We start from the raw sequence: 111646 nt of genomic DNA, 5'->3' as shown, positions 1-111646 counted from the left end.
AATTTTTAAGGTAAAAAATATAAATTTTCTTAAAAATAAGCAAAAAGTGCAAATTTTTTTGGACCCATCCACATAATGGGGCCCTAGGCCTTGACCTAGCCCGCCTTAGCCCAAGGCCGGCAGTGTAAACATATATATATATATATATATATGTATATATATATATATATATATATATATATTTTCCTCTAAGTTTCACTTTCCCTCACTCGGACTCCATCTCTCACTCTCGTTCATTTTCAGACGAAATTCGAGGGTCTACGACGGATTAAGAGGAGCTACGACAGAATACGAAGGTGCTCCGACGAGTTCCGACAGTGGTAGATGCGGATTTGAAGTTTTCGCGTGGATTTGACCTCGACCATTCAAACTTTCAAAAAAAGTAAGAATTTCATGCTTATTTTGTGTTTAGTCTCTTATATGATAGTTATAATAGTTATTAGAATAGTTATTCGATGATTTGGAATGATTTGGATCGGATTTGTGAAAAGTTAGGGTTGGATTTTGGGTAAATTCCAATAGGTTACGATGGGACTCATAGATTTTTCGAAAGGATACGATGGAATTGATAGAATTTTCGATAAGATACGATGAGATTCAAAGAATTTCCAATAGGATGCGATGGTTGCGATGAAATACGATGCTTTCCGATAGAATACGATATTTTTCGATCAAATACGATGGTGACTTAAAATTTTTGTGATATTTTTAATTTTAGGATAAATTGAAGTACATTTTCGACGTGAGCTTCGCGGGTCGAATCACTACGGTGGGATCAGTTCGTTGAAGATTGTGAAAGAGAAATTTCATCGTCTTGGTCTCACAAATCGGCTCGTAGGAACTCTGTTCGAGCAGTTTTTTTTACAGGGAGCGAACTCAACTTTTCTCCGGTACTCATACATGCTTTTCGTCAACGTAAGATTGAGCCAAAGACAAAGGGAGAGATACTCTTCGGATTGGGTAATCAATGAGTGAGATTTGGATGGCTCGAATACACTTTGATTTGTGGCTTGAGCTGTTAGGAATATTGTCCACTGAAGATGATAAAATAAATATGAATGATTACTACTCCATTAGCATCATTGATTAGTAGGCTGTTTTCTAGTTAGAATCAATAACAGCTATCATCCATTACCTTCGTAATAAACTAAATTACATGTTGAGCATTTAAGTTCGGGGCGTGAGCTAAAACGTGATCGGTGATTGATACTTGCCTGGATAGCTAGATCTAAAATCGCATATGTGGAACACAAGTGAAAAGTTGATCACTTGGGGGGAGCATTTTGCACATTTGGTATGTGTACGATTCAGACGGACTTTGGTTGTTGATGTGTCTTTTAATTACTGTTACAACACATTAACCAAGGTCGCTATGATGGTCATAGTGAGACTTAATCTAAACCTGAAGTGGTCACAGAGTTTTAGGTCGTATTATCGGGTTCTTTGACTCATTCGTTAATGGCTAAGATAGATGCCTAAATACTTATGTCGTGGGAATTTGGGATATGATATGAGCTGAAAGTGATCACAGATATGAAATCCAGCCTTCTTGAAAGAAGGTCAATGTTCACTCACCTAAGGGTTGATTCTAGAATCGATTGATTGCGCGCATATGGTATCAACGATGATTATGGCTCATATGTATCAAGAAATGTATAACAGAATAATTGATCTTTTTCGATACGAGTTGAACCTGGAGGATTGAGCTCATGTATTGACTACATCAATGGACGCTCATATACATCGAGTAAAATATAATTACAGTAATAATATGAGTGCAATCTCGGCTCGTCTTGTAGAGTGACGCTGAGATTGACGGATCAAATGAATAAGAGAAAACATAGATTCTGTATATTTTGTTCGGATTTGTACGAGCTTCAGTTACCAGGTCCATAGTTCCCAAGGTGGCTCTGATAAGATGAATACAGATGCTCGTAATAATTGATAATTGATTACACTCTCTCTATTGTTTAAGTAACTTCATAATATTACTTAGATTTAAATGGGCTTGTAAAAGAGCAATTTGAATCAGCCCACAAGGCTTAATAGGGCTTGTGGTATGCGTGTACATCATGGTACGTGGGCCTAAGATTTGTTTGACAATGCCCAATAGAATGAAGTTTTTCTCAAACATGGAATAAATATTATATATTAAATATGATCCGATTTGGTGAGTATTTAATGTAGTAATTATTTATGAGAGTATCATGGAGATATTCTCTACTATTACTTTTATGGAATAGTATATCCTATTGAGAGAAACAAATAATTTATTAGTTATGTTATTTATTGAGAGTATCATCGAGATATTCTCTAATATCCTATTTATAGAATATTATCTGTTATTGTGAGAAATAAATAATATATTAATGATGTTATTTATTAAGAGTATCATGAAGATATTTGTTGATGTCGATTTATGGATCGATCAGCAATCACAAATAATAATATGTTTATATTTGATTTATTTGAATATAGGTTTCAGAAGACGTCGTATAAGAAACAATTTAGAAATGAAAAGTTGTAACGAGAGGGAATTAAGAATAATCCTTATTGATCGCGAAATTGGGTTACAAGTGGACGAAGTACCGAGCTCTAGTAGGCGAACTCAACACTGAAAGTAAAATGGATATATAATAATTGAAAGATGAAAATCGTAAGTTTGCGTGTGCGAATCGACGTCTGATCTTCTATTTATAGACGAGGCGGAGCTTCTTCGCTGAAGACACGTGCTCCTTAACCCGCCCTCCTCGTCAGGGCTGAAGTCGTCTCAGATCCGGTCTTCGCGGCGTGGTCTCCTCTTTGACTGACCGATTTTTCTGGCCAGGCGGACGCGGTCGAGCTGGAAAGTGTGATTGGGCTTGGGCCGATCTGGTCGAGATCGAACTAGGCCCAGAATTGATTCCGCGAGCCGATCTACAAAATGGATACTGGGCTTTGGCGGGCTAAAGCCCATCCGAGATAAATATTTTAAATAATTGATTTTTAACCCCCATAATATTCTATATTAATTACCTAATTAATATATTATAAAGTGAGAAGTATATAAATATCATATATGAGTTGGATATTTTATTTATTAAAATATCTTAAAAATATTTCATTTATTCTATTCATAGATTCTATTCATAGAATAAATCTCTCACATTAATTAGAATAAGATCAAAGGAAATCAAGTAAGTGCATAATCTATTTTGGGTAAGGTAGAAAGCTATAAATAGGGGACTTGGGGTAGAGGAAAATTCACTCAATTAGCCCCGAATATTTTGAAAATATTTAGAATATTTTGAAAATATTTACCGCGGAGAATTCGAACTATCTCGAATTTATGAGGGGAAATCAAATATTTTATGACACGTAACATCGCGTGGAGACGCGTTTGTTTTACACGTGGCGCGATATGATTGCACTTCATAAGTCGAAGTCGAAGAGTCAGGGCGTCTGTTGATATCTTTGAAGATATCAAGGGAATATTTTCGATTTGATTTGGTTTTATTCGAAATCATTAGATTCTCACGGGATTTGGTTAAAGATAAAATGTATAAATAAGCGCGCCGAAGAATCACTTCTTCTCATTTATATTCTCGTCATTTGCGGTAAAAAGTAACTCTTTCTTCTTATCTCTCTTTATTTCGAACTCGAGTTTTCTCTCTAAGTTCTTTGAATTTGTTTAGACTTCGGCTATTTCTCACTCTCAGTTCGACTAGCGAACTCAAACGAGTTCATATCTTTAAACACTTCGTCCTTAGTTTTTAGATGTCGAGCTCAGGACTTCGTCCGTCAGGGTCTCAGCCCTTAGGAAATGAAGACATTCTTTTACCCTCTACCGTGACCTCGGCCGATCTTAGTGGAATCTGCAAAAAATATCAAATCCCCCCAGAAATTAAAATCCTTCTTCCCCCTCCCGGAGCCACTGCCGACACCGTCGTGGAGGGCTTTTGTTGTGTCTATTAAATTTGGTTAGAGAAGTGTGAACTAAGATTTTCTATCCACCATCTCTTGTTCGACTTCGTCTAGACTCTAGGGTTGACCCTACCCCAGATGTGTCCGAATTTCGTCAGGATGGTGATGGGTCTAATAGTTGTGGCCCATGAAGAAAGAGTCAAAATCACATTGATGGATTTAGTCCGTCTCTGTGTTGTCAATACAAACCTGAAACACGATCCAAAGTATTTCTATCTTTCGAGGGCTGCAGGCAAGGGAGTGATCTCGGGCCTGCCTTCGAAAGACAAATTTTGGGGGAGGCGATATTTTTACTTCGCCGTTAACGAGCATTCCATCGGGGATCGAGCTCGTTCTTTCTCGTCAAAGTGGGCGAGCTCGCCGAGTATGGTCGATAATTTATTTTATTTTATTATTATTTATCTTTTTGGGTTAGCGAAGTAGACTAACGTTTATCTATTTTATTTTACAGAAAAGATCAGGGCGCCTTCTCAAGGAATAGAATTCGCCGAGAAGCTAACGAAATTACAGTAGGGCGATGTAGAGTGGTCGAGCTTCACACGTTATAGGTTTATTTCGGATAGACTTTGGCCACGTTCGCCGACTACTTTAGAAGGAGATTTTGAAGAAGGTCGGTTCGACAAACGTCGACTTCGTCTTCTTTGTTTTTTTTACTATCAATTGTATAAGATGTTTTACTGTCTTTTCTCCCCTTTATTTTAGACGTAGGGGACAACATGAACACCTCGGTTAGTGCTCGCGAGGCGAGGAAAAATAAGAAGGGGGTCATGGCCTCTACCTCGACTCCGGCACCATCGGTGCCCATTAATGATCCTTAGGTCGAAGTGATGGGGGTCAGGATGGCGTTTTTGATCCCGGTAATCCCGATGAATTCAGGCGAATTGCCTGAGACGACTGTGACCTCGCCCGAGGTCGTTTTGGAGGCCGAAGCTCCCGATTCTGTTGCTCTAGTCGTCGAGGAGGGGCGCGCCAATGAAAGCGCCGAGGTTGTGGCGGCGCCTAAGAAGCGTAAGATGCCAGCGGGCTGAATTCCTGAGGGCGAAGTGCCCGAGGAAGGAGAGAAGAGGAGGAAAAAGAAGAGGGACCAGGTCCCGTAACTTCCCGAAGGTGGCGAGAAGGAGCCTTCTACCGAAGCCCCCGTGGCCACAGCGGCCCGGGGTAACAAAGGCAAGGCCGTTGCCGAGGGAAGTAGAGCCTCGCAGAGCAGTGGCCGAGATGGGACCACTCCGGCTTCTTCTTGAAAGAAGAAGCATGTCGTCAATTTTCACTATGCACAAGACCACATTTTGTGCGACGAAATTTACTCCTCGGCCGGGTTTCTGCGCCAGCTTACTTGGTCTGAGATGGCGCTCTCGAAGGTGCCTGAGCTCGCTGAGTCGGATTGGTACCAGATGATGGCTTCGACCATTACAGCGGTAAGCGTTATATATCATTGTTAGACTACTACTATTTTTTTTATAGTCGACCTGTTGTACTTGTAAAAAAATTTAGGGGATTTATTGAGGTCGAGCTAACGAAATTTTTTGTTTTCAGCTATCGACCTAACTGAACAGAGGCGTTTTTCGCTATGAGAAGCGCCTTCGTGACGCTAAGGCTGAGCTAGAGAAGTTGGCCGAGGTTCGGAAAAAGATGGAGAATCTTCAGACCGAGCTCCAGGGCATGAACGAGAAGACCGCCACCTATCAGGACGATCTCTTGGTCAAGGACGCCCTACTAAAAAAGCCGAAGCAGAGGGGCGACGATCTCTTCGCCAAGGCCCATTACCTCTCTGTGGATCTTGACGACAAGAAGACCAAGATCCAGAAGTGGGGCGCTTATGCGGACGGGCTGAGGAGAGAGAAGGAAAAGTTGGCGGTCGACCTGGCAGATCGGGACAAAGAACTAAAGGACGCTCTCGAGGAGCTCGCTCAGACGAAGAGGACGGCGAAGGCGGAACAAGATCGGGCCGTGCATGGGACGAAGAAAGCGACTTCGCTGAGATACAGAGAACACATTCTCAAGTATCGTGCTCAGAAAGAAAAGACAGACGAGGCCATCCTTGTCCTGAATAAACTTGAGCAGTGCCGGGGAAATAAGGAGCCGATCTCGGAGGCTTTGAAGGGTGAGATCTCGGACTGGGTGGGCGAAATGAAGGATACTGAGGATGATATCGCCCAGTTCGAGGCCGACTACGCGGCCATCGCCATCCCCGAGGTCGAGGACGTCCCTTTCACTCCCTACTCGGACCGATCTCCTGCCGATGCCTCCGCAACCAAAGAGGAAACCGCCGTCATTGATGAGCATGGCCCCATGCTCAATCAGACTGACGAGGTCTTGAACTCTATTCTCGAGGAGAGCGAGAATGTGGCGACATTTACGCCTACTCCCGAGCGGACAGGTGCCGAGGTCCAGCCCCAAGACCAAGTCTAAGCTCTTCTTTTTGCTAGCAAGGGATCTACTTTTTTTTGTTCCTAGGGCCCGTTTGTTTTGGACGAAGTTTTATTCATTTTGAGACAATTATAGGGGGCTTCGGTACCCCTATTCTATTTGGATTATTTTTATTATTTTATGCAATACAATTTCATTTCTTAAAATTTGCCAAGTCTTGTAGCTCGCCAAATTTTCCTATGAATGCATGAATGTTTTTATATTTTTTCGACATTCAGTTCGTCCATCCGATCTGAGAGTGTTCACCGTATTATTTAGTTCGATCTCGAGATAACTAAGACTTGCAAAATCTGTTAAGTCTTTTAGACCGCCGATAATCGATCCAAAATGTTTCCCTAATGATTTGATGCTGAAGTCGTATATGAAATTTTTTTTTAAAAGAATTCGCTAAGTCGTTTAGGTCGTCGAAAATCTAAAAAGTTTCCCTTAGGCCGACGTCTCGTAATGGCTTTATGTTAAAAATCTGTCAAGTCATTTGGATCGCCGCTGATCCGAAACATTACCCTTTAGATTTAAAACCGAAGTAAACAGATGAATTTAATCAAGGTTCTGTTAAGTCTTTTAGATCGTCAAAGATCTAAAAAGTTTCCCTCAAGATTCATGGACGAGGTGGACCTTTTGGAGTGCGACCTCTAATTCAGATGACGCTGTGAGATTTCGGATCTCGCCAGAGACGTCGTGAGGTATTTGCATTGTCAGCCTTATCCGGGGTCGGGATTGTTGGACGCGGTGCGAGCTCCATAGCTCAAAGGCATTTCTTTATATTTTCTCTTCTTTCACATCCCTTTTTTTGCGAAAAGGAAGGTTAGGGGTTTTAAGAGGTTGGGGACTGCGCCTCCCTCAAGGGAAGACTGCCTACGTACCCTTATGCAGAGATCAAATCTGACGTAGTTCAGTTCTTACTGTGTTAGCAGTAATATTTTTTAAGATTCGAGATGTTCAATGATCTCAAAACGGGGACTCTATTGAACGTTTCAAGTTCATACACCCCGGGGTGTGCTACCTTGGTGACCCTGTAGGGGCCTTCCCATTTCGCACCAAGTTTTCCGGCGTTTGCCTCGGCAGTATTTTGGAAGACTTTTCGGAGGACCAAGTCCCCTACATCAAATCTTCTCGCGTTAACTTCTTTATTGTAGAATCTGGCAATGGATTGCCTATAGTGGGACAGCCGTACCAGGGCCGAATCCTGCTTTTCTTCTACAAGATCCAAGGTGTCGCATAGTGACTCGTCATTTTTTGGTTCATCCTTCGATGCTTACATCACCCTAAGGGTTTGCACTTGGTGTTCGATTAGGATGAATGATTCGACTCCATGGACCAGGGAAAATGGAGTTTCCCCTGTCAGCCTTCGCGGACTAGTTCGGTAGGCCCAGAGCACCCTGGGTAGCTCTTCTGCCCACCGTCCTTTCTTAGCGTCGAGCCTTTTCCTTATGGAATCTACTATGGTCTTATTCGCGGCTTCTGCGTGTCCATTCCCTTGAGGGTATCGTGGTGTTGACATCCTCACCTCAATGTTATTGCGGAAGCAAAAATTCCTGAATTGTTTTTATATGAACTGTGACCCGTTGTTCGTTATGATCTCGTGTGGAATTCCATGCCGACAGATTATATTTTTCCAAATGAATGTTGTGACATCGACATCTTTTATCAAGACGACTTCAGTCGCGGCGGGACCTTCTCTCGGGAGTTCGACAATGAAGTATTACAAAACTTGCGATTTTGCGGATGTCTTCATTCGATACTCAATATCGTAGTCGCTCAGTTCTACGGCCCACTTAGTCAATCTTCCCGATTGGTTGGGGCTGTGTAGAAAACTTCTCAGCGGATGCGTCGTCATCACTATTATGGCGTGAGATTGGAAATATGGTCGAAGTTTCCGCGCGGCGGAAACGACGGCCAGAGCCAACTTCTCCATAACAGGGTATTGGGTTTCGGCATCGACTAGTGACTTGCTCGTATAAAATATTGGTCGTTGGTCCCCTTGTTCTTCTCTGACGAGTACTCCACTAACGGCCGCCTGGGATACGGCGACGTATAGGTAGAGTGGCTCTCCCGCAACGATGGCCAGAGCCAACTTCTCCATAACAGGGTATCGGGTTTCGGCATCGACTAGCGACTTGCTCGTATAAAATATTGGTCGTTGGTCCCCTTGTTCTTCTCTGACGAGTACTCCACTAACGGCCGCCTGGGATACGGCGACGTATAGGTAGAGTGGCTCTCCCGCAACGGGTTTCGCCAAGATCGGTTGTGTCGATAGATACTCTTTCAATTTTTTGAATGCCTCCTCGCACTTGTCATTAATTCGAGCTTCTTGTTTCCTTTAAGAAGCCAGTAGAAAGGGAGACATTCGTCCGTGGACTGAGATATGAAGCGGTTAAGGGCAGCAATGTGTCCCGTCAACCTTTGAACTTCACGCCTATTACGGGGTGAAGGCATTTCTCGCAAGGCGTGTAGTTGATCCGGATTAGCCTCAATTCCTCGTTGGGTAACCAAATATCCAAGGAATTTACCAGATGAAACTCCAAATGAACATTTGCTGGGGTTGAGTTTCATTTGGTACTTGTTCAATACCTCGAAACACTCCTCCAAATGCCCTATATGATCGTTTTACCTTACAGACTTTACGAGCATGTCGTCGATATATACTTCCATCCTTTTTCCTATCTTCTCTTTGAACATTTCGTTGACTAACCTTTGGTAGGTGGCGCCAACGTTTTTTAGTCCAAAGAGAATGACCTTGTAGCAATACATGCCTCGGTCGGTGATGAAAGTTGTCTTTTCTTTATCATCTGGATGGATCAGGATTTGATTATATCCTTGAGAATGCGTCCATGAATGAAAAGATCTTATGTCCCACGGTTGCTTCGACCAGCTGGTCGATATGAGGCAACAGGAAGCTGTCCTTGGGGCATGCTTTATTCAGATCAGTGAAATCAACGCATACCCTCCATTTTCCATTCTTTTTCTTCACGACGACAGTGTTTGCCGGCCAATCCGGATATTTTACTTCACGGATTGAATCTGCATTGAGCAGTCTTTCGACCTCGTCGTTGACAACCATTGCCCTGTCGGGACCGAGCTTTTGTCTTTTTTGTTTTACGGATTTAAAACTAGGATCGACGTTAAGTTGGTGAGACGTAATGTTGATGCTTATGCCTGCCATATCTTCGGTTGTTCAGGCGAATGTGGACTTGTTACGTTTTAAGAAACAAATAAGCTCTCGCCTGATACTACCTTTAACCTCGGCCTCGATTCCGATGCGCTTTGAAGAATCGGAGCCATCGAGCTGCACTTGGACTGTCATCTCAGTACTCGGCGCATCGAGGGAGTCAGGTTCTTCCAGTTCAGCAACCTTCTCAGCCGACTCCACGTTCATTAATTGCTATTGTTCCTCTTTAGCCCCTTTAACGCAATGTCTGTGACTAGTGAGATAGCAACTGCGGGATGTCGTCTGATTGCCTCGGATCTCTTTTACCCTTTCAGGCGTAGGGAAACGAATACATTGATGAAAGGTTTAGGGCACAGCCCTCCTCCTATGTATCCATGGTCTTCCCAAAATGATATTGTCGAGGGAGAGACAATTTAGTACTTGGAACTCTACTATCTTATTGATTCCATTCGTTTTTACGGGCAACTTGATCGTTCCCAAGGATGGAGTAGTTGACCCATTGAAACCTGTCAATTGGGTTTGTTCTCTCTGTTGTCAATGGTGCCCACAAGAAGAGTGGTAGTCTTTATTTTGAACATTTGATGTAATAAAGTCTCATGAAGACTCTTGCTTGTAATTGCCTATTCATTCATTAATAAAGTTGAAACGTTCATTCAATCTTCCATGTCTGAAGCTTTATGATAAAACCATAGTCTTTTAGTCCATAAACAAACTTAACAACTTACGAAGAGACAAATGTAGATTTGCATGAACAAACTCTTCGTAGTTTGCTTAAAACGATATATTCGCAATCTTAGGGTCAAAGGACTATTGACCTCAGTATGATTGTTAGAAGAATCTATGATGTCTGGTTATGAGGCATTGAGAGTTAGGAACTCTATAGTTCTTCTAGGTATCTTCCGAAGGTACTGAATTGACCAGTGCACTTCTAGAGACAAGATAAGAACAAACCATTTAACCTCTTATGTCTCGAAGTCACTATGTATGAATTGCATCATGCTTACCTTAATCCTGAAATGAGACATGCCATTTCACACCTTAGTATTCTCATTTGAGAAAGTCAAAGTTCGGACTCACTATGTGATTCCGAACAAGGCCTATTGGTGAAGTACTAAGTTGTGAGTCTGTCATGAGTAACTTTGTGAAGTTCTCATAGATATGGAATTCATGTACAAGATTGCTGAAATGCAATGTATGTCACCTCATGCTTTGTTCCTTGGAGTGTGAATAAATGAACTGGCCAGTGTCCAAATTGAGTCTTGACTCTTTTGGATGAAACAATGTGACTTGTTAGCTCCTCGTCAATACATTGTTTCTAACTTATTCACAAGCGACAAAGGAGTTGAGGAAATAACAGCTAGAAGGGTAAAATGGTAATTTAGTAAATCCCGACTAGCTGATGACATTCATGAAGGGTAAACATAGATAATATTCAGTGGATCCGCTCATCATAATTAGGTCGAATTCTTGAGTAGAAAATAAATTCATTTGAACCGAGAGATTTTCAGTGTCAGCTCTTTAGTGGAGTCAGTTGGCATTAAGCTAAACTTGGAAAAGGTTTGTGAACTTTTGAGTCCAAGTGTTTAGCTAAAGCTTTGTTCATTTGGATCCATGAGGTCACTGTCACGAATCACATCGATAGGAATAGTTAAACTGGAAGCTAAGCCAAAACAAGAACGAAAATAGTTAAAAGGGTATTTTTGTCTTTTGAGACAAAGGATGAAATGAATGTCAATAAATTTTTTTGACAAGGTCATTTTGTGACATGTTTCACTCGGCCATGACTTGATCATTGGGCCTTGTGAATTAATTTCGTTTCATGAGAATTTTATTGAAAATTCTTAATGGGCCTTTCTCATGTTGTCATGAACAAATGAAGAAGCTTCTAGAAGCTCCTTCTAGAGAGACTTGGGCGCCTACCCTAATAGAGAAATAGGAGAGTTTATTTTGTGCATAAATGTATTTAGATACTTGCCAAAAGAAAAAGAGGAAACAAATTTGCATAAGGATGCACAAGGGAATCGGCCACATTGAGAGACAAGGCAAGCCTTGAACAAAATAGGAAACAAATCAAGGCTTCTAGAAGCCCTAGCTTGGCCGAGTATCTCAAAGGGAAAAAAGAGGAAATTGCTCATGAATATGTGATATTCTATAAAAGAGGAAACTACCTTATTGAAGGTGAGACCTCTCCTATAAATAGGAGCCTCATTTCCTCACAATTCATTCATCCAAGTTTAAGAGATTTGAGAGACTCTCTCTCTAGAACTTGGCCGAAGTCCTCTTCTCTCTCTCTCTAGTTTATTTTCGGTTTTCTCTTGTCTTGGCACCTAGGTCCTCACTCGACCTAGTCTTTAGCTCTGCGACTTTGAGACTCGTTCTTAAGTCGTAGTGTTTAAAAGTGCCCACTCACGGATTCCTTCTTTTCGAGTGATTTAGTGATAGAAACTTTCGTGGTTGCTCGAGTTGCCGAGGAAAGAAAGAGAGACGTGCTGCGAGGGGAAACGAGCGTTGCGACTTTCCAAAAGCTTCTACAAGGTTCAAGCTTCAAGAAAGGTTAGTAACTTTAATAAGCTCATATTAGTTTTTATTTACATGCACATGCTCTTGTCTAGGTTAGTAAAACTAGTTTTACTTAAAAAGAAAATTTTTAAAATTCCGCCGCTTAACGAAGCGTTAATCTTTTTCTTAAACCCTAGATCGATTCCAACAAATGGTATCAGAGCTATGGTCAAAGGAATGCATGTGCATGTTTTTAAATTATGAGCTTGAAAATCGTTTTCGAAAGTTTACTAATTTTGTGACAAGTTAGAATTGTAATCTTAGATTTTTTTAATTTATTGCTCATGCCTTTAAATTAAAAACCATGTTGATTTTCTATGAGTTTGGGATGATGTTAAAACACATTAGAATCAGTTCTAAAAGTTTTTAATTTTTTATATTGAAAAACGTGTTTTAAAGGTTTGAGATTTTTCGAGTAAATTTTGTGACTAGTTTTATTTTCTTGCTAGTTTCGTTTATTTACTTGAATCGTTTTATGCATGTTGTTATTTCTTTTATTCTATGTTATTACCCTGCTAATAAAACACAAATAAAAGCTTTAAACAACTTCATAAAACGTTCCGTTACACTCGATTCTTTTTCGCACCTAAAAGGACAAAGCTTTAATTTATTTCTTTTTCTTCGAGCTGGAATGTAAACCTGCATTAAAAGCGGAATAACTCTCTGCTCAGAAATCGAAATTTAATGATTCTTGAATCAAATTAAAGCTTTGTCTGTCCTCTGTCCAATTCCACCGGTTTCGGCTCAAAAGGACATCGGAGCCGCCAGTTATGGCGATTTTACTCCGAGGTGCGCGGCTGTCTGAAACTCCAGTTTTTTTTAGAAATCCGGATTTTCAAACCCCACTACCATGAGTTATAGAACTCTAATGAGAAAACTTTCTTGAGCAAAAATGTTTTTCATATGATTATAAACATGATGTGTAAGATTAAAATGTTTTGATTTTTGAAAGTTTAATTGAAATTGAATTTTTACAAAACTAGTTTGAATTTTGAAAAACCGTTTTCACTTTCAAACTTGAAAATATTTTGTCATCCAAATCAAATAAGTTTTCAAAATGTTTTCAAAACTATATCTATATCACATATGTTCAAAATCTATATGCTCTTGAAATTTTGAGTGGGAGGTCTCTTTGTAGACAAAACCGAAAAATAAAAAGATGTGTAATCTCAAACTTTCAAGTGTTCGAGTGAGTTGAAGTTCACACTTCCCTCACGCACTTTCCCGAAATAGAAAATAAGAAAAGATCGAGTATGTCCCTTGTGCCTTTATGCACTAATACTGCTCTGAACATGTCGATCTAGGATTCTCTTCTAGTTGTCCGCTCTGTCGCTCTCTAACTAGGAAATTTGTTTCCGAACTTATAAGAGTCGATGAACCAACTCCAAAAACTAAGTGGGAGGGTTATACTCGTTGTTTGTAACCCGCGATCCCCAACACTAATGAAAGATGCAATAACGTGGGACTAAGAGCCACTCTTGCGACCCTCACTTAAATGTGAGTACTCCAAGGCGTTATTGCTTCGATCATTGCTCAATGAGCTACGTCCGAGAGTGATGCAATGATGGCAAGGCCTCCCCTTGGGGGATTGTTTTTCAAAGCTGATCTTTTGGACTAAGTGGTTGGTTGCACACTTAGGCTCAATCCCTAGTATCCTTCCTTAAGGCTCTGCGAAAGGATATGAGTGATCAAACCAATTTACAAGGTGGCTAGTCAAAATAGATGTATTGACATCTTGGCTTAGCATTAATGATGTGTCATTTACTTATAAATGGAGATTTTTTGCGGCCTTCTCTTGAGGGAGTAAATTATCGTTTGGTTTATAACACCTTTGGGTTTTACAAAAGTCTTAATGAAACTTAAATCCTAAACCAAAGACTAATCATAAACTTGTTTCAACTTTTATAGGCAATATGTCTCTCAACCCTCTCTCTACAATTCTTTCCTCGAATAAACTCGAAGGCGACAATTACGTCGACTGAAAACGTAACCTCGACATAGTCCTTACTGTCGACAAGCACAAATGGGTTCTCACCACCCCCTGTCCTCAAACGAATGATGATTCGACGCAAGAGGAGAAAGACGTCCTGGCGGCCTGGCTTCGATCCGATGAGATTGCGAGATGCTATATTTTGGCATCGATGAACAATGTGTTGCAACAACAACATCGTGATTACGAAACTGCCACCGATATGCTCTACAATCTCCATGTGATGTTTGGAGGGCAAGGACATCAAGCTAGGCAACAAGCGGTCCGACAATTCATGAACTATCGTATGAAGGCTGGAACTCCCGTTAGAGATCATATGATGCTGATCATTAGCTATCTCAACGAGATGGAGATTCTTGGATCTGAGATTGATGGGGAGACTAAAATAGATATGATCTTGGAAACTCTCCCCGAAACCTTTGATACCTTCAAGTTGAACTATTCCATGAACAAGCTGGAGTACACTGTTACCGAGCTCATGAAGGAACTTCAAACCGCTGAGGCACTCACTAAGAAAAAGAGGGCTCAAGGAGAAGTACATGCTACTGCCTCCACCTCTGGATCTAAGAAGAGACCTCGCAATACCGAGAAGAAGAACCAACCTAAGGTTCAAACGAAGAAGAAGGCGCCAAAGGCTCCAAAGGTGGACAAGTCTAAAGACAAGTGCCACCACTGCAATGAGCCTGGTCACTGGCGTAGGAACTGTCCCGCCTACCTCAAAACCAAAGCTAAAGGTATTGTACTTGTTACTGAAGCCTGTTTAGTAGCTGATAATGTATCATCGTGGATTATTGACTCCGCTGCTACTAACCATATTTGCTGCTCCTTGACTGGTTTTAGGAAAAGCAAAAGCTTAGAGGATGGCGACTTCTGCTTCAAGTGGGGTGATGAGAGCGTGGTGTCTGCGAAGGCTGTGGGATCCGTGACGCTATCTTTTGAAGATCGAACTTTAAATTTGAATAATGTTTATTATGTTCCTTCCTTTGGGAAAAACCTAGTATCTGTTGCTCAACTTTTCGAGCAAGATTATTATTTAAAGTTTATAAAGAATGGAATTCGTATTTCTTTTTCTAATTCTTTTGTCACTGATGCATGTATGAAGAATGGTCTTTTTTACATCTATCCCACTCAACCTTCTCTCTTAGACACCGAAATAGATAACGATCTAATTAGGGAGCCAAAGAGGATCAAACTTTCTGAATCCTCCGATCTAACAAAATCAACATATCTCTGGCACTTAAGACTTGGTCATATCAGTCTAGATAGGATTAAGAGACTTGTGAGGGATGGTCCACTCCAAGCCTCTGCAATAGGTTCACTACCTACTTGTGAATCCTGCATAGAAGGAAAAATGACTAAGCGACCTTTCTCCGATAAGGGTCGAAGAGCCACTGAGTTGCTGGAACTAATACATTCTGATGTATGTGGTCCGCTCAACCAACAGGCACGTGGAGGATACGAATACTTCGTTACCTTCACTGATGATTACTCAAGATATGGGTTTGTCTATTTGCTTAAACACAAATCCGAGACCTTTAACGTATTTAAGGTCTTTAGGGCTTTAGTGGAAAAGCAAACTGGCAAAGTGATCAAAACCCTTCGATCTGATCGAGGTGGTGAGTATATGTCTGGAGAGTTCGATGACTTTCTTAAAGAAGAAGGTATCTCTTCTCAGCTTACCGCACCTGGCACACCTCAACAAAACGGAGTGTCAGAGAGAAGAAACCGAACTCTTATGGAGATGGTTAGATCAATGATGAGTTACTCATCACTCCCGCTTTCCTTTTGGGGATATGCCCTCGAAACAGCCGCCTACATTCTGAACCAAGTTCCGTCCAAGACGGTTCCTGGTACTCCTTATGAACGATGGACTGGCCGTAAAGTGAATCTTGGCCGCATCCGAATTTGGGGTTGCCCTGCACACGTGCTGAGGCAAAAGACTAGCAAGTTGGCTAGTAGGTCAGAATTGTGCCTGTTTGTAGGATATCCGAAGGAAACCAAAGGTTTTACTTTCTATAGTCCCGAGGACGATAAGACTTTCGTTAGCACGAATGCTCGTTTCCTTGAGGAGGACTTTATGAAGGATGCAAAACCTAGAAGCAAAATTGTGCTTGAAGAAAAGTTGGGTGAGGAAGCTTCTACCTCGTCTGTAAGAACTGTTCTTACCCCAACTGAAACACAACCTAACTCATCAGAATCTCGTCAAGTAGTACTTCGACGTAGTGGGAGGGCTACTCAAAAGCCTGACAGGTACATGTCTTATGGAGACTCTCTTGTAGCCGTCTCCGACATGGATGACCCTGTTTCCTATAGCCAAGCGATGGCTTGTTCTGAATCAAACCTTTGGCTTGACGCCATGAAAGTTGAAATGCACTCGATGTATGTCAACAAAGTCTGGAAACTTGTAGACATTCCTGAAGGGATTAAACCCGTAGGGTGTAAGTGGATATACAAGAAGAAAAGGGGTCCTGATGGGAACGTCGAGACGTTCAAAGCACGACTTGTGGCAAAGGGTTATACCCAACAAGAAGGGATTGACTATGAAGAAACCTTCTCGCCAGTCGCGATGCTTAAATCCATCCGCATACTCCTATCCATAGCTGCAGCTCTCGACTATGAGATCTGGCAAATGGATGTCAAGACAGCCTTTCTGAATGGCAATCTTGACGAGCGCATTTACATGGCTCAACCAGACGGTTTCGTGGATAAAGGTCAAGAGACCAAGGTTTGTGAGTTGCTTAAATCCATTTATGGACTAAAGCAAGCATCTAGGTCATGGAATATTAGATTCGATGAAACTGTAAAGAGCTTCGGCTTTGAACAGTCAATAGATGAGCCTTGTGTTTACAAGTTAATACACGAAGGCAAAGTTGTGTTTCTGGTACTATATGTCGATGATATACTACTCATTGGTAATGACGTGGGTAAGTTATCTGAGGTTAAGGTCTGGCTGGCAAAGCAATTCGATATGAAGGATCTAGGAGAAGCTGCATACATTCTGGGAATCCAAATCTTTCGAGATAGGAAAAACCGGACCCTGTCGCTCTCTCAAGCATCTTATATTGATAAGGTGATGGATCGCTTCTCGATGCAAGACTGCAAGAGGGGTCAAACACCCTTTAGGCATGGAGTTTCACTCTCTAAGGACCAGTCTCCCAAGACTGCACAAGAGATTGAAGACATGAGGAAAATTCCTTACGCCTCTGCCGTAGGAAGCCTCATGTATGCTATGCTTTGCACCCGACCTGATATATGTTTCGCCGTTGGCGTAGTTAGTCGTTTCCAATCCAACCCTGGACCCGAGCACTGGATTGCTGTTAAGCATGTTCTTAAGTATCTTCGAAGAACTAGGAACTTGATGCTTACATACTCAGGTACTGACCTGACTATGACGGGATATACCGACTCCGATTTTCAAGCGGATAAGGATTCCAGGAAATCCACTTCGGGATCTGTGTTCATCCTTAATGGTGGAGCTGTCATGTGGAGGAGCATTAAGCAATCTTGCATTGCTGACTCCACAATGGAGGCAGAATATGTGGCTGCTTGTGAAGCATCCAAAGAGGCTGTATGGCTTAAGAAATTCCTTAAGTATTTGGAAGTTGTTCCAAACGTCGACGAGCCCATGACCCTTTATTGTGATAATAGTGGGGTTGTCGCTAACTTAAAGGAACCTAGAAGCCATAAGCGCTCTAAGCATATTGAGAGGAAATACCATTTGATTCGAGAGATCGTGCAGCGCGGAGATGTGGAAGTGAAGAAGATCTCAACGGTGGACAACCTCGCAGATCCATTCACCAAGGCCCTAGCGAACAAGGTCTTCGACCAACATCGTGAGGGATTAGGCATGAAGGACTACACACACCTTCTTTGAGTCAAGTGGGAGTTTGTTGTCAATGGTGCCCACAAGAAGAGTTGTAGTCTTTATTTTGAACATTTGATGTAATAAAGTCTCATGAAGACTCTTGCTTGTAATTGCCTATTCATTCATTAATAAAGTTGAAACGTTCATTCAATCTTCCATGTCTGAAGCTTTATGATAAAACCATAGTCTTTTAGTCCATAAACAAACTTAACAACTTACGAAGAGACAAATGTAGATTTGCATGAACAAACTCTTCGTAGTTTGCTTAAAACGATATATTCGCAATCTTAGGGTCAAAGGACTATTGACCTCAGTATGATTGTTAGAAGAATCTATGATGTCTGGTTATGAGGCATTGAGAGTTAGGAACTCTATAGTTCTTCTAGGTATCTTCCGAAGGTACTGAATTGACCAGTGCACTTCTAGAGACAAGATAAGAACAAACCATTTAACCTCTTATGTCTCGAAGTCACTATGTATGAATTGCATCATGCTTACCTTAATCCTGAAATGAGACATGCCATTTCACACCTTAGTATTCTCATTTGAGAAAGTCAAAGTTCGGACTCACTATGTGATTCCGAACAAGGCCTATTGGTGAAGTACTAAGTTGTGAGTCTGTCATGAGTAACTTTGTGAAGTTCTCATAGATATGGAATTCATGTACAAGATTGCTGAAATGCAATGTATGTCACCTCATGCTTTGTTCCTTGGAGTGTGAATAAATGAACTGGCCAGTGTCCAAATTGAGTCTTGACTCTTTTGGATGAAACAATGTGACTTGTTAGCTCCTCGTCAATACATTGTTTCTAACTTATTCACAAGCGACAAAGGAGTTGAGGAAATAACAGCTAGAAGGGTAAAATGGTAATTTAGTAAATCCCGACTAGCTGATGACATTCATGAAGGGTAAACATAGATAATATTCAGTGGATCCGCTCATCATAATTAGGTCGAATTCTTGAGTAGAAAATAAATTCATTTGAACCGAGAGATTTTCAGTGTCAGCTCTTTAGTGGAGTCAGTTGGCATTAAGCTAAACTTGGAAAAGGTTTGTGAACTTTTGAGTCCAAGTGTTTAGCTAAAGCTTTGTTCATTTGGGTCCATGAGGTCACTGTCACGAATCACATCGATAGGAATAGTTAAACTGGAAGCTAAGCCAAAACAAGAACGAAAATAGTTAAAAGGGTATTTTTGTCTTTTGAGACAAAGGATGAAATGAATGTCAATAAATTTTTTTGACAAGGTCATTTTGTGACATGTTTCACTCGGCCATGACTTGATCATTGGGCCTTGTGAATTAATTTCGTTTCATGAGAATTTTATTGAAAATTCTTAATGGGCTTTCTCATGTTGTCATGAACAAATGAAGAAGCTTCTAGAAGCTCCTTCTAGAGAGACTTGGGCGCCTACCCTAATAGAGAAATAGGAGAGTTTATTTTGTGCATAAATGTATTTAGATACTTGCCAAAAGAAAAAGAGGAAACAAATTTTCATAAGGATGCACAAGGGAATCGGCCACATTGAGAGACAAGGCAAGCCTTGAACAAAATAGGAAACAAATCAAAGCTTCTAGAAGCCCTAGCTTGGCCGAGTATCTCAAAGGGAAAAAAGAGGAAATTGCTCATGAATATGTGATATTCTATAAAAGAGGAAACTACCTTATTGAAGGTGAGACCTCTCCTATAAATAGGAGCCTCATTTCCTCACAATTCATTCATCCAAGTTTAAGAGATTTGAGAGACTCTCTCTCTAGAACTTGGCCGAAGTCCTCTTCTCTCTCTCTCTAGTTTATTTTCGGTTTTCTCTTGTCTTGGCACCTAGGTCCTCACTCGACCTAGTCTTTAGCTCTGCGACTTTGAGACTCGTTCTTAAGTCGTAGTGTTTAAAAGTGCCCACTCACTGATTCCTTCTTTTCGAGTGATTTAGTGATAGAAACTTTCGTGGTTGCTCGAGTTGCCGAGGAAAGAAAGAGAGACGTGCTGCGAGGGGAGACGAGCGTTGCGACTTTCCAAAAGCTTCTACAAGGTTCAAGCTTCAAGAAAGGTTAGTAACTTTAATAAGCTCATATTAGTTTTTATTTACATGCACATGCTCTTGTCTAGGTTAGTAAAAACTAGTTTTACTTAAAAAGAAAATTTTTAAAATTCCGCCGCTTAACGAAGCGTTAATCTTTTTCTTAAACCCTAGATCGATTCCAACACTCTCTCGATCTCGTCATCGCTGATTCCCATCCTGGCCAGGGTATCTTTGAAGATAAGATCTACGGAGCTTCCTCTTTCGATTAGGACTCTTGCGACCTCGCAGTTCGACACGTCGATTGTGATCACGAGTGCATCATCGTGCGGATCTGCTGCCCCCATGGCTTATTTTTCGGAGAACGAGATTTGGATGTCTTGTTCTGGTCCGATTCTGGTGATCTGATTATTCACCTGACGTTAGTAAGCTTTGATGGAGTTAACCGAGCCGTTGCAAAATTTGAACCGCCCATTATGAAGTCAACTCTAGGTTTTGCGATGGTCGACGGGGAATCTGGTTCCCCTTCCTCGGCAGGTCTTGATCTCTTAGGGGAAGGGTTTCCCCTTCCTCTGTTGTTGTTGTTGAAGACCTTCTTTTTTGGTGGGGGTCCTAGATCAACGTCCTTTAGTTCTCTCTTTGCATATTTTTCTGCTAAAGCCCTGCGCATGGTCTTGCAGTTAACCGTGTCATGGCCGTTAGCCTTATGGAAACTGCAATACACTTTGGGGTCCCGTGTCCATTTCTTTCCCAAGGGACCTCCCTCTAACTGTCTTCACCGATGTTGAAGGTGTAATTAGGAGGGGTTTGTTGCTTTCTGGCATGAGGCATAGCGTCGTGGGGATTGGCCCTGCAGGGGTTGCCCCCAGCATTGACAGGTCGCACCCAAGTATTGGAGGGCGATTTCTTCTCAGCCGCACGTTGCCTCTCATAGGAAGCGAATTCCTCTTCGGCTTTTGTGTAATTTGCAGCTTTGTGAATCGCGTCTTCCAATGTAAGGGGACGATTAAAAGTCATCTCTAGTTTCAGCTTTGAGTCGTGCCTTAACCCTTTCCTTAGAGAGGTTATGGCAGATTCGTGACATACGTTAGAGAATATTTAGAGCACATCCTTGTAACGGACCATGAAATCCTTCAAGGATTCGTTCTCTTTCTGTTGAATTCCCCATAAATCTGCTATGGTCAGATCATCCTCCACGAACATTGAATAGTGTTTCAGAAATGCAGCCGATAGTTTATCAAAACTATCGATAGAGTTCGGCTCGAGTTTGGAGAAGCATTCTAAAGCAGACCCAAATAAGCTTTTTGCGAATAGTTGGCAATAACCCGCCTCCAATTCTCTCTCTGCGAGCATAACCCGTCCCATTGCGACTCTGAAGGACAAGATAAAAGCTTTGGGACTTGAAGTGCCATTATACCGTGGAAGGCGGACCTTCCCGGTATCTCCAAGTTGTACCTCGGTGATATTTTTAGCAAAATGAGTCCTTCTTGTTTCTTCAACGAGGCAATCTATTTCAAGGGCCGAACTGGTTGCAGAGTGAAATTCTGAGCGAATAGCTCTTAGTTCGGTTGCTATTGACTCCTTAAATCGATCAAGTTCGGTCATGATGGGTTCGCCCCCATGAAAGAGGCGAGGTCCCGTACGGGTAGGCGTGACCGCAGTCGCCTCGACAGGGTTACGATGGGTCTGATTCAGCCGGCCAAAATGTTGGGGGGTGAATGTTCGGGAGGTCGCCGAAGGGCGAGGTCCCACATTAGTCTAGAAAGGCCGGATGGCAGGCAATCCGATTGGGTCGATCGTGACTTCTGCAACGACTTCACCAGCAGTCCCCCCAAGCTGGAAGCTTATAATGGGAGACTGGTCTGTACCTTGGGTGACCTGGATCCTGAATAAGTCCAGATGGTCTCCGGGAGGGAGAGCCCGGCTCGTCTGTGCGGCCGACGCTGCTTGACGAGCAGACTCCGAGACGGTCGTATCTCCGGACCCCGCCTAAGGGTCCTGCATGTTCCGAGGGATCAAGAGAGTATCCAACCAGTCATTAAGAGCTCGGTTAGTCTCTGCTTGTGCATCAATTTTTTGGGTCAACATATCCAGGATTGCTCTGATCCCTGGAGGGATCTCCTCTCTTGATTCATAATGAGTCGGAGTAGAAGACATGATAATTTTTTTTTACGAACTGTTTCTTTCGAGGTTGGTCTTTCTGATGTTTTCCACAGACGGCGCCAAATTGTTGATGTTGATTTCTGGATCGATCAATAATCACAAATAATAATATGTTTATATTTGATTTATTTGAATATAGGTTTCAGAAGACGTCATATAAGAAACAATTTAGAAATGAAAAGTTGTAACGAGAGGGAATCAAGTATAATCTTTATTGATCGTGAAATTGGGTTACAAGTGGGCGACGTGTCGAGCTCTGGTAGGCGAACTCAACACTGAAAGTAAAATGGATATATAATAATTGAAAGATGAAAATCGTAAGCTTGCGTGTGCGAATCGACGTCTGATCTTCTATTTATAGACAAGGCGGAGCTTCTTCGCTGAAGACACGTGCTCCTTGATCCGCCCTCCTCGTCAGGGCTGAAGTCGTCTCAGATCCGGTCTTCGCGGCGTGGTCTCCTCTTTGACTGACTGATTTTTCTTGCCAGGCGGATGCGGTCGAGCTGGAAAGTGTGATTGGGCTTGGGCCGATCTGGTCGAGATCGAACTAGGCCCAGAATTGATTCCGCGAGCCGATCTACAAAATGGATACTGGGCTTTGGTCGGGCTAAAGCCCATCCGAGATAAATATTTTAAATAATTGATTTTTTACCCCCATAATATTCTATATTAATTACCTGATTAATATATTCTAAAGTGAGAAGTATATAAATATCATATATGAGTTGGATATTTTATTTATTAAAATATCTTAAAAATATTTCATTTATTCTATTCATAGAATAAATCTCTCACATTAATTAGAATAAGATCAAAGGAAATCAAGTAAGTACATAATCTATTTTGGGTAAGGTAGAAAGCTATAAATAGGGGACTTGGGGTAGAGGAAAATTCACCCAATAGCCTTGTTCCTCACTTGGAATTTTCGGCAGCCCCTCCCCTATTGGCTTGGACATTTTTCCTCTTTCCCGGGGTTGGAAAATTCGTTCATACCATCTCCCAAAGAAAGAAAGAAAGAAAGAATTATCCCGACACTTTTTAGAGTAATTAGTGATAAAAGAGTTGGCCCACACCTTGGTCTCTTTCCTTCCGGAGATTACATCTTGGAAGACTACGGTATTGATCAACTCGAACTTGAAGACCTGAAGATCCAAGGACCAAGGAGATCCGAGGAATCCAAAGGCTTGAAGATGTGAAGATCAGATGAGCCACCGAGTAATCTGAAGGCTTATAGATTCGAAGATCCAAGGAGCCCCCAAGGAGTCCAACATCTTGGATATCTGAAGATCAAAGGAGCAAGGAGCAGCTGAGATCTGAAGATCACTGGAAGCTTGTCGCAAGAAGCAAGGAGATCCAAAAGCTAGGAGCGTGGAAGATCTGTAGCTGAGCTGAAAGGTATGTAACTAACCCTCTTATGGTTTGTGTTGATAATGTTTGCCCAATATTATATCCGTTGTTATTGAATAATTTTGAGTTCCTTGGTAATTATTGTTTACGTTAAAGATTAGCAATTTTTTGTGTATTCTTCTATTCCGCACTAGCAAACATATTGTAAGGGTTAAGAGATTGGTTACCCGATAAGAAATTATGAAACAAATGTTCGTGTTCAATATATGAGAACCGTAATTAACCCTAGGAAAATAATTAACCCATCGAATGGCATCAGAGCAATTGTTCGTGTTTGCTATTAACAACCTTAGATTCCCCAACAACTGGTAATAGAGTGATTGTTCGTGTCTGGTACCACCTTATTTTCTAATATGAGCATGGAGGATGGTCCATCTAAGGATGATCAGGACGAGCGCAAGAGCGACAGGTTGATCTCAGAGCACTTGAACATCGTGTCAAAAGTCAAGTTCAATGTCTTGATAACGGCGTTCAACACTTGTCAGTTTCCGGATTATGCTTTCAAGTTTGGTATCTGTGTCTTCGTTTTGGGGTATCTACTTGGGCACAAGGGAAACAAAAGCATTGACGATAAATATTTGCATATCGTTGAAGACCTGCCCTTCTTCTTTAGTATGCCTTGGGGAGATATCAGTTGGGTCGAGACTTTTACATCACTCTCGGTCAACTTGGAGCACTACTACGACAACTTGAAGAATAAGTTGCAGGAGAAGCTAAATGTGGTATTAAATAAGGCCAAGTATACATTGGCAGAAAATTTTCATGTCGTTTAGTACTGGGCGTACGAAGCTATGTGGTCGCATTTGACGAGATCTCAGGGGATGTATTTGAGAGTCTTGGCTCAAAGCGGTCGTAGAATACGAAGAATGAGACATACAAAGGCATGGATACTTTTAATAGCAACTTCATAAGGACGTTCAAGAAAAAAAAAATGGAGCACCAATTTATTCAATCAGGATGTTGTTCCATAGTCGTTAGTTTGTATGGATGTGTGGTCTGTTTTGCTACTTATTTTGATAGGATCATATTTTATTTTGTATGAAAACTCTATGTGATCTCATTTTTATATGTTATTGGATCTTACTCAGTTCAAAACAACGTATTACAAAGTTCATAATTCAAAATAACATCGGAAACAATGATAACAACATTATCCCAATGATCAACATATTTCATAACAACATCATCGTCACAATAAAAACAACATACGACAAAGAAAATTAACAAAGTCAACCTCTCCAAGTGCATGTCTTCCTGTTTTGGCTCATACCACCCAATTTGCTACATTTTAAGTGAATGATAACATTTTCGCCATGAGAGAGGAATCGAATCGATTAACCCTACACCGTCTTTGTTTACTTTTCGTTTGTCGACCATCTAGTTTTTTTCAACAGGTACCTCCACGATCATATCTTTAATTTAATTCGTAATGTTCAATTGGTTTTCATTACCAACATGATATACGGTATCCTTGTAATTCTCCTTCCAAGTCTCCTTTAAATAGAATGGATTGCACAACGTGTAGATGTCAACACATTTTCCAGTACTCAGCCCTTTTGTAAACAAGTCTGCCACTTGGTCATCTATCTTGATCCGGTGTATCTCGATCTCTTCCTTCAGAACTTTTTCGCCGATGAAATGATAGTGCACATTCACATTCTTTGTTCTAGCATGAAACACCGGATTTTCTACAAGGCGAACCGCAGATTAGTTGTCGAAGTGAAGTGGGACCGCATAGTCAACTTTTTGGTTCAAATCTTCCATTAAGAGTATCGCCACGTACTCTCTTGAGCTGCTACAACCGCAACTCTTCTGCTTCTGTTGTTGACAATGACACAATAGGTTGTCGTTTGCTGCACCAAGAAAATTGTTCTCGATCCGAATCTGAACACATACCCAGTGGTTGATCTTCGGGTATTGTGGTCTCCTGTATAGTCGGTATCGCAATATCCGACTAGCTTGCAATCTTTGCCTCTTTTGTACAAAAGATCATAGTCGATTATACCCTTTACGTATCTTAGGATCCGTCGAGCCGTATCCAAGTGAGGCTTGTGCGGACTTTGCATGTACTGACTCACTACCCCAACTTCATAAGAAATGCCAAGCCGAGTTAAAGTTAGATAGATAAGACTATCTACTATTTGTCGATACATCGTCCCGTCGTCAAACTCTCTGCCTTCATGTGCACAAACTTTGGAACTTGGCTCCATCGGTGATGAGACTGGCTTGCACTCCAACATGCCGAAATTCTGAAGTATATCTCTTGCAAAACTTTGTTGGCAGAGAAACAACCCTTCTTTTGTGCGATCAACTTCTAGCCCCAAGAAGTGTAGATCTCTGGGTCCAACTCTCCGTGCAAGAAAGTATTCTTCACATCCATCTTCAACAATTTATAATCTTTACTTGCCACGAGTGCTAGTAGGACCCATACAGTAGTGATCTTCACCACTGAACTAAACGTTTCATCATAGTCTAGTCCATATTGGCATTGTTTGGAATAGCTTTGTTTTTTTTAGAAAACGCTTTTAGCTGTTTTTTTAACTGGTATTGTGTTTGGTAAACTGTTTATAAAACAGTTGTTGCTGCTAACAAAAGCTGATTTTGCGTTTGGTAAAATAAATATATTATAGTAAAATGACTAAAATAGACATGTTTCTAAAAATTAAATAATAAAGGGCAAGAAGAACTAATATAATGTCAATGCGTGTATATATAATTGGCCATCTTTTATGCGAACCAAACCTTAAAAAAAACAAACAAAAAACTGGCAACCAAGACCAGGAAATGGGAATAGTTTTTTTAAGTACAGACATACTCAGAGAACATGTGCAGGCTTTTAAAGTAATTAAAGTAAGAAGTAAAGGACACGTGAGGAGTTTAAAGTAAGAATTAATGACATTTTTAGTCCCTGAACTATGTCGAGTGTAACAACTTGGTCCTTCGGCGAAAAAAGCTGTAGCGTCGATACCTGGTGAATGTGAGGAAATCACGTTTGATCCTTCTGTCAAATTTATCGTCTATTTAGACAGAACGATGCTGACGTGGCTTGATCGAGTAGGGTAGTTAAGTAATTTTATATTTCAAGCGAGTAAATGGAACCTATTCGACACATTTTTCCCGAAATATTCAAATTGAACGACAAAGAAATTGAACGACAACGAAAATCTTAATTGGCGGCTGTGAAAACCCTAATGGCGAAGACGAAGTCGCCGGCGACGAAGATGCCGGCGGTGGCATTTAATGGAGGAGCAAAGTCGAGTCGAAATACAACCCCAGTGCAGTCGGGGTGTTACGGTGAGAATGAACTCTCAAAAGTTTTTGGTTAGTTTTAGAAACATGAAAATGATTTTTGGATACCACGGGGACCAGTTTTTTTTGTTGTCGTTGGAATGGGGTTTAGCCATATTTTTTGGTCGAGATTTGTCTGGGACCACGCGAATAAGTTGTTTATGGTCGGATATTATTTGGGGATGACTGGGACCACGCGAATAACTTGTTTTTGGTCGGTTATTTTCTGGGACCACTTGTTTATTTATTCCTCCTTTGTTTTGTATGGGACCACTGGTGTTTTATTGTCCCCTGATGCATATTATTTGTTTATTGAATATTCTTGTTTATTTTTGTCAAGTACTGGACTGATTTTTGTCCTCTGATTGTTTTGTATATTGACAGAGGCGTTGGTCAACAGCTTTACGTTACAAGTCCACCATGGTGGGTCAATGGTATTTGATACTGATGGAACCAGATACGTTGGAGGTGGCATAAGTCCTCAAGAATTCACAGATTTAGACAAGATGTCTATCTTTGAATTGAATGGGATTTTGAATGACCTGGGTTACTCATCTGCTCCAACATATTTCTTGAAGTCAGGTACGAGCAATTGGATGAATTTTGTTGAAAATGATGAGTGCTTGATTGAAGATATGGCTGAGATATTGAAGACACAGTGGGAGGTACACTTATTCTGTTCTCACCCACTTGACATGACTGAGAATGAGGAGCTATTACGTGCCGGTGATGAGCTAATACCTGCCATGGAAGAAGAACAGACAACGCTTGAGGTTGACGCTAACAATGAGGTTAATGATGATCAGATGAGCGGCATAGACACAGATGAAGAAGCTACAAAACAACCCGGTGAGGCTGAGTTCGGGTTCGAGTTGAGCGAGGAGGACATTCAAGTTGATGGAGCAGCAGTGGATCTTGGGCTAGCTGGGCTACGGGACAAAGGAAAGCGTATTCTCGATGAGCATTTTGATCCGGACAGTGAGAGTGAAGACGATATTGACGCTGACTTTGGAGGGTTCGACACAGATTCAGAAGAAGAGTGTGAAAAAGAAGATGACACGTCCTGGAACAAGCGAAACCCGAAGAGGAAACTGCCACGATTTCAAGAGTTTAGAGAGGAAGGTGATATGGGTAATGTGACCCTGAAATTAGGATTGTCCTTCAATAGCTCGAAAGTCTTCAAGGAAGCAGTGAAAGAATACGCTATTCGCCAGGGTAAGGACATTTATTTAAAAAAAATGACAGCAGACGGGTACGAGCTGAGTGTCATGACAAAGGCTGCAAATGGGTTTGTTACGCATCAAACTTGGGGACTAGGAATGGTGTTTTCATCATTAAAACATACGTCGCTGAACACACGTGTCCAAGGGTCAACAAAAACAGATTTGCTACCTCGGCATGGCTTGCGAAGAAGTATATGCAATCTTTCAAAGACAGTGAATCATGGTCCGCCCCGGACTTCATGAATCGGGTTCAAAAGGATTATGTCCTTGAATGTAACAAGATGAAGGCGTATAGAGCAAAAAGGCTTGCGACAAAGGCCATTGAAGGCTGTAATAAAGAGCAGTACGCGGCATTGTGGGACTACGCAGCGGAGTTGAAGCGGTCAAACCCGGGATCCACTGTTGAAATTGAAGCAGAATCTGGTCCTGATGGTAAGCCGGTGTTTAAAAGGATGTACATTTGCTTTCAAGCTTGCAAGTTAGGATTCGCTCATTGCCGACCTGTGATCGGTGTCGATGGCTGCCATATCAAAGGTCACCACACCGGTCAGTTACTCTCAGCAATAGGTATTGATGCGAACAATTCAATGTTCCCTATCGCGTACGCGGTTGTTGAATCAGAAGGAAGAGCTACTTGGAGTTGGTTTTTAAACTTTTTAAAAGAGGACGTGAAGATAGACAATGGACACCATTGGACTTTCATATCGGATAAACAAAAGGGATTGCAAGAAGCGTTGAATGACCTCTGGGAAGAGGGATCGGTTCAAGGTGAGCATCGACACTGTGCCCGCCATCTTCAGGGAAATTTCACTAAGGTAAATGAGTTTATGTGTTTGAAGTCTGTTTATAGACGTGTATTTTCTCATTTTTTGTAGTACTTTTATCTGGGTCCCATTTTTTACATGTTTTTTTTTTCTAATGACGACTGCTTAATTTTTAAAAATTAAATGAAAAGCAAAACCTACTACGAGTGGTAATAATGTTGGTGCTGGTTTAAGACTTTCATTTTGTTTATAGTCAAAAGATGGCGAGACAAGATTCTGATGTGACAAGAAACTGATAATTTTCATGGTTTATGGCATAAACTTTATGTTAATTGAATATCTATTTTTCATACAACAAACATGCATTTGTTCTCTAATCATTTGTTATACACTTCGATCACCTGTTTTTCATGTATAATTTACACTGTAATTTATTTATTTTTTGTTAAATTTTGCTTATAATATGAAAATGACAGTGCAAGCTCTGCAAGAAATTTCAAGATGTATAATTTACACTGTAGTTTGGAATTATAATGACAGGTTTTTAAAGGCCAGTTTATGAAGACCAAGATGATGGCCGCTGCTATGGCGTACTCAACTTCACGCTTTGAGGCTGAGTTAGAGTTAATCAAGGCCGAAGATGAGAGTGCTTACAATTGGCTCATTGAAAAACGCCCTCAACATTGGGCAAAGAGCCATTTCCGGCCAGGACCAAAGTGCGACATCTTACTCAATAATCTGTGTGAGAGTTTCAATGGGACTAGATCAGTGCTGATGGCTCGACAGAAACCAATTTTGTCGATGTTGGAGCGGATTCGAATGTATCTACTCCAAAGGTTCATGAAACAGAGATTGGCTGGAGATAAGTGGACTGGAGAAATTGGGCCTCGGATTTACAAGATATTGGAGAACAATAAGGTCCTTAGTGCACATAACATACCATATTGGGCCGGAGGATCCGATTACCAAGTCTCGAACATGTACGGGTCAATGTACGCAGTGAATTTAGCACGCCACTCATGCTCATGTAATAGATGGAATCTTTCAGGTATTAATTTACTCATATGTCTTACTCATATTCATGACTTGGTTCAACACATGATTAACACTTATTTTTTGTAGGAATTCCGTGTGCTCATGCTATAAGCTGCATTTGGCACAAACACGATGATCCTTTGAAATATGTGTCAATGTGGTACAAGAAGCCTTGTTATGAAAAAACATATGTTCAAGGGATATGTCCTATTAATCCCCTAGAACAATGGCCACGAACAAGAAAGACCCCTATGTCCATGCCACCGGACCGAGCCAAACCCGGAAGACCAAAGAAGCTTAGGCGACTCTCTCATGACGAGGTAGTTCCAAAGGGAGGTACAAGGATGACAAGAAAATATATCATGTCACGGTGCTCAAAATGCGGGAAAGAGGGCCATAATGTGAAAACATGTTTCAGGCGAGAAGAAGAATCAAGGGTACATCAATTTCTGTAATGGCTATTATACTTGAATTCATTATGATTTAGTATTGATTTATTATTGACTATGTACATTTCTGTAATAACTTTCACAGAGGCATGGAATAGCACCACCATCATCCCAGCCTTCTCAAGCTCAGCCACCATCATCCCAGCCTTCTCAAGCTCCGCCACCATCATCACAGCCTTCTCAACCTCAGCCACCGCCATCACAGCCTTCCCAAGCTACACAGCCACCACGACCGTCACCGCCTTTGAGTCAAGCTACACAGCCATTGAGGGTGAGGGTACTACTGAATTTTGATATTCTTAATTTTTTTTTTGTTCTCATTCCATGTGTCTTTTTATTGTACAGAGAAGCCCGAGATTTAGGACTCACAACATAAGACAGGATCTCATGACGCCGCGAGGTTTATTCAAGTAGATGGTTTATTCAAAACAAGTATCTCATGACGCCGAGATTTTTTGGGTTGCAGATCGTTTATGTCTGTATTAAGGTTTCTTTTAGTTTCTTTTGATGAAATGAAATGATGTTTATGAATGGTTTATGTACTTGGTTAAAACATATTCTACTTTTGGGTTATGACTGGTTTATGTACTTGGTTGGTATATGAATGATTAAAATAGATTGACATCTTATTGACTCTAAATTATGTTATTTGATAGCTTATTTTGTCTGTTGATTATGTACTTTGGTTTAACAATAATTTTTTCCAAGAATCTGTATCAAGAATTGATAGCTTAAATCAACTGAAAATATAACCTACTAAAACTGAGAAATAAACCAACTGGCATTACTTGAGCATTTGAATCCAGAATACCAGACAACATTACACGTTCATTATCAGTTACAAAACAACTTTGATCACAAAACCTGCATCACAAACCTACTAAAACTAAGAAATAAACCAACTGGCATTACTTGAGCATTTGAATCCAGAATACCAGACAACATTACACGTTCATTATCAGTTACAAAACAACTTTGATCACAAAACCTGCATCACAATTTACTTAAACAAAAGTACAAACACAAACAGTAATATAACCATGGCCAACATCTTAATCTGTTTTAGATCTTTCGTGAAATTCACTCCACAGCTTTGGTGGTCGTGAAATTCTTCTGTTACCAAGTCCGACTTCGTCCTCTCAAATGCATTAATTCTCTTCAACAGTCCGGGAATAATCGTTGTTGATCTTGCGCACATTGGAGGGTCTAGCCATTCATGAAATCCACAGCCTGGCTCTGTTTTATGCTGGTAATTTTCAAAATATTTAGAGTCGGCAATTTCACAAACACAGAAAGAAAAAAATTGAAAATCCCTAAAATGAAAACCTCACCTTATACCCGGGGCATCCATAAAATCTTCGTCCCGGGTTTTCAGTCGTCCACGACGTGCGTTCGACCCCAGTAGCACTGCAGAAACATGCCGGAGGTCGTCGCCGCGACCCATCGACCTCTACGCGAGATTTCCTTGACGAAGAAGACAGAGAGGATTCCATGACACTCCAAGCTTGACGCGGTTGTCTTCAAGCCCAGTTCTGAAGAAATTTGTTCATTTCTTCTTGATTATGGAATTAAACGATTTGGGATTTTAGGGTTTTATCAAGGGATTTGATTTTCTCGATTTGGGATTTGATTTTCTCGATTTGATTTTCTCGATTTGGGATTACACGGCCATATGATTTACAAGAAGAGGAAACCATTAAAACATGGACAAAATGGTAATTACCCTACTCGATCAAGTCACGTCAGCATCGTTCTGTCTAAATAGACGATAAATTTGACAGAAGGATCAAACGTGATTTCCTCACATTCACCAGGTATCGACGCTACAGCTTTTTTCGCCGAAGGACCAAGTTGTTACACTCGACATAGTTCAGGGACTAAAAATGTCATTAATTCTTAAAGTAATTATATATGGGATACATAAACACTTTTTTCAAAAGCTAGGATTTCTAACTTTTTCTATTCATGTACAATTTTTAAAATCGTTTTTGAATTTTTTTTTATTAAAAACTGTTTTACCAAACGCAAATAAACGGTTTAGCTTTTTTTAAAAACAAAAACAGGGATTAATAATCTGTGCCAAACCCACTTGTAGGATGAGTTTGATATCTCTTGGCCTTGGCAGTAGCTCCCAAGTCTGGCTTTGCTCCAAGGCTGTGATTTCTTCTTCCATCGCCTTCTGCCAAGCTGAATTTTGTGAAGCTCTTCATATGTCTCTGGCTCTTTGACACCGTCTTCTAGAATTGCTACATTGGCGTACTTGGGATTTGGCTTGTCCGTCTGAGTTGGGGAGGCGGCGTTTCTATCTCACCATCTTTGATTGGTTGAGCCACTTCTTGCTCTTCAACATCAGCGTCGCTTGGGATCTTAGGCGTGTCAACACTTGACCATATGTGTGTGGTTTGCTCCCCCATCTTTTCTTGTAGGATTTCTTCAACGTTGTTAGAGTCTGGCGAGACTTTCTTCTCCGAGGACCACCACAAAGATGCTTCATCAAACACTACATCTCGTGAGGTGTAACATCTCCCACTTGTTGGATCACCACACTTCCATCAGTGGGGGTAGAGGGGTATTTATAGCAGAGGCCAGACAATGTGGACCACACATTTCTCATCTTCTAGAGAATTCCTAAAATGTCTAGATACCTAAAACATTCTAGGACATTCTTTACATGTCTATAGAGTCTACATAATTCTAATACTCCAACACTTAACTAAGAAGTTTCTAGATGATTGGCTTATTCTCCAAGTGGGCTTATTAGTCTTCTTGACAATTGGGCTTTCACAATTGTTGGGCTTTAGAAATTCTATTGGGCTGGTGTTGATCCTTTAACATATTGCAACTTATTATTTCTTGTATGTAACATGTGCGACTTCCTTGGATCTGTGGATAGCTTCAACAGAAAGACTTGGATTACACAACATAGGTGAGGAGCGAACGAACTTATGTAATAATTGTGTGTTTTGGTCGCGTTTCCTCTAATATCACCATATAATCTTGTCATGTGTTAAAATTCCTTTGAGAAATCTTCCTCACTGACGGCAATGCCTTCGAGGAGTCCCATTTGGCTATTAATATCATGATTTTTTTAATTTTTTATTTTTAATTTTTTTTTTTGCAAAAAAAACATCTCGCGTTTTTCTTTTCGGGCATTATTATTATTATTTTTTTTGCTATGTTCAACATTTGGTGGTCTCTCCTCAGAATTATTGTTTGTACTATCATTACCTTTAAATACATGAAGATGCCACCTATATTCATTTTGTTGACTTTGAATTTTATTTTTTACAATTCTGAATGTGTGGACTCTCTCCCTCCCTCTCAAAATAGAGGATATTGGGTCGATTTTAGATATTTAAACAGTATTCTAATCTACTGTTTCTACATATACGATTGTAGTCATAGAGTAATATCAACATCAAATCCCTAAACCGACGAGATACTATTAAGTCCGAGCTACGGAGGAACGAAAATGGCGAAACTAAGTTTAGGAATTGAGAGAGAAGAGAAGAGAGGACGAAGAAGAAAACTGAAAGAATAATTCTCATTAAACTAAAACGAACTGATTTGACTCGTATATAAGCGAAGCCAAACAGTGATAACCAAAATAACTAACTCACTGTCCAATAAGAAGAGGACACATATACAAGTTTAAAAGCAAGTAATAAAGAATTAATAAAAACGACAGGAAAATAAGCAAACGACGAAGTAAAGACCTTCTCAATAGATACCATCAATATTATTATTACAAACGACTGTTTACAATGTATATAAAAATAAAAAAATAAAAAGGAAACAATTAAATAAACTAAAAAATTGATAATTTAAAACAACTCCCATAAGATATGAATAGTTATTTTCCTTACTTTAGTACGCGAGTAGCTACCCAGATTGCTCGTTGACTCTTCATCTTCGAAAGAATACTTGCATCAATACTAAAATGACTTTCGATGTTACCAGTTTCGATGTCATATACACCCATGTCTTGAGTCAACGGTTCATAATCAACAGGATGAAGATGAAGAGTACCCAAATCAAAATTAAAATACACATCAGTAAAATACACGCAATTCGGTCGAATACCCATAATATTAGAAGCATCAACACAGATCGGGGAATTGTCACCCAAAAATAAAGCCATATTCCCAATACTCTTCAACTGAATCCAAGCTTTATTTTCAAAATCCAACCTAAAGATTTTGAAACTCCGCGTCTTGCGGACAAGGGGATTATGGCCGTCTCGACTATACTTAGCAGCGTACCTTTCCACGCCCCAAAGGTTTCCGCAAACCGATTCAACAAGATATGTTGTAGCAAATATATATTCATTAGCAAGAAAAGTGCGTGAACGTCTGGGTGCCATCAACTCTTCAGTCGATCTGCGCGGGTCTTCAAGATCAACAGACACTAAAGCACAATCATTTGTCGAGGCATAAAGTCGATTCTTATGAACAATGACGCTCGCTAGACCAGGATAACGACCTTGTACTTTCACATAAGCCATTCGATTCCATGAAGAGTCTTTGGTAAGCCTATAAAACACTTGTCCTACTTGTGTTGTATTTAAGAAGACAGTGCATTCTTCGGGATTTTCAATGGGATCTGATGTGATCAAAACTTGATCCAGAAAATTATGATACCATGTTGGTTCCCCGTCAGAATTCCCATCGTCTGGATCTTGAAAAACACTTACTAGGCTTGGAAGATGAATAGTATGCTTGGAATCAGTAGTATCACCGTTTTTTATCATTGAGAGCGGTTTGTAAAGTGTTACCCGTAAATCCCGAGAAACAACCACAAGCCATCCATGTGAAGAGCCGCCAAAACGTTGCTTACATGGCACCGATGATTTCGAGGCTAAGAATTTATTGTCCATGACATTGTAGATCGCGGTCTCATCTTCGCCAGAAAAAAACAACAACATCGGGACTTGCGTTTTCTGTTGACCCTTGAATACCCAATGCCATCGATCGCAAACCGCTCCAAAGTGTACACAATCTTTTTTTGACACCAATTTCTCCACAACCAAGTCTAGTATATGGTATGCAACGCTTTCCCACCCTACAAACATAAAACCAATATATATATATATATATATATATATATATATATATATATATATTTGATTAGATGCTAGAATATATAGGAGAAGAATGCTAGCAAATATAGGTTTATAAGTTCATACAAAACACAACTACAGTACAATTGATAATTTTTTTTTTCCCTAATAATAATATCAATATAAAAAAAGGAAAAGAAAAAGAAGAAGATTAACAAGCGTACCTCGGGATTCACTGCGGCTAGCTCGTTCCATGTTTGAGTATAATCCTCTTTTTCAATAAAATACCAACAGGAATAGAGAAAAGTTTTCGATGGATTTTATGAGCTTCGGAAAGAACGTAATGAATAAAAGGAAGATCAATAGGGGAGAATGTGGAAAACTAATCCGACTCCTAATTTAATTAGAATTTCTAATTTTAACCGAAATTGTTTTTTTTTTTATATATTATATACGACACGTGGCCGTGTGCATATCTTCGTACGAAAGTACTGGATATTTGAAACCCTAATTCTGTTTCTCTCTTTCTCGCCGAAAGTACGTTAAGTTAGTGGACACACAATCGGACTTTCGTGTGAATTTGAGAAAATAGGAGATCGAGAGAAGGAAGTAAAGGTTTCTTTTTCTCTCCTCTGCGGCCCGGCCCAAGGCCCACGCCCTTCTGATGTTTAACAGCAATAAATAAACTTCTTTTGGGATACCTAAATTACCTCATTTTAATAATACCTCATCTTTCATTCTAATGTTCTTAATATACCTCATTGCATTTTTTTTCTCTTGCTAATTTCAAAAACCCTGATTTCAAAAAGCGTCAAACCGAAAACTGCTACGACCGAAATTCTTTTTAAAAAATCTAGTCCGAGAACATGAAACCCCGAAACACGAAGCTAGAGTTTGGAGCTGAGAGAGCACACACCTATTCGGCGAAGAAGAAAGGGACGATGACCTGCGGCGGAGTCGAACAAAGAGAGAGATCTATTCTACATAGGATGAGAGAGGGGGGAGAGAGAGAGAGAAAAAAAAAACATATGTATCTATCTGTATATATGTGTAAAAATTAAGCAAATAACGTGTTGCTAACCGTATGGTTAAATTAGCTGAGGTTTTTTCGAGAAGATTAATATGGTACAACACCGGCCGTATGGCATATTGAACATAGTCGGGATACAGATGACAGTATAATAAATGAAGATAAGCGCAAAAACCTTACATCACTGTACATTTTGTACTGCCACTAAATAGTGTAGGTTAATACCCCCAATAAATGAACTTTTAAAAGGGTTGAAAAGGAAGCAACTAAATTTTTCTATTAAAAAATTTCTTATTGAAACATAAAGATAAAAATGTGAAGCACTGGATGAACTAAATAAGTACGCAGCTCATCGAAAATGGTCAAAGTTTTAGTTTTCTGCAGTTACTTTCTATGCCTCCGCTTCTGCTCGGCTCTTTGCCTCTTCTCGTCGTCCCACTCACGGTCATACATCCTGTGAGACTTGGTTAAGAACGACAAAGATCCTGAATAAATAAATTCTCGGAAAATTAATAATCATAATTAATTACAAGAAATTATATTCAAGGATACGGGTCGTTGTCACGACGAGTCATTTTGGCAGTCAGTTCTTTCCCGTGAGGGCGCGGGTTTGGTTCTTCCATGTAACCGCTGCGCTGGATCGCAGCCCCTTTCCGTTCTCCCCTATCTCTTCCGTCGTATGACTGAGAAATGTTAGTCGGAGGAGTCTGAGCTGAGGCCGGCGTATACTCACCCGGTTCCCCCGATGGAATATGTTCCCTCTTTAGTTTCCTTCTCTTTGAGGCCGCTGCGTTTCCTTCCAAGTCCTCTTTCGAAAGGTTTGCCTTTTCCCTTTCTCTCTCCCGTTCCCTATCTCTCTCTCTCTCCTCGGCCTACACACAAAGAACCCGAGAAAATCTCAAGCATGGTAAACAAAAGGAGACGTAGACTTTACTCGATCGTTCCTATTTTCCTTGGTAAAGCAAGTTTACAAGTTACAGATACGTACCTTTGTCGCAAAGCCCTCACGGTCATCCCTCTTTCTGTCTCTGGAATCCTCTTCTCTTCGGCGTTTACTATCATCTTGCGAGGCCAGAGATTCCTCCGACCGTCTTCGTTCCTTCTCGTCGTGTTTAGGAGACAGCCTCTGTGAATGTCTCGTGGCTCCGAACCTTCTGTCGCCATCGTCGTCTCGTCGACCGGCACTGACAGAGTGTGGAATCATGTGCGGGGGTAAGGGCGGCGGTGGAGGCAGACTTTGACCGTGAAACCGTTCGTCGGCATGAGACTTTTCTGAAGATGCATCGCTGTATCGCGCTTTGCTTCTATCGTCCTTGCCTTTCTCGCTGACCCGGTCGAAAATTCTATCGCTCGTCCCCCTCTCAACTGAACGTTCCCGATTGTGTCGTTCCATCGACCTGTCTCGACTTTTCTCGGGCATGTCGTCTCCGCGGGACTTGTCGGGCCGATCTGTTCTTTCCCTGTGATCCTTCTCATGTCTTTCACTTGCCTTGTCTTTTGACCTATCCGACAGTTTATCGCTGGCTCTATGAGAACTTTGTTCTTCATTTCCAGATTTGTCAACGTCCCCAAACCGGGCATCAACGGACCTCTCTCGTTCAGAGATTACACCATCGATGTCTCTCGGTTCAGCATCCCCTTTCCGCCTCTTACTATGCCGGTCGGGTTCTTCGGCGGGACTACTTCTCTTTTGCAGCTTATCATTGGATTTCAAAGCAGTAGTAACATGTTCATTCCTAGGAGATTGCACAGACCGGGAAGAGGGTCTTGGGGTATCCAAAATTTCACCCTCATCCTTGGACGCAGAAGCTTTTGAGTCAGAAGATTTGGGCACTGCATTCTCGTGCACATCTGATGTTCTTACAAACGGAGCTGGGACTTTCGCAGAAGCTGTAACTGCGATTCCATTGGTCGATGGAGCGTTAGATCTTCCTTCTAATGACTGCGATGTTTCTCTGTCACCAGATGATCTTCCGACAGCTTTTCCAGGTCTCGCGTCTTCTTTCAAAATATCTTGTTTTGGGGGCTTCGTAAGCAATCCAGATGATGCAGACCGCTTTGCTTGACCTCTCAACTGTAAAACGAAATACACCAGAGCTTGAATAGCAGTTTATCAACAGAAGATAAACTTGCAAATGAAGTGCACACACTATTACATTTTACAGAGATCTAGTATTTCCTTTTTTTATATATATATTTTGAAAAAACAAACACTTAAAAAAAAAAAAAAAAAAAACTTAGTGTGCGTGTATATATATAATAAAAAACTTAGTGTATACATATATATATATATATATATATATATATATATATATATAATAAAATAAAACAGCTTGGGTTTCCAGTAGATGTGGCATTCTTATCTAGAATAAGGAAAAAAAAATGTCAACAGCTTGGGCCTCCAGCAGAATATTCAAATGATACCTCAGATTCTGAAGCGGATTTTTGGGAAACTTTAGCATTGTTTTCATCTGATGCTCGGTTCACGGATTCATCTGCATGCTTCTGATTTTCAACTGATCTCAACGTTCCAGATGGCATCCCAGCTGAAGGGATTGACTGAATATCTACTCCATTAGTTAATGATCCACCTTTCTGTTTTATATTTCCTACACAAGATTTTATGTTAGAAACACTTTCCTCACTTCCTGTCTCATGTCAGCAACATATTGCTTAGGATACGAAAATACTAGCACATACTGGCAAACTTATTGCTTCTATTCTAATTAATAGTAGAACCAAAGCATGACTACTAAATTACCAAGTGAAGACTTGGCAGCGAGAGATGGTGGTGGTCTTATATCAGTAATGCCCATACAGAACTCGTCATCCGTGACCCATGAAGGCTACAAAAAGAACGGAAACTATGCATTTTAGCCATTGTTATTAGATGTCAAGTGAGTGATAAAAATTTGTGAACACACCTTTCTAGCAGCTAAAGCCGCAGCGACACCTGTAGCTAAAACCTTGAGGTCCTCTCTCTCATCACATTTGATCTTACTGACCTGCAAGGGTTGCAAAAAATTGTTATGAACGCACTGTCAGAATGAAAACAACACAGAGAAAAGCTTGTTCAAGAAACTTCATACCCGTTTCTCAAGATTGATTCCACTCTTCCTAGTAACTGGGAAAACACTTGAAATCTTCGTCAGAATTATGAGGGCATTTCGAATTTCCATATACTCAGCAGACTCTAGGCATTGAATCAACAAGCGTGTGATTCTTTGGCTCCATTTCCAATGTACCTACAACCATAAACAAATGATGACATTAGTAAGTGACAGAGAATACGGAAGAGGAGAAATAATATGGGCTAAGGGATAGAAAGTTGAATTTATGGTGTCAAATGCAAGCAAACGGAATAATATGCAAACTTTAGTTCCGTCAAAGCCCACCTTTACAAACTGGCCATATGTCACACGCTGGCTATTTGGAAATCTATAATACACAGCAAAACCTGGCATGTTTCCACATTCACGCTCATAAATTGATTCGTCACTCTACAATGAAAACAACATTTCAAAGTTAACAAAGAAAGAAAAGCTATTCCTTCGACATCAAAAGAAAAGCATGAGCACACCTTCCAGTAATAAGCAAGCTTCATTGTCTCTTGAAGAAACCTTCCAAGCCTACCAGCTTCATATTCAGTGCAGCAGCATATCATAGGTTGCAAGGTCTTGCATATAAGACCATCAATATGGTTGACTGTGTTAAAGAATGGTGTCCCAAGGGAATGAAGAGTGTGTACAAACACAGCACAATACACAGCATCAGGCATACTGAAAGTACAGCGTGGGAAAATACAACGCTGAAGGAATTCCATGTTGATCTTGAGCGTATCGGGACAAGAGCTCAACCATTTGTCCTTTTCACGAGAAAGTCGTCTACGAACAGAGGCGACATTTTCCTCATGTCTGCGAAGCTCACCAGTCAGGCGGTCCAGAGATTCTTGAATTCTCTCCTTCTCTTTCTTCCTTTTCGTTATTGCTGAACTCGAGTTATCAGAAAGCTCTTCTAGAGCTTTTAAAGCACCATGCTGCTTAGAAATTTCGGACTCGTATCTACTTTTCGGAACATATAGATCGTACAGCGTGAGCCCCCAAAACGTAGTATAGAGATCGGGCGAGAGACTGTTCCAGGCTTTTAACGGAAACATGTTTTTTACAGTTCTCAAAAGATCCGACCATCTGTGTAGAAAAAAACATGAATGCCAGTCAAGAAAGAAGAAGAAAAACTCTGACCAGTCCAACACCTCAAAAGTAATAAAGGAGAATCTAAAACTCATGGTTAACAGTTTTCAAAGTAGCTAAATCAATGAAGAAAGATGAGAAATTCTACACAGTAGACTTCTGAGACATGCCAAGATCCAGAACCACATCATCAGAGCTCTCGACAGCTTCAGAATCTGAATTTGCAGCTGTAGCACCGGATGTGTTATTGTTCTCTAATGGCCAGAAGACATCAGAAGTTCCCTGGACCTTGAAGAGCCGCATTACAGGGCGGTATATTAAGAACGCAACCTATTTAAACAAGCAACACAATGCCATCATGATACTTCATATGTTTTAACATTAGATAAGAAACTGTAATATCGAGGCAGCAGCAACAACAATAAGTTTAACCTCAAAAGAAACTCTCAGAAACCTTACGAGCCATGTCACGCATTGGGTAGAGTTTTCAAACTATTACATGTTGGTACCACTACTGATTGGAAAAGCGTAGAAAATTCAAAATTTGGAAGGCCATAAAGACAAACCTCGGGATCAAGGTGGTATCGGTGGACAAGATCATCAAGTGAGGGAATCAGTTGAGCATAAGCCGATGCTGGTGTTACGGAACTACAAAGGAATTCCACATACTGTAGAAGTGTTCCGTGACAGCTATCAAATTGCTCGCTAACCATCTTGATGTAAGGTGCGTCTGCCTTTGTTACAACCCTGCAATGATAATCATTACTTACCAAGACACCAACAACATCTGTTACCAAGGGTTTGACACTCAAAAAGGTCTCTTACTAAGCTTTATCATGTCAACCAGGAGCGATGTTTCTAATCATCCGTAACCTTGTGTTGATCTAAAATTCAACCACAAGAATATAAAATAACACTGAAATACTACCCTCCCTTTTGTTTTCCAAGTTTCAAAATTGATCAGAAAAACCTTTTTGTGGTAAGTTGGTGTATTTCTACTTCCCTTTGAACTTTAAGAGACCAGTATAGTTGCATCAAATGAACAACTTTAAGAAACAGGACAACCAACTGTTTAAGATAATTGCTGAAGGTGGATAATCTTGTTTGACAGATAATAATAGAACACAACTGAAGCATAACTTACAGGGAACGATGCTGAGAAATAAGTATTAGCAGGGGAACTGCCAGCTTAGGTTCATCCTTTGAAAGTAACGAGTCTCTTAGCCTATTAGTGGACTTGACCAGGGCCTGAAAATAAATTAAATGTTCAACACGTAAAATGGTGGAATACACTACAGGATAGGACAAAAACAGACGAGACTTTTTATAGTAACGTTTTACCAAATAAACCAGCTATACCATATTTCAAAAACGAATATAGCAAAAGCCATTGTACCGTTTGGATGTTAACTAGTTTTTCAAAAAAGGAAAAGCACATGAGTAGTCTAAAATAATGGCAAGTAACATCATCCGGTTGCACACCCAATAAAAGCAAAAGCAACGGCTTCGATGAGCTGAGCCTGAAATCTTATTTTGGTACACACATCAAAGTGTACCAGAAAAGAAGAAAGCCTAAATAAAGTTTTTTTTTTTTAAGAAATATTAATATTAATTTACTATCAAGGAAATACAACAGCTTTTAACTAATGAACACAGTCATTTTGTTAGCATGCAGTACTAAACAAGAAGCTCAACCGACAACAAGAAATTTACCTTGTTATTTTTTGTCACCCCAAACGAGGTAGCCTGATACCGGAGAGTCTCACTTCCAGCCATAGCATCTAGCTGTTCCTCCGTCAAATTTTCAGTGTACTGTACATTTGCCATTTGTTGTATGAGTTCCTGAATTGATAAGACAAAGTTAACATGGAGCTTTTCATGTCTCAGAAATGGAAAGAACATTAATATTAGTAAATAAAAAAAAAACATAATATTACCTGTAGAAGTACAAGCTCAGCTCCAATACCCTTTTTCAACTGATTAACAAGATACTGGAATAGACCTCTCAATTCCATGGACGGATACTTCTTACACCTAAAAAATAGAATGATATCAGGAAGAGCTAAAACAGGATACTATAAATCTAGACTACATGATATAAAAACATAAAAAGCACAAGATAACCAATCACCAGACAACTGAAGGAACACAAGAAAGTATAATTGGATTTTTTTTTAACTAAACTGTATCTCAAACATGCACACTTCCGATCATTATTGCAACAAAAATTACATCTCTTCATAGGTTCTCTCTCTACCACTAAAACCAAGGCCTTGAGGCCACTGCCTAGTTTCTTTCTCACCCGCTTTAGATCCCCTGTAAGACTTGAGGACAAATAATGAAGACTATAACATCGCATTCTAGACTACAATGGACTTGGCATCAACACTCTACAACGATGGTATTGAGTTTAAATATCCGAAAACTGCCCAGCAGTACTTGTTCATGCCCACTCCTGGAAGCCAAGTTGTCGAAGCATTTGACCTTGGAAATCAAGGCCAATATATATAAACTCTTCAAATACCAAAACATAGAGAGCTCTACCCTGGCGATAAGGCAAATCAGCAACCAGGAAACTGAAGTGGAGTAACCCAAGGAATACTTAGATCTTAAATTGATACGGTTAGCTATCATGAATAACTGGAATTTAGAAACACTAAAGAGAAAAATAAAATTGAGCATCCCTCACTCTTCACAAGGCATACTTAGATCTCGAAAAATCAATCCAATATAAGAGTGCTTTCACTTAAACTAAAATAAATCAACTCAAAACCAGTACATGGAGAAAAACAACGAAAGTGATACGCACACCTACCTACGTTCTCTGCATTGAATTAAACAAAAACAATGAACTGGAAATTATCCACTACATGAGACTAATGTTCATTTACACTAACAATAATTAATTCACCATGTGAAGTGTGTTGTAGGCCTAAGGAAAAGGGCGGTTTGGGTCTAGGAGGCTTGAGAGAGAAAAACGTAGCGCTACTCGCAAAATGGCTATGGCGCTTTCCACTTGAGCCTAGGGCTCTTTGGCACAAGGTGATAGTCGCCATTTACGGCTACCACGACAACGGGTGGGACCCTGGGCAAGCTACAGGACGCACACGTCGCAGCCCGTGGAAATCAATCATGGCGGTCCAAGAGGATTTTCTCAAGCATTGCAAGTGGATAGTGGGCAATGGATCAAGAATCCGGTTTTGGGAGGATTCATGGTTAGAAGGAACGAGTATGAAAGAGAGGTTCCCCGGACTATATCGACTCTGTCCATCGAAAGGATTCCCTATCGCGAGTTTGGCTTCCCCTTCCTCGCTTTTGTTTGATGCCGTGGATTGGAACTTCAATTTTCCAAGGAACTTAACAGACCGTGAGGCGTTGGAATTGGCTACATTACTGGACATGCTCGAAGAAGTGCCATTGTGGGCAGGTTTGGAGGATCGAAGGGCGTGGTTGGACGATTCGGGGGAATTCTCGGTGAAGAGCATGGCCGCAGCCATCTCTCCGGTGGCTACTGCCCCCTCAGCGACGTTTTTCAACGCCATTTGGAGGTCGGCAGCTCCGAAAAAAGTGAAGATTTTTGGGTGGAGGATTGCTATCAATCGAGTCAACACGGCTAATCGCATCCAAAGGCAAAACCCACTGCGGGTTTTGTCTCCCAGCTGCTGTATGGTGTGCAAAAGCGCTGCTGAGGACGATCAACATTTATTTGTTGACTGTCCCGCAGCGGCAAGTTGGTGGAGATGGTTCTTCGGTAAAGTCGATATCCACGCTTCTTCTGTTATTCTGTTAGCTGACTTTTTTCAGGTTCACACAGCGTCTAGGAAAAATGCTCGATGGGTGGCAGCAGTTAAAGCAGGAGTGCTTGCGGGTTTTTGGGCGATTTGGCTTCTACGAAACAAATGCATCTTCGAAGACGAAGGCTGGAACGCAGAAGGTCTTCAAGATACATCTAACAGACTCATAGCTATGTGGCTCCACAGCTCGGAGAAAGATTTCAAAGGCTACTCTCTGGCAGATTTACAAAGAGATTGGGCAAGCGCCATATGATAGCCGAAAAGAAAGAAGTTCCTTCCTTTTGTTTAGCGACTCATCCCGGTTACCAGGGGCGGGAGCTTTTGTCCCCTTAGAGTTTTTGTGTATAAAGACCTACATGGTCTCTTTTGGTTGTTGTCTCTTTGAGACACTCTCTAGATTAGCTATTGTATCTAAGTTTCACCTTTCCTCTATGTAAAGGCCTATAAGGCTAGCTTTTGGTAGTGGTTTCGTTTTATGGTGTGGCTCAGCCCGGGTTCACGTGCTCGATAGGCGTTGGATCCGTGGAGCTAGCTATAAACGTCCCTTCTTTTGTGTAAAGTGGCTTTCGCCCATTCATATATATATAATGAAGTTACCGTTTCAAAAAAAAATTAATTCACCATGTGACAGAAAACATTAAACTTCAAACAAGGATACTGTGATCGTTATAAGGGAAAGTCAAGACATACAGGTGACCCCAAAAGGATGCCAAGGATTGTAGCCAGTCCGACAAGTTAAGGCCATTATCTTTAAGCTTATCGCGCCCTCCTTGTGCTAATCGTTCAATAACAACATACTCCAAAATATCGTATTCAAGCTGGACAGAGAAATATACAGTCAGGCAAACCAGGAAATAAATATATCAGGGTATCAATAATCAACTATATCAATAACTTCATGAATGAAAAGTGAATCTAATCTAACAGACACATGGTACGACATAAAAAAAAAAAAAAAAAAAACCCGGTTTTAACCCTAAAGCCCGGACCATATAAAAAAAATCCCGAGCCCGAGTCAAAATTCTATATTTTTAAGAAAAAGAAAGATATAAAAGAAGAAAATAAAAGCCCTGATTGGTGGTTTGCTACGTCTTTTATGAGTCTTTTCTTAAATATCACAACGTTTTTTCTAAACCATCACTAATGCTCTCTTTGCAAGTGAAGACATCGGAAAGGAAACTTAAAAAAATAACAAAACACAGGATGTCACAGCCAGAATAAAATGAAACAAAAACGTTGTGTGGGAATCACGCAAACAATAACGCACCTGGGTCAGATACTTAAACGCATCTACTACCGGAGTAATCATGTCTCTGTATGCTTCAACCTGCCAAGGAAGATGTCAATACAAAGTTCCTAATGACAAAAAAATGAATATTTGCACTGTCCCTTTAGGATACCTGGTGGACAATAGTCCGAAGTACGGTCATTGGATTTGCATGAGCTAACTTAGCCACCATTCGACCAAGCTGCTTTAAATTTTCCTTGGCGAGTCTTTTCAGTATCCTTCTTGTGTCCAACTACTTGGAGGAAAAAATCGATAGTAATTAATCTCAGGGACCATATCTTGCAAAGAATATGGGGAATACAAAAAGGCAAGTTTGCTTATTGTCAAACCTTGGCTGTTTGTCTTGCAGCCAATAGCATAGGCACTCGTTCATCATCTTTTTCCCATTCACCATATAAACGATAACGTACCTAAGAAGATAGAACTCAAATCGTAAGATATCTAGAATATGGAATGACTCCTAACAGAATCAAATAATTGCTGATGTAAAAGCAAACCTCGTAGGGAAGGAGATTCAACACTTCCCAGATCTCTTGTCCAACAGCGGGATTTGCAGGTATCATTTGTAAGGATGGGAGCAAACACGTTCCCAGTGCATCTTCTATCCTCGATCTCACCTCCATTAGATTCAGACGATGGTCTTTATTCAACCCGCTAACTGATTCCGAATTAAGATCCGTCTCATGAGTCCTAACAAGATCGAGTGCAGCTACATAGTACCCTCTCAAGACCCGGCATACCTGATGGTAACAAAAAGATAGTTAATAACAACATGAACCTATGAGCTAATCAAGAAGAACATTCGGAGAGAAAATACAATGCATTACACGTAGTATCATTGTAAATGTAATTTTGAGAGAGAGGTTATCAAGATAGAGATTAATGGTATAAGAAAAACCATTGAATCGCTTTGTGGATCTCAATGGCACGTACTGATTTTATTACTTTTTCGGGTCCAGTGGCTATCTAGCCATATGAAACGTTAGAAATTTCTAAATAGCCAACGTTTCGTTAATTTTTGGTAAATAGCCACGTAAATCTATTCACGCAGAGTAAATTTCTAGTAAATATGTGTAAATAATGTTTGTTACGTCATATTTTTGGCTATTTACGAAACATTTATGGCTATTTACGAAAAATTTACACAACGTTGGCTAAAATGCAAATGCTTATGTTTTTTAGGCTTATATCGCTAAATATTTGTTTTATTTTTATTTTTATATTTTAAACAAACACCTTTATATTAACAATGGAATAGGTTTAATTTTATTCTATTTCTTCAGTAAAATAAATAAACATTGGACTGTAGTATCACACCTTCTGCAGCAACAAAGTATCACGGTAAAGGTAAGGGCCAGCAGCAGCGAGCATCTGAAAAAGCTCTTTCGAGAGATCTATGAAACTGTCATTGACCAATGAAGACTCCGCCTTCCCTGCCACATCAGCACTAGGTTCAGAAGACCCAATGCTCTGGAGATGTGCTTGATGAACGGAACTATATACTGTCCCAACTGATTTTTCTATGAGCCTGCAGATAGGTAAGTATAAAATAAAAAGATACAAACATGTGAGTGCAAAGCACTGAATTGGTCGTGGTTTGTTCAACAATTTTTTTTATACAGCAAAGGAGAACATGCCTTTTATTTACCTAAACAAGCTGTCACAGATTTGTAAATGCTCCACCGGATTTAGAGGCGAGAGGCGATCAAAAAGTATATTTGAATGGTACCTGATCACAGTAGTTCCAACACACAGCATTACATACAACTTGAAAGAGAGATGGAAGAAATGATGCATAAGAAAAAGAAAATCCTGAATTTTTTTAAGACCTCGCATATACTTCTTTTTAAGAAGAAATTCGAATTTATACATATGTATATAATGATAGAAATCCCCGGGTAAGCCAAAGTACAGACTAAATATATAGCAAAGGACCGATGTCAGGTTGGAAGTCCTGATCTAACGTGAACACCTCACACATACTGTATACAAAATAGTGCAAGTCAATACGTGAAATTGCATAATTCATGCAATGGATACTCTATTGCTGGAGATTCGTACAAAAGGTACAAGGCATCGTTAAATGCAAAAGAAAAATAAATAAATAAAAAGTAGGTAATAAACCTGAAACGAGACACTGTATCCCAATAATAGATTTAAGCTTTATGAATATATATACATGGCTTACAGGGCTGAAACCCAATCTATTGACTAGGGCGATTATATATTACAGTGATAAATCAAACCTACCAGTCATCCACGGAAAGAAAACCGCTAAGCAAGCCCAATATTTGATTATTTTGAAGTTCTTCAGAGCGTTCACCAACAGTTTCAGTTTCCATGTCAACAGCAGCAAAAAGATCTATAGTCACATCTCCTTGTTTCTCATCATCCATTAGATCTTTACCCGTGGCAGCAAGGTTAATTTTCCCAATCTTTTTGGCCTGTGGAGACAAAACACTCAGAAGCAGTAACTCACCACATATAACAGATTTTTTTTTTTTTATGATCCTTCAAGATGATACCTCATCAAGTAGCTTAGAAGAGAGAATATTATAATGCTCAAACGCCTCATCATCCTTTGGAAGTAGATGAGTGTATCTGTAAAAAAAATGTAAGGAATTTTTATTAAATACAGAATAAGCTGCTATTAATATTTACTGCTTAGTAAAAAAAAATTTGAGAGGATTATTACTTAACAAAATTGAGATTGTATTAGATGTAAAAATGTAAGGAATTTTTATTAAATACAGAATAAGCTGCTATTAATATTTACTGCTTAGTAAAAAAAATTTGAGGGGATTATTACTTAACAAAATTGAGATTGTATTAGAGTAAAAATTACAACACTGATAAAAAAAAATAAAAAATAAAAATATGAAAACAAAGGGACTTTTATTAATAACAAGGCAAAACAGCCTTTGAATACAAAGTTGAGACAGAGGCGGAAGACTGAGAGGGGCAGTTCAATGTCAATCTAGCACGCTGGCCAAAACCCAAACCGACTAAACACCCAACACGGGGAAAAAAACCAACCTTGACCCTCCAAAATATATTCTAAGATCATGGATCGCCAAAAACTACGAACTGCCCTTTACGACAAAATTACAAAGCACTAGCCCACTTCCTCGAAAGATCCACCGACGAATAGCTCGAAAACTTCTTGCAAATCGAAGATGGCGGTTCCCATACTTTTTTTATGATCACTAATTTCGCAGATTCTCTCACTCTTAAATTCCGAAGTGGAAATCCCATGAAAGTTGGTTCATGCCCATGCGTACGAGGCAAAAGTAGATATTGTAGCACCTTTTTTCCCGGGTACAACCTAGACAACGCAGAGAAGCACTCCGCCAGTCTCAAGTCAACCCATCAAACACCTTCCCCAAACTCTCCAGCGACACTTGCTTTAGAAAACCTCATCACAGACTTCCATGGAGTTCTAAACGTCTGATATCGACCTATCCCGGACCCCAACCATTCGCGTGAAGGCCATAAATGGCTGCAATAACCATGTGCTGAAGTGAGTCCACTTACAAGGGGAACCGACAAAGCCATTTCGCCAGAAAAGCGTTGTTCTTCTCGGTAATCTTCCCTAAGCCCAATCTACCTTTCTCCTTCCCAATGCAAAACTTTTTCCCACCTAACTGACGCTCTCATAGGATCACCGTGAAACCCTTCCCATAAAAATCTTCGCATAGCTTATTTTAAGTCCTCGACCACTTCAATTGGGTTTTTAAGACTGAGATGTGGTAGGTCGGTGATGCGGAGAGATCAGACTGGACTAGAGACAACCCTTCTCTTTTCGAAAGGAAGTCCCTCTTCCAACCATCCAATCTTTTCTCCATATTGGCAAGAAGTGGATCCCCAAAGATTTTTCGCCTAGAATATCTCTAAGTGGCATGCCGAGGTAACAGAATTGGCCACAGTTATTCCTTACAACCAATAGAATCAGCCAAAGCCTTCGACTTCTCCTCCGAACGGTTCAAGGCTATCATTGTGCTTTTGATTGATATTGAGCCCCGAAGCCTCGCAAAACTAAATCTTACTCTACCACGAACTTTAGGTTTAGGCGGTTTCAAACCGTTTGAATAGTTTAGTTTTGATGTGAAGTTACAAACAAATATCATATTTGCTTTTTTTTTAGCAACATATATCATATTTACTCGGCAATTCCAATTAACCTACATTTTACTTCACCCTAGCATCAAATGTCATATTTGCTCAACAATTCCAATTAACCTACATTTTACTTCACCCTAAAGTTCAAGTATGGGCCATTTTGAATCGTTCAAATGGTCTAAACCGTTGATGCCAAGTTTTACTAAGGCAGAAAAACTTATCAACACAAATCCATATGCATAGCAAATTACTCACATGCTGTCAAGATCTATAAACCCTTCCTTCACCAGCAAGGCTGTAAGCTTATAGAGTCCAAATGGCACAACACTGTTTACCTCCATGCGCTGATAGTATTGAAACTTAAAGCCAAGAATCTGAGCAGCATGAGACTGCAAAACAGGATAAAGTTGTGATGAACTTGAACTCTCGCCACTTAACGTTGACAAAGTCATTCAAAATATCAGGACCAGAAGTAAGCATACCTTGGGAAATAATGGAATCAGCTCTAGAAAGATATTATTATCGGGCTGTAGCTCAAAACATTCCAGTACCTAACGCAAGGATCAAACACTATCAGAATACAAAATTTTTCTTAAGCACAACTAAAACAAAATAACTAACTGAGAATCTGAACTTACAATGTCAAAGACGCGATTTGGATCCAGATCAAAATGTCCAATTAACGACTGCAGGGCATCATTCCAATCAGTAGCATATACACGATATAAAAAAAGTACACTATAATGTTTCAGGCAAGAGACAAAACCTTGAGTATTCCAATGGTTGCCCCTGACACACTTTGTGATGACGTTGATGATGAATCCGAGTTTCCGCAAAGAAGGGTGACCTACACAGGAATACACAGAGTCTAGAATCCGGGAAAAGATATCCACGCTTGAACCATCATGACTATACTAGAAAGAAGGTGCCGATTTTGAGTTTCCATGAAAATTCCACCGAAATTCCATGAAAAAAAATCCTTAGATTCGTTGGAAATGTATCGGAGTTCGCTGGTTTCTGCCAGATTTTATATTTTGGCCGATTTTTCGCAAAAGTTGACCGAATGGCTATTATTTCATTTCGTTTTCAAAATCGTCGAAACTACAGTGACTTGAAAAATCCAGCAAAATAAAAAATAAATTTTAAAAAAAGGCGAAATCTGACAAATTTCAGGTTTTTCATAACGTAATTTCCGTGCAAATTTCAATGGTGAACCGGCAAAAATCCAAGGAAAGCTGACTTAATTTTGAAAATTCTTCCGAAAAAAACAGAAATTGGCGTTACAAAAATTAAGTCGGCATTCCCATTGATCGCCAGCACTAGCGTAAAATGAAAACATTAGCCAATCATCGACAACCAACCTTTCAATCCTAAGCAGGATAGGAATATAATTGAAAACCAAGAAACGCGTAACAAATGTCAAGAAATAGAACACATTTTGTACAAAGTTTAAGTTGTATACAGGATAGGAAGCACAAATAGGACCACAGGTTACTTGAAAAAGAAATACGTGAGAAAGTTTAGAATTAGGAAGAGCATTCTGATAACTTATACAGATTAAAGTAACACAAATGCCCTAACATTCTTAAATAGTGAGAACTCATAGACATAAGCTTACCAGCTTGGCATACCCTTCACTCTCTTCTCTGAGAAGGTTGAATTTAGTTTGTTGATAAAGAAGACGGGTGTTTACCCTAACCTGATAGAAGCAATAGAATCAAATGATAACTACAAGTCGTATAATCAAGATGAACCTGATCTGAGTATCTCACACATGGTATGTTGTAATCAATTATCATTTTTTCTACAATAAATTTTTACTTTTATTTTAAACCCCACGCGCATGCATTGTTTGTTCAAAAGAAAGAATAACAATAATTCTAAAAAACCTAAGCAGTAGCAGAGGAGTCATTTGAATTCAGAAACATATGGAAATTGGAAAGAGAAAACAGGACTAGCACTCAAAAGAGAAGATGTAAACGTCTATTTCAAGTCCAATATTTCGCTTGTTAGAACAAACTGCACTGCTAAAAAATAATAAAACAGGGCTAATCGAAATTTCTAGAATATTCAGTCTGGTATTCGACGAAGTAAATTCCTGTCACTGCATGTACTTACTTTTCTGAAAGTGCACGTTTTCAACTAGACGGTTAAAGTATATCTCATTCCATAACATAAAGTCGGACTTAAAAACCAGTAATAATCTTACCTCCTTGCTCTTCAACTCCGGAGCCTTAATCTTAATCATTTCAGCATCTGCGAGAAATTCTTCCTGCAAATATACAGAAGTACATGCATTGCATTTTTTATTATTCAGTAGGGATGGTTGAAAAAGAGGAGAACAAGAGCAACAAAGGCCACATTGGTAATTCCTTAAAAATAAAAATAAAATAAAAAAAAGGTCCACATTGGTAATGGTATGAAACTCACCTCGCAGCGCTCCTGGAGGAGCCTCAGAGGAACTAATTTAGACTCCACCAACCATTTCGCCTGGCGAGAAGTAATCAAACTGAATGATTAAAAATATTCTAAAAAACAAATAAAGATTTCACATGTAGTAAAGCCATACAGACAAAGATAGAAGGCTTTGTATAAATTGAATCCCTATGATCACAAAAGCGTAAGATACAGATACATTTGAGGTATGATGTTCTTAAATACCCTAAAGAATTTAATCTGTTTTTTTTTCGTAAACAAAATCTCCTAGATGATTAATAAGACAACTAAGCGGACACGGTACTAAATAAATTGCAAGCCCCTTTACGATACCCAGGGTATCAAATCCAAGGAACAAATAAGCATTGTCCAAAAGTTCATAGGTTGACTACATCCAGACTATACCAATCTTAATTTCTATCATGAATAGATTCAACCTTAAGCTTCTCACGCATTCAAGTGTTAAAACAAGGCAACGCAGCTAAGAAGTAAAACTTACCATTTTCATAAGGCGAGACCGGTATTCTCCAGACATTGTAATCTGCAAACACATTTAGTACACACATCAGACATAGAATTGGTTTAACAAACAAACTAACAACGTATGATCACTAATATCATACGTAGACAAAACAACATATGTAGAGCAAACGTCATCTGAAGAAGGCATGAATCCTTAGTCGAGTACACGCTGAACTACATAGACACAAAAAAAAAAAAAAAAAAAAAAAATTCTCTGCATAAAGCCCTAAAACCAAAAAATAGACTCAATTTGAAACTGTTCATAAGTTATTCTTATCATTTTACAGTACACACTGCTTTGGCAGCAGGCATCTTTCTAAAAAAAGTCACATTTTTTTAAGAAACAGTATATTTTATTGATGGAAGATAATATTTACAAGAAATGTGAGTAAGGGGAACACAAGCACACCAGCCCTTAGCTAAAGGTAGAAGAAAAAATAACCCGATCATCAAAAAGCCCAAAAAACGATCCTCCTCAGGTCACAGGGCACTGCCCATTTCCTGGAGAGATCTGACAGAGTACATTTTAAACTCAGCAGGAAAATTTTGGACAGTAAAATAAAATAAAAATAAAAATAAAATAAAAAAGTTGAACTCTAAAAATTTTCATAAAACGACTTAGTTTGTGCTAAAGACCATCTATTGTGTAATTTGTTTTTCTCTTTGGTCATGATCATAGGTGTTTCACCAGGTTGTCTAGATCATTTTCTATACAGTGTCTTTATTTTGCAACTCCTTCGCTGATCAAACTATGTGTTTTTTTTTATATCAGAATCAAAATATGTGTTTAAGTGAGCATGCAATGTCCCTTATTATAATACTGGGTCAAGAAGATGCCACGCTTTAGGCTAAATTAGTAATACCATGCACGCGCAACTCTAAGTGAGTATTCATTCAAACGCTCTTTGTAGTTTGTAACCTCTAATCAAGCTAACCTAGATTACTTCCAGTGGTTTCCAATCACTTGAAAGACCTCACGTTCCTTCCAGATAACATCCTGATTGCAAAGGTTTTGTCATAGCCATTTCAATAAGGCATCTCATAAAATTCAAAAGCTAACGTTGGTTTCCTTTGGCCTCTCACTCAAAAACCAACAATTCAAAAACAAAAATACAGCTCAATTCAAGTATGAATCAGAAAATGAACGAACAGGTAAATGCACGGAATGAAAGAACAAAAAGCTCACATCTTGAGCCAGTTGAGTGACTATATCCGCGAAAATAGAACCCAACTCTTTGCCCGAGACCCTCTCGGAGAACACAACTGAATCCAAAGCCACTTTACACTTGGGAAATGGCAACTCGCCTCGAACCTAGCGATGAACAAAGCAACCATAAATCAAACCAAAACTGTAAAAAGAAATTTATCAAATAATTCTACAGACGAGACCGAGAGTTAAAAGGAACGAACCATGGTAGAGCAGAGCTCGTAGAGAAAGCGAATCACAGGGACAGGCTGGGACAGCTTGAAGCTATGATTTCCATTCCTCCACTCGCGGAGAGATTCCTCTGTAACGAACGAACACTCCGCGGAGGGAAGAGACATTGTTTGCGAAGATAGAGAGCGACAGAGAGAGTGAGAATTTATCAGAGCTCGGAATCAAAGCTCGGGGTCGAGTACAATCGGAGAGGTTGGCGAAAAAGAAATCGGAGGCGTTTCCATGGGGTTGAAGAGGACGGATTTCTTAGAGAGTAGGGTTTTCTTCAGGCAGAGGACTATTGGAAGAAGACACTCTCTCCGTGTCTCAGTTCGGGGATTTTGGAGGAAGGACAAGGAAACTGAAGACGCCCTTAACAGTATCTGAAACTGTTCCTCCGTGTGATCAAACGTTTGGGCTTTTCGAAGAGGTTTGAGCTCTGAGCCCAAATCCTCCTCACGCGTTTGGCCCAATTAACCTCGTAAGTATGATTTCCCATGGAACATGATAATAACTAATTTCGTGGCCTTAAACAAAAATGAGTATTTTTTTTTTGAGAAATTTGTAACTAATTAGGTCACTTTAAACATGTGATTTTGGATCTAGCCTATGTTTGACAATTTTTAGGGATATAGCCAAATGGCTTATGTGGCAATAATTAAGGTCTTATTTGCTCTTATTTATTAATAAATTCGTCACTTTATCTCTCCTATTTTTTTTCAAATAATTTTTTTTGCATCAAAACTTCAAAAATTTGTATCTTTCTCATACGAACTCGAAATTGAGTGATTTCAAATCCTACAAATTCGTGGCGTCAAGATCTTCAAAAATAGATCCATTGTGTTTGATAAAAATATTTTTAATGCATCATATTTACATTTCCATTTATTTTTTTGATAATTTCAAAAAATTTCAGTTATTTTCATATTTAAGGTAGATTTTTCTACATCTATGGTATTAAACATTATTTTTCATCAAACACAATGTATCTATTTTTGAAGATCTCGGCGTCACGAATCCGTAGGATTTGGAATCACTCAATTTCGAGTTCATATAAGATAGATATGGTTTTTTGAAGTTTTTATATAAAAAAAGTGTAGAAAAAAAATAGGAGAGAGAAAATGACGAATTTATTAATAAATAAGGGTAAATAAGACCTTAATTATTGCCACATAATCATGTTGGCTATTTCCCTAAAAGTTGTGAAACATAGGCTAAAAACAAATTTTATAGTTTCATTTTGGCTATTTCGCTACAATGCCCTTTTTTTATTGGTATTATTATATGACCTCCATAGTCCACACTAGTTTTGGACCAAAATCAAATAAGTCCAAATTAATCCAAAACTATTACTACCTCTTCTTTTTTATTACAAAAATATCCTCAATAAAATATCATTTTCTTTACTTTTATTTTCGTTTTATTTTAGTATTTTACTTTTGTATTGTATTTACTTTTTAATTGTATTCTATTCCACGGTTTCTTCTCTTTCTCATGTTCTTCTCTCTCTCTCTCTTCCTCTCTTTCTCTCTCTCTCTCGTTTTCAACTCGTCTCTCTCCCTCGTGGATATCTGGGAAGGATTTTATGTTTTTCAGTAGCTTCATACTCAAGGAAAAAAGGTTTATTCTCATTTTCGTTCACTTTCATTGTGGAAAAAGTTCGTCATTTTCACTTTAGGGTTTAGAGGTTTTCATTAAAAAAAAAAAGTTTTTCATTCTACTAGCGTTTTATTCGTTGAATTTATGTGGTCTATGAATTTAAAAAACAATGAAAGAACAATTTTTGGAATTCAGGAAAATCTGGAAAAATTTCTGAAAATTTTGGGAAATCGTTGAAGATTTATTAATATTGTTGCATTTTTATTGACATAAATGTCAATAATTCTTCAACGATTCTGGGAAAATCCATTGAAGATTTATTGACATCGATGTCAATAAATCTGGAACGATGTCAATGAATCTTGACATTTTTTTTTAAAAAAAAATTATGATTTTAAAGCTTTATAAAGGAATTTTAAACGTTTAAAATAGAAAATTAACATCCCGATTACATTCTTTTTATGCAATAATGGGTGGTATTTTAGTATATGTCAAGCATAGTATTACATGGGTCAAACCATGTGTATGCAAGAAGGGTACATCGTCTGTACTTGTGCTTTCGGATGGTTTTGACCACCGCCATCTCATGGACGCATTGTACACTAAGATAGAGCTCTTATTGTCCACTCATTCCATTGTGGTCAAATATGAGACACTCTTTTCAGCATTGCCAATAAAGATTACAAACGATAGTCACGTCAAAAGTTACTTGTATTTGAGGAGCCGAGACCATTCCATGTCAAATTTTCATCTTATTATTGAGATAGTTAAGCTAACGTCCGATGAGGCAGCAAATTAGTTGTCCACGTCTCGCCTAGAATCAAGTCCAATCAAGGGGGAGTCTAGATTTGAACAGTTTGCATCTCAGTCCACTATACACATTTGAACAGCCGCGTGCGTTGGCATCACAGCCCCCTTCCCCGCCACAGAGACCGTCACAGCCAACTGTCTCGAAGCAACCTCCATAGCCTCATTCCTCTATACATGGACCGTCTTAACCCACTCTCACTCCCTCGACACAACGACCTACACACCCCTCTACCAAACCGTCTACGACCGGACGTGAGCACATTGGGGAGAATGAAGTGATGGATTTGAACTCGATTATCAGAGTCGACCTAGAAGCTCTATACGCTACCAAAAAAACGCCTTGAAGAAGCATTTGACCATGTATGCAATAAGTAAACACTTTGCATTCAAGACAAATAGTTCTTGTAAGAAGTATCTCCACGTCGTTTTTCCGGGTGACAATTGTGAGTGGACAGTTCGTGCGGTTAGATTAAGGGAGACCGAAGTTTTTCAAATCAGGAGGTATGTATTTCTCCCAACCTTTCTGTTTTTTACATCAGATTTTAGTTATATCCAATAACCTAAAATCACAGTATTTATTGACATTAATTTTAATAAACACTTGTTGTTTATTGACATTAATTTCAATAAATAATGGATTTATTGACATCAGTGTCAATAAACACTATGATTTAATTAATAATCTTATTGATAATATGACATTCTTTTCTTCGTAATATAGGTTTGATACTAAGCATACATGTTCTGTGGAGTTGAGAAAGAATCCAAAGGCCATGGCGCTATTTACAGGAGATGTTGTGAAACACAAGTTTGTGGATCCTCATTAAATGAATTATAAACCGAAAGAAATCCTTGGTTACATGGAGGCAGATTATGGAGTTCGTATGACGTATAAGAAGGCTTGAAGAGCAAAAGAAAAAGCCCTTGGGTTGTTATACGGAACTGACATGAAGTCGTACGCATTTCTGCCTACCTTAAAGTATATGATTGAGATAAAAATCCAAGGTCTGTTCTGGAGCATACTGCTGACCATGAACACAAATATATAAATTTTTTTATGCCTCTTAGTCCCTTCATAAGAGGATGAAAGTTTTGTCGGCCTATCATCATTATTGACACTACTTTCTTGAAGAACTATCATCGTGGAACTTTGTTTACAATAGTAGCTATGGATACAAATGGATAATGTTTTCCCATCGCCTTTGGTTTTGGAGACTCTGAATCGAATGGCTCATGGTTGAATTTTTTGAGCACGTTAAAGGCAGCGATGGGGGAGAGGCCACGTCAGGTCATCGTATCCGACATGAACAATTGAATATGTAATGATGTGGCAAAGGTTTTTCCAAATTCGGCACATGGGTATTGCGCGCATCATCTTCTTGGCAACGTGAAGAACAATTTCAAGGATCTCACCAAGAGTTTTAACTGGAAGTTTCATGGTGTAGCAAAGACATATAATTGTATGGAATTTGAAAAGTATATGCGCATGATCGACCGGGAAAATATTGAAATTCGACAATACTTTGCGAATGAAGAAGGACATGAAAATGGGCTCGTTGCTACATTACCAATACAAGGTACTCAATCATGACTTCAAACAATGCCGAGTCTATTAATGCCATGGACTCGTAAGCTAGATATTTTCCAATTTTGAAGTTGATTGATTGGTTGATAGAGAGAATGCAAAAGTGGTTCTACGACCAAAGAGAATTAGCAACAGCATCAACGAATGTGCTTACTCCAAAATATTAAAAGCGAATGGAGGACTCTCACGCTCTTTCTGCTTTAATGCTGGTAAATTCACTATACACTCATGTTTAATGTCCTGATGTGATATGAAATAAATAAATTATTTTTTAAGAACTCATTGTGACTTTTTATTGCATTAATAGCAACAAGTTCCAATGTTTATTGACGTTAATATCAATAAATAAATCATAGTAATAAATTATTTTTCAAGAACTCACTGTGACTTTTTATTGACATTAATAGCAATAAGTTCCAATGTTTATTGACAAGAATATCAATAAATAAATCACAATATCACATTATTGTTCAAGAACTCACTGACTTTTTTATTGACATTAATATAAATGAGTTCTAATGTTTATTGACATTAGTATCAATAAATAAATCACAGTATCATATTATTGTTTCAGATTTCACTGTGAATACTTGTTCATTGTAGGTGAGATCTTATTCTGTTTTTGATTTTGAGGTTTTAGATAAAGATGGAGAGAGATGGGATGTGAATTTGCCGCATAAAACATGCTCATGCTTAGAATTTCAAGCAGATAGTTTTGTATGCTCCCATGCGATTGCGGTATGTCTTATTCGTAACCTTTCACATATGCACTTTTTCTGCCTATTATACCACCGAGTACTGGAAATAGTGTTACTTAGGTGTCATTCACCCCCATGGCAGTGTTAAAGCGTGAGACATTCCTCTTGATGTCAAACAAATCACATTACTTCATCTTCACTTCAACAGTCGTCCGATAGGTAGACCTAAGAAGAAAATGATATTATCTCAAGGTGAAGTGCCTAGTGGGCGTAAATATAGCAAGTGCAGCAAAGAAGGACACAATAGTAAGACATGTGACGATCCTGTTCCTTTGTCTCAGAGAAGCAGTCGTTGAAACAATTTTAATTTTGTAATTCTGAATATGATTGTTGATGTCGGTTTCAACAATCTAAAATTATAATATGATATATATTTGATTTATTTAAATGTGGGTTTCAGAAGACGTCATATAAGAAACAATTTAGTAATGGAAAGTTGTAACGAGAAGGAATTAATAATAAACTTTATTGATCGCGAAATTAGATTACAAATGGGCGAAGTGTCGAGCTCTAGCCGGCGAACTCAACACTGAAAGTAAGTGGATATATAATAATTGAGAGATAAAATCGTAAGCTTGCGTGCGCCAATTGATGTCTGATCTTCTATTTATAGACGAGGCGGAGCTTCTTTGCTGAAGACACGTGCTCCTTGATCCATCCTCCTCGCCAGAGCTGAAGTCGTCTCAGATCCGGTCTTCGCGGTGTGGTCTCCTTTTTGACTGACTAATTCTTTTGCTAGGCGGATGTGATCGAGCTAGAAAGTGTGATTGGGCTTGGGCGGATCTGTCGAGATCGAACTAGGCCCAGAATTGATTCCGCGGGCCGATCTACAAAATGGATACTGGGCTTTTGTCGGGCTAAAGCCCATCCGAGATAAATATTTTAAATAATTGATTTTTTACCCTCACAATTAGCCCCTGAATATTTTGAAAATATTTACCGCGGAGAATTTGAACCATCTCGAATTTATGGGGGAAAATCAAATATTTTGTGACACGTGGCATCGCGTGGAGACGCGTTGTTTTTTACACGTGGCGCGATATGATTGCACTTCATAAGTCAAAGTCGAAGAGTTGCGGGCGTCTGTTGATATCTTTGAAGATATCAAGGGAATATTTTCTATTTGATTTGATTTTATTCGGAATCATTAGGTTTTCACGGGATTTGGTTAAAGATAAAATGTATAAATAAGCGCGCCGAAGAATCACTTCTTCTCATTTATATTCTCGTCATTTGCGGTAAAAAGTAACTCTTTCTCCTTCTCTCTCTTTATTTCGAACTCGAGTTTTCTCTCTAAGTTCTTTGAATTTGTTTAGACTTCGGCTATTTCTCACTCTCAGTTTGACTAGCGAACTCAAACGAGTTCATGCCTTTAAACACTTCGTCCTTAAGAACCTTAGCTTTTAGATGTCGAGCTCAGGACTTCGTCCGTCAGGGTCTCAGCCCTTAGGAAATGAGGATATTCTTTTACCCTCTACCGTGACCTCGGCCGACCTGAGGGGAATCCGCGAAAAATACCAAATCCCCCCAGAAATTAAAATCCTTCTTCCCCCTCCCAGAGCCACTGCCGACACTGTCGTGGAGGATTTTTTTTTTATATGAAATTCGGTTAGAAAAGTGCGGGCTAAGGTTTCCTATCCACCCTCGCCTGTTTGACTTCGTCCAGACTCTCGGGTTGACCCTGCCCCAGATGTGTCCGAATTTTATCAGGATGGTGATGGGTCTAATAGTTGTGGCCCATGAAGAAAGAGTCGAACTCACATTGATGGATTTAGTCTGTCTCTGTGTTGTCAAGGTGAACTCGAAACACGACCCGAATTGTTTTTATCTTTCGAAGGCTGTAGGCGAGGGAGTGATTTGGGGCCTGCCTTCGAAAGACAAATTTGGGGGGGGGGGCGATATTTTTACTTCACCATTAACGAGCATTCCCTCGGGGATCGAGCTCGTTCTTTCTTGTTAAAGTGGGCGAGCTCGCCGAGTATGCATGAAAATTCATTTTATTTTGTTATTATTATTATTATTATTATTATTATTATTATTATTTTTGGGTTAGCGAAATAGGCTAACATTTATCTATTTTATTTTTCAGAAAAGATCAGGGCACCCTCTCAAGGAGTAGAGTTCGCCGAGAAGCTAGGGAAATTGCAAGAAGGAATTGTAGAGTGGTCGAGCTTCATGCCTCACGGGTTCATTTCGGCCAGACTTTGGCCACATCCGCCGACTACCTTAGAAGGAGTTTTTGAAGAAGGCCAGTTCGACAAACGTCGACTTCGTCTTCTTTGTTTTTTTCTTATCAATCGTATAAGATATTTACTGTATTTTCTCCTTTTTTTTAGACGTAGGGGACAAAATGAACACCCCGGTTAGTGCTCGCGAGGCAAGAAAAAATAAAAAGGGGGTCATGGCCTCTACCTCGACTCCGGCACCATCGATGCCCATTAATGACCCTGAGGTCGAAGTGACGAGGGTCAGGCTGGCGTCTTCGATCCCGGTAATTCCAGTGAATTCGGGCGAAGCGCCTGAGACGACTGTGACCTCGCCCGAGGTCGTTTTGGAAGCCAAAGCTCCCGAGTCTGTTGCTCTAGTCGTCGAGGATGGGCGCGCCAATGAAGACACCGAGGTCGTGGCGCCGCCTCAGAAGCACAAGACGCCAGCGGGCCGAGTTCCTGATGGCGAAGTGCCCGAGGAATGAGAGAAAATGAAGAAGAAGAAGAAGAAGAGCGACCAGGTCCCGGAACTTCCCGAAGGTGGCGAGAATGAGCCTTCTACCGAAGCCCCCGTGGCCACAGCGGCCCGGGGCGACAAAGGCAAGGCCGTTGCTGAGGGTAGTAGAGCCTCGCGGAGCAGTGGCCGAGCTGGGAATACTCCGGCTTCTTCTCGTAAGAAGAAGCATGGGCGTCAATTTTTACTATGCACAAGATCACATGTTGTGCGACGACATTTACTCATCGGCCGGGTTTCTGCGCCAGCTCACTTGGTCTGAGATGGCGGTCCCGAAGGTGCCTAAGCTCGCTGAGTCGGACTGGTACCGAATGATGGCTTCGACCATCACTGGGGTAAGAGTTTCATATCATTGTTAGACCATTTTTTTTGGTCGACCTATTGTAATTGTAAAATATTTAGGCAACATATTCCTCTTTTTTCTTTTGGCCGCCCAACATGTTTCCTCTTTTTCTTTTGGCAAGTATCTTCATACATCAATGCATAAAATAAACTCTCTTTCTCTTGCTATGTTGGACGGTTTGGTGCTTCTAGAACAAGCTTCTAAATATTTCTTTATTAATCCATGACAATATAAGAAAAACCCATTTAGAATTTTCACATAAAATTCCATGTAATGAAATTCAATCCTCAAGGCCCAATTCTTTAATGTGGCCGTGTGACATGAATTCATTGTCATCATATGACAATGTCAAAAACTTATTTATTAACATTCATATCATCCTATGTCCAAAAGGACAAAATTACCCCTTAGACAATTTTCGTAAAACTTGTCTAGTTCAACATTTGAACTTGTTTTGACTTAGCTTTCTTGTTTAACTAATCATACTCTAATGACTTGTGGTAGTGAGCTCATGGATCCAAATGAACAAAGCTAGAACTAGCATACTTGGACTCAAAAGTTCACAAACCTTTTCCAAGTTCTAGCTTAATGTCAACTGACTCCACTAAAGAGTTGACACTGAAATCTCTCGGTTCAAATGAATATATTTTCTACTCAAGAATTCTATTAATTGTGATGAGTGGATTCATTGAATATTATCTATGTTTAGCCTTCATGAATATCATCAACTAGATGAGATTTACAAAATTACCGTTTTACCCTTCTAGTTGTTATTTCCTCAATTCCTTTGTTGCTTGTGAATAAGTTAGAAACAATGTATTGACGAGGAGCTAACAAGTCACATTGATTCATCTAAAGGAGTTATGACTCAATTTGGATACTGGCAAGTTCATTTATTCACATTCCAAGGAACAAAGCATGAGGTGATATACATTGCATTTCAGGAATCTTGTACATGAATTCCATATCTATGAGATCTTCACAAAGTTGTTCATGACATCTTCATAACTTAGTATTTCACCAATAAGTCTTGTCTATATCACGTAGTGAATCTAGAACTCTAACTTTCTCAAATGAGAGTACGTAAGCTATGAAATGACATGTCTCATTTCTGGATTAAGGTAAGCATGATGCAATTCATACATAGTGACTCTGAGACGGAAGATGTTAAATGGTTTGTTCTTACAATGTCTCTAGAAGGGCACTGGTCAATTCAGTACTTTCAGAAGATACCTAGGAAGAACTGTAGAGTCTCCAACTCTCTATGCCTCATAACCAGACATCATAGATTCTCCTAACAATCATACTGAGATCAATAGCCATTTGATCATTAGATTGTGAATATACAGTTTTAAGCAAACCATGAAGAGTTTGTGCATGCAAATATATATTTGACTCTTCATTTGTTGTTAGATTTGTTTAAGGACTAAAGACTATAGTTTATCATAAAGCTTCAAACAGACAAGGAAGAATGAATGAACGTTTCAACTTTTATTAATTATTCAGCAGTTACAAGCAAGAGTCTTTGTGAGACTTTATTACATCAAATGTACATAAGTAATGACTACTACTCTTCTTGTGGGCACCATTCTCAACAAAGAATTCATGTGTTCGAGTGTTTTTCCGACACATGCGCAGACCTGTCCTGGTTTTTATAAAATTAGTTTTTTTTTGCCTTTTATGCCTCTTAAATCTTTTTAATTTTTTAATATTGGTTTTGGTCATGCCACTTGAGAAGAAAACGTTCAAATTTTATTCTTTAGCTTCTGGAGTTTTTTCAAAATTTTCCCAGAAAAATGTTTTTTTTCTCGATACTCTAGGGCTAAGGGTATTTTGGTCTTTTCATGTTCAATATCTATTTATGGAATTGAGGGGATCTCAGATTCAGGGGGTGCCTGAGTTGGAATTCACGAGCAGTAATAGAAAAATGGCCTTGAAGTAGAAATCGCTCATATAAGTCCATTGTTGTAATATTGACTATGTTTCGTATAGTGAATTTCCTTTTAACTGGGCACACTACTGTCCAGAATAGATGACGTTGCACCGAACTTGGTTATCATTCTTTGTGTCATTTACCCTTACGCTATGTTTTATAATTATTCATCTATTGCATCGGAACAGATTGTCGCCTACATTGACTCTACATTGTGCGCGACATCTTGTCTCTTACTAAACAGAATTACACGACCGATCATTGACCGGGGAGATCTCTGGGTATGGGGCTGGTCATTGACCAAGGAGATATCTCGGTCTGGGACCGATTAATGACGGGGAGATCTCTCAATCTGGGACCAATTAGTGACATGAGAGATCCCTTGGTCTAGGACTGATAGGGGTTTGCAAAAATTGACCGAAAATTAGTTAAACCGATCCGATACCAAAATTTGGTGCCATGTCATCAAACCGGAAATTCGGTTCGGTTAACTGATCCGATTTATGAAACTGGATCGGTTATCGATTTTGAATATCCAGAAATTCGGTTATCAGTTATTTAACCGTTTTTTTAATAAAACTGATAACCAGTTTTAAAAATCGGATAACCGATTTGAACCGGATAACCAGTTATGAAATCGGATAACCGATTTCAATCGGATAAACAATTTTGAAACTAATTTAATCAATTTTTTTCTATTTTATATTTCTAAATTAGTACAAGATCGTAGGAAAGTAAATTGGTTTACCGAATAACCGGTTTTTTGGATAACCAGTTTCAGAACTGGATAATCGCTTTTCAAATTCAATTTACAAACTAGGTATCAATTTTCATGATTCTGTTAACCAAAAGTTCGAATAACTAAATTTCGGTTTTGGACCAGTTTGATTCGGTTATTGGTCCAAAAATATGAACACCGAAAATTCGGTTGCGGCTCGTAAAATGGGCCAAAACTGAACCGAACAAGTTTCAGCCCTAATGACCGGTGAGGATTCTTGGTATGGGACCGACCAATGATCGGTGAAGATTTTCGGTCTGGGACCGGTCCATGACCTCTGAGCAGGGCCGACCCAATGCTCACCAGGGCCTTAAGCGAACATTAGAATTGAGGCCTTGTTAAAGAATCGGTTCAAGCCAAAAATTAAGTATTTTAATAACATTCAAAAATCGATTTTTTTTTCTACGCAATAAGAGAATCGATTTTTTTTTTACTATCTTAAATAAGAACTCTACTCATATTGAGTAGATAAATAAAATTAAATATAGGAAAAATATTACACAGAAAAAACAAAAAATTAACAAAACAATTATTGAGTAAGTTGAGTTAATTACACCATTGAAAAAAGTTGATATTATTTGTCACTATAGTATAATATATATTTACTTGTGCATATGTATGTACAATATTTCTTAATAATAATAGTTAATTGTAAAATGAATGAATATTTGTAGGATAAGTTTTACTGTATTATTTTTGGTGTTCAAATGAATGATTCTATTTCCCTGTATGAGCACTGAGCAATATAAAATTAGAGGACTTATTAAACCGAGGACATATTTGATGATTCACTGTTGGAGGAAGTCTAGAGTGGGACATTTGCCTAATCAAATATGAGGCCTTATCACCATCTAAATTTGAGCCTATTTTTTAATAAAAAATTGAGGCCCTAAGCGATTGCTTAGGTGGCCTAATGCTCTGGCCGGGCCTACCTCTGAGGATCCTCGTTTTGGGATTAGTCAATGACCGACGGGGGTCCTCGGTCTGGTACCGATCTGAGCCCGTTTAGTGACCTAGGGCCGATCCAACCATTCATCATGACTGTTGCGGGCCTTTTTTTGGCCATTACTCCGGAGTATGGTATCTGTCTTTAAATTGTAGGTTATGCTTTACTAATAAGGAACCTAGACCGACAACGTAATATTAACATTAGTTGTATTGCATTTTTAAATTTATTTTGCTCTTTTAGTTTAAAAATAATAATAATTACTAATTTTTATAGAGATAGTTAAAAGTATTAAAAATTCACAAACATACATATATATATATATGGTGTATATATATATATATATTGATTTTAATTGTGTTCCAACTGAATCTAATATTTAGATCCGTCACGTTCTGAAGTCCAAAACTTTTATTTTTAGTAATTAATAAAAATAATTTTGATTTTTTAATGTTTAGTTTACCAAGTTTCTATTCAAAAGTAGAAAGCATGTGGAGAAACCACGATTTTGCTTGGAAAATCCATGCACTCGACTAAACGTGTTACGTAGTAAACATATAACGTGTTACGAAGTAAACATATTTGAAGAAACATATTCTTAACCGTGTAAGACTGGCTACTACGTACATATTGAGCGTATTGATTTGTTCAAATCCCCGCGTTTGGGACACACGTCGAGGTGCAAAAATATGTGAACCGAAAACCAAACTATATCACATATTATATTGCAACATTGAAATCTTTTATAGTCATTCCTAAAAGAATTAAATATTAAAAATATTTGTCATTTAGCAATCCCACAAACGCTGCGTTTTATTAGGAATTAATTATACACTTGAACAATCGTCAGTCAGTTCACCGACCTGTTGACTCGGTTTGGTCAAACCTTTCGTTCTTTTTCGTATAGTTTAGATTTTTCTTTTAGTTTTTTTTTTCGCGTCAAAGATTTTTTCTTTTAGTTGTATATATATGCATGTCGCGAAATTGACTAATTATCGTCAATGATGACGTGACCTCATAGTAGGTATCAAGATATATAATGTTTTATCAAAATTAAGAGTGAATGCAATTGGAGCTTTACTCTTTACATACCAATTTTGTACCCTGGATTTTAAAATTGTCTACTTTTTTTTTGTTAAATTATAAGAATGTACAATTATTTCAATAATTTTTTTAATCAACCATGTAAAATAAAATAGAAAAAAAAAGATGCGGCCTGGAATTCAGCACTAAGAAAAGATATTATATTTATGGTTATGGTGATTTCGGAATAATAAGTTGATAAATAATATCATGTAATAAAATAAAAACATATTATATAGGGATGTAAAAGTAAAAAAATAAAAATATGAAGTTTAATTGTATATTGTTATTTGTTGCTTTTTATGCAGAGTAATTATTATTGGACTTGGTCTCCATTCTAAACCCTATATTTATTTCGTCCCAACCTTTGGCGGTGTATTACATTTTACCATTTCAAACTTTCAACGGTCAAATACTAGAAACCCACACCTCTCTTATTTGATTAAGATTTCCCATTCTTTTATTCATCTTCTTTAAAAGAAATTCAAAGTCCAAGCCCGAGTCACATTTTTCATTCCCTTACTCAAAACACATGCATTTATAAATATACAATATATAATATACACATGACTTGAGAGGGAGAGAGATATAGAGGCTGTATAACGAAAAAGTACACAAAAACGATATTCAGTTCACCCAATATGATGATATCATCGTGGAGGCGGCGGAGATCGTCCCGCCGGGCCGGGAAACAGAGCGGCGGCGAGGCCCTTCAAGAGCTGGCCATTCCTAGCCATTTCCGGTGCCCGATCTCGCTGGACCTGATGAAAGACCCGGTCACCCTCACCACCGGGATAACCTACGACCGCGACAGCATCGAGACGTGGATCGAGTCCGGGAATGCCACGTGTCCCACCACCAAGCAGTGCTTCCTCAGCCTCGAGCCCGTCCCCAACCACGCCATCAGGAGGATGATCCAGGAGTGGTGCGTGCAGAACAAATCCCTCGGCGTCGACCGGATTCCCACTCCGAGGATCCCGATCTCCGCCACCGAGGCCGACGGACTTCTCTCCAGAATCTCCGCCGCCGCCGGGAGAAGCGACGGCCAGCGCTGCCGCGAGACCGTGGCCAAGCTTAAAGCAGCTATGAGGGAGAGCGAACGGAACCGCCGCTGCGTTGCCGGCGCCGGAGCATCCCGGACCCTCGCCGCCGCGTTCGATACCTTCGCCGGAGAAGCCGACGATGGTGTGAACGACGAGATTCTCTCGGCGCTGACGATGATCTCCCCGATCGCGGACGAGGAAGCCAAGGCAAGGTTGAGATCAGACGCGTCTCTCGGCTGCATGGTCAGGTTTCTCAACGCCGGAGATTTGTCCTGCCGGAGGAGCTCAATCCTCGTCCTCAAGCAGATCATAACATCTTCTTCATCTTCTTCGTCGTCGTTTACAAGGCTCGAAGGAGCTTTGGAAGCGCTGGTTAGGATGGCGAGAGAACCGATCTGCCCGAGCTCGACAAAGGCCACGCTGACAGCGATGTACCACCTGGCAAAGTCCGACCCGGATGCCCGGGAAAGGCTCGTGGAGCTGGGCTCGATCTCCGTAGCCCTAGAAATCCTCGTGGACTCGGACAAGAGCGCGTGCGAGAAGGCCTTGGGGGTCCTCGATGGGCTGGCCGAGAGTCCGACGGGCCGGGCCGAGGCGCGTGGGAACGCTCTCACGGTGCCGGTCCTGGTGAAGAAGATCCTCCGCGTCTCGGACCTCTCCACCGAGCTCTCCATCTCGATTCTGTGGAAGCTGTGCAGGAGAAACGACGAAGACGACAGCTACAGGGCCGTCCTCGGAGCGGCGGTGGAGGCCCTCCAAGTGGGCGCGTTTCAGAAGCTGCTGTTGGTGCTGCAAGTTGGGTGCGGTGAGAGGGTCAAGGAAAACACTGGCGAGTTGTTGAGGACTTTGAATCTCCACAGAGGCAAAGTGGAGTGCATAGACTCCATGGATTTCAAGGATCTCAAGAGACCTTTTTGAGATTAGGTTTTTGCATTATTGTTTACATTATCGATCCCATATTCATATTTTAGCTAGACAGGAGAGAGTTGTTCATTTTGTACAAAAATAAATACGGACATGGTATACGTTTCCCAACGCGTATAGAAATTTTTTGAGATTATTCCGTGTAACTGAATGATTGTTAATTGAACCGCATATATATTTTTTCTGCACCTTAGCGAAAAAAAAATAATAATTTCGAAGAATAAGACGTCGTAGAACAAGATAATAAATGCTTTAGAAGTTGATAACAAGCAGCTTTATAGTGTCTTGGACAGATTTTAGTATATGGACACAATAGATTTTACATGATTAATGATCAAATACAAAACCAATAAATAAAAAGACAAAATATTGTGATGAGAACCAGGTTCTTAGGAGTTTATAAGAAATACAAGCGAGTAGTTAGGGATTTATTTGCGTGTAATGGGTAGATGATGAAAAATCATTAACATTTTAGGGTTATGTTTTTAAAAGTGGTAGTGTGTGGAGGCATTCGAAAAATTAGGCTTGTACTCTGATGCCAGTGATCCTTATCAATATCAATTTTCTCTTTTTATTTTTTTAGTACCATCTTCTTCCTCTTGTATGGTTTACATTTTCTGTAGTACTTCTTGTATTGTTCTATCAAGGACCTTATCATTGGTATAAGAGCGTAGATCTACATGAATTCCAAGCAGCAACAACTGGATGCTCGACTCACCTTGGAGGAGGCGCTGATCGGAATATCGGAGACACATTAGCTACATGGCAGGATTTGAAGCCTCACCGTGATGACATCTTACTAGCAACAAAAGACCCTCATGTTGATCCTCAGCAAACTCGACAGTGTGGCGACTAGATCTATGCAAATATCGAGCAGGCATTGGAGGAGCTGCGACTTGGTTTGATTGCCAAAGGGGCTCGCGAACCACGAGTGATGACTGTCGCAACAGGACGCGCTACCGAGAAGCATCCGCTGAGATCCAAGTGCGAATCACAACTAGAACCCAAATATGGAATCGGTTCTCCATGTGTCACTCGAGGGTAGCTCACGACTCGAACCGCGACTCTCATCCTGCAGTCATGACTCGTATGCGTCACTCTCATCCGCACAGAGTGGTCGGATAAACACGCACGCCAGTCACCACGAGGAGACGGCCTCAACCTAAGCCCGCAACAAGCGGGAACGGGGGTGACGAACTCGAGGCGCTCCGATATGGTAGATCTAGACATGTGACACACGGATGAGCAACACGAAGGCTACTTGCGTCGCCACGATGAGTAGCGTGAGCCCTTATGGAGCAGCGAGATGGCGGCTGGACATATCGGTCTTCATCGGAGAGGACCGAGAGGGGTGGGTCTTTCGAGTTGAGCACTATTTTGAGGTAAACCAACTCACCGCGAAAGAGAAACTAGTGTCCTCTACAGTTTGCCTCGAATGAGAGGTGTTGTCATGGTTTCAGTGGGAGACTGAGTGACAAAGGTTTCATGTGTGATCATATCTGAGGATTAAGCTACTGAACAATTTTCGACCATTACACAACTGGTCAACCCTCGACTACTTCCTCAAGGTTAACTAGGCCTAACCGTCTGATAGTACCGTCGGTTGTTCGAAACGTTGCCCTCGCAAACCATGGATGTCCCCGGTGCTATACTCGTGAGCATGCTTGAAGAATTAGATATAGGAGGAGGCTCGGCTTTACCAACCAGACATGTTGCATTGTGGATGACCATGGTGCAACTAATCAAAGACAAGAACGACGTCCTCGGTTCTTTGGGAACATGATCAAACTCTCACTCACCCTGAGCTCCCTAGAGTTTGCTCCGACAACCAAGCTCCGACAACCATTGGGGTTTCAATCGAGTCCTTACCTTAGGTTCAGCTCGTCGTTGCTGAGCCCACGTAGTATCAAAGTGCCCTCGTGGTCCCCCAAGCTCAGGTTCACCTACTCACCCCAAGCCTCTTTCACTCCAAAGAGCCTATTCGCTTCCCACACTTAACTCAACAACGTCTTGGTCGAACAACATCCGGAGGGTCTCCTACTCCGTAGCCCAATGAAGCCGCGAGATGGGGATTTTCTACAAGTTCAACGAGAAGTATTCTGTGGGACATCGCTGCAAGACACATGAGCTTAAAGCGATGATTTTAGTGAATGAAAGCGATGTTGAAAAGTACAAGTTGATATCAAATACGAACAATCGCTCTTATACCAATTGATGGGAAGACAATATGGTATCAGATACGAACTATTGCTCTGATACCAATTGTTGGGAAATAAGGTGGTATCAAATACGAACAATCACTCTGACACCAATTGTTTCCAAGTCACAAGTTGGTATCAAACACGAACAATCGCTCTAATATCAATTGTTGGGTAAACAAAGGTTGTTAGTATCGAACACAAACGATCGCCCCGTCCATTTGATGGGTAAATTACTTCCCTAGGGTTAATTAAGGTTCCGATGTATTGAACACGAACAATCGTTTCAATACTTGTTACTGGGTAACCAATCTCTTAACTCTTATAATATGTTTACTAGTGTGGAATAAAAGAATACACGAACAATTGCTAATCTTTAATGTAAACAATAATTACCAAGATACTCAAAATTATTCAATAACAACAGATCTAATATTTAAGACAAGTACAATCAACACAAACCATAAGAGGATTTAGTAATACATACCTTTAAGCTTAGCTACAGATCCTCCACGCTCCTAACTTTTGGATCTCATTGCTTCTTGGATTTATCTGTGGTTCCTTCGTTCTTTGGATCTTCGGATCTCCATGCTCGCGGACTCCTCAGCGACTCCTTGCTCTTTGGATTTTCGGATCTCCAAGCTCTCAAACTACTCGACAACTCATTTCTCTTTGGATCTTCAGATCTCCAAGCTTTCGGACTCCTCTGTTGCTCATCGGTTGATCGATACCACAATATTCCAAGATGTAATCTCTGGATGGAAAGAGACCATTGTGTGTGCCAACTCTTTTCTCACTAATTACTCCAACAAAGTGTTGGAATAATTGTTTCTTTCTTTGGGAAATAGTATGAACGAATTCTCCAACTCCGGGAGAGAAAGGAAAAACGTCCAATAAGACTAGGGGGAGAGGATTGCCGAAATTCCAAGAGTGGAATAAACTGAATGAGCGATTTTTGAACTACCACAAACCTCATATTTATAGCTTTCTAACTTACCCAAAATAGAATATGCACTTACTTGATTTACTTTGATTTTATTTTAATTTTTGTGAGAGATTTATTCTATGAATAGAACACATTAAATATCTTCAAGATACTTTAATTAATAAAATATCTAGCTCGTATATGATATTTATTTACTTATCACTTTAGAATATATTAATCTGGTAACTGATTAATGTGGAATATCTCCATGATATTCTTAATAAACAACATCATTAAGATATTATTTATACATCCACAATAAGAGATATTATTCTATAAATAGGATAATAGATAATATCTCCATGATACTCTTAATAAATAACATAATTAATATACTATTTGTTTATCACAATATGATATAATATTCCAGAAAATGAAAAGCAGAGAATATCTCCATGATACTCTAATAAATAATTACTACATTACATACTCAACAAATCGGATCATATTTAATATATAATATTTATTTCCAATTTGAGAAAAGCCCCAATACAATTAGACTTTGATCAAACAAATCCAAACCTCATGTGCCATGATGTGCACGCCTACCACAAGCCATACTAGGCCTTGTGGGCTGATTTAAATTGCTCCGTTATAAGCTCATTTAAATTTAAGTGATATTCCGAAGTTACTTAAACAACTAATAGCTTATTCGTAAAATACTTTATTACGAATGCGAAAGAAATTGCAACCAAGTTGCAATATTGAGAGTGTAATCAATTATCTAATTATTACGAGCATCTCTATCCATCTTATTAGAGCCAACTTGGGGACTACGGACCTAGTAATTGAATCTCCTACGAATCCGAAAATATTGACAAAATCTAAGTTTTCTCTTATTCATTCGATTCGTCAATCTCGACGTCACTCCACAAGATGAGCCGAGACTTCACTCTTCTTGTTAATAGAATTATATTTTACTTGATATATATGAGCGTCCATTGATATAGTCAGTACATGAGATGTTGAAGTTTAGAGAGAGAGAGTCAAATCTGGAGAGAAGATAAAGAAAGAGAGAATCGGAGAAGAGAGAGAGTGTTCCGAGACTTTGAATATTTCTTATATTTGATATTAATTTGTATCACCTATTTATACATATGGTGGGTACAAGAGAGAGTGTAATAAATACATGTGTAATAACTACTTCTAGGAAAAAGAGAATAATAAATATACACAGGGAGCAAGACATAGTAAATAACATGAGAAATAAATGCGACAATTTCCCATGTGGAATGAGTTCCAAGGAGAGGACTTCCGAGGCAAGCTCGACGCAGAAGGGCGAGCTGACGAGCTCGACGCGGAAGGGCGAGCTGACGAGCTCGATTTCAACACTCTCCCTCAAGCTTGACTGTATATGTTGAGGAGGTCAAGCTTGCTACATAGCTCGGAAAAGGTTGCTCACGGAAGGGCTTTGGTGAGAATGTCGGCGAGCTGATGACCTGACGGAATGTATTCCATATCGATTATTTTTTCTTCAATCTTTTCACTAATGAAGTATCGGTTGATCTCGATATGTTTTGTTCTGTCATGATGGACTGGATTTTTGGCTATGCTGAGAGCAGCTTGATTATCGCAAAAGAGCTTGATTGGACCTTCGATGATGATCTTGAGGTCGTCGAGAACTCTCTTCAGCCAGATGCCTTCACATACTCCACTTGCTAAGGACCTGAGCTCGGCTTCAGCACTACTTCTTTAGACAATGGACTGCTTCTTGCTTCTCCAGGTAACAAGATTTCCCCAGACGTATGTGCACATGCCTGATGTTGATCGTCTGTCTGGAACATATCCGGCCCAGTCTGCATCTGTGAATACTTCGACACCTCGACTTCGTCTTTTCTTGAAGGAGAGACCAGTCCCTGGGGCAGATTTGAGGTATTGGAGAATCCTCATGACTGCGTCCATGTGAGTTTCTGAGGGATTACTCATGAATCGACTTACCATACTCACTGCGAATCCAATATCTGGTCTCGTGTGAGTTAGGTAGATGAGTTTTCCTACGAGCTGCTGAAATCTTTCTTTGTCGGTGGCGGCCTCGTTAGTGCGAGCTAGAAGTTTCACATTGGCATCGATCGGAGTGTCAACTGGTTTGAAGCCAAGCATGCCAGTTTCTTTGAGGAGATCCAACGTGTACTTGCGCTGGGAAACAGAGATGCCCTTTTCTGATCGAGCTACCTCCATGCCGAGGAAGTATCGTAGGCTGCCGAGGTCCTTGACTTCGAACTCAGATGACAAAGTTTGCTTCAGCCTCCTGATCTCTTCAAGGTCGTTTCCGGTGATGACTATATCGTCCACATACACACTAAGAATGGTGTGCTTGCCTTGTGTAGAGATTTTTGAGAAGAGTGTTGGATCTGCTTGACTCTGCTCGTAGTCACAACGTTTGAGCACGTTGGTGAATTTTCCGAACCATGCTCGAGTGGACTGTTTTAGTCCATATAGTGACTTCTTGAGTTTGCAAACTTTATTGGCTCCTTGATCTTTGTCAAATCCTGGTGGGAGTTGCATGTAGACTTCCTCTTCCAGTTCGCCGTTTAGAAAAGCATTCTTTACATCGAGCTGGATGAGAGGCCAATGTAAGTTGGCTGCTAGTGAAAGGAGGATTCTGATGGTATTGAACTTTGCAACTGGAGCGAATGTTTCTTGATAGTCAATGCCATACGCCTGCGTGTACCCTTTTGCGACAAGTCGAGCTTTGTATCTCTCCACTGTCCCATCTGGATTGTGTTTGATGGTGAAGAGCCATCTACATCCAACAGTTCGCTTGCCTGGTGGTAGCTCGACGATATCCCACGTATCATTCTTTTCGAGGGCTTGGATCTCAGCATGACTTGCGTCTCGCCACTCGGAACTTTGAAGGGCTTCCTCGATGGAGTTCGGCACTTTTCCTTCATCTAACTTCGCCACATAGGCTTGGTAGCTCGTAGATAAATTCCCATAGTACACGTAATCCGCCATCCTGTATTGAGCACACGACCGAGGAGGTTTTCTCAATGCAATGGGTAAGTTTGGAGATTCGATGTTACCTTGTTCAATAGTGTCGTGGTTCAAGTTCGGAGAGCCATCTTGGTCGCGAGCTTGTACCGGACTCTGGGTGATATTCAGTTCGCATGGAGAGGGTTCAGAAGCTTGCGAGCTGGGAATTTCTTGACCAGGTGAGGTTGGCGAGCTGGGAATTTCTGGAACAGGTGAGGTCGGATTTCGAGGCGAGCTGGGCGAGCTGGGAATTTCTGGAACAGGTGAGGTCGGATTTTGAGGCGAGCTGAATTCTGGGTTTATGATGAGCCAATTTGGGAAGTCATTTTCGTCATTCTCCCCCTGACGAGCTGAATTGGCGAAGTAAGGACTGAACTCAGGAAAAGATGCATCCATTGAGACTATGAATTTTCGTGATCGGGGTTCATAGCATTTGTAGCCTTTCTGGGTTGCTGAATAGCCAAGGAAGATGCATTTGAGCGATTTTGGTTCAAGTTTACCTTGGCCATAAGAATGGGTGAAGACTGAACAGCCGAACACTTTCGCAGGTAGGGTTGAGATGAGTCGACAGTGAGGGTATGTCTCTAGAAGGACTTGAGATGGGATTTTATAGCCAAGGACACGAGATGGCATTCGGTTTATGAGGTAGGTGGCTGTGAGGACAGCTTCTCCCCAAAAATGAGATGGGACGTTTGAGGAGAACATGATGGCTCGGGCGACTTCGAGAATGTGTCGATTTTTCCGCTCGGCTACCCCATTTTGTTGCGGGGTATGAACGCACGAGCTGGAGTGAATTATGCCATGTGTTTTGAAGAAATCGCCGAGCTCAGAATTAAAGTAATCTCGAGCGTTGTCAGTGTGGACAATTTGAATGGATGTGTCGAACTATGTTTGGATCATTTTGTGAAAGGTTTTGAATAGATTGGATGTTTCAGATTTTTGTTTCATCATGTATATCCAACTGAGTCTAGTGTGGTCGTCAACAAAGAGAAGGAATCATCGAACTCCAGTGATATTGGGAACTTTTGAGGGCCCCCATATATCAATGTGAATTGTGGCAAAAGGACGAGATGGTTTGTACGAGGTGGGGTGATACGAGCTTCGAGAATGTTTGGCGAACTCACACATGTCACACTGAATGGAATTGATATTTTTATTGATAAACAAAGAAGGAAACATTCTTTTGAGATACATGAAATTTGGATGACCTAGTCTAAGGTGATTGAGCATGATCTCTTTGTACTGGGGTGATTGTTGGGCGAGCTAACACATGGCGGGCTGATCTAGCTTGATGACATAGAGTCCGGTACTCAGCTCGGCATTACCAATCTGTCTCCACGTGGCCTGTTCCTGAAACACACATGAACTTCCATCAAAAACAGTTCGGCACTTAGAGTCTTGGTTTATCTTATGCACAGATAAGAGATTGCATTGTAGTTGAGGCACAAAGAACACCGAGTCTAGCCTCATGGACTTTGTCAAGACAACGGTGCCAATATCAGTGACTTGAGTTTTGGCTCCGTTGGCGATGGTGACTGATATGCTTTTATTACAAGCGGAGTAAGTTGTGAATAGATTTCGATTACCAGTCATGTGATCAGTGGCACCGGAGTCGACAATCCATGCTGTGGGATTCTCTGAGCTTACATTGAGGGCTCTAGGAGAGTTACCTAGAGGGCCAATGCCCGAGTGTTCTCCACTGAGTTGGACTTGTTGAAGAAGCTTCTGGAGAATAGCGAGCTGGTCGTTGCTGAAGGGAGATGAGTCTGAGGTCGAGGTCGAGGCAGCGGACGAGGTGGATACTAAGTTTCCAACTGAGTTAGGATCCTTAGTATCTTGGGTAGACTTCGAGCTCGGTGGTTTCCCATGCAGTTTCCAGCAGGTTTCTCGGAGGTGTCCAGGTCGTCTGCAATGATCGCAGTAGGGGCGAGGTTTGTGAGGTTTCTCTGTTGAGACGCGGGCTGCAAGAACTTCGTCTCCATGTGTGGTGAGGGCAGACGAGTCTGAGGATGAGCCCGGAAGTGAGCTCGATTTGATAACTCCCAGCATGAATTTCCTCCTGCTTTCCTCGTGTCTGACCGCGGAGAAGGCTTCACGGAGAGATGGTAGTGGTTTTGTACTAAGTATCCGACCTCTGACCTCATCAAGGTCTTGGTTGAGGCCGGATAGTAGTTTAAACACACGTTTGGTCTCCACTATCCTACGGTAGATTTTTTAGTCTTCGGAGCTGGTCCACTCGTGCTGTTCGTAGAGGTCGATCTTCTGCCATAGATGTGTAAGCGAGCTGAAGAACTGAGTAACAGACATCTCTCCTTGACGTAGGTCGTGGAGAGTGTTCTCAGTTTCAAACAGCTCGGACATATCTTCTGAGTTGGAGAAGATTTCTCTAGATGCTTGCCAGATTTCTGCTGCTGTTCGGTAAAGGAGGAAGGTTTTTCTCTGATTTCGGGGAGCATAAAGTTTATGAGCCAGGACATCACCATGCTGTTTTCGGCCTTCCAACTCTTGAACGTCGGATCTTCGATCACAGGAGATGTGGCCACGCCTGTGAGGTAGTCATCTTTACCTCGTCCCGATATGAACATGAGCACAGATTGGGACCATTGTAGGAAGTTGTGGCCATTGAGTTTGTGGCTCGTGATATGTTGGGAGAAGGATTCAGATTGCGACTGAGTGGGCGTGGTCTGAGTGGTGTTCATGGTGGTTAATTGTCCCTGCTCTGATACCATGTTGAAGTTTAGAGAGAGAGTGTCGAATCTGGAGAGAAGATAAAGAAAGAGAGAATCGGAGAAGAGAGAGAGTGTTCCGAGACTTTGAATATTTCTTATATTTGATATTAATTTGTATCACCTATTTATACATATGGTGGGTACAAGAGAGAGTGTAATAAATACATGTGTAATAACTACTTATATGAAAAAGAGAATAATAAATATACACAGGGAGCAAGACATAGGAAATAACATGAGAAATAAATGCGACAATTTCCCATGTGGAATGAGTTCCAAGGAGAGGACTTCCGAGGCAAGCTCGACGCAGAAGGGCGAGCTGACGAGCTCGACGCGGAAGGGCGAGCTGACGAGCTCGATTTCAACATGAGATCAATCCTCCAGGTTCAATAGGTATCGATAATTAATACATTTCTTGATACATATGAGCCCAAAGCATTGTTGCTTCCCCAGCGAAAGATTCTTTCATACGTACTTACTATAAAAGTACGCGCAATCAATCAGTTTTGGAATAAATCATTGGTGAATGAACATTGACCTTCTTTCAAGAATTCTGGATTCTGTATCTGTGAATACTTTTTGCTCAGATCATATTCCGAATTTCCAAGACATAAGTATTTAGGCATCTTCAAGTAGCCATTAACGAATGAGTCAAAGAACCCGATAATATAACCTAGAAGTTTATGACCACTTCAAGATTTAGATCAAGTCTTACTGTGACCATCATAGCGACCCCGGTTAGTGTGTCGTAACGGTGCCTAAACAACACATTAATAACCAAAGTCTGTCCAGACCGTACACATACCAAATGTGTAGAATGCTCCCCACAAGTGATCAACCTTTCACTTGTGTTATCACTTGTGCTCCATATACGTGATTTTAGATCCATCTATCAATGCATGGATCAATCGTCGATCATATTTTAGCCCACCACCCGAACTTAGATTTCCAACATGTAATTCAATTTAATACGGAGGTTATGGATGACAGTTTTTATTGATTCTAACTAAAAAACAAATCACTAATCAATAATGCTAATAAAGTAAACCTTCTATTATATTCAGTAACCATTCATGTTTATTTTATTATTTTTAGTGGGCAATATTCCTAACAAGCGACACCGAAAATACGGGCGAGACGAGAAACGGTGAACTAGAGCTAAAATCTATCAAACTAGCTGAGATGGAGAACGTGAACCTATCAAGTAGTTCCTTGGTGGGAAGTAGCCATGTACAAATCCTCAAATTTCGTGGTAGGATCTCCCAGACCGAGGTGGTGGCGATGGTGGGTAGTGGAGCTTCACATAACTTGATCAAGAGATCGGTCGTTGAAAAGTTGGGAATTCTGTGCAACTACGCCAAACATTGTGGTGTAAAGACGGGCATTGGAATAGTGGTGGAAGACACGGTAGGAATGGATATCATCGACGACTTTGTCCCTCGACCTTTGTGATGTGGACGTCGTTCGCGGCAAAGAATGGATCGCGTCCCTCAGGGACTACACGACCAACATTCTAAAACGTAGCATGAAGTTTCAAAATGGTGGAAATACGGTGACCTTGCTAGGGGATTTGGACCTTGGCGACTTGAAGGTGTGCTTGAAGACCATGGTAGCAACAACAAAGGAGAAATAAAAATTCAACGTCGAACCGGTGAACGCCACGATGAAGAAATCTGTTTCAACATGGGAGAAGCTGCTGGGGGAAGAAAATTGTGTCCCAAATTTGTCATCGAAGATGGACTCGGGGACTGATGTCGGTTAGCTTACGTCAATTGTGTTGGGATTGGAGACAACAACAACCCTTGGAGTTTGGATGCAGCATTCTAGTCTAAGATTGAAGACAAGATCGATATTATAGAGCCAAAGTAATGATAAGAGTGGGTTCTTAGGAGTTATAAGAAATAATACTGGGTAGTTAGGGATTTATTATCATTTTATGCCTATGCTATTAAAAGTGGTTGAGTGTGAGTATATAGAAATTCTGAAAATTAGGCATGTACTCTATACTCGTTGAAGAGCCCTGGCTCTCTTGAAAGGCCATTGATCCTTATCAATATTAGTTTTTTCCTTTTTGTTTCTTTAATACCATATTCTTCCTCTCGTAATATCTATGTTTTCTCTTCTTCATGTATTGTTCTAATAAGGACCTTATCATATTGGTAACAGTTCAGGCAATGATGCTTACGTTTGGAGTAATGATACTCATAGTGAAAAGGAAATTCATTAGGTAATGGTACAACGGTCTTATCAATAATTCTTAAGTGCCATTGCTAGGATTTCCATCTAAATCACCTTGTTCTTATTCGGTGAAGAAAAATCCGTTAGCGAATCAAGCAATGGATCATACTTGCGCAAAATATCCGTAGAATTGTATCTGCTACGGTCTGTCAAATAGTCACATGTCTTTCAAAAGGATGAAGTGCCACTATTGGGAGAAGTTCCACAATATCCATGGTGACGCAAGTGATTCGTGGTTGAAGCGGTTTTCGGCCAAAGAAAGGACAAGATCTTCCACACCATCTACTATGAGAGCCATACCCTCAACGAAGCGCAATTAAACTAGAGAAATTGCCTCATTTGCCACCAATTTCATAACATTTTCCCACTTTCCACCAAAAGACTAATTTGACCCAAAATGCCACCATCTATGTCAACAATGTTGACATCTATTTTTGCCCTTCACTATTAGATGTCAACATTGTTGACATAGATGGTGCATTTTGGGCTAAATTAGTCTTTTGGTGGAAAATGAGAAAATGTTATGAAATTGGTGGCAGATGAGGCAATTTCTCATTAAACTACACCACCACCAAAAAGAAGCTTTTGGCCATTGTCTTTGCCTTCGACAAGTTTTGGTCGTATGTCATCGGCAACAAAGTATTCTACACCGACCATGCCGTAATCAAGTATTTGATGAGTAAGACAGATGCCAAGCCTCGGCTCATTTGGTGGGTCTTAGTACTTCAAAAATTCGACCTTGAAATCAAGAAAGGTATAGAGAATCTAATAGCCGATCATCTTTCTCGTCTCGAGAAATTTGGGCATATCGACAACCATTCCAAGCCCATCAAAGATGGTTTCCCCGATGAGAAACTCATGGTGGTTCAAGAGATCACATTACCTTGGTAACCCAACTACGACAATTATATAATTGGTAATGTGATCCCCGAGGAACTCAAGCAGCATCAAAGGAAGAAGTTTCTCTCGGATGTGCGTAGATACTATTGGGAAGGGCCAATTCTCTATCGACAATGCGTGGATCAAGTGATACGGATGTGTGTCCCAGAGGATGAGATGGACTCAATTCTTAGACATTGCCACAAGCTAGAGTGTTTTGGGCAGTTTGGCCCGACTCGTACGGCAGAAAAAGTTCTCCAAAGTTTCTTTTATTGGCCTTCGCTATTCAAGAATTCCCGAGAGTTTATCATGTCATGCGACCAATGGACTGGGAACATATCTAATCGAAATGAGATGTCGTTGACAAGCATCATCAAAATCCAGCCATTTGACATTTAGGGAATCGATTTTATGGGCATGTTCTCATCCTCGTACACCAACAAGTATATCCTCCTCGCGGTGGATTATGTGACGAAATGGGTGGAGGCCAAAGCGAACCCAATGAGCAATGGCAAAGCAGTGCTAAACTTCCTCAAGAGAAACATCTTCTCCCGTTTTGGTACTCCACGGGCCATCATAAGCAATAATGGGTCACATTTTTGTAACCATCAATTCAAATCCCTTCTCGCAAAGTATAGTGTGATCCATTGGAAGGCAGTGGCTTATCACCCTCAAGCAAATGGCCAAGCTGAGGTGTCGAATCAAGAAAATTCTCGAGAAAATGGTGGGAATTTCATTGAAAGATTGAGCCAACAAGCTTCCCAATGCAATTTGGGCTTACCGAACCGCGTTCAAGACGCCCTTGGGAAATTCCCCGTATCAGCTTGTCTACGGGAAAGCTTATCACTTATCGGTCGAGCTTGAGCAAAAGGCATTGTGGGCTATGAAGAACCTCAATTTTGACCATCAAGCGGCGGGGCAACAAAGGCTTCTTTATGCCGAGGCCCTTGATGAGCTAAGGTCCGACGTGTACGAGAACGCGAAAATCTACAAGGAGAAGACCAAAGTTTTGCATGACAAACAAATCATTCTCAAAGACTCATTCTCTATAACTCGCGATTGGAGTTCTGACCCAAACACCAAAATCACCACTTTTTCTTCATTTATTCACCGATTTTTCACCAAAACAAGCTCAAAGTTTTGCTTGCTACCTTGTTCCCTTTGTTATTCACTATAATTTCACTCCTTAGCATTCTGAGTTTGTGTGTTCTTCATCTTTCACGTGTTTTTAAAGGTAACACTTGTAATTTTGGATTGTGTGAGATTGTTGTTCTATTTTAGGTTGCTAGCCTTGTTCTTGATATATTATGGTTTGTAGGTGAATTTTGGCTCAATTAGATGTGTATCTGGGTTTGATTTGCATGAAACTACTCCGCTCGAAATGTCTTCGATATAATGTCGCAATGAAGTTCTTTGTATGTATAAGCTTTGATTTGTATTGATATTGATTATTGCTAGATTCACGGTCGTTTTCATGAGCATGCGTTGTGGTTAGCCTCGTGGCACTCACATGTCTGTCATTTTGTTATTCTAACCGTGTCTTTGTGAATGTAGCATGACTTCTAAGGGGAATCGTCTCATCCACCATGTCAGTTGTGACTCAAACTTGGAAACAATGACGTAGCAGGACATCGTGGAAACAGTTTTTCCAAACTATAAAATAGCCAATCAACGTAACAACAAACTTTCCCCACTACCACAAAATTGTTTAACAACTACAATGATAAGACATATTGGTTTCGAAACTACTACGAATAACTGTCTCTAAACTAGATGACTGAAGTCTTTACAATTTATATGCAACTTTGAGTTTTTATCGCAGTTTATTAAAATAAAACCTGTAATGACACACATGTTAATAGGCCCGGTCCTCACAACACGCGCTGAAACAAGGAGCCATTGGGTCTGAGAAGGACCGACGTTCGAATCACTTGTAAATTGTCGTAAATAGATATAAATAATAGTTGTAAATTTTTGTAAATAGTTGTAAATAATAGTGTAAATATTGTTCATTTGCAATTTAAAAAAAAAAATCAATATTTTGTGAATAGTCAACAGATTCAAATATTGACTGCAAAAATGTTCGTAAAATAAAAGTTAATAACTGTGAAATTAAGTAGTTAATTAATACTCAGATTAAAGTTAATAAAATACACAGATTAAAGTTTAAAAAATACTCAAATTAAAGTTTATATAATTTTGGATGATGTGGCTATCTAACCATTTTTAAGTTTAGGTTTCACGGAATAGCCAACTTTCCAAAGTTGAGGAAAAATAGTCCAAAATTAAAAAAAAAATCTAAAATATAGCCTTGTCTTATACCATACGATCGATGATGACAGTGGTTGCTATATCGATAACCATCCCATGCTCCACCACCTCCACCACTCTGGCGAGCCTTATAATCGAATCGCTCGCGACATTCAAATCGCCGATACTCTTCTCGAAGAACAAGTTAACGATGTAAATCCGATTGTCTGTGACGAACGGCTCTCCATAATCTCCGGCATTTCGAAGCAGCGCGACGCAGCCGGACGCGGCCAAGAGGTGGCGGAGCCTCTCGACAGTGAAACTCCACCAGAACGGGACGAGCTCGATGGACATGGCAAAGCCTGAGGCTCCGATGTGGTCGGCGAGCTTGGAATCGTCGACGACGACGACGAATCTCAGACAGACTAATTCGACAATCTTTTCCTGGAGGAGAGAGCCGTTGTGACCCTTGACTAGGTTTAAGGCGAGACCGACCTCGTCGGCGTAGTCGATGGCAATGTCGAGGTTTGAAAGGGAATCGAGGTCGGAGAGAGGAATTCCTAGGGTTAGGGCTTGGCGGTGAGTGGAATTTCAATCTCTAGATCGCCGTCGAAGATCGTAGGTCGCGATCTAGAGACCGTCACCGTCAATTTCCATCACCATCCTCTTCGATTTCCATATTCATCTTCGTCAATCTATGTGGCTAATATCGTCCTCGATCGTCATCAACACCGCCATCACTATCTTCTTCTTCTTGATCTTTCGTCTTCGGTTTGAGTGATTTTGTTAAAGAAGAGTGGATTAAATATTTTGAAATCAGAATTAAATATTTTGACACTTCATTGTCTTTTCCTTGTAGATGACTAGACTTCAAATATTTTGTTGCTTGTTAGATGGGTATTCAAACTTGATTTTTAGCTAGGTTTTTTTTTTTCTAATATAGAAGTGGATTCAATATTTTGAAGACACAATTAATTATTTTTTTATATGTTTTGAATCTGGTTTAACAAAATTGAAGGAATGATTAAATATTTTGAAATCTTGGTGCCTAGTTTTGGCGATGGAATTAATTTTGAAACTATTTGGTATATATAAAAAGTGCATTAACAAAATATGAGACTAAAACTTTGGACACCTAAATGAATTATTTTGAAATCTTGTGAAAACCGGGCTCACCCAAACATGAAGGGGTATATTAGTATTTTACATTATAAGTGGTTATTATGCAATAACATATGAAACTTAGGCTGTTCTGCTAAAAAATAAGTTTAAATTGACTACAACATAAAAAAAATGTTTTTAAATTTGGGGGATTTTTTAGAAGGATTTTTTTATAGAGTATTTCAGTCAATTTACGCTTGTAAATAAAAAGGTCATAGTTGTTTATCAAAAACTTACTAAAGATTAGCTAAATTACAAATTAAAACTATAAATATGACTATATATGTAATCAACCCATTAATGAGTGCTTTAAACATTTTTCTAGTATAATCAAAAGAAGAAAGTGACACGTATTATTATTATTATTATAAAATAATAGGTTGGAATTCTGGACACAAAATAATGTTCATGCTATAATAGATTTTTTTTAATTGAAAGAAAAAAAAAATATTGGGCCCCTAGATATAAATATTGTTCATTTGTTTTTTTTTTAATCAGAAAGAAAAAAGTGTTTCCAGAAAATTTTAGATTTATTTTTTTCAAAAATATATTTCTAAACATGTTTTTACATATTTTTTCTCTGAATTAAAATATATTAATTATTTAGTTACAAAGCTCGAAAGATACTATTTATTAATATAGTCCGAGTGATATTTAAGATAGTCTAGTGGTAATTATCAGTGGTAAACAAGTTAAAGCACGACATTTTCCGCATAAAGTAGCAGGCATTCTAAACATACCATTATATATGTAACGAAATAAATATAACCGAATATATTGAAGGCTGGGGATGTTTGCAACGCCACACGGCTCATATCCGTATATATACAAGGACCATAATTCCCGGAGAGTTTGTTGACCTTAATTGCTACCCTTAATAATTGTGTAGTCAATGATGGATCGATTTGAAAAAAAAAATGACATTTAAGACAATCAGCCGCCTTTTTAGCAGGTATATTTAATTAATTGAGAGAGTATGACGTGCTTGAGTGTAAGTATTGTCTCTCGTTATATAAAAAAGCGCATGTTGTTCTTAGAAATATTTTCGTGTAAAATATTAGTCCCAGTGTAATGGGCTGTTAATTTTGTTACTCGCGGAAGGGGTTAGGTCTATGTTTGTTATTAGTAGAGATAATGGCTGCATAATGGCTACTTAAACTAGAAGATTGAAAATGAAATTACCGGCAATAAGAGCCGGCATAGTTTGCAAAATACTCATAGCTCTAAATAAGCATATAAGAGTTTTTTTTTTTTTTTTTTGAGGAAACGTGGTCGGGGCCACGGAATATCATAAAAGCCCTCACGTATGGCGGAGGAAAACCGTGGTTACAAGATAGGAATGAAACAGAAACCAACGGAAAAGAAACAAAAGCTCTAACAAACAGGGCCCTAGGAGGCCGTGCGGGACCTCAGCTCGCGATCATCGGCCCGAATGGCCTCTTCCGAACAAGGCGGGACTAAACCCAGCCAGGTCGAAGACGAGTGGTGGTTAACCGCAAAGCGCGCTAGATTATGTGCAGCAACATTACAAAGACGGGGAATATGCAAAATGCGAAAAACCTCAAACTCCCTCACCTCTCTGAAGATGCGGTGCAAGATCGTCCTAAGCTCTGTTGCAGGAGTCACCCCCTCATCGATGATCCTCACCACCCCTAAGCAGTCAGACTGGATCTCCGCTCTCCTGCCACCGACGCTGCGAACTAGCTCTATGCCCTGGAGGACAACATACGCTTCCGCAAGCTGGGGGGAGAACCCCCTAGCCAGGAAAAACGTCTGCGAGGCGATCACCTCTCCGGTGTGGTCTCGAACAATACAACCGACACCGAAGCCTCCACGGTCGCGAGCGAGAGCCGCGTCGACGTTAATCGAGAGGGTCCCGTCCCTGGGGGGGGGGGGGGGTCCATCTGGGGGTCGTAGTAATCCTAGTGCTCGGCGGAGTCTCCCCAACCATAGCCGCTCTGAACTCCTCGAGGAAGCTCACCGTCCACTGGACTAGCTGAGGCTGGCTCCAAGCTGATCTCCCGGCCAAGACATTGTTCCTGTGGTTCCAAAGTTCCCAAATAATGGTAATGTAAAGCGCATGGAAACGCACCTCAAGGGTCTCCGTCGCTCTGAGGATAGCGTCGAAAGCATCGCCGTCTCTGAAAGGCGGAAGGATGTGGCCGAAGCCCACCTCTTTCCAGACTCTCCTGCTCCACCTGCAACCCCAAAACGCGTGGAAAACGGTCTCTCTAGCCTCCTGACAGACAGGGCAGCTGTCGTCAGAGGTGATCCTCTTCTTGGCAAGGACTTCTCTGGCTGGGATTTGGCCTAAACAGACTCGCCAACAGAAGAGTTTCACCTTAGGAGGAACTCTCAGCTGCCAGAACTTCGTCCACCACTTCTCCATCACCGTCGGATCTGAAGAGCTGGCGACCGGAGTACTGACACTCTCCATCGCGACGCGGTAACCACTCTTGACGGAGTATTCTCCGTTCTCAGTGAAATGCCAGCGACGCACATCAGGAATATCCTCACCACTGCACGGAATGCTCAGGATCGCCGCAGCGTCCTCCTCACCGAACATCGCCGTGATAAGATCTACGTCCCAGCTACCGTCGGGTCTCATAAGCTCAGCAACCCGCATATCAGAGGGAATCCAAGGTGGGTCGATCCAGGTGGCCGGTCTGCCCCTCGGAACCCAACTGTCGCCCATGACCAACACAGACTCCCCGTCCCCGATCCGCCATCTCGACCCGGACTGAATGATCTCACGACCCCAAAGAAGACTGCGCCATATGGAAGAGCTACACGAGCCAGGGAGAGCCGTCATAATATCACCGTCGGGGAAGTAGCTCTGACTGTAGACTCGTCCTACCAGACTATCCGGTCTCCTGAGAAGCCTCCAGACACTCTTAGCCAAAAGGGCCTGGTTGGACTTCTCCAGATCTCTGAAGCCCATCCCACCCTCTGACTTGTGACGCGTGAGGTCCTCCCACTTGCACCAGTGGATCTTCTTCGTCACCGTTCCACCCCCCCACCAGAATCTGGCGATCGCCGAGTGGATGTCTCTAATCAAACGCAGCGGAATCTTGTGGCACGAGGCCACATAACTGGGGATCGACTGAAGGACGGATTTAATAAGGACCTCTCTGCCAGCCTGCGAGAGGGAGAGGCCATTCCAACTTTTAATCTTAGCCTACACGCGGTCTCTCACAAATCCAAAAAGCTCCGCCTTCCTCCGACCTGTGAAAGCGGGAAGACCCAAGTAACGCTTATGGCAGTCCGTCTTCCTGACACCTAGGATCTGAGCCAGAGCCTCCCCCTCCTCATCGCTGATCTCCGTACCGAAACAGACATCGGACTTTAGAAAGTTCACCATCTGGCCTGAGGCCTCAGAATAAGTCCGTAAAATGTCAGTAACCCTCTCACACTCATCAGGGGTCGCTCGGCAAAAAACCAAGCTATCATCCGCAAAGAGAAGGTGAGACACATGAAGATCCTGGAACCGGACTCCTGAAATCGCTCCAGAATCCTCACTCGCTCGAAAGAGGCTCGAGAGACCCTCCGAGCAGAAGAGGAAAAGGAAAGGAGAGAGAGGGTCCCCCTGGCGGAGGCCTCTGGAAGGAGTCACAGAGCCTCGGATAGAGCCGTTGATGTTGAAGGCAAATCTGACAGAAGTAACGCATCTCATGATAAGGTGCACCCACCGCGTGCTGTAACCCAGTCTAAGCATCATCGACTCCAGGTAGGCCCACTCAACCCTGTCGAAAGCCTTCGCCATGTCAAGCTTGAGGGACGCACACTTTCCATTACCGAAGCGTTTCCGCTTCATCGTGTGAAGAGCCTCGAAACCAACCATGACATTATCGAAGATCAGTCTACCACCAACGAAAGCGCTCTGGGACTCAGAAATAGCGACGTGCATAGTAGCCTTAAGACGGTTGACCAAGCACTTGGCCACTATCTTGTAGACCACATTGCACAGGCTAATCGGTCTGAAATCGCTGACCCTTCTCGGGTCCTCGACTTTGGGGATAAGGGTGACCACAGTATCGTTAATGGTGGCCACCTCGTCCCCGTCGTTAAGGATCCCAAGGCAGGTCTTCAAGACTGATTCGCCTACTATGTCCCAATATCTCTGGTAAAAGATCGCGGGAAAGCCATCACTTCCCGGGGCCTTGATCGCATCCATCGAGAAAAGCGCCTTTTTCACCTCCCCTGGCTCAAAAGGGCGCTCCAGCTCGGCGTTCAAGGCCTCTGAGATCCTAGGCTGTAAGCCCGCAGAAACTAACTTGATTCTCTGCGAAGAAGGTGTCGCTGAAGAGAAAATGTCACCAAAGTAACCAGAGACGATCCTCTCTATCTCAGTGTCACCACTGTGCCAAACCCCGTGGTCGTCCTCCAAGCCTCGGATAGCGTTCCTCTTCCTCCTAGCAGAAGCCTTGCGGTGGAAAAGCTTCGTGTTCTTATCCCCGCACCGCATCCAGGACACTCTGCTCCTCTGTCTCCAGTACTGCTCCTCCTTCTGGACTAAGGCGTCAAGCTGTCTCTCCTCCCGTCTGAAGGACTCCATACAGAAATCCGGACCCGATAGACCCGCAAGCTCAACGATCTTCTTCTGCTTCTCAATCCTGTCTCTGATCTCTCTGTTCCTCTCTCCGCCCCAGCGAGAGAGGCTCTGTCTGCACTGACAGATCGTATTAGCTAAGCTCGTACTCTGATCACCACTCTGGCCCGTCTCCCAAGCTCTACGGATCCGCTCGTCACACTCCGGCTCACCTATCCAAGACTCCTCAAAGAAGAAACGCCTCGGCCTCCTGCTCCGCCGGCGATCTCTGAAACCCGCTGTAAGCAAAAGAAGAGGTCTGTGATCCGATCTCCAGAACCTCAAGTGACGAACTGCGGCCGAGGGGAAAAGATCGCTCCACTCGTGACTCGCAAGGCACCTATCCAGGCGCTCCTCTATACCTCCTCTGCGCCAGGTGAAGGGGTCTCCCTCGAACCCTAAGTCATGGATGTCGCAATCCGAAATCATCTCTCTGAAAGCAGATAACTGGCCGGGACCTCTGTCTCTACCTCCTCTAATCTCAGAGTTGGAGGCGACTTCGTTCATGTCGCCCCCAACTAACCAAGGACCCGTGAAAGAGCTCCGGAGACGACGAAGAAGCTCCCAAGTATGTCTCCTCTGGGCGCTCACTGGATCTCCGTAGATCCCCACAAATCTCCAAATCTCGCCTAACTCGTTAACCAAATCACCCTCGATGTGATATCTCAAAAATGTCCCGAGTAAGAATCTCACATGCTCTTTCCAAAGTAACGTCAAGCCTCCACTCCTACCAAGACAGTCCACCGTCATACAACCATCAAAACCCAGCAACACTCTCACCCTTTCAGCCCCCTCACTCCGTAGTCTAGTCTCCGATAGAAAGATAAAATCAGGACTGTGATCACGAACGTGGGCAAGGAGGGCTGACCTCGTCCCGGGGTTGCTTAACCCCTGGACGTTCCAAATAACGCCTATCATCGCGTTCGGCGGCCCTCACTCTCGAGGGGCGCCGCTCTCTCATCAGTAACAACTAAGGTCGAATCTAACTGACTAGAAACTTTCAAAGAATGAGTAACAGAAAATAAGTCTCTCTTCCCTAGGTCATATGTGGCAGAAAGTAAGTCTCTATGTCCTATATCAAGCTGAAGCACATGAGAATGAGGACTTACCTGTGTGTCGAGCGTGGATCTCGACACTCTCCCTTGCCCATTCTCACCATCGGACCCGGTCGCCGATTCAGCAACCATCTCTCGTTCAAACATGCGCGCCATCTTTTTAACATTTCCAATTCTTAGCCTCTCGCTAAGTTTTCTCTTTCCAGACCCGCCATCACCCTCCTCTGCCGGCAAAAAGGAAGCATCATTGCTCGCCAAGCAGACCTGGGCCGATTTGTGGCTAGAGGCCCGTTTCCTTGTAATTAAGTGGGTCTTAACCTTCTCAGCGGGCCCAGAAGCATTTTGGCCCGGTTGGGGAGGGAGCCCAGACAAAACCTTAGTCTTCAGGGTTAAAGGCCCATTTAAGGGCCCAGTAGCTTCATGGCCCGAGGGAGTGGGACCCCGCCTATTATGTTTCCCAGGAAGAAAGTCAGCCGAATTTTTGGCTAAAGGAACTCCACCAACTCCAGCAGAGCAGTCTTCACATTTCCCTTTTCTAGAAAAATCTTCCTGCTCCAAAGAGCCGTTACTTTCTTTTTCCCCTAAACCAGCCGAAGATCCCTCTCCACATAGAATAGGGTATGGCTTGCCTAGCCCAGAATGGCAAAGGAGCTCAGATCCCGAAAAAGGTGAAAAACGTAATAACAGAGAGTTAGAGGGAACTCACTGGAGGAAGACGGCGGCGGAGGAACCTTGGTGGTGGTCGGAGAGAGAGGACCACGGCGGAGGACGGCGTCGGTGGTCTCGGTGTGTGGTGGGTCGGAGAGAAGGAAGGAGATGAGGACATTGGTGTGGTGGTGGATGATCGGTGGTGGTCGGAGTGGGACGGTCGGAGACAACGAAGGAGAGAGGATAGTGTCGGTGGGTTTTGGGGTATGGTGGGTCGGAGATAAGGAAAGAGATGAAAACGAAGGAGAGAGGACAGTGTCGGTGGGTTTTGGGGTATGGTGGGTCGGAGATAAGGAATGAGATGAAGACGAAGGTGTGTTGTAGAGGCTCGATGGTGGTCGAAGTGGGACAGTTGAAGAGGACGAAAGAGAGAAGACGGTGTTGTGGTGGTGGAGGCTTGAGTGGTGGTGGTGGCGTGGACGAGCACGGCGGAGCTTCACCAGAGGTGTGGTGGTCGGAACTTCAAAGAAGAGAGAGAGTGAGAGAAATTTCAAGAAACAAAGAGAGAGAGAGAGAGAGAGAGAGAGAGAGAGAGAGAGAGAGAGAGAGAGAGAGAGATGGGAGGGAAATAGACTCACCGGAGACGTGGACGACGGCGAGAGGTCGCAGAGGGAGCAAAAATGGTCGGAGATAGATAGAAAATTATGAAATTGAATTTTTTTTGGGCGAAATTCCACTAGCTCGGCGAAGACGAAGTCGCGAATTTATAGTAAGACTTGAACATCATGTCGCTTCTAATTTTTAGACCAATCAAAACGATGTCGTTTTGTTAAAAATTGAAAATTTTGGTGGAGAAAACAAGAAGTCAAAATTTCGGCATGTCGCTTCTAAATTTGATAAAATGAAGTCGTTGTGGTAAAAAAAATAAAAAATTTGGCGAAAAAATAAGGAGCAAAAAATTTCGGCAGCCTAAAAGTGACATGTTGCTTCTATTGTCGCTTCTAAAGCGCAGGAAAAATATTATGAACGACATTTGTCGCTTCTAATGTCAAAATTTTGACTTTTCAAAAAAGAATGGTTGGAATTTCGTTGACTGATGTAGAAGCGACAAGTTGCTATAATGGAAAAGTGTCGCTTCTGATTTCTTCCGTCTCTTTTAAAAGTCCTTTTTGTAGTAGTGTATACATTACATTTCAACAGTCTTGCTCATCAATTTTATTTCTACGAGTTTCATAATCCAAACATGATAATTCATTTCACCAACTGTCTAATCAAAAGTTCTTATAGAAAAACATGGATCATTGACTCATCAAATGAAGATGACTAGCCATAATTGACTATGTCTCATTTCAAGATTTTGATACTTAAGCGTATTCATATATAGTGACTTTAAGAGTTAAATGGTTTTAACTTTAAGTCTTAGAAGTGTATTGGTCATATTCAATATCTTCATAAGATATATTGGAAGAACAATAGAGTCCCTAACTATCAATGTGTCATAAGTCATAACCACACATCATGATGAGTTCTCCTAACAATCATCTATTGAAACTAGCATTTGTTCATAAGGTTGTGATTAATACATTTTAAATAACTATTAGAAGATATGTTATGCAAATCTGTAAGTGAATTATTGATTTAAATAGCTTTACATCAAGTTGTCTTTAGAACGATTTTTTACACTTAAAGTAAATACATCATTATATTTTATTGGCAACTAGAAAGAAGAGGTTGATACAAGTTTTGCTACCTTTATTTACAATTAATTAACAAAACATATATCTAAAATCAATCACCCAACACTTAAAATGTGGAATATGTTGTTTTGATGGTCTTAGAAAATAATAATATTAAAATTATTAATTTTTATATAGTGAAATGATGATCAATCGTGTTATTAATTTTTATACAGTGAGACGATGATCATTCATATAAGACCATGTGTACTGTTGACTATTTTCGATACAGTGAATTTTCTTTTCACTGAGCAAATTGCTCTATAAAGTAGGTGACATTGCGACAAACTGAATTACCAATTGTTTATGTTATTTACTCTACGCACCGCTTTATATTGTATGTTGCTTTAGAACAGATTGTCACATTTATTGTCCCAACATTGTGTGTGACGACTTGCTTCTATCTAAACAAAATTTCAATTTTTCTTTGCAAGAAATAATTACACAAAGTAAATATATCATTACATCTACTGCACTAAACCTAACAAAGAAAACGAATTCAAAATTGGGATGTTAACTTAGTCTCGAGATCCAAAAATGAGGGTACACATTAAGAGCGAGGCTCACTCACTTCCAATTATTGTGTTCCTAGTGCTCGAGCTTTGTCATGATTGGAGTAAATGATGTCTAAGTTTTGGTAGGAAAAGATTGATTAAGTGAGGAGTGGTATGATGAACTAGATGAGTCGAGAATGATTAACAATTCACAATTCTCAGGGGAGATAAAAAAAAAATTACAAAATTTAGAGAAAAAATTTCCAAGACAAGACAATTATCACCACCGGAAAACACCCTAAAACAGTACACATGGATGCCAAATAGTCTAAAAAAAAAAACGAAGCAAACAAAAACTTTATTCACAAAATCACTAACAATGACTCTCTCTCTCTCTCTCATCACCGGCCATCGGCGGAGGTGAAGGAGTCAGCGAAGCCGGAGGGCCTGGTGGGAATGCTGGTCTGAGTGTTGTCGCCGCTGGGCAAGAAGGAGGAAGAAGAGTCGTCGACGCCTTCGAAAGCCTGCCACTTCTTGAGGACCTGAGGAAGGCTCATGTCGAAGTTGATGCCGTACATGTCATCCTCGGCGTCGCCGCCGTTCTCTGCCGGCTTCCACAGCTCGACCAGCGACGAGAGGACGTTCACAGCGTGGCCCATCTCGGGCCTCTGGTACGGCTCGCGGGCCGTGCAGTGCCCCGCCAGCTCAGCCACGGTGCTGACGCTGGCGAGCGTCTCCTCGTCCACCGGGTCCAGCGCCGGGTCCACCACCTTCCGGAAGGTCTCCTTGTTCACGCACATACGCCGGAACCACGTCACCAGGTGCAGGCTCTCCTCCGGCTGACTCTCGTCGATCGCCCTCCGCCCCGTTATCAGCTCCATCAGTATCACCCCGAAGCTGTACAGGTCCACCTTCGTCGTTATTTTCCCCGTCACTGAACACACACGAATAGTAGTAAATCATCAATTTTTTTTTTTATGTTTGAATTCCGACTAACAAGTGCAATCATGGGAAATTACCAGCGTATTCGGGAGCGAGATAACCGAAAGTGCCAGCGAGGCGGGTCTCGAACGAGGCCTTCCCTTCGGGGGCGAGTCGGACGAGGCCGAAATCGGCGACCTTGGCCCTCATGTCGTCCCCGAGGAGGATGTTGGAGGGCTTGAGGTCGCGGTGGATGAAGCTCTGGTGGGCGAGGCTGTGGAGGTACTCGACGCCCCGAGCGACGTCGAGCGCGATCGCGAGCCTCCTCGTCCACTCGAGAGGCTTCAGAGCCTCGTCTTTCCAGTTGAAGAGGTAGCGGCTGAGAGTCCCCTGAGGCATGTACTCGTAGACGAGGAGCCTCTCGTTCCCGTCGAGGCAGTAGCCGAGGAGGGCGACGAGGTGGCGGTGCCGGACTTTGGTCAGGACAGAGATCTCCGACTTGAACTCGGTGAGGCCTTTGTCGGCCACCACGCCGGACTCCATTCTCTTCACGGCGATCTTCGTCCCGTCGTGGAGCTCCCCTTTGTAGACCGTCCCGAACCCGCCGCGGCCGAGGACGTTGGCGTCGCTGAAGTTCTCGGTCACGTTTCGGAGGACCTGGATTGATATGATCATGTTCCCGGCCTCGACCACGTGCACGTTGTTGTTGTTGCTGTTGTCGCGGCCCACGCTGCTGCTCGACGGGCTGTACGTCTCGCTGGAAGCCACGGCGATCTTTACGGCGTCGTCGCCGGAGTTGCGGGGATGGACGACCAGCGTGTTCGGGCTCTGCACCCGGCTCGACCGCTTCTTCTTCCTCCGGCTCACGAGGCAGAACGCGACCGCCCCGATCACTGCCAGCCCGCCGACCCCTCCGAAGACCGCGCCCACGACGGTCCCGGTGTTTGACTTTTTCCCGCCCGAGCCCGGCGACGACCCGGCGGTGGTTCCACCGCCGGGCGAGGAGGGAGCGGCGTCGGAGCTGCTGCGGTCCTTTCCGATGTCGACGTTCCCGGCGGTGTTGACCACCACATTCTGTCTGAACTTTGGAATGTCCCCGAAGAGATGGTTGTTGGAGAGGTCGAGCTCGACGAGACCCGCGAGAGCAGCTAGCTCGGTCGGGATAGTCCCGGTGAGGGAATTGTCCGATAAGATCAGCCTTTTGAGCGAGGTGAGCTTGGCGAAGGCGGGGGAGATGGTTCCGGCGAGACCCATTTTCTTGAAGTTGACGACCGTGACGTTTCCGAGGGAGCACGAAACGCCCTTCCAGTCGGTGCAAGGGTCGTTCCCCTTCCAGCTCTGGGCAAAGCTGACCGGGTAGCCCAAGGGCTCCAAGGTCGAGACCAGAGCGGCGACTCGGGGATCGCAGGGCTCGCCGGGGGTGTCCACGCAGAAGCTGTTGCTCCCGGCGCGGCTGTCGACCTTGACCCCGTCGGCGAACTTGGGCGGCGAGCCCTGAAGAAGGTTGTTGGTGAGATTCACCACGGCCAAGCTCGGGCGGGTCGGCAGGGACGAGGGAACCACGCCCGTGAACTGGTTGTCCCTCAGGCTCAGATCGGACAGCTGGGTCAGGTTCGAGAAGTCTGGCAACGGGCCGGAGAAGCGGTTGCCGTGGAGCCAAACCTCGCCGAGGTTAGTCATGGCCGATAAAATCCCAATTGTTCCGTTGAGCTTCTGGCCGTTCAGCCACAGGGAATTGACGCTCGAGCCGGCGAAGCCCGAGGGCAATTCTCCTTCCAGATTGTTCAGGGCCAAGTGGAGTTCGGTCAGACCAGGGAAGTTGGCGGCGCCGAAGAAATCTGGGATTGGGCCGACGAGGTTAGCGCTGTTGGCGGAGAAGGACTTCAGAAGAGAGCAGTTCTTGATGCTCTCCGGGATGGTCCAGGGAGAGAAAGCGACGTTGTTGTCGATGTTGATGGTCTCCAAGGAAGCGAGGTCGGCGAAGAAGTCGGAGGGGAAGGAGGTGAAGTTGTTGTCGTGGGCTAAGAGGAATTGGAAAGAGGCCAAACCTGAGAGGCTCGGGAACGGACCGTTGAGCTCGTTTCCCTGGACCTCCAAGTGCTCCAACTCCGACAGGGTCTGCATCTCCGGCGGGAGAGTTCCGGCGAGATTCTGGTTCCCGAGCTGGATCTTGACCACCCGACCCGTCGTGCATGTCACGCGGGACCACTTGCAGTAGTCCGAACCCACCCAACCCAGGGAGTTCGTTCCGATGCTCTTCCTCAGCGCCTCCATGGCTTTCGCGTCGGCGTTTGACGACTGAGAAACCGTCGACGGGACAAACACGGCGAGGACGATTAGCCCTAGGGTTACCAGGTTCGGACCCCGATAACCTGGACGGGGTTCTCTCATTTCCACAGAGAGGTAATCTGATTCTGATGGCGAAGAAGACAAGAACGAGGGTTTTTTTTTTTCTCCCTTTAGATCAAAAGCGATTTTTGTCAAACTGTAATGAGAGAGAGCTTGGTAGGTGTGACATTGTTGTGTAATAAATCATGGAAGAAGAATCGGCGGAGAATGAGGAAGAAAATTGGACATGGAAAAGTGGGGAAAAAAATATAAAGTAGAGAGAGAGTGAGATGGGAAAAAGGAAGAAAAGGGAATTTATTACAATTTTTGCAATTATCTTTTTAAATATTATTGAGCCAGATTTTTCGGCGTGGCTTTCTATATGTGTTTTACAGTTTACTTAATGCCTGTGTGTGACTCTATTACGTGTGTTTGGGGACAGAGATAATAAATAGTTGGCAATGTCCTTTTGTGTGCATTTGTTTGTTTGTGCAAAGATTTTAAAAGAAAACAGCAAAGGCCGAAAGAAATCGAGCATTTTGGAAACGAATAAACTAAAGATATATAGAGGGAAATAAGAACAAAACAGAAAGAGTGGAGTTTAAAAATACAAATTAAAACATATACTTCAAGTAATTGGGGACTGACGGTGACAAATCGTCAATTAATCGCCAATGCCCATCTGTATGAATAGAAGGCAATACACGTCTGATGATGACTTTTTTTGAATATTATCTAATTGCTTTGAATTTGATTCAATTTTAAAATGTATCGCTATTATATTATATCGAATCTCTTGGATAAGGTTTCTCCCCAGGCTTATTTTTAAAATTTGGAAGCCAAACGTGGCCTTTAAACCCATAAAAAATCAAGTCTGAGTTTTTTTTTTTTTTTTTTTTTTTTTTTTTTTTTGGGAAAGTTTTCAGTCCAAAACAGCTCAGCCTTGGCTGTCTATTTTTCCAACAAGCAATCTCTCCATAATAGGTTATCTCGACGGTCATAATTAGAAATAAAATCTTCTTTATACTTTTTCACCTCCCCAACCCCAAGTAAAGAAAGACGTGTTTTTTTCAATTGATTGCATTGTGATTTAATTTGAAGCCTAAATTGGCTTTTTGGGTGGGTGATTTTTTTTTTTCTTATATATTCTTTTATTTTATTTTTGTACCTTATATTTTCTTCTTTTTTTTTTTTTTTTTGTAATTTGATGTGTAAAAGTGGAATGTGTCATTTAAGGAATTTTTAAAAATATTTATTAATTTTTTTAACATCATTTAAGAGAAGATGGATGGCTGAACGTGAATCTGATACGTAAAATAATTGCTATCTAATTAAGTGCCCATGTGCAGTTATTGACCAACTTCATATTATGATGAATAAATAAAAATAATTGCATTCCCTTAAAAGAAAAAAATAAAAAATCCAGTATTGATCACGAACACGATTCATAAATAAATACTTTAGAAAAAAATTATTGAAAAGAATACTTCTGATTTTTCTTTCTTGTATTGTTTTCTTAATTTACAAAAGTAGCCAATTTATTTCCAAATAAATACTTTAGAGAAAAATTTATTGAAATGCTTACTTCTGTTCTTTTTTTTTTTTTCTTGTCCTGTTTTCTTATATTTACAAAAGTAGCAAGTTTATTTACTCGACAGTCAGTTAGGTTGAAAACTAAAACTAAATTACAAGGTACTCTTTATTTGACACCTAATATAGCATTAGCATATCGCTTGATTTATGAGTAATTCAGGCTAAGATTCAAATAATAATAATAATAATAATCAGGCTCAAAGCTCGTTTTAGATTTTATAGTTGCGTGTTATTTGATTGTATCACATGAAGTGGATTTTGACACTCATTAAATTTGATAAAAAAAAAAAAAAACCTCAACCGAGATGTTATCTACGATGGGTTGTCCATAAGACCAAGACAAGTAAAATCCAAGTCCAAATAAGCTTTGATCAGCATATGCCTATGCCTGCGCCAACGGTTCGGGTGCTTGAATAAGCCGATGGGTTGTGCCTACACTTGGCTCGGTTCAAGGCTCGTGTATGGGCCCATTTCCATGGCTCCCGATGAAACCAACAAGCTAGACACATGTGCACGATGGGACCGTCAAACATGATTAGACCTCTTTCTTGTCCAGTCTAAAGACCAATCTTGGGTGCCCAGCGACCGCACCACAACATGAATAAAACAGCGATCGATAAGCTATTAGGAAAATTCATCTATGAATGTTTTGGTTAGTTTTACGTATCAACAACTCAAATAATTTCTTCCGAATCTATTTATTCTCTTCTTTTCGTATGTAAATTCCCTATTATTTGTTCCTATTTTATGCTTGAAAATCATTGATAACTAACATATTGATAACTGATATGAGATTATTATTTGTAGTTGACCTCGTCAAATGGATACTTCATAAATCATGTTGTCGATGTTAGGAATCCCACATTGAAAGTGAATGAGAACTAACAACAGTTTATAAAGGTCATGGGTTAATCCTCTTATTACCAATTGATTTTTGAGATAAAACCTTCACATGATATCGAGTCCATTAAGCTCAAACGAGTATATGGTCTAATCGGTGGGATTTAGCCCAACATTAGCGAACGCAAAGAGCCCCATCTTGAGAACTAACAAGAGTTTATAAAGGTCACGAATTACTTCTCTCATTACCAATTGATTTTCACAATTGAGACCCCATAATACTTTCACAGTCGAGACTATATAGTCTACCATCTCAGAGATGTTGTGGGGCCATAGATCTATGAAGGGATCGAACCAATAAGTTTCACAGGGTTCTTAAACTAAAATGACCTATTTGACTTTATAGTTTCGACTGACTCCACCATAAACTCAGAAAGTAACCTCTCAATTTCACTTTACTCTTTCTTGTAAAATATATGATTCCTTGTTATAATCAATTCATCAATTCAATCTTGCATAGACGAACATACTTTGAAGACAGTATATGTTATCATTTTACCTGCCACATGTATTTTTTCTTCATTCGTCCTTTCTACGGGTGAAACTGGATCGGTTCGGTTCGGTTTTTGACATTTTTAGTATCCGAATCCGAATTTTCGGTTTTTAAAAACTCGGTCCAGTATCCGGTCCAATTTAGTCTAAAACCGAAATTCGGTTATCCGAATATTCGGTTATCCGATTTCTTAAATCCAGTATCCATTCCAGTATCCAATTTTTAAAATTCGGTTATCCAGTTTGTAAAATTTCAGATCCAGTTTAATATCCAGTTTTATAAAATGGATATCCAGTTTCTAAAATCCAAATCCGGTTTGTAAAAATTCAAAAAACGAGTACAAACGACTCTTATAAAGCTCCAAAATGACAATACATAATCTAAAACCGAGTAAAAAATAAAATTCAAAAGGACACTCATCTCCAACTACCTGCACATGTAAATATCATAATGTAAAATTAAAATTACTACCCTAATGATCATAATAAACCATACAACAATTGAATTTGTATGTTACCTTTATAGATCACATAATCAAGTTATAGTAGCAGTATGAGTTGATATATGAGAAGTTTGTTCTTCTATGACAACTTGACCATCATGTGTTAATAATAGTGACATAAATTTGTTTTAATATATATTTATTTTTAATTAAAAAAAATCGGTTTAATATCCGATATCCAGATTTTCCCAAAATCAAATCCGATATCCGGTCCAGTTTTGTAAACCAGATCGGTTATCCGAATCTGAATTTTGGTTATCTGACGTGGCTCCAAATTTCGGTTTCGGTTCGGTTTGGATATCGGTTTTATCCGATTTTCGGTTCAGTTTTGTACAGCCATATCTATGACTCAAAATATAGTGTTGGGCCAAACAATAATAAAGCCTTGCAAGCCAACAATTAAGAGAAAAAAAAAATCACGCCAGTGAGAAGGTTGATTATTAGGTCCAAGCTTCTCGTAGCCGTATGCGAATCTAAATGAGAGCGAACGTCCAAAGTTGACGTGATCCGGAAAAGTCAAGAGTTAGCATTCAGGAAAACTTAGTAAGTATGTGTAAGAGGATAGATTCACATCCAATTGTGCTATAAATACATATAAGAAAATAAAGGATGGTAGATATTGTTAATGCGATTTCTCGGATAATATTCACGGGACACGCGTCGGGGTGCAAGCTTGCAACATGTCTCGATCTCGTGTTGTCGAGGTCACGTTTCTTCGGATCTCGAAAGAGTGGTGAAGCCTTACTTCCTCTTAAGAGTCCTTCGGATTGGTGATTATGTTCATCTTGTCTTCTTGTCGGATTCTTCGTCTTCTCGTCGGATTCTTCGTCTTCTATTCGTTCTCTTCTCTTGGTCTTGATTCCTTCGTCTCTTCTCTTCCTGTTTGACTTTTTATTTTTCTTGGTCTTTTCATATCTTTTGAGTGCTTTGAGAGTTTTTGTGAGTTTTGAGAGCTTTGTGAGCTTTTGTTTCCTTGAAAATTGGATCTCCTTTTGCTGAAAAAGAAGGTGGTATTTATAGGATTTTGAGTGTGCAAAGTCATGGACACTTGGTCGGAGGGATTCTCCGGTTTTGTGGGTTTTACCGGAGGGATCCTCCGGTTTTGTGGGTTCTACCGGAGGGATCCTCCGATTTTGGGGATTTTACCAGAGGGGTCCTTCGGTTTTGTGGATTCTACCGAAGGGATCCTCCAACACAGGTTTTACCGGAGGGATCCTTTGGTTTTGTGGATTCTACCGGGGGGATCCTCAGGTTTTGGGGATTTTGGCGGAGGTGTCCTCCGGTTTTGTGGGTTCAAGTTGAGGAATCTTCTGGTTTTGAGGGTCCTGGCGGAATGGTCCTTCGGTTTTTTGGGTTCTTGCGGAGGAATCCTCTGGTTTTGATGGTCCTAACGGAGGGGTCCTCCGGTTCCCTTGCTGAGAATGGTCTTTTGGTTTTACGTCGTTTTTGCATTCAGATTGTCGTTTTTCCCATATGAAAAAAAACGATGCCATATCATTAACCCCCAAGTTTTACGTGCAACTCGTCGTGCATGAAACTATAATTTTTTTCAGTACCGTTTTGAACATTATGTTGAACTTGGATGTGTAAGCTTCACTTTCCCAGATCTTTTTCCATTTTGTTTCTTTTTATGTTTACGGTGTTATTTTTCTCCCCTTGCTGCTAAATGCAACTTCTGTGACTTGGCGAGGCGGGCCGAGACATTGTTCGAAACCATCCGCCTTGCGAGGGAAGAGGGTCTGAAGGCTGGTCGAGATGAGGGCGACTGAGCTCTGGCATCTGCATTCGGACCTACAGGCTATTCGGGCAGATCGTGACACCATTCGGACGGGACGTGACACTATTATGATCAAGTATACGAGCGTCTGGTTTCTTACTAGCGTAGGATCTTCCAGGGGAAGAAGAAGACGATCACAGAGAGCTTGGGTCTCCCAATTTTCTTCTCATATGTTCCTTTTGACTTGCCTCCGGACGTGACTGAGCTAGGCAAGGGGAAGCAGGTTCCTCCTTGGGACGCGGAGCGAGTAGACTTGGATGACGATAGCAATTCGTCGCTTTAGAAGCTTGCATTCCCTATGTCCATGCGGTTGCTTACTTTCCATACTTGTCTTTTTGTGTAGTTATTATGTTGCATGCTTTTGGGCAAACTATCATTTGTCGATTTTTTCTTTTTGGTGGCGCGGTTCGTTGTGCATCTTTCTAACCCGTTGTATCCTTGTTGGTCCCCGTTTGGGTGTGTATTATCGGAAAATGAGCGTTTTCCCTTTTTGCACTTATACTTGCATGAATTTTTAGAATCTCTGATTATCTATACGATTATTCTCCTTTATTTTTTGTGTTTCTGTTTGTTGTATGAACATGATTGAGCTTATGCGAGGCTTTGATGCCTTCTTCCTTATCCCGCGCCTTGATGAGGCTTTGAGGTGAGTCCGGGTTTCGATGGCACAAATTCCATCGTCTCGAACTTTATAGGATTCTTTTAGTTGCATTCAGGATCTTGGCGTCGCGAGTTCCCATTTTTTCGGATCCCATAAAAGCTTTGAGGTCAGTCAAGGACTCGATGGCGCGAGTCCCCTCATCTCGGGTCGAACAAAATTCTTTAAGATATGCTTGGGGTTTTGACGCCATAATCACCTCTTTTCTTAGATTCCATGGAGGTTTTGAGGTCTGTCGGGGACTCGACGGCGCGAGTCTCCTCATCTCGGGTCGCACAAAATTATTTGAGATATGTTTGGGGTTTTGACGCTACAATCACCTCTTTTCTCAGATTCCATGGATGCTTTGAGGTGGGTCAAGGACTCGATGGTGCGAGTCCCCTCATCTCGGGTTGATCGGAGTTCTTTGAGATATGTTTGGGGTTTTGACGCCGTAATCACCTCTTTTCTTAGATTCCATGGACGCTTTGAGGTCGGTCGGAGACTCGATGGCGCAAGTCCCCTTATCTCGGGTCGCACAAAATTCTTTGAGATATGTTTGGGGTTTTGATGCCGCAATCACTTTTTTCTCAGATTCCATGGATACTTTGATGTCGATCGGGGACTCAATGGCGTGAGTCCCTTCATCTCGGGTCGCACAGAATTATTCGAAATATGTTTGAGGTTTTGACGCCGCAATCACCTTTTTTCTCAGATTCCATGGACGCTTTGAGGTCGGTTGGGACTCGATGGCGCGACTCCCCTCATCTCGGGTCGCACAGAATCCTTTGAGATATTTTTGAGGTTTTGACGCACAATCACCTATTTTCTCAGACTCCATGAATGCTTTAAGGTCGGTCAAGGACTCGATGGCACGAGTCCCTTCGTCTCAGCTTTGCACATATTTTTTTTCTTTCTTTTTTAGGTATGCTCGGGGTTGAACGATCTTCTATTCTGAATTTTTCCCTGCTCTCTGGGGAGCATGTCGAGTCGATGGGCGATGACCTCTGGATCGATTCCCGGCAGGTCCGCGTGCACCCATGCGAAGACGTCCTTATGTTCCCGAAGGATGCTCCGAGTTGGCCCTTCACTTCAGCTGACAAGTGTGCTCCGATCATGACGACATGTTTGGGTTTGGCGTCGTCGAGTATTACAGGCGTGGGATCGCTCGATGCTTCCACTTTCTTGATGTCAGCTTGTTCCCTTGGGTCTAAGTCACCGAACACTTGCACCTCGCCGATTTTGGAATCTTTGGATGTGGTACATCCTTGCGTCGGCCTGATTCCCTTGCATCACTCCTACTCTTGTCGGCGTTGAGAACTTCATGAGGAGGTGGTACGTCGAGGTGACCGCGTGAAGCTTGTTGAGTGTCGATCGTCCTATGATCATATTATGGGCAGAAGGTCGGTCCACAATCAGGAAGTTTACCAAACGCATCGTTTGGGCTTCCCCCTCCTGTCCAAAGGTGACTTGAAGGTTGATGGAGCCTTCCGTGTCGACACGTTCTCCCGTGAATAAAAAAAGCGAGATCTTGACTGGGGCGGGTGGATTTCTCCGAGATCCATCCGATCGACGGCCGTCTTGAACAAAATATCGGCCGAACTCCCATTGTCGATGAGAATCCTCATCACCAAATTGTTTGCAACCTGTGCTCTGACAACAATGGCATCATTGTATGTGTACATGACTCAGTTAGCCTCATCTTCGGTGAAGTTGATCGTCTCGTACGGTGTGGTGAGCCATTTTCTCTGGGTAAGATTGATGTGATGAGAATGGCATTCTCCGGCGGCCGCTCTTGCGTAGTTTTTTCGCTCGTGCACGGTGTCTCCCGCCTCGGGCCCTCCAAAAATGGTTGTCACGATATTGAGCGTGGCGTTGGTCGTGTTGCCTCGGGCGTCGTTATTATCGCCGCCGCTCGTGATGACTTTCTTCCCATGATCTTGTCGCCTGTTGTTCTGAGAAGCCCGTCTCCTTGAAGCGGGGCCCGGATTGGTGACCATCATCATCACAAAATCCTTTTGCTTGCTGTCTTAGATGAGGTCTTTGATCTATCTCTTGAGTTGGATGCACTCACCGGTGATATGACGATGGTCTTTGTGGAACTCGCAGTACTTGTCCTTGTTTCGCATTGATGGGTCCTTGAGTAGGGGTCTAGGCTCAGTAAACATGTCTCCGTGTAAGACTATGATCCTATCCGGTGTGGTCTTGAGCTGCGTGAAGTCGACGTTTCTCTGAAACTTCTCTACCAATAGAGGCTTCGGGTTTGTCGGAGGGTGGACTTTTGAGACCGCGACGTGCGTGCTCCGGTTTTTCTTCCTTCTCGAGTCATTGTCGGCCTCAACCTTGTCTCTGCGACGGCTTCCCCTTTCGTGAATTCTTTGACTCTCGTAATATTCTTCGACCAAAATATGTTGTGTGGCCTGAGAAATGAGCTCCGTCATTGTGGTAGGTCGTTGTTTCACTAACGATGTCACGAGGTTGCAAGCACGCAAATCGTTGATGAATGCATAGATGGCGTCATTATCCTTGTATTTGTCCATTTTGCTTAATTCTTCAATGAACCGGTTGAGGTAATGTTGGAGTTCCTCACCGCTCTCTTGCCTAATCGTCAAAAGGTAAGATTTCTCCTTCCTTCGTACTCGCGAGGCGGAGAAGCGAGTGAGAAATCTCTCTTCGAGATCTTTGAACGATTTGACTGATCCTTGTCCAAATCTTTGGAGCCACTCAAACGCGTGGCCAGTGAGCGTGAGGCAGAATGTCTGACACATTGTCGATGTGGTAGAGTAGGTCCGTGCTTCCATCGTAGATCGGCATATTGGGCGGGCGAAAATTTCCTACAGCATCATCGGTGAGCACGTTCGCGGAGAACGCTGAAGCTACGTCTTTGATCATGCTTCTTACAAGTGGGGTTTTAGTCTGTGTCGCGCGTAGCTCTCGGACTTTCATTCTCAGCTCGTTAGTGCGCCGATGCTTGGGTAGCATATGGAGCGGGAGGCATCAGTGTTGCCATTGTCAAAGGGATGACTACTTGTGGCCCTTGCACCTCCGGCGGCTTGGCGCCTCAGAATCTCCCACTGAGCGTTGAGGTGGCGTCCAAGTCCACGTGTGGCTCGAGGCGTCCTGGAGACCTTGTGCGTCAGGGCGGTGAGAATCTTCTCACGTTCCATTGTCGGCGACTTCCTTTCCTAGCCCTAACCGCTCAAAGGCGGACCTTCGTGATTTGAACCTCGCTCCTACTGCGGAACGGGCAGCCTGAGGGAGGTTGACGCGGGATTGCGGGCGTGGGTCCATTCGCCCCTCGATCGGATAGGCCCCCGAGCGCTGGGGTTCCTGGATCTATGGGCGTTGATCTTGCTCCTGGGTGGTTCTTCATTTTGCCTGGTGGTAGCGGCTAATGTCTCGGATACTTGGGTCAGGCGCGTCGTCTTGTCCGACTTCGTTGTTGGATACTTGCTCTTGCTCGCGCCTTTGACCCCCCGAGTGGGCGTTTTGTGGGTGTCATTCTCTCACTTGGGCGTGTAGTGTCATGACAATCTCCTCTCGATCTTTTTCGAACTCGCTTGCTAGTTAGAAAAAGAATGTTCTCGAGCCGTTCCATGCGGGCGTCTTGTTCGACGAAGACAGCGTTGAGGGCAGGATTTCTAACGTCGGTGGTATTTTGGTGTGGCGGAGGCGCGGTACCTGCTGCCGAGATGACACATGGTGGCGAGGTTTCTTGGTCGTGCCTAATTTGAGTTTGGGCTCGTGTGTGAAGTGCTACGCTCTCCGCCCGTTGAGGGGCATTGCTTCCAGAAGCGGCGGCGCGATTTTCTTGTGTCGCCTTAAGGTATTTGGCAGAAGGGTTTCTTTGTTCTTAATACTTTTTGTTGTTAGGAATATTTCCCACTAGAAGATGATGATTACTAAATACGATAATAAGTTATATTATTAGCATCATATGATTAGTGGGTTGAGGTCTGATAACATTCAGAATCAATAACAACTATCATCCACAGTCTCCGTATCAAACTGAATCGCATGTTGGGCATCCGAGATCGGGAGGTGAACTAAAACTTGGTTGATGACTTATATGCGTCTGGAAAGCCTGATCTAAAGTCATATATGTGAAACATGAATGATGGTTGATCACTCAGTGTGAGCATTATACACTTGCAAAAGATGTACGACCTGAACAAGCTTTGGTTTGGATAGATACGTCGTTTAAGGACCGTTACGATACACTAGCCGAGACCGCTTATGATGGTCACATGACGCTTGATCTAATATCCTAAAGTAATCATGGACTTCTAGATCATGTTACCGGGTTCATTGACTCACCACGTTAAAGGCTAGTAAGACGCTGATCAAATAGGTGTCTTGAGAAGTCGGGATATGATTGTAGAAGAAAGTGTTTTACAGATACGGAATCCAGCCTTCCTAAAAGAAGGTAAATGTTCTCTCACCTAAGGGTTGATTCCAGAACCGATTGATTGTGCACAAAGTGACCTATCTCGATACGGGCAGAACCTGGAGGGTCATGATCATGTACTGACTAAATCAGTGGACACTCATCACGATGAGTAAATATAATTCTAGTATTAAAGACGGGTTCAGTCTTGGATTACACGGTGGAGTATTGAAAGAGACTAGACAATTCAATTTGAAAACAGAATGGAATATTTTGTCTTTTATCGAGATTGCTAAGCTTCTACTACTACGTCCATTCCCCGATTCAGCTTCGATAAAGGCGGATAAGAACGTAAATATAATATTATGTTTTATTATTATAATCTCACTTGCTATAATAGTGATTGACAGCATTAATTCCAAAAAGGTTATTTTGGGAATTAAATAAATATTTATCGCAATGCTTATTTATTTGTTGCTAGATCAAGTAAATAAACTTTATATTTATTGTTGGACAAGTAATATGTGTTAAATGGGTTTAAAGCTATTGAGCCTTGAAAAAGAAAAAATTTGGGCCTCCCTACCTTGGTATATGCGATTTTTATACTGGTTGTAGAACCAGTATTTTTTCTGTTTTTCTGTTCCTAAATTAAAGGAGAAAAGATAAGAAATATGATTGTCCTATATTCTCTCATAATATTTAGGCTAAATATTAGGAGAATATTTAGGAGAATATATTTTCCTAACTTTTCTCAACAGCAAATATTTTATATTGCTTTATAAAATAAAATCCTAGATACTGATCTGACAGATAAGAGGAAAAATAAGATTCACTTGTTGAGATCCAATGGCTGAGATTTAATCCACTAGTGTGAACACAATAAAAGGAAATAATATTTTCTAGAATATTCTGGAATATTCTATAAGATACATTTTGAACTGCTATAAATAGAGGGCTGATGAGAAGCAAATTTTAACCTAATTTGATCACAAATTTCGTGGCCTCCTATGCCTAAGGTGTGCTGACTTTTTCTTCATTTCCCTCTCCTCGGAATCGCTTCAATTCCATTCTTAGAAATAGGAGAGAAAGATTTGAAACACTGTTTCCAGATCTAGTGAAATACAACGTTGCTCACTCAATTTTCTTATCTTCCTCAGAGATTACGTTTCAGAAGACTTTGGTGTCATCACATCGACTCCTTGAAGGAAGAGTTCCAGATCTGATCGTGTTGAGGCTTGTACGTTCAAGACGAAGACGGATTGTGAAAGCTTTCAGTTCGTGAGCCAAAAACTGTAAGTTTTCTTAAACTCGTCTTTCTCATCGGTTGCTTGACATATTGCTTGCTCTCATTAAATAACTTAGATCTAGATCTTGTATAAATAATCATGTTTTAATTAGCTCTTGTTAGTGTAATTTCATTGCTTCCGCTGCATCATGGTTGTTTTTTGGTGTCGTTTAATCTAGTGAATTACCAACATTTGCCGGATGAGTCTTCCGGTTATAATGATTCGACGGAATAGTCTTCCAGTCTTAAGACTTTTGGGGGAGGATTTTTCTGGTTATGATGATTTGGCGGAGTAGTCCTCCAGTCTTAAGACTTTCGGCGGAGGGTTCTACCAGTTATGATGATTTGGTGGAGTAGTCCTCCGGTCTTGAGAGTTTCGGCGGATGATTTTTCTGGTTATGATGATTTGGCGGAGTAGGCCTCTAGTCTTGAGACTCATCCTGGGCAATGGAAGGTAATGGAAATTCCATTTCCAATAAGCCACCTTCCATTGCTTATTGGAAATGGTATTTCCATTAGGCATTTTGATGCCTTTCATTGCTTAACGGAAATGGAATTTCCGTTAAGCTTAATGGAAATCCATATTTCCATTAACTTCCAATAAGGAATTAAAAAAAATAAAAAATCAAATTTAAATGGTAAATCAAAAGGACTAAACTGTTAAAATTTTAAAATAAGGTACTAATATGTAAATTGAATTTCATCTTTATTAATATTTTTTTTAAATAAAGTTAAAATATTACAACAATATTATGAATAAAGCATTACAACAAGACTACATTTCATTAATAGTCATGTTTTGAAAGTTAATATCAAAGTTATCAACAAGATCAATGTTCACAAATGTTTCTTGAGAACGTTGTTCGTGTTGACACCAATCTTTGTATATGGTGAGAGCCTCGACCATTTCGGGTTTCAAACTTTGTCTACAATCATCAAGGATGCGACCCGAGCTACTAAATGCGGACTCGGACGACACCGTTGACACCGGGATCGAATGAACATCTCGGGCCATCTTCGACAAGATCGGAAACATGTTCTCGTGTTGACGCCACCACGCTAGCAAGTTGAGGTCGTCTTGGTTCATGGAGGCAAATTGTTGAGATGTGTATAATGCAATCTCGTCGTTGGAAGTCGTATCTTCAGTAGGTTGGGCATGCGGTGACGATCTTGGAGATGAAGTTCCACCTCGAGCAAAACGAGCTATGTCTCAGAACATTCCTTTGCTTGTCGATGAGTGTCGAGGTGGACTCGGCTCGGGAAATACAGGAGCTTGGCGCTGGTAGAACCTGTAAAATGAGTAATACTCTTCAACGACCCTAGCATGATCATGTGTAACGTAATCTTGTCCAGTATGACATTTTAAATAGTGTAAAAATGTCAAATAACCCCCAAATTTCATTCGAGGGTCTAGAATACATGCAAAACCATATAAGTAAGGAATTTTTGTAGTTCCCCAATATTTTGAAAATTTTGCTCTCATAGATTCTATGCATGGTTGAAAAATTTCAAAATGGTTACAATCATGAAGATGTTCGGCAATTTTTGTAACACTATGTATGGCTAAATAAGATGTGGGTGTGTAAACAGTAGACAATGCACATGTTTCATCATAAAAAACGTGAAGAAAATGAGTAAAGACCTTAGCCCTTGCGATGTCTGTTTCTGTTATGTCATGGCCTCCGTTTCTATTCACGAATTATCGTGTAATCTCTACATGTCTTTCGGATAAGAAAGAATGCAACATTGAAAATGTTGAGTTCCATCTTATCTTGTTATCGGTGTGGAATTGTCTCTCCTCAAGACCGTTGATTAAAAAACGCCTCTTAAGGTCGTCTACCCTTTGGTTCAAACTATTTAACCAAGATATGGCATCTCTAATCTTACGGATACACTCGTCAAAATGCCTAAACCCGGCTTTCACTATGAGGTTTATGATGTGGGTTGCACACCTTTGGTGTAAAAGACACTCTTGATTGGGGATCTTAAGACGTAACGCTCTCATCATGGCGTCATTGTTTGTGGCGTTATCTAGGGTTATTGAAATTATTCTATCCTGAAAATTCCTCTCTTCTCTAACGTCTAGAAGGATTGCTAGTATGGCATCAGCGGTATGACTACCCTCTATTCTCTTAAACGCTACGATCCTCTTGTTGAGATTCCAAGACTGGTCTATGTTATGAACTACAACGGACATGTAGTCCATTTTGGCATTTCCAGACCATATGTCAGAAGTGAGGGCCACGTTAAACCTAGCAGACATGAAGCATGCTCTAAGTGTATCTTTATCTTCCAAAAAATTTCTCATAATATCAGAGTTTTTCTTGAAATGATGTTTATACCAGGAACTAAGTAATGCACAAATCTACCAAAGCCTGCGCTTTCTACATGAGAAAATGATTGGTCGGTAGAAACTATGTACTTTACTAGTTCTTTTCTAAACTCTACGGGATCGTGGGTACTTACCATGGATGTAGATCCCTTCAAGACGCAAACCCTGTAGTGGTGGCGCAACGATGAAGTACCATGAGATGCAGAGTCGGCTTTGACGTGCTTCCCACATTTGTTGCATATTCTCTTCTTTCCTTCGTTGTTAGTGAACTCGGTGAAGTATTTCCACATTTCAGAACGGGATTTTCTTTTCTTCTTCTCTTGTGGAGGTTATTGTGCTTCGGGAGCTTCGTCTTCAAGTGACTCGTGTTGAGGTGGTGGAGGTGGTGGAGGTGATGGCTCGTGTTGAGGTGGTTGAGGTGCCTCTTGATGTTGTTCTTCAAATCTACGGAGTTGTTCTCGGTACACCATGTAAGGGTCTTCGTGTGGATTTTGATGGGAGCTAGAAGGTTGGTCGCGAGGAGGATGATATTTTGTACCATATTGTTCGTGAATTGGACGGGGAGGAGGAAAAGGTTGTTGTGAAAGAAATTGTGGCAAATATTCAGGTTGATAAGGGGAGATCGGGGTGAATCGGGCTAACTTCGTCGTGTTGCTCGTCTTGTTGTTGTGATTGCGACAGCGTGACAGTGCGACTAGAACTTCGGCGCGATTCACGTGAACCTCGACGAGAACCTCGGTGAGATGTTGACTCTCCAGACATTATAATACTAACTTAAGTATATAATATTAATTTTATAAAACTTAATTATCTAAAAAAATTATAATACTAACTTAAGTATATAATAAATATTTTATAAACTTAGTTATATAAACAAAATTTTAATACTTAAGTATATAATATTAAGTAAACCAAAAATTTAAGTATATAATATTAAGTAAAATAAAAACTTAAGTATATACTAATTATTTTAAAACTTAGTTGTATAAACAAAATTATAATACTTAAGTATATAATATTAAGTAAACAAAAAACTTAACTATATAATATTAAGTAAAATAAAAAATTAAGTATATACTAATTATTTTTAAACTTAACTAAACAAATAAATTTAGAATATAAACTTATAAACTTTGTATGTGGAGAATATGAGAGATTTTGAGAGTTTGAGAGATTGAGTTGTGATTAAAATTGTAGAATTCGGATGTATTTATAGGAGAAATAAAAAGTGGGTTAAAATTTAAAGAATTGTGTAAAATCGGAGGGCCAACGGTCAATTAACGGACAAATTTTTTCAGCCGTCCAGATCTTAATCTTTGTTCATCTAACGGCTGAGATTTAAAAAAAAATAAAAAAAAACGTTTACATTAACGTTATATAGTACAACATACACACACACGCGCGCAGATAGCAATTAATACTGAGTCTCATTTGTGTCTAACGGCAATATCGCGTGCCATACCTTCCGACACCTCCCCTGCCATTTCTGCCACGCGTCGGAAGGAAAATTTCCGTCTCCAATTCACGCGGTACACGGAACTTCCGTGAGGCTGACGCGTGCCTCGGGATGCCGTCCTCCCGTTTGCGTGCCATCCGAGAAGCCAGGATGACTTGAGACTTTCGGCTGAGGATTCTTTCGGTTATGATGATTTGGTGGAGTAGACCTCCGGTCTTAAGACTTTTGGTGGAGTAGACCTTCGGTATTAAGAGTTTCACGAAGTATTCCTCCGGTCTTGAGACCTTCGACGGAGGACTCTTTCGGTTATGATGATTTGGCGGAGTAGACCTCTGGTCTTAAGACTTTTGGCGGAGTAGACCTTTGGTGTTAAGACTTTCACAAAGTATTCCTCCAATCTTGCGA

The 111646-nt window shown here is 41.0% G+C and overlaps 6 protein-coding genes and 2 pseudogenes across 7 annotated transcripts; 2 read left to right on the top strand and 6 right to left on the bottom strand.

The window, feature by feature from the left end:
- Positions 1-7297: 7297 nt before the first annotated feature.
- Positions 7298-7891, bottom strand: LOC149402100 (uncharacterized). Its single transcript, XM_089608239.1, has 2 exons — positions 7650-7891; positions 7298-7544 (listed from the first exon to the last, which is right to left on the bottom strand). Exons 1-2 carry the CDS (start codon positions 7889-7891, stop codon positions 7298-7300), a joined length of 489 nt encoding a protein of 162 aa, XP_089464365.1.
- Positions 7892-28086: 20195 nt separating this feature from the next.
- On the top strand, positions 28087-29700 carry LOC149402099 (uncharacterized). Its single transcript, XM_089608238.1, has 3 exons — positions 28087-28885; positions 29375-29521; positions 29599-29700. The coding sequence occupies exons 1-3, from the start codon at positions 28265-28267 to the stop codon at positions 29698-29700; spliced, it is 870 nt and encodes a 289-aa protein (XP_089464364.1). The 5' UTR covers positions 28087-28264.
- Positions 29701-34042: 4342 nt separating this feature from the next.
- LOC149402098 (F-box protein SKIP23-like) lies at positions 34043-35766 on the bottom strand. Its single transcript, XM_089609953.1, has 2 exons — positions 35602-35766; positions 34043-35379 (listed from the first exon to the last, which is right to left on the bottom strand). Exons 1-2 carry the CDS (start codon positions 35630-35632, stop codon positions 34181-34183), a joined length of 1230 nt encoding a protein of 409 aa, XP_089466079.1. The 5' UTR covers positions 35633-35766; the 3' UTR covers positions 34043-34180.
- Positions 35767-36500: 734 nt separating this feature from the next.
- Positions 36501-54532, bottom strand: THO2. Of its 2 annotated transcripts, XM_089608099.1 has the most exons (33): positions 54167-54532; positions 53943-54068; positions 52734-52775; positions 52229-52288; positions 52008-52070; positions 51417-51497; positions 50565-50645; positions 50437-50484; positions 50281-50349; positions 50054-50187; positions 48205-48280; positions 47930-48123; positions 47328-47408; positions 46997-47207; positions 46177-46419; positions 46009-46089; positions 45792-45911; positions 45659-45718; positions 45082-45209; positions 42535-42631; positions 42311-42439; positions 41742-41845; positions 41164-41344; positions 40746-40927; positions 39988-40594; positions 39803-39907; positions 39497-39652; positions 39332-39412; positions 39169-39253; positions 38832-39016; positions 37396-38481; positions 36960-37279; positions 36501-36861 (listed from the first exon to the last, which is right to left on the bottom strand). In XM_089608099.1, exons 1-33 carry the CDS (start codon positions 54299-54301, stop codon positions 36792-36794), a joined length of 5421 nt encoding a protein of 1806 aa, XP_089464225.1. In that variant the 5' UTR covers positions 54302-54532; the 3' UTR covers positions 36501-36791. The 2 variants fall into 2 exon arrangements, with proteins under 2 accessions (XP_089464225.1, XP_089464226.1); XM_089608100.1 differs by lacking the exon at positions 52229-52288.
- Positions 54533-67126: 12594 nt separating this feature from the next.
- LOC149402096 (U-box domain-containing protein 21 pseudogene) lies at positions 67127-68862 on the top strand (annotated as a pseudogene).
- Positions 68863-83014: 14152 nt separating this feature from the next.
- LOC149402095 (putative ribose-5-phosphate isomerase 2 pseudogene) lies at positions 83015-86735 on the bottom strand (annotated as a pseudogene).
- A 6068-nt stretch (positions 86736-92803) lies between these two features.
- Positions 92804-96394, bottom strand: LOC149402094 (receptor protein kinase TMK1-like). Its single transcript, XM_089608882.1, has 2 exons — positions 93650-96394; positions 92804-93564 (listed from the first exon to the last, which is right to left on the bottom strand). Exons 1-2 carry the CDS (start codon positions 95940-95942, stop codon positions 93032-93034), a joined length of 2826 nt encoding a protein of 941 aa, XP_089465008.1. The 5' UTR covers positions 95943-96394; the 3' UTR covers positions 92804-93031.
- A 7435-nt stretch (positions 96395-103829) lies between these two features.
- On the bottom strand, positions 103830-104582 carry LOC149402093 (uncharacterized). The gene has a single exon (XM_089608236.1). The coding sequence runs from the start codon at positions 104580-104582 to the stop codon at positions 103830-103832; it is 753 nt and encodes a 250-aa protein (XP_089464362.1).
- Positions 104583-111646: the final 7064 nt, after the last annotated feature.

The sequence above is a fragment of the Urtica dioica genome, chromosome 3 (genome assembly GCF_054948205.1).
Source record: "Urtica dioica subsp. dioica isolate 48M chromosome 3, U.dioica_male_clone48M_v1_H2, whole genome shotgun sequence".
NCBI classification, from domain to species: domain Eukaryota; kingdom Viridiplantae; phylum Streptophyta; class Magnoliopsida; order Rosales; family Urticaceae; genus Urtica; species Urtica dioica.
This window is presented reverse-complemented; position numbering and strand designations above follow the sequence as displayed.

Excerpts from the sequence above, each read along its gene's own strand:
- LOC149402100 (XM_089608239.1), bottom strand. The coding sequence starts at position 7,891 with ATGTCAACACCACGATACCCTCAAGGGAATGGACACGCAGAAGCCGCG. Across the intron at positions 7,545-7,649 it reads GTGCAAACCCTTAGGGTGAT|GCAATCCATTGCCAGATTCT; the intron begins GTAAGCATCGAA and ends GTCCCACTATAG.
- LOC149402099 (XM_089608238.1), top strand. The coding sequence starts at position 28,265 with ATGCAATCTTTCAAAGACAGTGAATCATGGTCCGCCCCGGACTTCATG. Across the intron at positions 28,886-29,374 it reads TTCAGGGAAATTTCACTAAG|GTTTTTAAAGGCCAGTTTAT; the intron begins GTAAATGAGTTT and ends TTATAATGACAG. Across the intron at positions 29,522-29,598 it reads AAAAACGCCCTCAACATTGG|ATCAGTGCTGATGGCTCGAC; the intron begins GCAAAGAGCCAT and ends CAATGGGACTAG.
- LOC149402098 (XM_089609953.1), bottom strand. The coding sequence starts at position 35,632 with ATGGAACGAGCTAGCCGCAGTGAATCCCGAG. Across the intron at positions 35,380-35,601 it reads TAGCCGCAGTGAATCCCGAG|GGTGGGAAAGCGTTGCATAC; the intron begins GTACGCTTGTTA and ends TTATGTTTGTAG.
- THO2 (XM_089608099.1), bottom strand. The coding sequence starts at position 54,301 with ATGTCTCTTCCCTCCGCGGAGTGTTCGTTCGTTACAGAGGAATCTCTC. Across the intron at positions 52,776-53,942 it reads TCACTCAACTGGCTCAAGAT|ATTACAATGTCTGGAGAATA; the intron begins GTGAGCTTTTTG and ends ATGTGTTTGCAG. Across the intron at positions 40,595-40,745 it reads ATGTCTCAGAAGTCTACTGT|ATGGTCGGATCTTTTGAGAA; the intron begins GTAGAATTTCTC and ends TTTTCTACACAG.
- LOC149402094 (XM_089608882.1), bottom strand. The coding sequence starts at position 95,942 with ATGAGAGAACCCCGTCCAGGTTATCGGGGTCCGAACCTGGTAACCCTA. Across the intron at positions 93,565-93,649 it reads TCTCGCTCCCGAATACGCTG|TGACGGGGAAAATAACGACG; the intron begins GTAATTTCCCAT and ends GTGTGTGTTCAG.
- LOC149402093 (XM_089608236.1), bottom strand. The coding sequence starts at position 104,582 with ATGGAAGCACGGACCTACTCTACCACATCGACAATGTGTCAGACATTC.